The sequence below is a fragment of the Marmota monax genome, unplaced genomic scaffold, assembly GCF_021218885.2.
Source record: "Marmota monax isolate L192 unplaced genomic scaffold, Marmota_monax_Labrador192_F-V1.1 WCK01_AAM20220418_F8-fsc00047, whole genome shotgun sequence".
Classification (NCBI taxonomy): Eukaryota; Metazoa; Chordata; class Mammalia; order Rodentia; family Sciuridae; genus Marmota; species Marmota monax.
Window position 1 is genome coordinate 1,403,636 of NW_026692072.1, and position 144,179 is coordinate 1,547,814.

At 43.9% G+C, this 144,179-nt stretch overlaps 2 protein-coding genes across 6 annotated transcripts; one reads left to right on the forward strand and one right to left on the reverse strand.

Moving 5' to 3' along the window:
- Window positions 1–24,771: 24,771 nt before the first annotated feature.
- On the forward strand, window positions 24,772–58,101 carry Cat (catalase). Its single transcript, XM_046455893.2, has 13 exons — window positions 24,772–24,931; window positions 35,137–35,308; window positions 36,428–36,538; window positions 37,492–37,622; window positions 38,248–38,352; window positions 38,959–39,084; window positions 41,563–41,754; window positions 42,220–42,372; window positions 46,242–46,380; window positions 49,197–49,327; window positions 54,569–54,676; window positions 56,989–57,072; window positions 57,386–58,101. Exons 1-13 carry the CDS (start codon window positions 24,866–24,868, stop codon window positions 57,449–57,451), a joined length of 1,584 nt encoding a protein of 527 aa, XP_046311849.1. The 5' UTR covers window positions 24,772–24,865; the 3' UTR covers window positions 57,452–58,101.
- Window positions 58,102–62,635: 4,534 nt separating this feature from the next.
- On the reverse strand, window positions 62,636–100,400 carry Elf5 (E74 like ETS transcription factor 5). Of its 5 annotated transcripts, none has more exons than XM_058583205.1 (7): window positions 99,991–100,398; window positions 82,879–83,003; window positions 74,363–74,596; window positions 71,023–71,073; window positions 65,941–66,009; window positions 64,411–64,606; window positions 62,636–63,953 (listed from the first exon to the last, which is right to left on the reverse strand). In XM_058583205.1, exons 1-7 carry the CDS (start codon window positions 100,074–100,076, stop codon window positions 63,857–63,859), a joined length of 858 nt encoding a protein of 285 aa, XP_058439188.1. In that variant the 5' UTR covers window positions 100,077–100,398; the 3' UTR covers window positions 62,636–63,856. The 5 variants fall into 5 exon arrangements, with proteins under 5 accessions (XP_058439188.1, XP_046311860.2, XP_046311874.1 ...); XM_046455904.2 differs by lacking the exon at window positions 99,991–100,398 and adding an exon at window positions 97,979–98,035; XM_046455918.2 differs by lacking the exon at window positions 99,991–100,398 and adding an exon at window positions 89,222–89,336.
- Between the last annotated feature and the right edge of the window lie 43,779 nt (window positions 100,401–144,179).

Here is a 144,179-nt window from a genome sequence, read left to right on the forward strand (position 1 = left end):
ACGAGGAAACTGTGTTTTTTAAAATGTGATTCCCAAAGTGTGGGCCAGAAAGTGCTGCTGGTCCCCAAGGCTCTTTGAGTCATCGAGGTCCAAACTAGCCTAATAATACCAAGTTGTTACTTGCCTTTTTAATGCTCATCCTCTCACGAGTGTACAGTGGAGTTTTCCAAACTCACATGATATGAGATTGAATGCAAAGGCAGATATGAGAATTTAATTGTCATCTGTTTTGTCAGACAATACAGACACTTTCAAAAATGCAAAACACCACCCTGATTCTCATAACATTTTTTAAAAATATGGCCATTGTTTATAACAATATGTTATTTATATTAACATATAATGGGATTATTATTTTTATTATAAAATAAATATTGTCAATTTCTCAGTTGTCATTTCTAACTACACATGAACACAAAAACATACACATGCATATGTATTAGATGGGTGGACAGATAGATAATCTCTAACATTAACAAAAGAGAGCTCTTTGGAGACCTTAATATTTTAAAAAAATATATAAATTGTACAGCTCCAAATTTGAGAACTGTTCCCCTAAACCAAGCTGGTTAGATATAAGCATAGGCCATTCTGACTGGAGTGAGATGAAATCTCAGTGTAGTTTTGGTTCGCATTTCCCTAATTGCTAATGATGTTGAACATTTTTTTTTCACATATTCTTGGCCGTTTGTATTTCTTCTTTTGAGAAGTGTCTGTTTAATTAATTTGCCCATTTATTAACTGGATTATATGATTTTTGGTATAAAATTTGAATTGTTTATGTATTGTAGATATTAATCTTCTGTCAGAAAAGTAGCTAGCAAAGATTTTCTCCCATTCTCGAGGCTCTCTCTTCACGTTCTTAATTGTTTCCTTTGCTGTGCAGAAGCTTTTTAATTTGATGCTATCTGATTTGTGAACTCTTGGCATTATTTCCTGATCTCTAGGGATCCTGTTGAGAAAGTCATTGCTGTGCCTCTACACTGAACTGTTGACTAAACATTTTCTTCTAGGAGTTGCATAGTTTCTGTTCTAATTCCTAGGTCTTTGATCCATTTTGAGTTGATTTTTGTTCTGGGTGAGAGATAAGGGTCTAGTTTCATTCTTCTACATATGGATAACCAATTTCCCAGCATCATTTGTTAAAGTAGTTGTATTTTCTACAGTGCATGTTTTTGGTACCTTTGTTGAGGATCAGATGATTGTAGATGTGTGGGTTTGTCTCTATGTCTTCTATTCTCTACCACGGATCTATGTGTGTGTTTTTATGCCAGTATTCTGCAGTTTTTGTTACTTTAGCTTTGTAGTATAATTTGAAATCAGGTATTGTGAAGCCTCCTGCATTGTCTTTTTGGTTAGAATTGCTTTGACTATTTGGGGCCTTTCAATCTTCCAAACGAATTTTAGGACTGCTTTTTTGTTTTCTTTTCTTTTTTCTAGTTGTGTGAGTAATATCATTGGTATTTTGATGGCAATTACATTGAATATGTATATTGCTTTTGGTAGTATGATCATTTTAACAATATTAATTCTGCCTATCCATGAACATGGGAGGTCTTTCCATCTTCCAAAGTCTTCTTCGATTGCTTTCTTCAGTGTTCTATAGGTTTCATTATAGGCATCTTTACCTCATTGGTTAGATTTATTTCAAGGTATTTTTTTTTCTTTTGAGGCTATTGTGAATAAAATTATTTCTCAGTAGATTCATTGTTGGTATATAGGAAAGGTATTGGTTTTTGTAACCTGCTACTTTGCTGAATTTGTTTATTAGCTCTAGCCGTCTTTTGGTGAAATTTTTTTGGATCCATCTAGGGATAGGCTCATATCATCTGCAAGCAGTGATAATTTGACTTCCTCCTTTCCTGTTTTTATTCCTTTCATTTCCTTCTCTTACCTAATTGCTCTGGTGAGTTTTTAACACTATGTTAAATAGGAGTGGTGAGAGTGGACATCTTTGCCTTGTTGCAGATTTTAAAGGAAATACTTTTAGTTTCCCCCTATTTACATTGAGGTTGACTTTGGGTTTTATGTATATAGTTTTTATGATGTTGAGGTAGGGTCCTTTTATCCCGAATTTCTTCAGTTTTTTTTTTTTTTTAAATCACGACTGCATACTCTTTGATCATCTCTTTGTATACAAAAGTCACAATTTTTATAAAAAGAATAAAAAGGTAATTTAGTTTTTCTTTCAGCATACTTATCTAAATTTATCTGTGTTATTAATAGTTCAGAGAAATTTTCTTCCAGCTTTATAAGTTACTACTGGAAACACCACTTAAATTTCATAGACATTGTCAAATTTGGGTATATCAATACCTAATTTCTTTCATATAGATGCTGTAAGATTTTAGGGCATTTCAAATTGCTTTTGCAGTGGCTAATTCTGAATACTCTTTGAACTAATGGTATGTATTTATCATTTTTGCTTTGATATGAGAATTTTATGTTGTTTTCATCAACATCAGTATTTTTTCTTAAAACAGCAAAAAATAAATAAGCAGTTAGGTACTTGTGATTGGATAAGACCATCCAGGGCAAGAGAAGAACATTGCAATGCACGGTTCGGCAAAGTCATGGACTTCAGCTTGGTGAGAACGAGGAGTGCAGGCAGGGAATTGGTGGAGGATAAGACTCGGGTGCCAAGAATAGAAAAATATGCCGCAGTCTGATAGGGAGGTGGGGAGAGAGGGCCAAATGTTGGCAAGTGGTGGACGAATCAAAGGCTCATTGATGATCACCGGACATAGGAAAGACACGTGGCGTTAGTCAGACAAATCTCTGCTGCTTTCTAGCCTCTGAAACTTCATGAGCAAAAACTTAATCATACATGGGAGAGACGGTGAACTGTGTGATTATATTCAGCTAAATCCAACTGAAAACTTAATGTCTTTTTCGCCAGATGCCGAATATACCTACTACCACTCCAGTGACACCAGATAAGTAATATAATCAGGGAGAATTTAGAGTAGAACGAGACAATGGTCATATTAATTTGTGCTTAAAATCTCTTCCATTTTAAGTTTCATAAGAACACATTTCATGTAAACAGACATTTGGAAGGAACACCTGCAGGTGAAGAGCTCTAAAGTTTAAGCTTTGTTAGCTTCATGGTAAATCCATCCTTGGCCTTTTTCTCCTGATTTCTGCCTCATGCTAGTATCCTCTTGGCTGAACCCAGTGAGAAGCCAGGGTGCCTTGGAGCCACATGCATGGTCATGTCAAGACACCTGGAGAAAAGCTCCGTGGGGTTTAGGCAATGATTTTTTTTGGATTTGACTCCAAAAACGGGTAACAAGGACAAAACCAGACAAAACAGGGTTACATCACATTGAAAAGCTTCTGCATAGCAAAGGAAACAAGAGACAACCTACAGAATGGGAGAACATATTTTCAAATTGTAGTAGCTAATGAAGGATTATCATCTAAATTGTATTGACATAGCCAGAAAACAAATAACCCAATTAAAAAAGGAATAGACATTTCCAAAAGAAGACATAGAAATGGCCAACAGGTATGTGAAAAAATACCGAACATCGCTAATCATCAGGGAAATACAAATTAAAACCACAATGAGATAGTTCAAAAGAATGTTATCAAAAGATGAAAGAAAACAAGTTTTGGTGAGGATGTGGGTGGGAAAAAAGGAAACCTTTATATACTATCGGTGGGAGCGTAAATTAGGATAGATGTTATGGAGGTTTGTATGGAGGTTCCTTGAAAATTAAAACTAGAACTACCATATGATCCACAACCCCACTTTTTGGTCTTTCCGAAGGAAATGAGATAAGGACAATGGGGAGATCTTGGCTCTTCTAGGCTCATTGCAGCAAGATACACAACCGGCAAGGTGTGGAATCAACCTAAGTGTCTTGTTACCGAGGATGAATGAAGTTGTATGTATACATGAGGGAGTACTCTTCGGCCTTAAGAGAGGGTTGAATTCTCTCTTTCATGACAACACAGAACTGGAACCACAATAAACCAAGCACAGAAAGACAAACACCATATGATCTCACTCAAATGTGGAATCTAAAAACGTCAAACTCACAGTGGAAGAGAGTAGAATGGTAGTTACCAGAGGCTGGGGTGAGGTATTGGGGGATGTTTGTCCAAGGAGTCATCCAAAGAGACATCTGGAGTATATATTAGCGTGCAGAAGGCTGGAGATTGGATCTGGAAGAGTGAGCAGAAAATATATAGGTTGTTGGGGCCCGATCTCCTGAAGTCATGGCGTGTGCACCCTGAAGAATCAGATGCAGAGTTACTGTTTATTAGCTGAAGCAAAAGGAGACTAGAATGCTGAACAGGGCAGGACAGCAACATTTGCATGCGAGGCTAACTCTAGTGGGGCACAATGACCCTGACAAAGGAGAAAAATAAGACTCCAAATGGCCTACCTGCTATGTACTTTAGGTGTATGTTTCCTGGCATTTTATGAGAACATATGTGTTTTGCCACTGGGGAAAATGTTTTCTCAATACTAGCAAACAAGTTAGTTGTTTTCAATACATTATACCATAGTTAAGATTTAACCTCACACGGCCCTACGAAAGATGTGCTGTGCACTTAAAAGCAGCATACTGCAGGGACACAGCCGCATCAATGCTAATAACAGCACAATTCACAATAACTAAACTGTGGAACCAACTTAGATGCCCTTCAGTAGATGAATGGATAAAGAAAATGTGGTATATATACACAATGGAATATTACTCAGCATTATAAGAGAATAAAATTATGGCATTTGCAGGTAAATGGATGGAATTGGAGAATATCATGCTAAGTGATGTAAGCCAATCCCCCAAAACCAAATGCCGTATGTTTTCTCTGATATATAATGGGGATGAGGGACGGAGCATGGGAAGAATAGATGAACTCTAGATAGGGCAAAGGGGAGGGAGTGGAAGGGAGGAGTAATGGGGGTAGGAAAGACAGTGGAATGAGATGGTCCTCATTACTCTAAGTCCATGTATGAAGACACGAATGGTGTTACTCTACATTGTGTACAACCAGAGATATGAAAACTTGTGCTCTATATGTGTACTATGAATTGAATGCATTCTGCTGTCATCTATAACAAATTAGAATAAAATTTTTAAGATACTAAAAGAGAGAGGGGTGGGGAGAGAGAGAGAGATGTGCTTTGCAAGAAGACAAAGAGCAGTCTGCAGCTTTGCAAGCTCCCCAGCTCCTCCCAATAAACCAATGGTCAATTTAGGGACTCAGAGTCTTCGTACCTAATGGCCCGACTGAACGCTCAGCAGTAGTTCATTTATGGCAATAGGTGTCACCTCAAACAGTGCAAGCTGTGACCTAGAGAGAGGGATTCACCATCGATCCAACTCATGATGAAAACTGGTAAGAATCACAAGGCCCAGCCTTGAGCAGAGGAGGCCTGGAGACAAGGGGCTTTACCATAAGGACACAAAGGCAGCAGTGGGTACAGGAGAGGGGACAACATGAGAACTGCTGGAGGAACCCTATCAATATCTAGACACCTGAAGGGACTCTATGGGCCCCTTTTCTTTTTTCATTCTTACATTTTAGTTTTTTTCTGTAGGGTTCTCTAACAGATCCGGTTGAAACCACAAACAATTCAATTCTGCTGCCACCCAAGAGAGCCATGAACTAGAGAGACAGAGTGGCGGGAGAAGAGAAGGTTTTATTTAGCAGCCAGCCAGCAGGTTGGGAGGTGGTGAAAGGCTGGCACTGGGGCTCGTCTTGCCTGGCACCCCTGAGAGAAAGTTTATACAGCATTCTTCGTGGGAATGTCATCTTAGTTTCAGGCAGGTGGGTGTCAGGGTAGTTCATTAGTCTTGAGAAATAGCCAGTTCTGGAATGGGGGTGTGGGTGTCTTATCTTAGTCCCGCGTCACCAAGTCTTCCTGGGTCTCTGGATCTAAGAACCATTGGTGAGAGGATTGCTCTTTGGAGCTCTGTGGTCTGGGTTCTGTGCCTGCAGTTCTCGGCCCTACACTTTTTACAGCTCCCTTTTAATTGGGACCGTTGCTGAAACCTGGGGTTGGGGAGCGTGCAAGGGAAGGGTTAGTGCTTTTAACTCACTCCACAGTTAGTCATTAAGATAAGGAGCAGGGTGTGGGGGGAAAACAAAGTCACCGCTCTTAATTTGAAATGACGGAAGGGACGAGAAAGAAAGAAATTTTATTAGGGGTGCAGCTTCATGGTGACTTGGCAAACTTTGCTAGGGGTGCAGTTTCATGATGACTGGGCAAAAAAAATCCCGGTAGTGTTGGCTAGCTTCTTTCATCCATACTTAACCTTGGAATGGTACCCATTCGGCTGAGAGATGAAGGAGAATTTCTGATGACATCTGGCTGTGTGGCTGTTTGAAAGTGGAGAAGCACACATTCAAGGAGAAATGAGGAACAAGAAAGAGAGAGAAGGAAGGCAGAGAAGTGAGCAGAGAGGCAGAGGGAGCAGCAAGTTACAGTGATTAGAGACATCAGTATGTTTTTATAAATACCACCGCACTCAGGGGGTGGCAAAGCAATGGCACAGCTTGACCCCATGTAAAGGATCACTTTATACCTTGAGGACTACCCCTTCACACTTACACCACAGACCTGCATCAAGGATAGTAGCTTATACCCCATGAGTGGCACAGCAAAAGTAGCTGTCTTCAAGAAACAAACAGTCATGGGAGAGAGATTCCAAATGTCCTCTCCTGAAAAGCAAGTCAGAAGTATATTATTAAAAAAATCTTTTTATCCTCCTAAATCTTGAATATGAATGCTCTATGCCTAAAAATTACTTCTTCTTAGAAGATGTTAATACCTTCTTGTCTAGGCTGATAGGAGATTAAGTAAAACCCAGATTAGGATCTGAGATGAGGACACATAAGAAGGAACTATATATTCTGATTGTCTCAACTTCGTGTTGGAGGAAATACCATGGCAAAGATCTGGTTGTACTTTCTAGCTCAACCAGGACTGAACTACGGATGTTCTGCATGGAGTACTAGTCAGAACTGACTCACCAATTTTGAGAAATTTACTATGGGTTATTATCATTTTCTGATCAAAGTCATGGGTCCCATTATGTCCCTCCAGGGAAGACGGAGGTGAAATTCTCCCCTCAAGGAAATGTTGCTACCATTGATCATCCTGGAGTAGAAAAAGAATCTTGAACTGTGGGAGGGACAGATTTCCTCCCCTTTGCAGGGACCTGGGACATGAAGGGGAGAGGGATACTCCTCTTATAGGGTTGAGCAGTTTCCTTGCCAAATGGAGGACGTTTGTGAGTGAGTTAGGGCTTGGACCACAGGTCTATTTTAGATCTGTGGCCCCAACTTCTAATAGGATTTGAAATTACTGAGACCAGTGTATTCAGCCAGGTGCTGTGGTCAAAGCAAGTTCATTTCTGTCTTTCTCTAAACCTTCTCAGTGGGAGTGGACCTTTCTCTACTCCTGGGTGAAAATTTGAGCAGTCAGTGGTTACAGATAATAAAATGTATGGTCACTTAAAGCTGTAAATTTAATCTCACTGTGGTGTTTGTGCTTTCTCTCTTCCCCCAGTTCGGGCTGCTGTGGACAATAAAATGTCACCTGGGAAGGAGGGACGTGATGAGCTGCTTCTCTCTTTCTTGCCTTCCTCTTTCTAATGCTCTTCTATGATGAAGCAAGAGGAGGGAGGAAAGATATGGGGACTGGAAAATCCTTTCTTGACCAGAACTCTCATAAGATTGCTTTAGGTTCTCTGCACCTGGCACATAGTTAAATACGAATCTTTCTCCCTGGGCACTTTTACAGTTTCTTCAGGGAAACCCCTATGAGTTGCTCCGATTGCTGCTTAACCGACATAGCTGTTCCAGATCCCTGTCAAATCCTGGGCTTCATATCCTGTTCTGTGTTTGGAGGTGAGGACATTGCTTCTCTGTAGGTTTCGAATGTCTTTATTATGCCAGTTGGAGACCATTTGTAATCATAGGTTCTTATTGTTTACCCAGCATGAGTTCTCTGGAAATACATATCTTTAAAAACAAAAAAAAAGTTTCAACTTCAAGGCAAAGTAATCAAAATCTAGAAAGTTATTAATTCTATAATCCAGACTGAGAATTTCTTTCATATAAAAATAGGATGGTTCTTTGCTCATATCCCAGTTCTCTGTTGAACTTGGGTTCTACCTTCATGTGCTGCTTGGGTTAAAGGGTTTTCCAAGGCAGATTATTGTCTTCTTCAGTTTCTTTCACATGGGACAATTTCTTTCTTTTCTTCTTCTTTTTAAAATATTTTTTTAGTTGTTGATAGACCTTTATTTTATTTATTTATATGTGGTACTGAAAATCTAACCCAGTGCCTCACACGTGCCAGGTAAGTATGCTATCGCTGAGCCCTAGCCCTAGCCCTCTTTTTCCTTTTTTTTGGAATCGGGAATTGAACTCAGAGGTACTTGACCACTGAGCCACATCCCTAGCCTTATTTTGTATTTTATTTACAGACAGAGTCTCACTGAGTTGGTTAGCACCTTGCTTTTGCTGAGGCTGGTTTTGAACTCACGATCCTCCTGCCTCAGCCTCCCAAGCTGCTGGGATTATAGGTGTGCACCACTGTGCCCAGCTCACATAGGATAATTTGTATTTCTTAGTGAAACTTCATAGAAGGTTGGATGATTCTAACAACCTGTATGTTTCCTATCAAGAACACTATTGTTGAGAAGTTTAGGTGAGTATTATGTATCCTAACTCACCCAGTTCAGCTAATTCCACATCTTAGAATCTGTCATTAAAATGCCCTGCTCTGGGCATTTCTGTATCAGTGAAGACTTTTACAGTTGTGAGTGACCAAAACAACAACAACGAAACAAACAAAGCAAACAAACAAAAAACCTCAACTCAAATTGACTTACACAAAGAAGAAAATGTATTGCTAGTATAAATATTAAATCCAAGAGGAATCCCCAGGTACATCAGATAATACTACACTTAGGACTTAAAAATATTTCATAAGCACTTCATGTTTTCTTCTTACCTCTTGGCTTTACTTTGCATTATATTTAAATGTTCAGTTGTTTGCATGTGCTAGTTTTATTTTCAGAACGGATGCAGCTATTCTGGCCTCATGTCCTCCAAATTAAAAGAAGGCTGTTAAAAAAGAAAATTAATTTTCTACTAAAAAGTTAGAGAAAAGTCCTATAAATGAATCTCACTTGGTTGTGACTAGATTAGAGTACACGTCTCTCTCTGAACCATGAGGTATGCTCATTGGCTTGGGCTTCACTTTAACTTGAAACTGCAAACTTTTGGGGTATAAGTGAGAGTTAGAATAGAGAAGGGAAAAACTCCTTCAAGCAAAAATTATGGTATTATTACAAAATGTAGTGAAGAGTAGGTGGAGGTTGCAAAAACAGAAAATGTGTACTGCTTGCCTGAATAGAAAATCTCAGTGTCAAAGCCAGTAAGAGGTTTACATGTGACCATTAAAAAATACCATCCTGCCTCAGACCAATTGTATTATTGGCCTGGTGCCACTCAGGGGTACTTATGGGAGGATCATGGTGGTTGTTTCTCTTGTCATTGGCCTCAGTTTATGTATAACAATCCCGACATTCTTAATATCTCCTTAATACGTCACTGTTGGATCTATCATCCTTGAATGTATCTAAATCTTTCATGACTGTATAGTACTTGCATTTTTGCCAGAATGAATTTTGACTTTGTAGAATATAAACATTAGCCCCTCTTAATCTTCTGTCCTTTCATCTGACTGTAAAGGGGCTTTGAATTCCAATAGAAATGGAGCCACAGCCACCTAGGGAGTTCTTTCTAAGGCTAATTTTGGTATTTTGTTGTAATTAGAGAAACCTGGTGCTAGGGAAACTTCAGATTCAATCCCCAAACCTAGAATTCAAAGTTCAATATTCTCTTCTATTGTTATTTTTCAAATTAGCTCATTAAAAGATGGGTCATAAACGCAATAACATTGTACCAGAGTAAACAGAAAGTTAGGACAGTCACCCGCACATAGTAAGATGGGTAAAATAACGATTCAAAAATACTGCAAATAAATGGAAGAAATAAATACAAAATAGGCCAAGGGTCTAATCCAATAATAAAAATACTCTTCTCTCTTTTGATCCCTTCCTTATCCTGGGAGGTGGTGCATTAGCAAATATTGCCTAACCACTTACCTGGGAACATCGTCTCGAGCAAGACTGTGACAGGCTTCTCAAACAGTGCGAGAAACATGGGCTTTGGAGTCAGGTGGACCTGGCTTACACCCTGAGCCTCGTGCAATAGCGGGTCACATCCCCTAGACATCACTGAGCCTCAGTTATGTCATCTCCTCCCTCTCAGAACTGTCAGAAGGATTAAGTGAGATAAAGTATGAAAAAGAACCCATCAACCTGTGTGGCAGATGGCTGGCACCACTCATCCATTCCTCCTGCTGAAGACACCTGACAGAAGTTGCCTAATGAAGAATCTGTTAGTACAGTTCGTTTTTTCAAAACATCTAGAAATTCCTCCTTCTTTCTAGCACTGAGCATTTGAGTCAAGGAGCCAAAACTAAGAACTAACGGAGACGCTAAGGAACCATCCGGTCTGTCTACTCATCTCACTGTCCACCATTTCTCAGTAGTCTTTCTCAGACCACCATATGTGTTAATATTCACAATCATTAAATCTTGCTTCTGAACAAGAAGATCAGATCTGCTGAACATAAACCCAGTGGCCTGTGCAATTAATGAGACCAATTAGAGGCAGCATGTGAATGAAAGTCGGAGGTGGAGGGAAGATGGATGCTAAGGCTTGTTTAATGTCCCACAAAGGCCTATGGGTTGAAGGCTTGGTTCCCAGCATGGCACTACTGAGAGGTGCTAGAATTTTTGTCAGGTTTGACATCGTGGGAGGTGCTTAGGTCACTGGGAATGTGCCTGTGAGGGGGATTGTGGGACCCTGGTCTTGTCTCCCTCTGCTCCCTGGCTTATTAGGTGAGTGATTGGCTCTGCCATACACTTCTGTCATGATGCGCTTCACTTGTCAGAGGCCCAAAGTGATGAGGCAGCTTGATATTGGGCTGAAACCTCCAAAACCGTGAGCTAAACCTTCTATCTTCATAAAGTTAATTGCCTCAGGTATTTCATCATAGTAAAGGAAAGCTAATATAGTGGGGATAGAAACAGTGGATACCTGCTTTTAAGACTAGTGTGATGGGTATTTTGCCAGTGTGGAATCCTATATATAAAAAAGAGTGACTTTTGCAACTCAATTTCTAGAAATATGTTCTATAGAAAGCCTTACAAAAGTACCCAAAGTTGTACCTGCAAAGATGTTCATGGCAACATTGTTTCCAAAAGTGAAAATTGGAGATGATCTCAAGGTCTTAGTAAGGGAATATGGTTCTGTCTCCTGCTATATACCCCAAATCCTCATGGAGCCCTCATGGGGCAGTGTGAGAAGGAATGGCTCTCTCTCCTTTATGTCACAATCTTTTGGTGGCATGTCATAGTAGCATTGCCTGGCTCCAATGTGTTATAGAGTATAGAAAAATAAGTCTCCCATCTTTCACTTTATAGCGCTGTCTCTGCCTTGGAATTAAACTTGCACCCAAAGCTTGCACGAGCTCCCATGATATACTCAAAATCACTCTTTTTCCAAACTAAGGCATTATTTCTAGGCTCAGTGATTCATGCTTGAGTTCTTTTTCTTTTAGAATAAACTATTCCCTAAGAGGTTTATCAAGGCCTCTGCAAAGACACTTGTGTTGCGCCTTGCTAACAGTTTATTAGACATGTCCACATCCATATGACTCCCAAATATACACTCAGTGTAAGTTCTTAATAAGAGTCAGCTTAGCCTTCAAAGAGACTTCCCTTTGGTCTGTCCCATCACTTTATCAGAAATACTGTATTCGTTTTCTGTCACTATAATGAAATAACTGAAATAATTAACTTATAAAGAAAAAAGTTTTATTTTGGCTCACAGTTTTGGAGGCTCTACTTCATCATCAATTGGCCCCATTGCTTTGGGTCTGTGGCAAGGCAGAATGTCATGGCAGGAGTGTGTGGCAGGGTATTCTGCTCACCTCCTGAGCAGGAAGTAAAAGAGAAAGAAAAGTTTGGAGGTCCCACATCACCTTTGGGGTCATTCTCCTAATGACCAAAGGATCTCTTAATAGTCCTTACCGCCTAAACTTTCTGCCAACTCCTAATATGCCACACTGGGAGCCAAATATACCCCAAGGATACCTTTGGGGTATATTTATCCAAATGATAGCATTTCACTCCAGGCCCCCAAAGGTTCACGTCTATCTCACAACACAAAATGCATTCAGTCCATCCCAAAGAGTCCGTAAAGACTTCACTGGGCCAGCACTGCTGAAAAGCCCCAGTCCAAAGTCTCCTCTGAGATTCAAGGCAAACTCAACTGTGAGGCATAATAAAAAAGAAAATTGCCTACTTCAGTTTACAGTGATGGATGGGCACAATGTAAACATTCCCAGACAAAAAGGGAAGAATAAAAAATGGAAAGGAGGGATCAGCCCAAAGCACCACAAAATCCAGCAAGGAAAAAGTGATATCTTAAAGCTCTATGTCCAGCCAACGGGGCACACGGTGGCAGAAGGTGGACTCCAAGGGCTTGGGCAGCCCCACTCTTCTGGCCTTGCTGGTTTTGGCCCAGATGGACATCCTAACCCTAAAGTGCTGGGCAGGTTCTACATGCTGCTCACTGCTCCCTTGGCAGGCATCACACGCTGCCAGCAGCTCTACCTTCTGGGGGTCTCCTTGTAGCTTTGGCTTCACTCCCACAGCTCCACACAGTACTTGTAGCAGCGGCTCGCAGGGACTCTGTCCCTGCAACACACTGCGTGGCCTCCCAGCTTTCCTTTGAATTCTTGGTGGAGGCTTCATGACCCTGTCACTCTTGCATTCTGCATGCCTGCAAAACCACCAGCTAAACGTGGGGAAACAACGCTCAAGGCTGTCCTGGGCATGCAGGGCACCCTGGACTCTCTAAGGACCTCTCCCAAGGGCCTTCCTCCTACAGGGCCACAGCATCTCCAAGAAGCACCACCTGGGGACCAAGGCTTGAACACATGAACCTTTCGGGGACACTTACACAGACCATAGCATATGCCTGAGCATCTTAAACCTCTTTTTAGGCAAGTGTCCTGTCTATAAATGATTCTTTTATAATTGCATGAGTTGTATAAAGTTTAAAATATGTAGATCTCTCTCCAAGTGCATTATTTATGAAAAATACATGTTGGGCTAAATTATAAAGAAATGCAAGAGGAAGGAAGGGAAATACAAAAAACTGTACTCATACTGGTCATGTTCCACTTTTTAGGCAAAGTAGTGGACCCACAGATGTTTGATTTTGGTACTCTTTGTTACATGTACCTACATTACATATATATGAATTCTATTGTATTCAAAAGTTTAAGTATGAAATATTTCCCAATTAATACTTTGTTCTGACTTAAGAAGACCCTGACATATTGCTATGCCCCCTGCATTTCTTATATGTTTGCTTCTTCCTTTTGAGGCTTTTCTCCTTCTTATTATTTATTATAATCTCCACATTTTGAAGAGCCCTTTGTATATTTGCCTTCTTTTTCTTATCTTAAGGGCTACTTCTCTGTGTTCTTTGATGATTTCACCTCTGCTTTCTTCCTGGTTGCTAGTTTCTCTCTCTCCACCTCTTTTGAACTGCTTTCACCCACTTGGACTACACTGCCAACATTTGGCAGTGAAGTTACTTTCTTGTCTTTGTGTTTTTCTTTTCGGGAAGGGTTTCCTGCCTATGATTCATGAATCATTGTTTAATTAGACCAGACAGACTCTGGGTTTTCTATTTGCCCCTTTTGGTGATATTTAATGGAGATGTGCTTTTAGATATTTTCTTTTATGGACTACTCTCTAAACTACAGTGGCAAATTGGAGTTATGGTTTCAGGAGGTGCCACCTGCTACAATGAAATGAAGCTAGTCTATACGCAAAGTCAGTACTTCCCTCCTCCCCTCTCCACGCTCTCCCTCCCTCCTTTCCTCTCCCTCCCTCCCTCTCTTCCTTCTTTGTACTGGGGATAGAACCCAGGGGTGCTTTACCACCAAGCTACATCCCCAGTGTCTTCCTAAGTTTCCCAGGTTGGCTTTGAACTTGGAAATTCTTCTTCCTCAGCCTCCTGAGTTGCTGGGATTATAGGCATGTGTTACTGTGTCCAGCTGAAAGGTGTTTTATTATAAGCTTCTCTTAGGGAAATTTCTGCTCCTACTTTCCTAAGCTCAACACCTGGGATAAACATCCATAGGATACCATGGAATACATGGGATACTATGTAGCTATTAAAATTGGTCATGTAGATTATTATTTGTCAACAGGGGAGATGTTCATAATATTCAGAAGTAAAAAAAAACACAAGCTATTATAGCATATAGACTTACATAATATTTCTACAGATGATCTCATTTTTATTTAAAGCCTTCTACATCTAAGTGCAAGTATACGTATAAATAGAAGGCTATATATCAAATTGATACAAATACTAACAGTAGTTATATGGGATGGTGGGATTAGGTGTGATTGGAGGTTGAATTTATATGATTTTCTAAATCACTTGAGGTGAGCATATATGGGTTTTATAAAAACCAGAAAATTAATCTCAATTTTGATTTTTTTTTTAAAGAAAGCTTTTGGTAAGATTAAGAAATATCTCCTCTAAAGATTTCATTTCTTTTTCAAAAAGTTTCTAAAAGCATTCTTTCCCTACCCTTTAGCATTTAAAATAACACCACAGCAAATGTTAAGGGTGCAATGTGAGTATTCGGCATGCTCTATCAATGCACATATACTGGTCCACAGCAGTAAGTTAAAGTACAGTTCCTACCACACAGGATGTGTGGTGAAAGTCCTCCCCAAAGACAAGGGGGTTAGTGATATGGCAGATTTGGCCTGGAGGTAACGGCTGTGGGGAGAGCTGGTGGACAGAAAACAGACTGGGGAAAGATAGTGTAGTCTTACAGGGTTGCACAGTTCCACAGGGAAACAGAGGTGTGTGTTTCTCCAGGGGCCCCAGCAGGATACTCAAGGCAAAGGAAAAAGCTACTCCAACACTTTTTCTTGGGTCAGAAGCATCCTCCACAATTCCCATGTTGAATTCTAAGACACAAGCCAGTGGCGGTGGCAGTTGTGACAACTTAGGGTCGGAGGATAACCAGAGATCCATGTGATTTTAGCTACTGGTTTTAGCACTGAAAGCCCCATGTCCTGGGAAACCTCTGTGTTCCAGAGAAACAGGATGATTGATCTCCTTATTGGATGAACACATCAGCAGTGACCAGGAGAGGTAGCCGGTTGGGGTGGCAAAAGATTGTGGAGGCAATGGCGACAAAGTGAGAGGAGGTGGCAGTTATCATGGTGACAGTGGAGTTAGGGTTTCAGGAGGTGCCACTGCTACAATGAAATGAAGGTAGTCCATATGCAAAGTCAGTCCCTCCTCCCCTCTCCCTGCTCTCCCTCCCTCCCTCCCTTCCTTCTTTGTACTGGGGATAGAACCCAGGGATACTTACCACCAAGCTGTATCCCCAGATCTTTTTATTTTTAAATCTTGAGACAGGGAGAACTGTTCAACCATGACAGTTGTCATGGTCTACTAGAAAAGATGGCAGGGCACAGTATTGCTGCAGGCAAGAGGGACCTGGGCTCCAAGTGAAGAGTCAGGCTGACAGCCCTAACAAAGCCTTTCCAGCTTTCTCACTGTGTTGTAACCAGGAATTCCAAGGTGTTGAGCTGGAGGTGGCAGGGATTCCAGGAATTCTATTCACGATTACAAATCTCTTCTCATGGCTGTGTACCTCCATCCTCCATCTGTCCTTGGGATTTGGGACTTGGAGCCAAATGGCGGTGGCAGTTGTAACAACTTAGGGTGGGAGGATAACCAGAGATCCAGGTTAGCTACTGGTCTTAGCACTGAAAGCCCCATGTCCTGGGAAACCTCTGTGTTCCAGAGAAACTGGATGATTGATCTCCTTATTGGATGAACACCATTGGGTGACCAGCATTAGCTGGTCTCTTCCAGACTCTACCTGGTTTCACAGGGCTTTCTGAGGGTAAAGTCATCTTTAGCTCTTACACGTATTACATTAGGCATTACCTAATGATTTAGGTAAGCTTAAAGATTTCAAGTCTTTTTTTGTTTGTTTGCTTGATTTTAACTTGCCAGGCAATGGAACACACCCTAAGGTAGAAACTGAGTAGTTTTGCTGAGGAGGAACAATCAGGGATTAATTGCTATAAATGAAGTATTGAAAACTAGCTCTGTGGCTAGGAAGGAAGGAGTCCATCGGCTTGAATGCTGGTTACAACAAATCCTGTGGTTCACCAATCAAGAGAGTTATCAGCTGGATTTGAGAGTCTGGCATACCATGGTCTCTGCAAGTATGTGGTCCCAACCAGTCGCAGCTGCTTAGAAACACTTATGGTGAAACAGCTTGTTCAGCTTTGCAAGGCAAGTATTGTTCTAAGTGGAAATATTTCCTCTTGATAAATATAAGCCTGTCAACAGACCATAGCCTATTTTGCCAACAGAGCAGAAAGGTCTTCATAGCTTGGTCTTCCATCCTCTGTTCCTCTGTCCCTGGAGACTTATGCTCTTCCTGCAGCCATGTTCATCCCTGCCCACCCACTATTCCCTGGACTTTGCTCCTACACATTCTCTTCTTTGGGGCTGGGGCTGTGGCTCAGTGGAAGCGCACTTGCCCGGCATGTGTGAGGCACTGGGTTCGATTCTCAGTAAAAATAAATAAAAATAAAGGCCTGTCAACAACTAAAAAAAAAATCTTAAAAAAAAAACAACAAAAAGTACATTCCCTTCTTTAACTTTGGATAGTTTTTTTTCCCCCAAAACCTAGTCTTTTTTTTTTTTTAATTTTTTGTTCTTTTTAGTGACAGTAGAGTGTATTTTGGCATATTATACACACATGAAGTATAACTTCCCATTCTTGTGGTTGTATGTGATATGGAGTTTCATTGGTTGTGTATTCACTGTATGTGAACATAGGAAAGTATATGTCCGATTCATTCTACTGTCTTTCCTATTCCCATCTCCTTCCCTTCCCTCATTCTGCTTTGTCTGATCCACTGAGATTCTATCCTTCCCTCCCCCTCTTATTGTGTTAGCACTGAGATCTAGTCTTGATCAACATCTCTGTTTTTCCTAAATTCTTTCTTTCCTTTTTTTTTCCCTTTGTAACCTGATGAGGGGCAGATTCTCTCATCTCCATCCACTCACCCTTATCTCTTGGATTTCCTTCTAAGTCTTCCTTTCCAGCCAGGCCTTCACAGCTCAGTCTGTCCCTCAGCCAGACTGTGTGGCTTTCGGCTCTCTCAGGGAGACACTGGCTTCCACCTGGGTTTTTCTTTCTTTTAAAGCCACAATAGTGTAAAGTAATTTCACATCTGCATTTAATTATGATTCAGTCTTCCTGGCTCCACATTCACGAATTTCTAGTGCTTTGGAGGAAGGAGTGTTTGTAACAATTGTCCACTGCAGTGACCGTGTTGCCATGTGCTTTTCATTTCCTAGGTAAAGCACAGATGCAGAGGTGGCTGAAATGGTTGGCAGTGGGGTGTCTGGACCATTTGGCATGGTGCAGGCAGGACTCTCCACATATCTGCACTCATAATATTTTCCCTGTTCTTTTAGCTTCTATCTTTAAAAACATGCCTCTTTAAAAAAAAAAAAAAGTTCACTGGCCCAGAACAAATACAACTTTGACTTTGGTTTCACAATTCGTGGTCTGATTTTTAGACTATCCTATTTCATGTTATATAATATTTCTGAGAGTTACAATTTTTTTTCCATCTTCAGATCACAGAACTTTCATGCTGATATGTTTCAGAGAAGCAAAAAAATGACATGGGGAATATGATGTAAGGAGGGCATGGCCCTTCCTGGTATGAACCACAGAGCTCCCCTGCACTGCCCAAAGCAGTGCTTTTGACCGTGTGCTTATGCTGAATTCCCTGTCCCCTTAGCCTGCGGTCAGCACTGTTGAGTCATGCTCCCAACTGCGGTGCTCTCTGTGGAGTTCACTGTGGCATACTTATGTGACTTGGTGGCTGGTATTTTGGGCAACTTTTGTTTGTAGTGGGATTCAGTGCTCCTGTCCCTTTCCAACATTATAGTACTTCTCTTGGCTCAAAGTTTATTCTATGATTGATTGATGATTACTGTAGACACATGGATAACAGAAGCCCGGAGGAATGCACGTTACTAGGCAGGACACTTTTCCTGCATGTAATCATCCTCTGACATCAAGGCTTGTATTCTCAGGGTTTCTGCCAACAGAACAATATACAGAATAATCTCTAAACCTAACAGTGTGAACCTACAGCACGATACATTGTGTTCCAAACATAACCAAAGGCAGCCATAAAATCAGGGCGTATTTAGACAAGATAATAGCTGATATTTACTAAATGGATAGCTAATTATACAGTAATGAAAAAGTTAGAAACAAACATTGTCAAGTAATTCCTTATAGATAATAATACAAGGTTAACTTACAGCACTTTTTGTGGGATGAACTGAAGTTTTTTTTTTTTTAACTATTAACACATTAAATCTCATACATATGAATTAAGAAAACCATAAGGCTATTTATCTGTATTTATATCTTCTTATTTTTATCTTCGATTTTTGTGTCTATATTATTCAGCTTTCTATTGCTGTGACAAAATACCTGAGAAAAACAACTTAAAGCAGGAAAGATTTATTTTGGCTCATGGTTTCAGAGGTTTCAGTCCACAGTCACTTGGCCCCATGGCTGTGGGTTTTTGGTGAGGCAGAACATCATGGTGGGGAGTATATTGGCAGAGCAAAGCTGCTCACCTCAATGAGGACAAAATGTGGAAGGAGAGAGAGAGAGAGAGAGAGAGAGAGAGAGAGAGAGAGAGAGAGAGAGAGAGACGACCTTCCAGGACATGCCTTATGACCTAATTCACCAATGAGGCTCTACCTCCTATGGTTTCTACCATCTCCCAATAGTCCATTCAGCTATGAACCCACTAACGTAGTGGTGGTGATTGATGAAGTCAGAGCCCTCATGATCCAACCACCTCCCCAAAGCTCCCTCTCTGCACATTGCTGCATTGGGAACCAAGTCTTCAACACATGAGGTTTTGGGGGACATTACAGATGCAAACCATGATTGTGTCTTAACTTGTTCTTAGAAAAAACAAATCACTGGCTCCTGGGTGAAATGGCGATGCAGGTGAAGTTTGAGTGGCATTTCTTTCTCACCTATTTTTTCCCTTGCTCTTGCTACTTTACCCCTATGTAGAGCCTAACCTGGGCCCACCCTGTCTTTCAGTCCACTACTGAACAATTTGTGATTAAGGTATTCCCTGAGAAGATGGTTACATATGACTGGCCCCCTAGGAATATACTTACACACTTTGGTACATTTTGATTTTGATATTATACTAAAATTGTAGAAATTTTCAAAAATAATACAAATAACTCCAGTTTGCCTTTTACTCAGACTTGCCCTGTTTATCATCTTGATATCTTAATATCTGTATTCTGCACATGTGTGTAATTTTTCTGACCCATTTGAGTGTAAATTGCCTTTAAAAAAATTACAAATGACCTTTGTTTGCATGAGGTCATTGCTTTTGATCCTTGGCACAATTAGAATAATATTACTTCATGTCACAGAGTCTCAGAGTAGAATTTGTTTGTGTCCACCTATCCTGGGGCAGGAGCTGCATGTAAGAGGTAATCCAGGCCAGTGGAAGCTCTTGCCCGGTGGAAACTATCTGAATGGACATGTTTTCCCGGGGATCTTCATTCTGTAATTTTAGAAGTCCGAGTCTCTGCCTGTGCTTCGTTGAGAGGAAGAAGGGGTGGCTAAAGATCTTCCTCCTTCCCCTGCTCCCTGTGCTCAGCAAGCTGCATCTTGTCCAGCTTCTTCTCTGCCACTCTTATCACCTTTGGCTGTTCCTCACCCCCACGTGGCTCTCTAGCCTGCAATCACAAATCCATAACCGCTCATGATTCTTTCTTTCAAAAGCCTAGAATGTCATTTTCCTGTGTCTTTCTCAATCACAGGAATGTGAAATGTGAAATTCACAATTGGTTTACATCAGTGTGCTTCCCACAGAGCCAGGTCCTAGCAGGGTGTGGGACAAGGCTTTGGGTGTATTCTAAGAATGGGGAGCACTCGCCCCCATCTTCCTGTCTTCCTGTACACTCTGTTGCAGGCAAAACAACTTAGGAGTTGACATGTGCTCTCTAGAGCCACTGCTTGGTCTGAATCCAAAGTCATTAACTAGGTATGTGACTTTGGGAGGTTACTTAACCTTTGTGTTCCTCAATTTCCTGTTGATAGAGTGAAGATAATAAGGGGTGATGCCTTATGGGATTGTAGATAGGTGTTGGAAAAATCCTTAGTGTGGAGCCCGGGCATAGCAGGAGCAATGTAAGCTTTTGCTAATGTAAGTTTTGAGAGGATGGTTATGCAGGATGGGAAAGTTTGGTTTACAACTCTCGTTGTTCATCACAATGTGACCTTGCAGCCATATGTGAAGTGGCAAGAGGCAGTCTCTTAACTACAGAACACCCTAGAGGGATGGGAGGAACATAATGTGTGAGCACAAAGTCTTTTGCATTTTCTCAGCAGCTGAATCAGCCCATAAAAGTCACAGGGGGCTCAAGAGCAATGGTCATTCTCATAACTGGGGAATACTGATATCTACGTGCACGACATCCCCTGAATCCAACAACCCCAGGAGGTCAGTGTGGCACATGGCACATGCCCTTTCTTTTATAATAGAATGCCTGAGTTTTGCCAAGCACATGGTCACCCAGTCAGTGACTACATTTCTCAGTTTCCTGTAGAGCTAGGCATGGCCATGTGACTAAATATGGAGTAATGGAATGAGAGTAGAAATGATGAGTGTCATTTCTAGGTTGGATACTAAAAAGGAATGGGTATGTGCTCCACGTGCTCCTTTGTCCCCCTTCCCACTGACTGTCATGCAGCTATGATTATATGAGCTGGAGAAGCTACACTGGACTCAGAAATGGAAGCCTGGTATTAAAGGTGGCGGAGATGCCCAACCAGCCCTGCACCATCTAGGTATGGGATGTTTTGAGTGAAAGAAGTAAACTTTGATCTTTAAACAAGCTTTTGTTTTAGCAGCTTAGGTTATAAGTAAGACAGAAGCTGTTACCATCTCCATTTTACAAAAGAGAAATGGAAGCTTAGAAAGACTGTGGCTTACCTGAGGTCACATAGTTTGTCAATAGTCACAGTAGAGTCAACCTCAAGGGCCCTGATGCTAGTGTTGGGACTTTTAACCATGTACCATGCTGTTTTGCCTCTTGAAGTCCTGTTGGGTTATGATCTGGGCTAATGAGGAAAAAAAGAGAGGAGAAAGACACCTGTCCCACTCCACCTAGACTACCATCCCCAGCTGTTGCCAGTGGTTCCCCTCAAAATACGTACATTTCATAACCACATTTCTCCATAGACACTTCAGGTTCAGTCGACATTGAATGTGTTGGTTTGCCTGTGAGTTTTGTTGTTGTTATTGTTGTTTTCTGTCATTTTGGGGACTGTCAGGGTGCAAGAATTCGCACCTGGTTCTGCACACAGTTAAGCCAAGGGAGAGCACACGTGTGACATCCGCACATAGGAGACTGGCAATCAAACACTTTGGAGATAGCAGCACTGGAAAATAACTCCCAGCTGGGCATATCATCCCAGTAGCCAAACATGATTGGTTTACATAGGCTGGGCAGGATCGCCGGAAAGTGGGTAAACAGCAGGAGTCAAAGCCAAAGTCAAACACAGAGGTCAGTGTACCTGGGTGAACTTGAAAAGACCTTAACCCCAGTTGTAAATATTTTCTTGCTCTCCCAGTCCTACTTGAGGCATCACAGTACCAGCATGGATAAAGTCAGAATTTCAAGGAAAAATGCAGAAATTTCTTCAGATTTCTGGTAACAGGGTAGATCATAGCATGCTTATTTCTGCCCTGGTACCTAACATCTATTCATTCTTCAAGATTCACTTTGCTGTTATTTCCTCAAGGAAGCCTCTTATGGCCTCCAAGTTCAGGCTAGGCCATCTTCTTAGGTACACCCCCACAACCACTGTACTTCCCCCTTTTGGCACTCTGTACACTTTCTTGCCTCACTATTTGCTCCTTCACTGGGGTGCTCTGAAAGCGTCTCAGGCAGAGGGCCCAGGAACAGCAGGAATTCAGTGGGCTGAACGTAACATGAGAGGGTTCTCCACTCAAAAGAATCTAATGAAATATGTATCTTGTAATCATATAGAATCCAGCTACTCACCTATCTTTAAGATTTTATTGCCAATCCACACTCTTACAGCCAGTGAGAGTTTAAGCTGGTTCAAGTGTTGCAGAGAGCAACTGACAGTATGTCATAAGAGCCTTAATATGTTCATATGATTTGAACTGAAAAGTACTTCTGAAAACGGATCTTAAAAGAAGCAAATACAAATGCAGAGGAGGGGTATCACTACTGTCACAGTACAAAAAAATTTAAGCATTCCTGGTAATGGAAAATGTATAGACACACAGTTTGATTGCAAATTGTGCAGCCATGGAGTGGGGATTCACATTTTTTGAAGAATATTTAATGACTTGGGAAAAACTTCATCCTATGATGTTAAGTGAAAAGAAGAAGGACATAAGATTATATATTCTTTATAATCAATTATAAACCTCTCTCTTTCACACACATACCTTTATGTATATGTGTATATATATATATATATATATATATATATATATATATATATATGTATATATATATGATAGAAAATGTTGGTAAGAAAGATACCTATTTATTAGCATTAATATGTGATTGTTTGATATATATGTCTGCATTTTCAAGTGTCTATTAGTAAGTATATATTACTCTTAATATCAGAAAACAGAGAAGTTAAGGTAAAAATAAATTCTAGCTTATTTTCTAATGCATTTCTTTTTCCTCAGACACTCAGGGTGTAGCATGGCACATGAGGCTAGGATGAGAAAAGGCATATGAAATTTTTTCTTCTCATGATTGTTCCAACTGCAGCCATTTCAGACACCAAGGGACATCTGGGCCACGGTGGTAGGATCACAGAGCAGTGGCACTGCTCACTCTTGTGCCTCAAATGAGTGACTCGTTCTGAATTATAAACATCTCTTACTATGTCCTTTTTTTGTTTGTTTTTCTCCTCTGCTTACCCCTGCAATTCCCTCATAAGGACATAGTGAAGACAATTAAAATATGTAGAAGATTTACCCTCTCAGAGTGTGAGAAACAGGACATAAGTAAATAATTACCTTAGATGCCGTTACTGCTCCCACTGCTTGGTACACCTGTCATCTAACAAGTCATAGAGTTCATTCTCTCCATTCATTTCTTTTAATACTGATTAAAGAAAATTTATAAAGCTTCCCAGTGGACTTTCCAACATTTTCTCTTGAATATTTAAACTTGGTTTTAGATTTGGTGATATCAGGATTAATAACATTATGTTTTATGCCAGTATATTTTTATTTCATCAGGTTTGGAACAATTGGAAAGCAGCATTTACTAAATGACAATACCAACCTAATACTCATGTGTTCCTATGAATAAAATGTTAAAACCTGGGTCCAAATCTGTTTATCACTTAGAATTACTTTTAGGAGTCAAAGAGATTGGATTTCCAGTATTTTCAAAGTAGGGCTGAGTTTTAGAAGTGTTTTCACTTAAACTAAAATTAAATTATAATAAAAAAGCCAATAAATAGAAATTCTACCTATGTACCCAGTATGATTTTTTTTTTTTTTGGGGGGGGGAAATGGGTTCTTTTTTTTTTTTTTTTTTTGTCTTTTTTGGAACTGGGTGTCAACCCAGGGCTTTGCCAACTGAGCTTCATCCCTGCCTAGCATACACCTTATTTAAAAGATATTACCAGATCAGAAATTGGTCTTGTTTCTCCATTTCTCTTTCTATGGAAATAATTTTTTAGGAATTCAAACCAACAATAATATAAACAGAAAACAGCATAATAATAACAACAAATAATAGAACTCCAACAGGGCAATGTTCACATAAAGAACAAAGGTTAACATGTGACTGACTGGAGATCTATTTTTTTTTTAACGTTGTTGATATTTATCCTGAGGAAGAAAATGACTTGACTGGTTCTTTTCAACATTCACTTTTGCAACAAGCCACGGGTTCTGGAGATGGGGCTAGAATCTTGACTCTATCACTTAATAAATGTGTAACTTTGGGAAAGTTATTTTTTAATTTCTTTATGCCTCAGTTTCCTACTCTGTAAAATGAGGATAATACTGGTAATCTAAACAATATTATTGGTAGTAGTATAGATAATATTGGTTCATAATATTATTAGTATTCTAGCCTGGTAAGTGATAATCCATGAATAAGAAAAAGAGTATGTAAGAAAAAAGGATCCACCCATCCTTCAGTAGCAAACAATACTTATATCAGGGCATGGCACAACTTTGTTTTGCATAAAGGAATTCAACCCAGGACTTCTGACTCTTAAGGGCTGAGCGAGCCACAGTTGCACTACTCCACCTGTCGCGCCCCCAGAGCTCTCCCCTTTTCTCCCCAGCACCAGTCTCCCCGCAGGGTCCGGGCCCTCCTGGCTCCGGGAGCCCCCGCTCCAAGTCCCGCTGGGCTTCCAATCCCATCCCGCCTAGAGCTCTCTCGGCCAATCAGGAGGCGGCAGCAGGGGGGCGGCGCTGATTGGCGGAGCCTGAAGTCTCCGACCTCTGCCGCTGAGCAGCAGACGGGATCGTCTGCTGAGGGTGGAGAGGCGCGAGCCGAGGCTGACTGGCACGTTCTGCAACGCCAACTCAACACCATGGCGGACAGCCGGGATCCAGCTAGCGACCAGATGAAGCAGTGGAAGGAGCAGCGGGCGGCGCAGGTACCCTGTGCGCTCAGAGCCGGCCGGCGGGTCCCCGCCGAGAGCGGGGCGTTGGCGAGTAACGGCCCCTGCTTTTCCGCGGCTGCGTTGCGCCGGGCTGTACCATCGGCCACAGGCGGCGGGGGGCTGTCTTTGGGTGGAGGTGGACTGTTACATTCATGGGGGACAGGAGAGCGGCTTCTGGGGCGCGGGGCTGACTGCCTGCAGGATTTGTCGTTGGCCACTGGACCCGGGTGGTTGGCTCAGAATTTTGCACTATTGCCAACTGGGACAGAGGTCACAGCTTGAGGGCGGAAGGAAAAAGCATGGAGAAAGAGGCAGAGAGCTGCAGCTTCAAGAAAGGAAGTCAGAGTGGAGTGGGAGCAGGCATTAGCTTTAACCTTCCCGAAACAATATCTGCACGCTTTCATGTTTGTGGGATATAAGAACTGTGTTTTAGGTGGATGTCTTCAGCAGCAATCATGGTGACATGTGTAGTACGTACAGCATTAAACCACTAAATAAAATATATTTTTTAAAATTTATCATTTCATTTGCACTGTGCTGGGCCAAGGTGTACAAATTCCAATGAGGCAAGAACCACATCCTTGAGAAGTTCAGAGTCTAGTCTGGGAGACAAGATAAATCACCAGTGTGGTGAAGGGTCTAATAAGTACCTGAAGACTGGTAAAGGGAATGAACAAGTTGACCGTGAGACTCCCCAAAGCAGGTGACATCTGAACAGAATCTTTTAAAATGAGAGGGATCCAATCCACTGGTGGTGGGGGAGGCATTCCAGGCCTGTGCCCAGAGGTGCAGAGTCTTAAAGGGCATCTTTGAGAAGATTGGATTAGATGAGACTGCATTTGGTTGAGTTTTCTGGCTGGTTGGACCAGAGTGTCATGCCAAGTTCCTAGGGCTTCTGGTTAACATGGCAGAGAGGGCTAATTCTATACTTTTCCCTATCCTGCTCAGTGCTCTTTCTCAAAACTGTGCTAAAATGTTCATAAACTGGGGCATTGATGCCAAGTGCTCTCATGAATTTTGTTAATGGTTCCCTGTTTGTGAGAAGGCTGCCATTCTTCTCTAAGCTCCTAATCCCATTCTTTGTTATATACCACTAAAATAGCTCATTTTTTTCATGCCAGAGAGACTTAACTTATTTTTTTTCCCCCCAGTACTGGGGATGGAATCCAGGGCCTCATGCATTCTAGGTAAACATTCTACCTCTGAGCCACATCTCCAGCCCAAGATGTAAAAGTCTTAATCAAGGATATGCAGTTAGTTAGTGGCAGAGTCAAGATTAGAACTGAGCTTCTTGAGACCAGGAGTTGTTGCATACCCAGTGACTGCTGATTCCTGGTTCACACTGAAGTTTTCATAAATGATTGGCTAGTTGAAGAACATTATGGATGAAATAGTGAGATTTTTATAAACCAAATATATTCATTTCTAAAGACTCTCTTTTATTCTGAGACTAGCTTGCTATTTCTTTGGGAGACTCATTAACTTTTGTTGAATCCTTAAGTCCCTGCTGTTGATTTCCCAGGCATAGTTGCCCATATGAGAAACAGCTGGGCCACAAAGCACATCTGTAATTGGGTACCTCCATTGAAGTATTGCTGTCTCTTTTGCTCATGGCATGTCAGCATATTGTATACATCCTCCTGATTGGTAGTTATATTGATATTTCTCAGTTTTTGCTACTGAGTGAAAATTGCTTATTTTTACCCTCCAGAAGGAATTTTGCCCAAGCCACCTAGCTTATGTAATTTTCAAATGCTTTATTGTGAAAAAAAATTCAGAAAAGTTGAAGGAATTTTGCAGCATATTCTCATATATAGATCCTGCAATTAATGTTTTGCTACATGTCTTTTATCACAGGTTATTCCATCTGTCCATCCTTTTATACATCCAGTAGTCTATTAATTTATTTAGTGCACCTCAGAGTAAGAAGACATCAGTATGCTTTATTCCTAAACATGGATCATGTGAATTAACAGTTCAATGTGTGTATATGCTTTTAAGGTGTTATTTACATACAGTGAAATGCACAAATATTGTCTACTGTTCCACAAGTTTCAATAAATATATACACCAATGAATCTAAAACCCTTATGAAGGTATAGGAGATTGTCATCACCCTGAAAAGTTCCTTCTTGTTACTTATTTCTAGTTTTTGGCTATTATGAATAAAGTTTCTATGAAAATTCTTTTATTAGTCTTTATGTGCACCCATGCATTAATTTTTCTTAGAAAATGCCTAGGAGTGGATTTACTGGGTCATAGGGTAAGTGAATGTTTTATGGGAAACTGCTCAGACTTTTCCCAAACTGGTTGTACTGTTTTACTCTTCCATCAGAGGTGTACGAGAGTTCCAGTCAATCCCATCCTACTGTCTCTTGGTTTTGTTGGTCTTTTAATTTTAGTCATTCTTGTGGTTCTGAGCTCTTATCTCTGTGATTTTAATTTGTATTTCTCAGATGATTAATGATGCTGAGCATCTTTTCAGGTGCTATGGATCATTTTTATGTTTCCTTGCAGTGTCTGTTAGCAAATTTTTTGTCCTGTGAAAAATTGGTTTATCTTTTTATTGTTGATTCATAGCCCATGCTTTAAGTTTAATCCTGGGTGGGTTAAATGCTATAATAATAGATCCCAACATGTATAATGACGTAAATATATTAGAATTTTTTTTCTCACCTATAAGATGATCTAAAGTGGTTTGAGGTTGAAGGGAGTGGGCAGGTGCTCTGCTCCTCACAATTATTGAGGGCTCCAGGCTGAAGGAGGCTCCTTCTTGGTCAGCACATGGCTTTTAAGGTGCTGAAGGCCATTGCTGTTCAGCCATAGAAGGGTTAGCCACAGAGGAGGATGTTGGTAGGTTTAGGGACTAGAGTCACTTCCATTTACATTCCTTTGGCTAGAACTCTGTTATAGGACACACAATTGTAAGGGAGGCTGCAAAATGCAGTCTACCTCTGTGTCTTGGAAGCTATTATATTGTCTAAAATATACATTCCATATTTAGTGAAAACCTATCTAGCTATTTTCTTGTGATATGGTAATAGACTAATAGACATGATCTCTTTTTAATTTTCTGACATTAAAATACTTCTTTTGTTAGAAAAATATGCTGGTAACATATGATGTCAAACAAACAACAAACAAAACATGTCCCCATGCTTGCTAAATGCTTGATGTAAGTGGGAAGTTCTGTATCAGTATTCTGCCTTCTGTTCCCCAAGTAGTTTTAATCTTTTACTGAACTGTGGGAGCTTTAGATTTTGGACCTACTATGGGAGGGCACTCTGTTACAGTCTCCTCCCTCAAGAACCAGCTAGAAGATGCCAAATTGGGTGGATCCTCCTTGGGAACCAGAGTCAGCCAATGTGAAAGCAATTTATTGGGCATGTTTCCTTGTGGTCAGATGTTGTTGCTGACAAGTGAATTGGGAGCTTTGTAAACTTTAATAATGGAGCATTCAATCAAGTGTCTTCACAGGTGTGACTTGGATCCACTTAAAAGTCTTTGCCTCTTACTCCCAAAATACATTGGTCAGAGGAAGGCCATTCTATAGTTATCCTTAGCCTCTCTGAATGGAACTTAAGTGGGTATTTTTGTTCACTGCCTAGAATGCAAGGGCTCTTTCTTCACGATGCTTAGGTTTAATGAGTAAGTTTTAATCCCATCAGATCAGGCTGGAGAATCTGAACATTTTAAGCCTTACCTTTTTATACAGTGCCTTGTTATCTGGGAGAAAGGATGGGTCTTAGCCCATCCATTTCTGTCAGTGAGTTATGTATATAGCCCACAAGGGTCTATAATTTTTAGGGTAACCTGGATAGTGAGTGTTGATGTTACACTGCCAACGTATGGGTTGGAGAGGGAGTGACTGAGTGATTTAACCCTTTATGTACATGTGCTTTCATTTTCTTCTCTCTCTCCCTCTCTTTCTGGAACTGGAGATTGAATCCAGGGCCTTGCACATGCTAGGCAAGTGCTCCACATTGACACACATCCTTGATCCATGTGTTACTTCTTTTGGGAAATATTTAGAAGTGGAATTGCTGAGTCACAGTATGTCAGCAGGGAAAACAGGAGACATGGAATCAAAATTTCTGAGTTTTCACTTCTACTTCCTCACCAATATCTAGACAATTCCACAGTTTTTCTTCAAGTAAGAAAGGAGAGGATGATTGCAAAATGTAAAATAAATAAGTAAATATTAATTTGTGTTTATTTTCCCATTTTTATTTTTAATTTCCTAAATTCAGTGACTACTGCTGCTTCTCATACAAAGAATAAAGGAATCTTTCATTCGTTGAGCTTTATTTTTTGAGCTGATGTCTCCAAACTCTCCCTTTCCCTATCCAAAACTCTACCTTTTCTGGAAAGTTTGAGGATTAGCCCTGATCTCAGTGTTACCAGATTTACTTAAGACAGTTCCAAGAAAGAAAAAATTTCTTTCGCAATAGTAATTTTCTGTGTATCTTAAAAGTTTTATTTTTCTACACAATTATTCTGTTCCTAATTCTCGAAAACCAGTAGCAATGTTTTGACCATTTCTGGCTGAAAACATTGTAGTAGTCAAGTAAGTGACTTGGCAATTTGCCGAGAGGAAAGAAGGGAAAATTAGAAACTATTGTAATGGGTTTAGTCTTATCAAAATAGTATGACAGAGCCTTGTTTGAAAAACAAAACATTTCTCACTCGAATAAAGGAGGAGCTGTATTCAGTTACTCTGTTCTTGGAGGCCAGCACTATCAGTATGAAGTCTGATATTTGTTCTTTCTTGTAAAAGGTGTTATAGAATAATAATAATAATAATAATAATAATAATAATAATAATAATAAAATACTGTCATTATTATTCTTTTTTTTCCTGGAATTAAAACTACCTTTCGGTTCTCTTCCCAGGGATCCTTGGAGCTATTGTAAATTTTCTTTTTTGCTCCCCCTGTCCCCATGAGGTTACACACCAAGGATATGCAATTCTTTGCTTTGCGTTCTAGAAACCTTAATGTTCTGCCTTGCCCTGAATGTTAGCCTAAGGCTTGTGAAAGTTGTCAGAATCAAAATGGAGTTGCTTGTGTCAAGCCACCACCACCACCAGTGCTAAAGCTCCTAGTCCTGGTAACAAGAATTAGTTACCAAAGGCTGTCAGAGCCATGACTGTGCACAAAGGCCACTTCATCCTTAAACAGAACATGCGTGTGCAAGGGCATCTGTGTAGCAACTGTCTATTCAACTTTGGGCTAGTGCCACCTGGTTATTGATCTTTGAACACCCTTCCTATTAATCTTGTGACCAAGGATTATTGTTTCAAAACAATTTATGAATTCTTCCTCTTTTATCTTTAAAAGCTTCCCTTTCCTCTTAGAATATGCCTGGGGTTTCCACGAGATGCATGTTCCACACTGCAGTGCTCCTCACTTGTTCCCCAAGAAACATATCAGTATTCTTCAGAGAGTCATCTGTATTTAGGTTGACAGGCTGTAAAGGTCGAACATTTGATAGCAGTTAGTATGTTGTGAAGACAGTTTCAGGTACACTTTCAGATCCAGCAGTTTATGTTCTTTATCAAGACTGTAGTTTGTTTTTTTCTTAATCTTACTAGAGCTCACTTGTTCTGTGATGCATTATTATTATTTTTTGAGGTACTGAGAATTGAACCCAGGATCTTGCATATGCTGGGCAAGTGCTCTACCACTGAGCGACATCCTTAGCATGATGATATATTATTTAATATTTTATTGGATACATATTTATTTATTTATTTTTATTTATTTATTTTTTTAATATTTATTTTTTAGTTCTCGGCGGACACAACATCTTTGTTTGTATGTGGTGCTGAGGATCGAACCCGGGCGGCACGCATGCCAGGCGAGCGCGCTACCGCTTGAGCCACATCCCCAGCCCTGGATACATATTTATTGAGTATGTTATTATTGAATCCCTTAAGTACAGTGTATAGGATAATTTAGGCAACAAATAGAAAAGAATAAAAACTCTTTTTTGCCTTTTGAGTATAGACTGATTCATATTAACTGATAACCACCTGTTGGCTTAACCAGGATGAGTTCACTTTACTAGATATTTGGGTGCATCTGGTGTTGTGAATTCATTGATTTATTTTGTACTTGAGAACTACCCCCTAGAATGTTTAAGATTAAAAAAAAAAAAAGAAGGCACATGAGACTGAATGCACAATTTAGCACTGAGTGGCCTACCTGGAAATTAAACTTTCACATTCCCTAGTGATGATAAGCCCTCTGGGCAGGAGGAGTATTAATCAGCAGGTCCACTGCCCAGTGTGTATTTTATGGGTGGTGTGAAACTCTCCTGCTCTTGAGTTGATTAAGCATGTAAATATAGGAAAGCAGAACAGAGTCTGGTGGAATCCACACTCACGTGTTAGCAGCACTGAAGCAGCCCTCCATTTTTCCTTCCTTTGCTTCAGCTTCTGCCATATATCTTTTTTTTTTTTTTTTTTTTTTTAGTTTTCGGCGGACACAACCTCTTTGTTTGTATGTGGTGCTGAGGATTGAACCCGGGCCGCACGCATGCCAGGCGAGTGTGCTACCGCTTGAGCCACATCCCCAGCCCTCTGCCATATATCTTGCATTAAACATTTTTCTTTGATTCTTCATTAAAAAAAAATCAAAATTCTATATCATGATAAATTTCAGACCAGTCCTGAAGGACAGGTCAGTGTCGTACCTAGTGTAGTCCATGCCCCTCAGCCCCCATAGTGATCTTGTTTCATTATTATTCCACCTGCATCACCTTCATTTTCTGAAGCAAATTGCAGACATGGTATCACTTCCTCTATAAATATTTTAGTGTTTATCTCCAAAAGATAGGGGCTCCTTGGAAATTTCATGGTCACATCTAGAAAAATGAACAGTTTTCCAGTCGTGTGATTGGTTTCCCTGATGGTAAAGAAAAGCAGTGACTACAGCAGGTGGGAGACTGCTGTCCCTAGAGAGACCTGCTTGCAAGGTTGGTCCTTGCTGGTGTCTGCGAGTTGGGCTTTGGGGGTGTTCCCACTACCCTGATAGCTGTATTTAAACCGTGTAAATGACAGGGTTTACACTGTACAACTGCTGCCCCTCTGGGAAGCTGAGAGGGGCCACATGACTGGCCCTTGATTTAAAACTTGGCCATTGAGTCTGAAGAGCTTCCCTGCTGAACACGGTTTTACATGTGTGGCCCTAACCTTTGCTGAAGAAACTGGATGTGTCCTGTAGAACTTCACTGGAGGGTTCTTGCAAGCTGGCTCCTGGTTTGCTTCACACTTTGCTCCATGAACATTTTGTCTTTGAGATTTTGCTTTCTGTTCTTTTGCTGTAGTAAATTGTAGCCGTGACAATGACTGGATGCTGAGTCCTGGGAGTCCTAGAGAATCAGTGAACCTGGGGGTGCTCTTGGGGGCCCTTGACATAGTCTGTCTCCTCTCTGTTAAAACTGTTCAAATCCAGATCCCAATGAAGTTCACTCCTTGCATTGGTTGATTTGTGTCTTGAGTTTCTATCTTCTTTGTGGTGATTATAAATAGCGCACATGTGGCTTAGTGTAACCTAGGCAATCAATGAAGAGTCGTCATTAGAATCAGACAGGATTCAAGTTGTGGCTTTGCCCCTTGGGCAGGTTACTTTCTTATCCTTTGTTTTCCCATATTGAGAATGGGATAATAGTTCTCCTTACCTTGAAGGATTGTTGTGAATTTTTGTATATGTAGTAGGGTGTTTAGCTTTTATTTTACTATGCTGCTTGGGATCCTCTTGGCATTATTCTTTTGGGAAGTTCCCTTTATGTTTTTTAGGCTTTCTTTAGTGCCTTTTTTATATGGTTAAAAAAAAGTATTTAAAGAGCAGACAGGTTTATTTTGCCCCAGTTCATTTATTATGTCTGTGTCATCCCAAGGCTCTTGTCAGTGGTTCTCAATCTGTCTTCACTTTGAAATCACGTGGGGTTTTAAAAATATCCTGGGCCTCACCCAGACTGCTATGTCATCAGTCTCTCGGGGGTTATTCAGGCATTGGGATACCTTAAAAAGCACCCTGGCTGGTTCCTGTGTGCAAGTCACTGGAGAGGCCGCTATCAAAAGGCTGAAGACCAAGGCTTTAGGGGTTTTGTTTGTTTTTGTTTTTTGGTACCAGAGATCGAACCCAGAGGTTTAACCACTTTCCAGTGGATTTCCCAGTGCGCTTAACCACTGAGCCACATCCCCAGCCCTTTTTATTTTTTATTTTGAGATAGAGTCACACTAAGTTGTTTAGGGCCTCACTAAGTTGCTGAGGCTGGCTTTGAATTCATGATCCTCTTACCTCAGCTTCCCGAGCTGCTAGGATTACAGGCACTTGCCACTGTACCCAACTAGGGCTTTAGGATTAAACTAAAGGGAAAGTTGTGCACTTTTGCTCTTTTTTTGGATTCATTTTCTACTTTAAATGAAAAATAAAATTATACAAGTTCACACCTACTAGCTAAATGTGTATTTTCAAAAAGAGAGTGATATACATCTGTCATGGTTACTAGAAAAATCTCAAATGCTCTGCTGCTTCTGCTATCAGGTCACTTTCTCACAGCAGGGTTAAGTGGTGTATGTGTGCCTAGTGTGTGGTCTGTGTTTTGTATATATTTAGCTCTTTTAACTCTTGTATGAACTCAAGGGTGCAGTTATTCTGTCCATTTTTCCAATGAAAAATTGAGACTCAAAAGTAAGTAACTTAACCAGGAGCTACATAATTGGTGATTGATTGGCAGAGCTGGAAGTTGGGCCCCAGCTCTAATCCAGCACTCATGCTTTCTTAAGACATGGTGCCCTCTTGGTTTTTGCCCATTTTGATGTGAAAACAATTCTAGCAGGCTAGGGGAATTTATGAGTATGTGTGAGATCTTGTTCATTAATTTTGCATATTTCATGATCTCTTATTCAGTGTCTTTTCTCAAATAGCTCACAGGACTTTTATAGTTTAAGTTCCCCACCACATCACCTTGTAGAGAAGATTCAGGATTAACTTTATTTTAATATGTAGGACAGCTGTGCACAGGGAATGAATGTTATAGATCCACTCCAGATGTGGAAGTACTCAGAACGCTTTTCTGGTATGTGGGATCGGTCTGTTGACTTTCCTCCTTAGAGCCTGTTCAGTTGTTCTCCCAGGAGAATGAAACCAAAGCTTGGCTTCTTCTACATTTCCCTTGATTTCCCAGTGGGCAGGGAAGACACTGGAGAGGCAGTTATCTATGGTCAAAAAAACCCCATTGACCATGGATTAGGATGAAGCTAAGAGCTGTGAGGTACTCTGTGAGGCTTAAAGAATGCCTCGGGAGAGACATGTCCTGAGAGGAGGGACAGCTTGGAGGCTTTTGATGTCACTGAAATTGAAGAAATGGGTGGGTCAAAACTAGTTCTTAATTACAGTAAAATATCCTGTTTCGTTTCAGAGACATTTGACATTTTTCGGACATTAATACTATATCTTATGAGAAGTAAGATATTTTCAGTGACAATAAAAGTCACTTTTTTTTTTTTAAAGATAGAGGTGAGAGAGAGAGAGACAGAGAGAATTTTTAATATTTATTTTTTAGTTTTCAGCAGACACAACATCTTTGTATGTGGTGCTGAGGATCGAACCTGGGCCACACGCATGCCAGGCGAGCGCGCTACCGCTTGAGCCACATCCCCAGCCCGAAGTCACTTTTTTTTTAATCAAAAGAGATGTCACAAGTAGCTGGCATATCGTCTTGAGAGAAATGAGTGCCCTGTACAGGATGGCACCCTTGAACATCCATCCTGTAACAGAGTGTTGGTTATCCCTGTGTGAAGTGCTAGCCATTTTCTCATGATCAGTTTGGACATTCAGTATTATGCACAAGTGATCCTTTTTAGGGGCTCCTTGCCTGGGGACTTTCCTTGTGGAACCCTGTGGCTCACTGTAGAGCAGGTACTGAGCCAGCTGGCAGGCTATTTAGCTGTCTTTCTGCTCTTCAGAGCAAGCATCTCAGCAGACTGGGATTGAGACTTGTCGGGATTTCTGAGACTTGACTCTAAATTTCAGGCAGTTTTTGAAGTATTTAGTACTTTGGACACAGGGAATTTTAAAAAAAGGGCAGCAAGTAATAAAAAAATTGCATGGTGATGTATCCTGTGTCAGTGTGTTCCGAGTTGAATTGTTCTGACTCTCTTACACTTTTTTCCTTTCGTGTTCATGTAGAAACCCGATGTCCTGACCACCGGAGCTGGGAATCCAGTAGGAGACAAACTTAATGTCATGACCGTAGGGCCCCGTGGGCCCCTTCTTGTTCAGGATGTGGTTTTTACTGATGAAATGGCTCACTTTGACCGAGAGAGAATTCCCGAGAGAGTTGTGCATGCTAAAGGAGCAGGTGAGAGCTCTGTTTGTTTGGTATAAAAAAAGATTAGTTCAGAATACCTGGGTCAAAATTCCTTCCCAAAGTGTTGGAGGACCTTGGATAGAAGTGCCAAATGTCTTTTCATCAGAGAAAGAAAAAATGTCTACTAAAAGGGGAATTAGTAATTACATAGTGGTTGATTCCTTGGATTGAACAGTATATATAAAATGTTTTATTTTAAAACAGCGATCTTCCATTTCTTCTATCATACTGCTTGGGTTAAATGGTGCTCTTACTACATACTGAAATGAACTGCAATATTGAGCATAGTTGTGTTAGAGTGGTAGGTTTGGGTAATTTTTCCTTCCTTTTTGTCTAAAACTTCTGTAAAAATTTGATCTTGCTTTTATGATGGAAACAAAAAATGGGAATGGGGTTTAAAAGAAAGCTAAAAACGCAGTAGGAAAAAGAGCCCCAGAGAAAGAAATGAAACATTCTCTTGGCCTGCACCCTTGGACTTCCAGTTAAGATTTCCTAATTTCTTCAGTTCTTCCTCCCAGATAGATTTCTTCTGTCTTTTCTGCATGTGTCTTTTCTATCATGACTTAATATGCTAATCAATTTGTTGTTTGGTTCTGAGGCATCCTTGATAACTGTTAGAACTATTTTTTCCCTGTATTTTCTTCTCTTCTTTTTAATTTTTTTTTGATTGTAGAGGGACACAATACCTTTATTTTATTCATTTTTATGTGGCGCCTCATGCATGATAGGCAAGTGCTCTACCACCGAGCCATAACCCCGGCCCCTTTTCTTCTCTTCTTGTTTTCTTTCTCTCCTAGGCCCTACCTGTATCAAGGCCCTCTGAGATCTTGTGTCTTTGGGTTGACTTTGACCAATTACTTCTAGCCCCACTCATTTCTTCCTCTTGGCTCCAGCTGTGTGGCACTTACTTGAACATGAATGATAATTGAGCTTTGCATTTAATCTCACTGTTTTGTGTTTGGACAGCTCCTCTTCCTCCCATCATATTGGAAGCTCCTAAAAGGCTGGTGCTACACCACCAGTTTCCTCTCAACACTAGGTGCCTGTTTGAGAGGCTGATAGTCTGAGTGATGGTCTCATGGTGGGTCATTTTTGTATCTTTCTCATTAGGTGCCTTTGGCTACTTTGAGGTCACACATGACATCACCAGATACTCGAAGGCAAAGGTGTTTGAGCATATTGGAAAGAGAACTCCGATTGCAGTTCGATTCTCTACTGTTGGTAAGTCAGTCTGTTTGCATGAGTGGTATTGTGCAATTCAGCCTGTACTTTATTTGGGATATTTATAACTTAAAAATTTCAAGAAAACTTATTAGGAAATAGGAAACAAGCACTTCTCCAAAACTTAGCAAGTTTTACAGCAGAAAAAATATTTGGAGACATGTAAGAAATTACTCACATTTCTGTTTGTTAAAGTCTTGGAAAATCACTCTTATTACCTCTGCAGTTTTGTGACATTTGGGAAGAGCTTTCCATAAGTGGTTGTCTCAAAGGGAAGCATGGAGTAAGGCTCTTATTTCATAGTAATGGTAATAGCTGTCCTTTATTGAGAATTAAGTCTGTACCCACCATGGTTAGCTGCTTTACAGACATTAATGCTCAGGTCTGCTTTGCAGAATAGTGTTATTCCATTTCAGAAGGTTAAGTGATTTTTCTCAATATCATACTGTAACTCTTATACATCACAATACATGATTAATTTGGCTTCTATGTTAGGCTTTGTGCATTTAAAAATATTACAGAATGCAAAAATAAATCAGATTACAAAATAAACTTATATTTTAACTGATTTTCTTAATGTTAACCTCATAGTTTTGACATCTCACTCACTTTATCTTTGTAATTATTTTCTTCCCTTATATTAATTTAAAATTTAATTACTAGTTTAAACCAAGTTATATTAAATGGATAATCTTTTGAGCTGTTATTATATATGCTCTCTTATTACTCTCAATTAATTGTTTTGTTTGATTTGTAGATCTAATTAGCTGGTGGGTGGTAATTAGATCTACCCCAGGCATGTAAATGCCTACTACCCCAGGCATGTAAATACCTACTTTATTTCTGGGAAATGGATTAGAAACTACAGATCCTAATGTTTCTTTTATGACTTTTGGTTTCTTGGAGGCAGAATACTATGACTTATGCTTAATTTTCCCATTTGACTCTCTCAGCTGGAGAATCAGGCTCAGCTGACACCGTTCGTGACCCTCGTGGGTTTGCAGTGAAATTTTACACTGAGGATGGTAACTGGGATCTTGTTGGAAATAACACCCCCATTTTCTTCATCAGGGATGCCTTATTGGTAGGTGATAGCATATTTTATGTTTCACAAATGTTGCTTTAAATTGATTTCAACTACTCTGTGTAGGTTGGCATGTGAGGAGAAGCCTCAGGAAAGGCAAAAAGAAGAGAATTTGGATTATCTGGATTGTCCTTTTAAATATATTTTTTACATTTAATATCTTTTTATAAGATCAAATGACAGCAATTACTGTTAGTCTTGGTTTTGGCGTTTCAAGATTCATTGCCTTAAATGGGAAGAGTATAGTTTTTCCTTGCAGAACATTGAAGATTAGTCAAAAGAGGGGCTTTGCCCTAAAATATGTAAAGGATGTCTCTGCATGCTCTGGTGGAGGTGCATGTAGACCTTGATTGTGTGTGTGTGTGTGTGTGTGTGTGTGTGTGTACATACGTACTTATTTTTCTTTAAGGAGATACTTTAGCTTTGTATATTTGAAAAAAATACTTTAAGTATCTTAGGTACTACTTGTATGTGCTGAGTAAATTTCATATTAGGGTTTAACAGTTTAAATTCTAGTATTGTTTAGAATTATGATCCATAACTGAGCAGTAGGCAATGTATATTGTAAGACACCATAATTCCTATAAACTTAGTTTTTGGAATTTTTTCTTTTTTCCCCATTTAGTTTCCATCCTTTATCCACAGCCAAAAGAGAAATCCTCAGACACACCTGAAGGACCCAGACATGGTCTGGGACTTCTGGAGCCTACGTCCTGAGTCTCTGCATCAGGTGGGAACCTTATTTTTTCATTGAATTATAATACATCACTGGGGTGAAACTGTTAATTAGGCCTCATGATTCCCAGATGGGGCTGCTTTATAGGAATTGTCTTCTGACTTTTTTCTGGGATGTTTCTTCAAATTTCTTGATCATGAAGAGTTTTATAATGACTGATTTTATTTCTCATCATTAATAGGCCTTTATTGTTGATGCTCGATAACTGGAAACATTAAAATTGACACTTAGCAATACTAAGGATTAAAGTCTCTAGTCTGAGATGAAGCTCTACATTAGGAAAAAAGGGGAAAATAGTACCAAACTATTTTGCTATTAAAATGAATTTTGAATAATGGCTTAAGCTAGTTTTCAGATTTGTTTTAGCTTCCCCCCATGGAATTTTGAGTCATGACATTAACGATTCATTTATCATCCTGCTTTGAAACTTTTCTCTTTGTTATTTTCTATAAATGAAATAATACCAGTAACTTCCCATGGGATATTGGTTGGTATGTTCTGTGTCGTTAAGGGATTTTCTGGAAACTTAGGAATGTCTTAAAAACCTAGGATGTTTTGATTTAAACTGAAAGATTTGAGGCTTTAACTTCTCTTCCTTAGGTTTCTTTCTTGTTCAGTGATCGTGGGATTCCAGATGGACATCGGCACATGAATGGATATGGATCGCATACTTTCAAGCTGGTTAACGCAAATGGAGAGGCAGTTTATTGTAAATTCCATTATAAGGTACATGTTGCCTTTGAGGCAGAGGCTCCTACTATTCACCTCTCCTTATTCCTTCTGAAGTCTGAGCAGGAATTTGGGCTTCTCCCACTTCTCCCTTTCTTCTACTACCTAGGATAGAAAGTATTGGTCTAGTTGATCAACACTGCGAATATTGTGTTGCCCCCCACCCCAGTGAGTAAATTCATGCTGCTCAGTTAGAGCTGTGTGTAGTCTCTCTTTGATCTCTACTTTATGCATGGCCAGAGGTAGCACATAGCTACTGTCAACAGTTCAAGCTTTTTTTGCCCCCCTTTTGGACCCTGTAAGTTCTGTCACAAATATAAATAAATAAAAAAAATATATATGTATATATATAAATATATTTTTTTCAATGCTCATTTTGTACTGACTCTCTGGGTTAGTGTTTCTGGTGCATGTTAAGATTTTCCTCTGGAGTGGGAAGACAGAAGGTTTTGGTTTGAACTCAAAGATAGGGAGATGATTAAGGAAGGCTTCCAGGCTAGGCAGAAGGAGATTTCTACCTAGGTTATCCCAGCTTCTTGAGAGTTCTTTGTTGGAGTTTGGAATCAAGCCCTAGCAAATGTGAAATGTTGTGGGGCTCTGCCTTTCCAAGCCCAGAGTCATTGCCCTAAGCATAGATGCCTTTTAGGGTCCAGAACAGGATTAAGGCAGATTGGTGCATGTATCAATCTTACCATCACTTCTAGTATCTCATACTATTGTCTCAAAAACATTTCTCCTAATTTTTTAGGTGATCCATTGATTTATTTAGCATTTATTGAGGTTGTATTTTTGAACAAGGCAAAAAATTAAAATCAGTTACAAATGTCAGAAGACAAAATAATACTTTTCTTTTTTTAATTTGCTTTCATATACTTAGATCAAATTACTTCTGGAGAAGCTTGGGGGAACTTTTTAATCAACTGAAATAACTTAAAGAGCACTCTCTTGGCATTTATTACAATAAGTGATATTACCAGTGAACTCCAGAGAGCTAGTTAAAAATAGAAGCCTAAGAACTTCTGTTTCCAAATACTACTGCTAAAATAGGCAGAAGGAAGTGGCTTCCTGATCAATGAAGTATCCCTTTTAGTGACATCCAAAAGCCCTCTTCTCTTCTATCTTGTCTTAATTTTTATCTAAACAAATTGTGTGGGTATATCATACACGGAAACACTCATCTTTCCTTGCTTTTATGACTTGGAACAGTTTCAATAAGCATTGGCTTGTAATTGCCAAAAAGAGTCACTTAGAGCAAGACTAAAGGACTGTGTGTGGGGCAGCCAGCCTAGTTGGTAGCTTTGGAGTTAGGCTAACCTGAATTCAAATCTTTACTTTTCTGCGTAACTGAGACCTTGGGCATGTTATTAAAAGTTCTCTGTGCGCCAGTTCTTTTCACTGTAAAGTGGGATAATACTGCTGGCCATGGAAAGACTGAATTGCTTACATGTCTGCTCATCAAGATATCCTGAGGTAACTGAGGTGTTTGTGGAGTCATCAGTCTATATTCTTCTGACCTATGAGGATTCCTTTCTAAACTCAAGGGATTCAGTAGAGGCTATAAGAGTATTTCAATATTATTGCACGGTTTAATGTATTAGCTCTTTGGGTAGTCTGCACATAGTGAGCTTCGTGTTTTAATCCTGAAGGTGGCCTGGCTTTTGGACCAATAGTAAGAAGAGTTCAAACTTTGCCATTTACTAGACAGAAATTGAAATTTCTGTGATAGAGATAGAGCAGCCTTCCAGAGTTGCTTTTTGCTCAGGAAGTCTTTCCAGGACACTTGGCTTGCTGGGAGTCTTTTAGAATAAGGATCCTGGTGAGCGGTGTAGGAGCAGTGTGGTATGATAATAAGAGCACGTGTGAAAGTGGCTTAACTTCCTTGATTTTTCTGGTTTGTTTGGAGAGTCAGAATACTACTTTTGCCCATTCGTAATTAGAGAACCAGTTCAGAGCAGCTGTTCTTTTCAGCTCTGTGAACTATATTTGGTGATTTCCTTAAAAACAAAACAAATCAGGAAGAATGTGGGGATTGGAGAGATACTAGCTAAGCACAATCTCAGTAATTTATTTGAGCTGTTATAATATGGGATTTAAAAAATTACTAGATGTAAAAAAAGGAAGTCCTTTAATTTTATTCATCTTTTGCTTATTTTAAAATATATTTTGTTTTTTTTTTATGGTTAGAAAAGTAACATGAGTAGAAAAATTCAAATAATATAGAATTAAAGGGAAATACAGAAATAATGTTAAATTTAAAATATGTAGATGGATTTACTTGATATTTAAAAGAATCAAGATAATCAAGTAGAATTTCTTGTTGATAAATTCACTAGTATCAGACTTAAACAATAAAACTATTGTAAAGAAAGCTTAGTCTTTGAGTAGGGTTTCTCACAGTTGTTCAATGAATTCTGATTAAATTTTGATAGCTTGACCGATAAGTTAGAGTTTGACCTCGTTCTTTCCTTTCTGTAGACTGACCAGGGCATCAAAAACCTTCCTGTTGAGGAGGCTGCAAGACTTTCCCAGGAAGACCCTGACTATGGCCTCCGGGACCTTTTCAATGCCATTGCCAAAGGCAACTACCCCTCCTGGACTTTTTACATCCAGGTCATGACATTCAGAGAGGCAGAAACTTTCCCATTTAATCCATTTGATCTCACCAAGGTAAGTCAGCAACAATTATGTTGTTTCTTTTTAAAGTCTCTTCTTACCTAATTAAGAAAACAACACAAATCCCAATGGCGTGTTCACAGTAGCAGGGACATCATAGACAACATGTGGTGGCAGCACTTCAGGTCTTGTTGCTGTGGGTGAGGCCCCCAGCATCCCAGTTCCACACTTCTGTTGGATAAGTTCATGGAGTTTCTATAGGGGGCTTCATTTATTGTTATTAGCAGGGAATGAATTTTGGAAATCTGATGTACTTTTGCCCTGGGAAAGGGCCAATACTTGCTACTTACTGTTGTAAAAGATTTTAGTTACATTCTCACCTTAAATTCTTACCATGTTTTTTTGGGTCAAAAATTATTTTCACCAACTTGATTATATTTGAAAGTTGATATATTCATAGGCACCTTTAATGCTCTTCAGTTGGTTGTCTGGTAATTGTGAACATGACATCCTTTTCAGGTTTGGCCTCACAAAGACTACCCTCTCATCCCGGTTGGCAAACTGGTCTTAAACCGAAATCCAGTTAATTACTTCGCTGAGGTTGAACAGATAGCCTTTGACCCGAGCAATATGCCACCTGGCATTGAGGCCAGTCCTGACAAAATGCTTCAGGTAAGCTTGCTGGTTTGAGATGTTCTTAGGCAGGTGTCCTGTTGTGAACACACACACATGCGCAGGCACGCGCGTGCGCGCCCGTGCACACATACACACACACACACACACTCTCACTCTCACACATACATTGTGTGATTTGGCATGATCTTTATACCAGGAATTAATTAGAACATTTACTTAAACTTTAACCTGGGTACTTAGTTCCTTGTGGAACTCATTGGGCTGAAACATCCTTAGATGGGCATTCCTAAATAAACCAGTTTTAAACCAAGTTCTCTAGTAAAGTTCCTATGTAGGTGAAGATGTGAACATTTAGTCTCTTAATTAAAAATAAAAAACATAATAGAAGTACCTTTTTGTATTTGTAGGGTAAAGCATGGTTTTGGCCTGAGATGGCCAGGAGGGAATGATAATTAATTGATTAGAACACCTTAGTCAGCATAAATTCATCTATTTCTTATTCCATGGTGTTGTTTGCATTTTTCATCTATAAAGGCAGATCTGGGGACAATTTTTATGAATTAAACTGCCAGTGATTAAAGGCAGACTAATTCAGTGATATGTCTTGCAGTAGTTGCTAGGCGTTCAGGGCCCGTTTTCACTTACCAATATGCTCTTCCAAGAGTACAAAGAATGGAGATTCTACTTTGGACCACAAATCAGTAGGAAATAATTGGCTTAATAATTAACATGTAAATCATTTTTTTTGTGTGTGTGTGTGTTTTTAGACTTTGAGAACAAAACAGAGGTTAAAGATCATACCCTAGCTCAGACCACAGTGACTGAAGGTTGTTGCTTATATAAGTTCTGATTCCAGGGCAGGTGTCAGTCTCCATGGAGTACAAGCTAAGATTCCTGTTTTTTAATTTTTTTAAATATTAACTTTTTGCTATGACAGTAGGGATATTTAGGGCTTTCATAGAAAGTATGTTTTGGCTTTAGTTTTTGGTTCCTTTTAACTAACATAAATTGAGTACCTTTCTATTGTTGTGTGATAGCCCTGTCCTAGATGCTATGACAGATATAGAAACAAAAGATGACCATAACATAAGGCAGAGTGCCGTGACGAATCCAAAGCTGAAATGTTGTCTGATCAGAGGTCTGTGACAGAGTTTTAGGAATGAGGTATCATTGGAGATGGGTTTTGAAGAATGGCCAGGATTTTTATTTTCAACAGGTAATTGGGACAGGACAGGTAGAATATGTTGGGTATATTTCAGCTACATTGTCATTCTTTCTTGAATGAGAAGAATTGAGTTTGGACTGGTTCATTGAGTGTATGTCAGAGGAGACTTTAAGTGCTTGAGTGGAAATTTAGACAGTTGTTCCTTCTAGGAAAACAAAAAGTTTCTTTGGTTTTGAGCAATGTGGTCTGGTAGATAACAAGTAGAATCACTCCTCTTGGTGATAAATAGAGAATGAGGGAGCTGGCACTGGGAATAATGAGGGAAATTTGAGCAGACTACAGTGCATAAGTAGAAATGCTTGCATTGAAACTGAGGAACTGAGGAAGCTAAGGCAGTGTGACCCTGGGCCCCAAAGCTTTCCTGCCTGGGTTTGGAGGAGTGCTGAACTCTGATGGAGGGGCTAATGGGGTTCACCATGGTGTGAAATTGTCATAGCCAAACTAAGACTGCATAACTGTAGTATTGAGGAACAGAAGTTCACCCGAGTCTTCTCACAAGAATCACTGGTCCCTAGGATCATAGCGAGACCTGGAGGCAAGCACACTGAGTCACATGATTAGTAGAACATTGAAGATATAAATGGAATTCTAGGTCCAGGGAAAAGGACCAAGAGTGAATACCTATTTTCTACAACAAAAGCAAATGCATGTATAAGGCATTTGAAATTATGGGGAAAAAAGCATGAAAAAGGATGACAGGTGGAAATCAATCATGTCATTTCCACATTTTAGTTATGACAAGTATATATGTTTTAAGTTAAGTGTGCTTTAGTTTTTCCTGATGAGTTTTTCAAAGTGTTTGAAAGAACTTCTCTAAGTTTTATCAGACTGTCAATCCTATCCTAGCTTTTCCCATAACTTCTCAGGTCAGTTAGCTGTGAATTCTTATTCCACAAAATAGTTTAGGAGCTGTGCAGTTGAGAAGGGACTGTTGTACTCATTTAGCCATTTGGTAACAAGTTTAAGGTGTTTGAATAGGTTAGTGATATAATCTGATTGGACTTTAGGAAGATTCTTTTGGTAGGATGTATTGTTGGAGGAGGGACTAGAAATGGAGAACTAGTTAGGAGGACTTTGAAATTGCTCCTGATGAGAGCCAGTGAGGGCTGCAGCTTGGGCAGTGGAAGTTGGGGTGTTAATGCACAGTGTTCTGATTTACCTTTCACTGACCTTACTAACAAATTTTAAGACTATCTAAAATGATAAGCCAGACCACTGTGAAATGACAAAATAGTGTAGTGTGAGTCCCAGAGAGACTGTCCCCAGAGTACCCGACAATGCAGGTGCAGCCTGTTTACTCCCATACTCTTCAGTTTACCAGCTGGAGTTGGAGAAGTGGGCCAGTTGCTTGCATGCAAAGGGACTGTTCTGCTTTTTCCTCCAGGCTCAGCAAGGGCACGCAGGGGCAGGGCCTTGAGTAAGACCTAGATTCAAGTTGGTGTCAGGTATGGCCTCACTGTGCCCATTTCATAACCTTTGTGGATCTCCACCCGTAGACGGGGTAGGTTGATGGAAAACCAGAACCCATGTGATAGAGGCTATATTCAGGAGTTGCTCATAGCTAGATTGTATCTTGTACCCTGTTGATAAGAGTTGGAGCACAACTTCTTGAGCCAAAAGAGGCAACCAGCTTCTCGACTATAGCTGGGTTTTAGTCATGGCTGCATGACCAGCCATCTGAGTATTATCTTAGACTATCTAAGATGACAATGGGAGTGGAGTTTTCAATCAAGAGCACATTGTGGACAGAACTGTGAGACTAGGTACCACATGCCAGTAGGGTTGATTTGGTATAGAATATTCAACTTGGCTTTATTTTTGTCTTGTCAAATTAAGGACATAAGAATTCTAATTAAGATTCAAGATCAGTGATCAAGTCAATGAAAGAAAAATTGCTCATAGAGTAGAATTTTGAATAATGAGAATAGTTCAATATTGAAATTGGATATTAAGACTGATCATAAAGTTTTAACTGAAAGAAACGTCTAAATGCTTATCTACCTTGGTTAATACAAAGCATTTATCAATCTTCTGTTACCTTTGACATTGTAGAGTGACGATTTTGAAAAAGGCGAAAGATTTATACCATCTGAAGAGAAACCAGAGTATAAGTGACAATTTTGAACCAGTGTTCTTTGCATAGTACTTTGTTTAGACCTAAAAGGTTTCAGAACTCCCAGCATACCTAAGATGATTCAGAATGCAATATGGAAGGTGCTTCTCTGAAGAATTCCCATGTAGTTGGATTTGTAGAAATGTGCTGCTTTTTAAGAGCAAACAGTTGATTTCTTCCCTAGAGTTGGGGAATGAGGAGGTTTGGAATTAATTCAGGATTCTGGTTAGTTAGATTCTAGCAAATTTATTTTACAACTTAAAACTTTCTTAGAAATGGGAAATAATATAAGACAGGATTCTTTCTTGTCATTTGGGAGGAAAAAGAGGCATTATTTTAGGACAGACATGAAGTTTATGGGTGGCCATGTGGCCTGAAGGTCACATGGTGGTTCAGTTAGGGAGAACTCACTTCCTAAATGAGAAGACCCTGGCTCTTTGGAGAGGTGATAGGCAGAGTTTTGTGGTGACCATGAACAAGAGTCCTTTTCACATTGAATGTTACAATGACATTTATAGCCACTTCCTATTTCACAAGTAACTGTCTCTGTCATGTTTGTTACCCTAGGGCCGCCTTTTTGCCTATCCTGACACTCACCGCCACCGCCTGGGACCCAACTATCTTCAGATTCCTGTGAACTGCCCCTACCGTGCTCGAGTGGCCAACTACCAGCGTGATGGCCCCATGTGCATGCATGACAATCAGGGTAGGCCTTGGCTTCCCTGCCAGGGCAGAGGGTACAGAGGGCAGGACACCAGTGGCTTTCAAACCATCCCCACAGGACCTCCTTTGCTGTGATAGTCTCCGCAGGTGCTGCCATGACCAAGTATTTCTTGCCCAGCACTATTGGTTCAGACTTCCCCAGGACTCTCCCGCCTGTATCTCTTTGATGTATTTTGTCAAGAGTTCCTGCCTCAGATTTTACTTTGCTGGCCATCTGATAGTTGAAGGCAGGGAGAAAGATCTTGCCATTTGGCTGTACTAGAGTGAAGCTTATATGGGAGTTACAAAATGGACGGTTCCTCAAATCACTAGGACTTACAACCTTGCAATGCAAAGCCAAGACCTGATGTCTTCTGCCTTTTTTTATGGTTCTGTTGAGGCTGTGGAGGAGCAGGTCCATCTAGGGTCTGGAAGGGATAGGATGGCCTAGTGGGAGGAGAGAAAGGAAGGCAGAGAGGTCAGGGGATTCCCTGTGCTGAGGGAATGTGGTTGAATTCATGTAGATGGATCCGGCAGTGAGCTAGTAAAATTCCGACCACAGGTTGGTTTGCGCAAACCACTGGGTGCTTCTAGGCCACTCCTTGTTTAGACAGGAGTGAGATCAACTGGCGAGACAACAATCCACTGCATTTTGGTTTTTTGGAGCTCATTTACCAAATTTATGACTTTTTTCTTTTAATTCCTTTTTGGGTGCTATGTACAGTCTTGGATTGTTAATTACTTATTTTAGTTAGCCAAGCAGAATGCCCTGATTAGTGTTTTTCTTTCACTGTCCCACAGTTTAGTATAGATCTTAGTGTTATAATTCCTACCTGGGACACGTGTTTCCGTACCAGGTTGCTTATATTGATCTCTTCAGAAATTTTGTTGATGATCGATATTTATAGTCATAGATGCCTATATAAAAACAAAATTTATTTTTCTATGATAAAAACAAATGTGCCTTAAAGGAAATTTGGAGAATACAGAAGAGAAGAAGAGGAGAATATCTATTCATGGTCCCAGAATCCTAAGGCCACGACCGGGCATTTTACTGTGTTTCTTGCTGTTCTTTTCTATTAATATTTTTTATACTTTAGATTATTTTGTATATGTAACTTTGTGCTTTGCTCATTACCATTGCTATTAATCCTTTTACACGTATGGAACAAGTTTACACGCTTCCTAACTAATTCTAGTAGGTGGCTGCAGTATTTTTGTTCCCTAATTTACTCAGAGACGTGAATTGTGTCATTGCCTCAAGTAGTCTTCTGTGTTTTCAGTCTTCTGTTCGTTGTTTTTTTCCATTCACTTTCTTCAGTCCTTTTTTTGTTGAAACTGTCAATCGGAGATCAATGTATCTTTTGAACTTTACTCATAAACAACTGCTTCATGTTTACCATTACAGTGGCATTCTTAAGGAAAAAACTGTGTATGGATGTATTTGACACGCTGCCTGATTCTAGAAGTAGGGCATGTGGGCTGTGCTTGTAAAGTTCCATGAAAGAGTTTAATTATTCCCAATAGTCAGTGCTTTAAAGACAACTCCCACTTTGAGTAAAGGTCAGAGCTTTTTTGGAAATGGAATTTTGAAATTACTCAAAGATCATTTAAAGATCAAATTCTTAGTGCAGAAAACACTGGTAGCTGATTGTTGGAGCATTTTGCTTTCCTTGGAGACATAGCAGACAAATTTCTTGAGCTAGTAATAGAGCTTCATAATGGTGATATGTGTCACTCAGGTAATGGTTCCTTGTCTGCCGTGGAGGTCACTTGCTTATTCTCTCTGTTGATACTTGGTGCCCTGATTGGTATCATACATAGGCATCTCTTAATTATCCACTGTGGATAATGTGCTCTGGCAGTGAGCTAGGTAAAATTCCAACCACAGGCTGGTTTGCGCAAACCACTGAAATTTCTGTGTAGGCAGTGTGGGCCCAGATAAGTCAGCTTCCACAGGTCTCAGCTGAGGCAGAGTGTCATTTGGAAACCAAGTATGCCAGAATGGGAACAAAAAGCCTGTGTCATAGCAAATATTGTGATTATATTTGTCACTATTTCTTTCTATAAAGTCCAGATAAATGAATGCTGACACACTACAAATATAAAATTTTTAAAAATATATTTTTTACTAGTCTATGGAGGAATGTGAAAGTAAAGCTAGAATCAAAGTCATCATAGTAAAAGAGAGATAATGTGAGAATTTTAAAAACATTTAAGGAGCAGTGGAATAGAGTTCGGTAATGGCCAGATATAATAAGTAGGCTGTGCTGGAAGGGATGAGAAGCCCAGAGCTCTCGCCCACATCTCCTGCTGACTCATTCCTGGGTGACCTGCACAGTCCCTTAGCATCTCAGAGCTCCATAACTGGTCTGTGGATGGAAGGAACAGGGCTAGAACTTTCAAGTTATTCCTAAGAGTTCTGTGATTCAGTGTTCAAGTGGAACCCAAGTCCAAATAAAACTCTTCGATTTGAAATGTGTTATGAGTCTAGTCTCAGTAGTGACCACATCAAATCTTTGAAAACTTATGCTTGTGTGGGTGAGCATCAGGAGACTACAAAGCTGAGAACTGTTGAAGGTTGAAATGGACTTGGAGATCTCTGTTCACTCAGGCTGAGGCAGCCCATATGAGCATTGAGAAGATGAAGCCTTCTCTAAGACTCTTAGCACTGCCTGTAGCCAAGTCTGAGAAGTGAAAAATTGCACGTGTGTGTATATGTATATTTGATTACCACTTGAATTTTTTTCCTTGAATATTAATTGCTTGCCTACTGGTTTCAGTCTTCATATTGCTAATGAGTCTTGTTTTCCTTTAAAGGTGGTGCTCCAAATTACTATCCCAACAGCTTTAGTGCTCCGGAACAGCAGCCCTCAGCCCTGGAGCATGGCTCACAAGCCTCTGCAGATGTGAAGCGCTTCAATAGTGCCAATGAGGACAATGTCACTCAGGTAATGGTTCCTTGTCTGCCGTGGAGGTCACTTGCTTATTCTCCCTGTTGATGTCTGCCTATTTCCCCCCTCTCTTAAAGTGTCTAACATCTTAAATTGAATTCAGAGAAGACTTATCTCTAATAGGAAACCATGATCCTTATTGGAAGGGGTTGAATTGTTGTATTACTGTGCTCTTTCCGTTCAAGGTATGGAGACTCATCTCAGTTCCCCTAAGTCTTATTGAAGGGATATAGCTGGGGCTGCTGGGGAAATGTGTTTTCACAGAAATCTAAGAAATGAGCAAGTACAGCTTAAGCACCATCAAATCTACTTAGATGTTTTTCCTGTTCCTTCGATTGACTTAATTGTTGTTTTAAAATATGAATATTTCTCTCATTTATCATTTCTGTTTTGGGTGGTAATCCTGACCAATATCTTTTTATACTGCTTGAAGCCAGTTTAAACCAACTATTGCATATTCTTCAAATTAGTTTTTAAGTAATGATGTTACTAGAAGCAACAAGTCTACATAGCAATCAAGTGAGAGGTATGTTGTTGTTCTTCCTGTGACTATTGGTGAGCATAGGAAGGCAGTGTGCCACAACTCCAAGGTTTGCAATGGTGTGATCCTCAATATTGTCACAAAAGCTCTGTTTCTTAATGTTGTGAGTTTCAGATCCATAATCTGTTAAATAACCCCTTCCCCACTGCCAGGCCCTTCTCAGAGCCTTTCAAATGTTACATGTAGCTATTATCTTTTTTTATTCTTTTTTTTGCCCTTTTTGTGTGTGTGTGTGTGTGTGTGAGTGTCGGGGAGCACCTTCTACTCCTCTTAATACTTCTGTATCAGATTCTAGAGAGAGAGAATCAGATGGACTCAGCTAATCTTTTCACCCTGGCTTCTGTGTCATTGGTCTCTGGTCAGCCTGTAGTTGACTGCCGCAGGTCAGGTGCTCATCCTGTTTCCAATCACCTATGGCTACCCTAAGGGGACTTTCAGTAGCTGCTGTGAGGGGCTCATGCACGGGCAGCTCCATGCCAGTCATGTGTTCAGTGCAACTTACACCACACTCACAAGAATAAAGTTAAAAAATGTAGTTGTTCTAGAGTTCTATACAGGTCATTTATGTTAAACTTAGTATTTAAATTGGGTTGGAACCTATTTCTAGTTTCTCAATATGAGAATGTGGATTCCAAGTAAGATATACTTAAATATACGAATTAATTCACTGGGAGGCTATATTTGAAAGACATTTGCATGTGTGTGTGTGTGTGTGTGTGTGTGTGTGTGTGTATGTGGAAACATTATTTGAAGATATAAACCATGTTTAATTTAAAATAGCTCCTATAAAACTTTTATATTTTTAGTGATGCAGTGTTACTCAGTATATTGCTGCATACTCCCTGTCTTGCAAAGAAATTTGCCTGTGCCGGGTCAATATAGGTACAATATGCATCATACAACTCTTAAACAAATTAATAATGAGGCTACTGTTTGCACCTTAAAATTTACCACGTGATCCTTGGTATATTGAGAGATCTTCTTATGACCATATAGTGTGCACATTTCTAAGCAGTCATGCTACTGTTGTTATAGATTTATAACATGATTATATAATGATAAGTCATGTGGGAAATAAGGAAGGTTCAGATTTATTCTGTTAAAAATGATTCACGTGGACTCCTACTCTGGCTCTGGCAGACCTATCCACTTATGGAGAACATTGGAATGCTAGGGAAAATATAGAAAGCATGTGGTTCGAAGTTTTGGAGAGCTAATGAAGCAAGGATTTAAGGGATCAAGATGTCAGAGAGAAGGAAGTGCAGGAAAAAGAAGGTGCCAGGCAAGCCTGAAGTTTCTTGTCCTCTCCTCATAAAGCATTTATTAATGTCTTGCAAGCATGGGTCAGAATGCTGGTGGAGTTCAGAGCAGTTTCATGGGCCTGCAGCCCAGGGTCTGCTGAGAAGGAGAACCTCTGGTTACCACTCCAGGCTCCAGCTGGAACCCTGAAGGGCCATGCCTATGAAGAAGGGCAAACCTGAAATAAACTTGTTCTCCCAAGAGCTGAAACGCAGCTGTGCATCAGCTCAGTCTCAGACAGGATGTGTCGGAATGCCACCACAATCGACATAGACTTCTGTGACCTTGAAAGGCGTGGGGATTTCTTGCCACCAGCAAGCAAGTGGTCCAGTCTATAGTGGACACTAGCTGGGTGTGTTAGTCAGATTTTCAATGCTGTGAAAAATACCCTGAGAAAAATGACTTAGAGGAGGAAAGATTTATTTCAGCTCACAGTTTCAAAGATTTCGGTCCATGGTCAGCAGCTTCATTGCTTTGGTCCTGAGGTATAGAATGACATGGCAGAGAAGAGCTGCTCAGCTCCTGGAGGCCAGGAAGGAGAGGGAAAGGGGGAGGGAAAGGGGGAGGGAAAAGAGGAGGGAGAGGGGGAGGGACGGGGGAGGGAGAGGGGGAGGGAGGGGGGGAGGGAGAGGGGGAGGGGAGGGAGAGGGGGAGGGGAGGGACGGGGGAAGGGGAGGAAGAGGAAGAAGACGAAAACAAAACAAAGCAGGACACTACCAGATGATCAACTTCCTCCAACTAGGCCCTGACTTCTAAAATTTCTACCAACTCCCATAATGCCATCAAATTGTTAATCCATCAGTGGATTAATCCTTGATGAGGTGAGAGGCCAATCACTATTCCAAATCCCACCTCTGAATGTTGCTGCATTGGGGAACAAGCCTTCAACATATGAATTTCCTTGTGGGGGGGACTTCATAACCAAGCCATAACACTGAGTGTCTCCTAATCTAATTCATTTCTCACATTACCTAGAGAGAGTGTCAGATCCCACAGACAGGGCTCTGTCCCTGAGACTGCTCTCCCTCACCCCTAATGCTCATCTCAAGCCTCAAGGTATTTTTTTTTGCCTGTGCTTCTCACTATAGGGATATAAATTAGGGTTCCCACAACCCTCTCCTCAGGTTTGGTTCAGTTAATTTGCTTGAATGGTTCACAGGACTTGGGGAAATATGTTTACAGCTCTATTATTAAGGATAGTAACAGAATATACAGATGAAGAGCTGCATAGGGCAGGGTATGGGAGAAGGGCACAGTGCTTCTATGCCCTCTCTGACAGTACACCCTCCAAGAAGAACCTCATGTTCAGCTATCTGGAAGCCCTGGGAACCCTGTTTTTTTTTTTTTTTATTTTTTATTTTATTGCATATCTAATGCTACTGCTACTAGACTGAGTAGGGAAACCCAGCAAGATCTGTTCAGTTTCTGCTTGGCCTCTGTGCAGAAATTCTCCCTTCTGTTTATGGGACTTTCTGGAATGAGGAGTGTGTTATGATCTACTGTCAGACAAGAATAGAGAATTTCTTTATGGCAACTCCAACACAGAGAGACGGGCAAATATGACCTGCTCAGGGAAGAAAAATACTATTTTCTATGGCCTACTTTGGGGAGAAAGTTCTGAGCCAGGAACCATGGCCCTAAACCAAATGTACATGCTGTAATATCACAGGTGATCTTCTCCATTCTAATGCTTCCCCGAAGCAGACATAAATCTTCTTTGGCAGATAATAGAACCTCAGATTATATCTAGATCTTTTCACGTATAAATGTCAATTCAGTAATAATAAGGTACACCTAACACATAAGACTTTATGACTGAAAAATCAAGATGCTATGAAGAAAAAAAAAAACAAAAACTGACAGTATAAACAAACATACTGGAGATGAAGATAATGGAATTGTAAGATGCAGGTTTTAGAATAACCATGATTAATGTTTTCAAGAAAATAGATGACAATAAGGGGAATATTATAACTTTAATCTATAAAAAATTAAATAGACATACTGAACTAGAAATTGCAACAACTTAAAATAATAACATAGTAGATGAATTTAAAAGGAGATTAACACAGCTGAAGAGAAGATTAATGATTAGGGCAGTAGATAATAAGACTAGCTCATGAGGAAAGAGAACTCTTTATCATGAGACTCACTCTCTCTCTCTCTCTCTCCATATATATATATATATATATACATACATACACACACACATACATACATACACACACACACACACACACACACAGTCCTGGGGATTGAACCCAGGGGGCTCATGCATGCTAGGCAAGCACTCTACCAGTAAGCCATATTCCCAGCTCTATGAGACATCATTTAGAAATTGAAAATTCAACAGATATTGAATCCCAGTGGATGTTTATAAAAAATGTTAGATATAGTTAAAGAAAAAATTAGTTAATTGGAACTATGTCTGAGGAAATTCCCAGAGTGCAGTACTTTAATTAGATTTTGTTGAAGTCTGATTTTTTAAACTTTGTTATTAGATTTATATTTTCCTCAAAAAAAAATTTTTTTTTGTATTGAGAATTGAAGCCAGGCTTTGCACATACTAGGCAAATGCTCTATCCCTGAGCTATAACCCCAGCCCCATACTTTCCTCAAATTTAAGAGTATATGTAAATATTTGATTACTTTGAAAAATGATATATATCTCAAGATTTTGTGAATTTTATAACTGCATAATTGGATATTATTGAATTTTATAAACATTAACAAAACATTGTGCAGAGCTGAGTCTGTCACATTAATCAAACTTAACAGATACTTGTTGAATGAATGAATGAAATGTTAGAATAAAATCATAGCTACAACCTAGAAATGGTTGATTTCAGGATCAAGCAGAGATTACTAGAATTCATAGATTTTAATCTATCAGCATTTGCTGTAGTAGTAAATTCAGCAGTCTAAGCAAAATATCACTATCAATATTTGTCTTGCCAATGTAAGCACTGATATACTATTTAAATGAATTAGTTTTTTCTTCTCATGGTTCTGGGAAAATTGAACAAAGATTGTATTATGTTACATTTACATTCAGAGACAACTTGCACATTTTTGACTTATTGATATTAAAATGTGGTGTATTTGTAGGCCTTGTATTTATAGAATGTTTATAAGCATTGACTATGAAGAACATTATTAAAAAACACTCATGAGCTATTAGGAAATGAGTTCCTCCTGTCTTGCTTAAAACACAAGAAAACACAAATGGCAGTTCCAATTATTTTATATTATCCTTAAATTTTAAAAATGGTATGTTTCAAAAGTAGCATTTTGGATGTGTTTTTTTTTTGTGTGTGTGTGTGTGTATGTGTGTGTGTGAGAGAGAGAGAGAGAGAAATTGGTTGTTTGATTCTTTGTGCCTTCTTTTTACTGAGTAGGTGAGGGAATTCTATACAAAAGTGCTGAATGAAGAGGAGAGGAAACGCCTGTGTGAAAACATTGCTGGCCATCTCAAGGACGCACAACTCTTTATCCAGAATAAAGCGGTGAGTCAATCTTTGTAAGCTGAAGGATGACATCTTCTGGCTGATGGAGGTAGTGCAGCGATGTGGGAGAACCTTTAAAAGAAGTATCGTTTTTTCTTTTTTTAATTGTTTCTTAGTTATACATGAAGTAGAATGCATTTGATATAATATAAAAGCCTGGAATATATCTTATTCTAATTAGGACCCTATTCTTGTGGATGTACACAATGGTGGTATTCACTGTGGTATATTCATATATGTACATAGGGAAATTATGTCAGATTCATTCCACTGACTTTCCTTTTGCTATCCCCCCTACCTTCCCCTCATTTCCCTTTGTCTAATATACTGAAAGAGAATGTCTCTCCTACTTAATTTGAGCCTAAGTAATAATATTTATTTTTTTAAAGTAATAATCCTCAATGAATCTTTGATTATTTTCTAGTCTCATTTTATCTGGTATGACATATCTGCTGATCCTTAGCCTTTTTTCCAGTGTGTAATAATTTTAGTTGAGTTCAGGATGAATTCTTTCCTGTGCTATTTAATTTAACTGCTACCAACTTCTGTGCAGGATAGTAAATACAAGTCAATGTCTGATGTTAGAGTATGACTCCTGCTACCATTTCCTTAGGTTTTGGATGATAAGAAATACAGCTTACATATTTGTAGTTTGACACCTGCCTAAAGGTTTGATGTCATGACACCTTGACCCTCCTTCAGATGTAAACTAGACACTTGCCTGTTTTCTGGGGTGAGAACTGGGAGACTTCCAGAAGGAAGGCTGACCTTTTGACTTGGGGAGAGGGTCTTTCTGCTGGCTGCTCATGGAGCTCTGAAGCTCTCTTACTTCTGGTTTCCTGGCCTGTCACAGGGACAAACATTTTGTAAATCTAGGAGTCCTACCATTTCCTTGTGCTGCTGCTTTTCTGTTCGTAGGGCAGCTGTGTGGGATGTTGAAGGCTTGGGTTCAGGAACCTGCAGAGAACCAGATGGTTGCTCTGGAACCTGGAAGAGCAGGTTTTATCTCATTTTTCTGGTGAGAGTGGATAAGATAACTTATAAGTAGCAGAACTGGGCTTGCATCCTTTGCAGTCTTTGTCACTTGTTCTGACGTCCCCCCTTCTCCTTTCACGTTCTGGGCTTAGCCTGCAGTCAGGAATTCCTGCCCGAAGTATGTGGGCTTTCCTGGTAGGTGCCAGTGTCTCCGTACACTTCACTGTGAACTCAGGCAGTGCTTCACACAGTTGCTAATAACTTGTTGAGAACTTTGAGTTCAGCTCTCTACATGTAGCAAATGCCACTCATCTATTGTGTGTTCTTCTTATAATATTCTATGTGGTTGGTTCTGTGTGTTTTTTCTCCCAACGATAAGCAGCTCTCTACTTCTCTGACAGTAACTGGGTGCCCCACAACTCAGTTCAATTCTAATAGCACCTGTCAGTATCTGAGTAAGTTTCAGAACCCACAGCTTAGAGGGTCGGCCCCATAAGACTGCCCAATGCAGTGTCCCACTACCCGCCTTCTGCATATTCTGACTACAGATCCAGGGGTTCCCATGGTTCTTCTTTGGGTTTGGTAATTTGCTAGAATGACTCACAGAACTCAGGAAAGAGCTTTACTTTACTTACCCATTTGTACAAAGGCTACAACTCAGGAACAGCCAAGTAGAGGTGATACAGTGGGCAGGGTGTGCGGGCAGGGCCTGGAGCTCCCTGGCCTCTCTGGGGGTGCTACCTTCCTACACCTCAGTGTCCCCCCATCCAGAAGCTCCTGACCCCTGTCATTTAGGGGTTTTATGGAGGTTTCATTACATAGGCTCAGGGGATGAAATGGCTGGCCCTGGAGACTGAACACAATCGCTAGCTCCTCTCCCCTCCTGGAGGCTCAGGGATGGACTGGGTGTGACCTTCTGATCACACACTTGGTCTTTCTGGCACTAGCTCCATCCTGAAGCTCTCTAGGACCCCCCACGAGTCATCTCAGTCTCACACAGAAGACAGTTCCAAGGGTTTCAGGAGCTCTGTGCCAGGATCATAGGACAAAGACCAAATACTTGATTTTTATGATGTTACATAGGTGAAATTATTCTGTGCATTTTGGGAGGGGGACACTGAAGCTCAGGTACGTTAAGTGACTGACACAGATTGCTTAGTCAGTATATGGCAGAGTTGTTACTGGACCCTCAAGTCCCACTCCCAGACCTGAGTTGTGGTACTGCTTCCTGCTGGGATGTTCTTCCTCCTCTACTAAAAATACACTGGGAAACAGAGACAGCAGGGGGCATAGTAAGGGTGTAGGTGCTACTTACACTTATTTTCATTTGGTTCTAGGTCAAGAACTTCAGTGATGTCCACCCTGACTACGGGGCCCGCATCCAGGCTCTTTTGGACAAATACAACACTGAGAAGCCTAAGGTGAGTGCGAGCAGCCCGGCTCTCATGGGATGTGAGCATGGGTTAGTTAGACACAGCTTGGTTTCCACTGAACATTATTCCCTCCAGGGTCTGTTTCTTGCAACTTATAGATTTCTCAAGCAGCTTTTCAGAAATTCAATTGAGAAATAAAGCAGTTGCCTGCAAAACCATACTCTTCATTTTTAGCTCTAGACAATGGAAGTTTAAAATGAATGAATTCTGGAGTACTATTTTCATTCGGGTACAAGTGAAAGAAGATACCAGTAGCTGCCTGTGAGTTAATTAGCCTGATGCACTTGTTCTTTTAAAACAGAACGCGATCCACACCTTTGTGCAGGCCGGGTCTCACTTGGCTGCAAGGGAGAAAGCTAACCTATGAGACTTAGGGCCTCCTCCTTCTGCAAGGAACTCTGCGTCTGTGAAGTGAAGCATGATGTTCACGTCTGCAACCCACTCATCGCTGGGTGAAGATTCTCCTGTGCTAATGTGTGAATGAAAGTTAATGTCTTTAAAATGAAAATCCAGGTTTCTATAGCAAATAATGTAACAGTGACTTTTAATGCTGCTTCCTTAGGAGAGAATAAAGTTAAGGCTTAACAATCATGTAAAAGAAACATGTATTTGCATTCGACAGTTGGTTGGATTATTCATTTAAAATGACTAGAAGAAAATTTCTAGGTAGAAATATGATTTTATTTGATAAGAAAAATCTTGGTGAAATAAGTATGTTTACATATCACCTTATGGCCTATTAATAAAAACGTGGCTATAATTATATAAAAAGAAAATATAAAGATGATCCACTCAAATTTTTATTTTTCTAAGATTCTCATAGGAAAACTACTCTTACTGCATCAGTGTCTTCAGAGAATAGTAGTGCCATCGCAGCTTGATGTGTAATGCCTGTAATTGACCAGATTCCAGTTTTCATTTGGATTGTGTTTATGCTAATACAGCGTTGATTTTGCAACAAGCTGATTTGTAATTGCTTACATTTTTACAATAAAATAATCTCTAAGAATAGAAGAAGTAGTATTTGATTTCTTTTTCTTTTTTGGGGGAGATACTGGAGATTGAACTCGCATTAAGCCGCATCCCCAGCCCTATTTTGTATTTTATTTAGAGCAGGGTCTCACTGAGTTGCTAAGTACCTCACTGTTACTGAGGCTAGCTTTGAATTTTCTATCCTCCTGCCTCAGCCTCCTGAGTTGCTGGGGTTACAGGCATGCAGCACCATGCCCGCCTTGATTTCTTTTGACTATATATATAACTTGAAAAATGACACCAGACATCATCTGTCTTCAGATGCTTACCCTTAAAAATGAAAGTACCAATATCTTGAGGACACTGCGTTATTTTTAAAAATTCATAGTCTTAAAGCAACCTTCGGGAACAGTGAGAAAATAGCAAATATTCTGACTTTTGAAATCATACTTAGATTTCTTGCTTTTGTTAGCTCACTTACTTTTTATAGGTTTAAAAAATAGGGGCACAGAACTCTTAGTTATCCTTTTCTTTAAACTCACATTTGCCTTATGCTTCTAAATCACATGGAAGATTTTAAAGGTAAATTCTAAATACTAAATGAAACCCATTTTTCTTGAAAATCCCTATTCCTTTCATCTTCAAAACCAGTTTGTACTTAGGAGCTTCTTGAGATTTGGACTTCAGAAAAGCATTATACCACTAGTAGATAGATACAAACTCAGGTTTTAGCACAAACTTCTTTCTCTACTGTCAAACTCTCCTGTCTAAACTCCTCCTGCATTTAAGTATGCTTTGACACTGTTCTATTTCTAGATGTAGAAAGTAAATCCATCCATTTGCACCAAATGGTGGATATTGTTAGCACAGCTTCACTACTGTCATCTCTGTCTAGTGTTAGATCTTTAAGTTAAGCCCATACAAATAAATATCATTCAATAATAGGAGGGAGGTTATTTGAAAATTGATTATATACATCAAGACATAGAGTTCTTAGTTTTAGATTTTTTTCGTAATCTAAAAATAAGTAATTAAAACCACACGTATCTAACATGTTTCCTGTGTGTAAATACGGGACACTTGAAAGTGTCTCCGATTTTGCTCTGGAAGCCTCTTATTGTGATTTTCAAAGTTAAATACTGATAAGGTTAACTCTCTGATTATGTTCCTCTTAAGTGATGTTGAGAAATCTCCTAAGAGCTTCTGGGCTGAGTTTATAAGAAGGATGAAATGGGTGAGAAGCAATACTTACTGTGACCAAGGACCAGGTAGACCTAGGTTCAAATTCCAGCTCTGCCATTTTCTACCTGTGGGGACTGGGGCAAATGGCTTCTCTCTTCTGAGTATTCATTCCCTCATCTCTCCATGGGGCCCAAAATTGTTATTTCCCAAGGGTTGTGATGATCACTCATTGTATTTGACTTTAACCTCCACATCTGTCTAACCGGCCTTCTGAGCACACTGTCTTGGTTAGCTTTTGCTTTGTAACAAACCACTTTATAACTCAGTGGTTCAGAATAGCAATCACACATCACCTCTGTTCCCAGTTGGCTAGGGATTGGTGTATGTAGGCTGGGCTCAGCTCGGGTGGTTTGGCAGGTATGCCTCTGTCACCCTGTGTCACATGTATCATCCTCCTGGGATTCACCATGGTGGCAGAAGTGCAGGAATGCAGTCCCAACTGCACAAGTGCTTTCCAAACCTCTGTTCTTATCATGTGTACTCACATCTCATTGGTCAAGGCGAGTCGCATGGCTGAGCCCCAAGGCAGAGGGTGAGGAAATAAGTGTCTCCTACCATGAAGGCGATATGTGGGTGGATATCTGAGCAATGGGCTTCCCCTCCCATCCTTCTGGGGCACTCCTGGAGCCTTCAGTCCACCAACCAAGCCACCTTTTCACTGTTTGTCACCCTCCTTTTGCTCGTCGTCCCTTTTTACTGTCTGTTTAGATTTTATATAGTTGATAATGATACTGCTTTAAAACCCTACCTTGGTAAAACCCACCTCTCACCTGTTCAGCTCTTGCATTGGAGAAGATGATTGTGGCTAGAACAAAACAGCCCTGCTGGCTGGGTGCTCTTGAATCTGACCACAGGCTTCAAGGGGCCCTCAGCACTGCCTGGAAATCTGTCTCTCTCGCCTCCCCAGCCACCCCATCCCTCAGTTCTTCATCAGAATGTGAGATAACTCCATTATTATTTCCTCCAGCCAAAGCCTCTGACTTGCTGGCATTGATGTCTCCGTGCTCTTTTTCCTTCACCTTGACAGATGAGCTCTGCTCATACTGCAGATGGGCCCCCATGTGTGCACCGATCCCACCCCTCTGCCCTCTCTTCATCATTCTTCCTAGCATACAAACCTGCTGTTAAGATTCTCATCAAACCCTCTCTTGACCTCAGAGCCTTCTGTTGTTATTATTATTTTTCTCCCCTCTACTGAGAAATATCTTGAAAGAGTTACCTGTATTTGCCATCCTGCTATCTTCAGCCCTTTCTTGAACCTACTCCATTCATTCAGGCCACTGATGATTCCCTTGCTGCTAAATTCCAGTGATCCAATGATTCCACTTCTAGATGTATACCCAAAAGAACTGAAAGCAGGGACTCAAACTTAAGTTCATAGCAGCATTATGCACAGTAGCTGAACTGTGGAAGCAACCAAGTGCCAAGTACCAGTGGGCTGGTACAATTCACATGCCATAAAATTTACCCATTTCAAGTGTATAAATCAAGGTTCTTAATGTAGTCACAGAATCCTGTAATCATCACCACAATCAATGTTAAACATTTCCATGACACTCTGAAGAAACCCTTTACCAGTTAGCAGTCATTCCTTATTTGCCCTTTGGCCCTAGCACTGGGCCATCTAAATCTAAGCTCTTCTCTACAGATTTGCCTACTCTGCACTTTCTTTTTAAACGGGGTCCACATTCTGTTTACATGTGGTCTTGTGTGACTGGCTACTTTTACTTAGAGTAATGTTTAAAGTTAAAGTGTAGCACTTTCCACAATCCCTTATATTTCCATTCTGCAATGAATTAAGCTACATGCTTAAGTAGCAGGTTGAATGATGTTTCTCCCAATGATGTACCCATGTCCTAGCTCCCAGAACCCGTGAATGTGACCATATTGGGAAAAGAACCTTTGATGTCATGAAAGACCTCAAGATGAGGGGATCCGGATTATCCAGGTGGGCCTTAAATCCAGGGATAGGTGTCCTTCTGAGAGACCAAGGGGGTGAAGGAGGAGCAGACCATGTGAAGATGGTGGTGCCTTGGAATTTGGTAGCCACAAGGCCAGTAATACCAGGCGCCCCCAGAAGCTGGAAGAGGTGAGGAAGGAGGCCCCCCCGCCCCCAAGAGCATATGGAGGGAGCCCAGCTCTGGCAATGCCTCAATCCCAGACTTGCCGTTTTCAGAGCTGTGAAGGATGCACCGCTTTAGTTTTACGCCACCAACTTTGGTCATTTGTCTCGGGCAGCCTTATGAAGCTCATCCAGAGGATGCTGATTTAACAGTTTTGTGAAATACATGCTTGAGATGCAGAAAGGTCAAGCTTTCTCTGGATCCCTTGATGTGCTGGGGCAGGAGGGAAAGGAGCCACCACTTACTCCAGGGTCCTGCCCACTTCTGCCTGTTGTGCCCACCTCAGGGCCCGCCCTTCCTGGAGCCTCTTGGCCCAGCTCTTTGCTTGCAAGCTCCAAGCTAACTTCCAAATTCCTGGACCATCTCTTCTCTCAACCTCACCCTGGGCTTTGCTCCAGTCATTTAACAGAGCACTTACCTTGACAGGTGACTGGGGCGGGGGTCCTGAACTCAAAATGTAAAGGCATTCTGAATGTACGCAAAATTAAACCGAGCCCAAAATCAACAGGGCAGAGCAGAGCTGGAAGGTAGCTGACATTATAAACAGAGGGCAGTAGGAAGTGACCAGATTCTGTGCCCGTAGGTGCAGCTTCAGCTTAGCTCCAGAAAATTCAGGCCAAAAATGACTAAGAAACTAGTATTGCCAGATCTGATATCTGAAAAGAATCTAGAAATCTGGATTTTTATGTAAATCTCCTGATTTCTAAAGAAGACAATTACCAATAAGAAATCAAACACAACCTCAGATCATCAACAACTTAACACACACTGTGTATCACAAAAATGCATCTGTTTGCTCTGCTAGCGCATGAGCTCGTTTGTGTGTGGACCTCTCTTTTATAATATTAAAGGTGATGGGTAGAATCATTCCATATATTTCTTGAATCTTTTGGGGCTCTTTAAAAATCACCAGGGTTTTTAACAGGTTGTCAATTCGATACCTTTTTTTTTTTTTTTTTTTTTTTTTTTTTTTGGTGATGCTTGGGATTGAACCCAGGGACACTCTACCACTGAACTTTGTCCCCAGACCTTCTTATCTTTTACTTTGAGACAAGGTCATGCTAAGTTGCCTAGACTGGCCTTGAACGTGTGATCCTCTTGCCTCCGTCTCCTGAGCAGCTGGAATGACAGGTGAGGGCACTGTGTCCGGAGGTGTTGACAATACTTCGCTGTATGTACCTCCTCTGCTGAACCGAACAATGCAGACAGTCACATACGTTAAATATTTTATTCACATTGTTTACAAACTATATCCACCTGGAAAACACATGAATCCAAAAATAGATTATCTTACAGTAATTCACATTTTTTAGAACAAGTTCCTTTTGAAGTTAAACTGAACGTGGAGGTCTGCAGCCTGTGTCATGGATCAGTGCCTCGTCGCTTGATGATTCCAGTTGTGGTGAAGTGGAAGTCCTAGGTGCAGTCCACTTAGTTGTAGGTCACGACTGACATACCAGTGAATGATGAGAAAATGTCAGTGCAGATTTTAACTCGTGAACATTTATTGGTGTCAATTCACTGTTGCTATTTTTTTTCAAGGAAATATATTTTAGTACTTGAGTACATACCAGGCAAGAAGATGAAACAAAAGAGACCACTTAATTGGCCATTACACGTTTTGGGACATATCCAGCTCTATAAAGGTTGAATAATGTCTTGACCACAGACAGAATCAATGAGCTATGATTTTACTGAGTTGACCACTTGAATCAAGAAACAGCAATGATTTAGAAATTGATGCAAGTGTCTGTTGACTAACTTTTTGCATATCTGATGCCAGCCACTGGTCAGGATGAGAGGGGGGATGATCTCAATGAATATTGTGGCTAATTTGAAGTGTCGTCACTTCAGAAGGTGGGCCATGGAGTTTTGCTGAATGGTCAAGAAGATCTCTGGTTAAGCAATTTATGACTAACCTATGCTAAATCCAATTATGTTCCAGCTTAATGGGTTAACTCTTTTGTTCAGATACTTTTCTGCAGAATTTGACTTTAATGATTTAAAATCTAAAGTACGTATGTCTTACAGCTCATTCTCTCCTACTATAAGCTAAAGAACTAAACATGATTTCATTTTTTTTTTTCCTTTGTGAGCTGCTACAGTTAACCACCGGAGACCACGGGAAGCTTTGGAATGGAAGTATTGGGTGTGTCTCAAATGGCAGAATTAGATCCTTCTCTCTGAGCAGCACCAATGACATTAGCTATTGTGGTTCTGTGACACTTGATTAGGGAAATAGTGTTTGAACAAGGTACCGCCAAAGGGCATCGTCCCTTCCTGCCAACACCCCAAGTGGGTAAGCTGAGGTGTGGAGAAATTTCATCAGCACATTTGCAGGTTAAAAAAGAAAAAAAAAGACTTTCAAATGTCTATTGCAATCTTGATTGTTTCAAAAGAGAAATCCATCCGATGAGCTTAATGCCCGGAGCAGATCATAGTTTGTCTTCTTGCCACCCGTGTGCATTTTTTCCAAATTTGTACACTAACCTTCGGTCAACCCGCTCCAAAATCCCTGTTTTATAGTAGTATCTGTGAAAGAAAGCACAAGAGAAACCCAGAGAGGGTTTGTACCCCAGGAAAACAACAGGACATCCACTCGCTCTCCTCATTCCTCTCCGGTGACAGGCTGGTCTTCAGTTACTCTGGTATTTTCACACCCTGTTATCAGCTTACACTTAAACCTTTCCCAGACATCCTTTACCATACTCGGTTCAAAACATTGTGTGTGCGTGTGTGTGTGTGTGTGTGTGTGTGAGAGAGATGGCCTGGATTCAGAGTGATCCCCGGGGAACTCTGCCAAGAACGAGGAGGACAGCAGGTCAATTTACAAACCACAATCCTACCTGCAACTAAGAACCTGAGTTTTGTCTCATGACCTTTCCATTATCAAATAAAAGCTGCAAAAACACAGGGCAATTTTCTATGGCCGGCCATTTTATATAACTGGTCTTTGAAGGCTCAGTGGCATTCGATGCTATTAACTTACCTCAGAGCTCTGCTCAACTTTTCGTATGTCATTCTGTCGTTTTTCTTCCTTTGTCCCCACATCTTTGCCAGGGCTTCTGATTTAACAACCCGAAAAATACCTTGTTCCCTGTCTTCCCATTCCAGAATGCCACAGTTTTCTTCAGGAGACAGCAGCAAGTCTCGCACAAATTCCCAGAGATGAGAACTTTGGAGGCCTTTTGGGAAGGGGAGGAAAGTTAGTTACTTAAAAAAGTTGGGTTTTTTTTGGTTGTTGTTTTGAACCACCCAGGGATGCTTTACCACTGAGCTGCATCCCCAGCCCTTTTTATTTTTCATTTTGAGGCAGGGTCTTGATAAATTGCTTAGGGCCTTGGTAAGTTGCTGAGGCTGGTCTCCAACTTCCCAACCTCTAGCCTCAGCCTCCTGAGTTGCTAGGATTACAGTTGTGAGCCGCTGTGCCCAATTAAAGATGATTAAAAAAAAAATAAAGGAAGAATTGTACAACTTCTCAATAACCCCTGAGAGTTGCTGCTTTCTGGGGAAATTTCTTATGGAATGAATGAATGCTGTATTTGAAACCTTCCTGAACTGTGAAACATCTGTCTTCCAATTAAGCAGAAGCAAAACACAGAGAGACATCAAATTTACATTGACCGGCAGCGCTGTGGCTCACAGATGTTCTATTCTCATGGAATGAAACCACCAGGGTCTCCTTTCTGGCAGACGGTGTGGTTGTGCTATGATTCTGTCGCCTGCAGAAACCTGCAATTTTGTTGTTCACAAAAGTCGGCATTTCTCTTGCCCATGGTAGTGCAGTTGAGACTGGGTACTTGGGTTTGGGTCCGGAAGCTGCCCGCTTCCAAGCTCTGTAACTGCCATCTGTCTACTTACCTTATCTGTAAAGTGGAATAAGAGCATCCATGTCTCATCCAGAGGTGAGACTATGTAATGACTCAATTCACGGTAAGTGGTTGGGACCACACCTCCCTCGGAAAGATTGCCTGACTCTGCATGGGTGGCTCTCTCCCTCTCGCCACCGCCCCCCCCCCCTTTTTTTTGGTACCAGGGATTGAACCCAGGGGCGCTTCACCGCTGAGTCACATCCCCAGCACTTTTTATATTTTATTTAGAGACAGGGTGTCACTAAATTGCTGAGGGCCTTCCTTGCTGAGTTGCTGAGGTTGGCTCTGAACTTGCGATTTCTGCCTCAGCCTCCCGGGCTTCTGGGTGGTTCTCTTAATGCTGGGAGTACTTCCCCTGAGTACTTCCAAGAGAAGCCAGAGGGTGGACCCGGAAAACAAACTCCTCATTCAGAAATACGAACTGGTTAGAAACTGTCCTTGCTTCCTCACTTCAGTTCTTAAAATTGCTTTTCCAAGGGAGAAGAGACAACCCTGATTCTGATATGAACGAAAGCCATCAGCCGTGGCTCTGCCTTCCTTGGGGAGTAACGGGTCCCACTCAGAAGTTCAGTTTCAGAGCTCATTCAGGCAAATCCCGTGATGGTCTGAGGACGTTAGAAATGGAAAACCGGGGTCTTTGTACTTACTTGTTCGACTGTGACTGTGACACTCTTGGCTTTTGATGCCACTTGTTTTCAAGCAGTTGGAATCAGCATCTGAAGGAGAAGGACAGAGGCAGCACTGAGCCCTTGGGTCACACCCAGGAGCAGATGCTCACCGACCACCTGAGGGCTCTCAGCCCAGGTAAGGGACAAAGAGGCCAAATGCAAAGCAGATGCCTTTGAACAGTGTTTGCGCTGGATCCCGGGGACCTGCCACACTGGGGGTTCTGGGCTCAGTGCAGGAATATAAGAGTGAACAGAGCAGGCAAGGCCCCCACTCGTGTGGACGGAAGGACTCCTTGGCCAGGCAAAGCAGACGGATTGCCTGATGCTTTAAATGTAGTGAAGGACTTGAGAGGCGAGGATGGGGCGCACCCACGTCATGAGAAGGAGACTAAATTTATGCTAATGAGCAGGATCAGCATGAGTAGGTGGAGGAGGCCCCGTGGAGGGAGCAGTGGGTGCAGAGCCAGTGTGGTGGGAGCCAGGTGCCCTGTGCCAGGGGAGGGCGGGAGCCACGGTGCCGGGGTAGCCGGTGGCCAGCAGGCCATGCGGGGACTTGCTTGGAGGCCACAGGGAGGTTTGGGATTTGATACCAAAGTGGAAAGCGAAGGTCCACGTTTTAAGGAGATCTCTCTGGCTCTCTGTGGAGGACACATTGGAAGGGGCACATTGACCGGCGCTTATGAAGGGAGGAAGCGCGGTGTCGACATTGGGTTACATTATGTATAAGCTATGCTGTGAGCGACAGTCGGAGACACCTGGACACACGCCGTCCCACCATAGTGTATGGCAGCACCAGGTCTGGTCTCTCCTGACCCATATCCTCTGCTGCTTCTCCAGTTCTCTTTGCTGTAGTCACTCTCACCTCTGACTCCTCCTCAAACCTGCAGACACATTCATCCCCAGGGCCTTTGCACTTGCTCTTCCCCATGCCTGGAGTGCTCTTTCCTTGGATATCTGCAGGTTCACACAATCTTGGCTCAAAATCACCTTCCCAGGGGCCCTTCTCTGACTCCTCATGGTGCAGTCACATGCAGGTACCCCAGGCAGCGTTCCATGACTGCTTCCCTTTATTAACCATCTGAGTATATTATTTTATGCATTTATTTATGGAGGCCACTGTCTGTCTGTGCCCATGGGGGAGCAGAGAGTCGTCTTTCCAGATGTGCCCCATCAGCACCTGGCACACTGCTGGGTATATATAGTCATGCTCTGTGTCACTGAGCAGCCTCTATGCTCCACCCTCCTAACTGTGCCTACTGTGTGGGCCAGTAATATGCTGCACTGAAGGAGGAGAAGGGAAGCGTGGTGTCCTGTGCACACACTGTTGCCCAGGTTGACTTGTCTCAGGGACATTGAGTCATGTCACTCACTAATGCAATGTCCTGCAGGGGTTCTCTGTTGTCCCCAGGATGAGGGCTGTCACAAAGACCTTTCATAAGCTGATACCACTCAGGCCTTCAACCTTACCTCTTCTCCCCCAATTTTTCCCTTCTCTTGGGACAGATGGTCCCAGTGGGGTGTGGCTTTCTTCTACCTCAGGGCCTTTGCACAGGCTCCCCACTCTGCCATTTTATCCAGCTGGATTAAGTTCCCAGCTCTTCAGTAAGCCTTCCCTGAACTTACCCTCAGGGTTAGATCCTCCTGTGAGTCCCCTGGCATCCTGCAATGGTTCCACGCCACTATAAAAACCCATCTCCTCCTGTCTCCTCTAACAGCTGATACATAGGGATCATGTACTCAATGCTGAGTCCAGTTAAGTGCTTCCCATATGGCATCTCACTGGGCGCGGCAACAACCCTGTGTGATATTATTGTGATTTTCATTTTACTGAGAAGGCATTAGAAACCCAGAGTCTTAGGAATTTTCTCCAGATGGTGAAGCCAAGACGTGAACCCAGAGAATTCCAAAGCTGGTGCTCACAACTCCTCCCTTATCACATCTTTCATGGTAGGGGTTCAGTAGAATTGAATGACAAGTTATCCACTAGGATTTGTTGAGCGTGGGCAATTGCCTGACTCTCACTCCATCTCAGGGACCCTTGCGATGTCTGTCTATTCCTATCCCCAGACCTATCTTTTGTTTTGACTTCAACTTTTAGAAAGAAAGAAAACAAATGGACCCGTAAAGATAGGCAAAGGTGCATTACTAATTATGAATAGAAAATAAGCTTTCATTGAGATCCAGAATGGCAAAACGAGAAGGAAAAAGTCACCCTTCTAACTTGAATGATTTTGCCTGGTGTTTTGGAAGAAGGGCATTCGGCCTGATGGCATGAAGACAATGCAGGTCTTGGTGAAGTGGGATGGTACCAGTGGTGGGGGTCAGGGGATGGTTGGACTGGCCAGAGGCCGTCCTGTTCTGTCTGATTTGGTGGTGGCTCTGAAGTTACTCATGGGTTGACTAGATTCAGGCCTCAATTGGCTGATGTGTCAATTGTGGTGGTGGTGGCAGGAGCAGAGGGGCTGACGTCATTACTGCGGTGTCGACATTGAGGTAGGTTCTCACATCAAGCCCTGCTGGTGCGTCTTCAGTGGCACCCGAACCCTCTAGATTTCTCTGCAAATGCCAGTGGTGTTTAGGGGTGCAGGTCTCTCTGCCTTGCAGCTGGTTAATCTCAGCTGTGTCCCTGGTGTGGGGTGAGTGGAGGCATGGCCCGGGGTTCTCAGCTGACTGTGAGTTGGAGAGGCTTGGTGACCTTGAGTCTGGAAACTTAAAATGTGGCCGAAGGGTTTTCTCTCATTTGTTGACTGAAATCATAGTCAAGTGTTCTCCAGGAGCTGGGCTGGGGTCCTGAGGCGTGGGGTGGGGTTTCCAGATCAAGCCCATCCCAGGCTATGGTGCTAGCAGTCCAGCCATGAGGTCTGAACTGCATGCTGGGACGATGTGGGGATGCCCCGAGGATCAGAGCAAGGAGGTACCAGCAGAGGACCCGGGACTGCAGGACTTGCTCCTGGGTACATGGAGCCCCCGGGGGTGTTTGGGCAGCATGGGTGGGTGGGGGCAGGTGGAGAGAAAAGACAAAGCCAAGAGGGGCTGGGGGCTTCGCTTTGGCCAGTCCTGATGGTTTCATAGCTTGCTGGGCCTTGGCACTTTTGGTGGGTACTGAGTTGGTCTCTGGTTGGCACATCAACATTGAAAGGCAGCCTCTCGTTTCTTGGCTGTGAGAGACCATGAAATGCCACCTGGGCTATAGGTTCTGTGGCCGTATGTCCTGGATTTCTGGAAGGGGCTCACTGTATAAGCTACCAGAGTGTTGCCTTTATACTTATCTTGTACCCTTCAAACTATACCTTAGGGCTTCTGTTTTGTGGGTCATCAGGGCTGCGGAAGTACAGACCTAGGCCTCAGAGGTCCCTGGGAAGGCTTTGGTGTCTGGGCCATGGTGAGACTGTGAAGCTGGTGTTCAGGTGGGCTCATCCGATGCCTTACCCCTGAGTCAGTCTAGAAATCATGTGTACTGACGGGAGCACACTAGGCAGAGCTGAAGGCAGCCGCCAGGAGAGGATGACTTGTCTCCATGAGTGTATGCTCCAGAGATGCTAACCACCAGCCCTTGGCCTACCACTTCTACCTTCAGAAACCTCTCTCCATCTCTTCCCCATCACTGGTCTGGGCCATCACCACTTATGTCCTGGACTGAGGCCTCCTGGCCACACTCCTTTCTGCCCCAGACACAGTAGCTGAGGGATCTTAAAATGCAGGTGGGATCTTACCATTTCCATGCTTATAACCCTTTAGCAGCTTGCCCACCTGCTCAGATTGAACCAAATTCTGCTTCCCATAAATGTGCCCTGCCCTACTCTCTGCCTCAGGTCTTTTCCTTCCTGCTGCTGGTGCTGGTGAGGCTCAATGCTTTACCAACGCTGTCTGAGAGAACCCGGTGATGGTAAAATCTGAGCAATCCAATATGGCGGCCACCTGTGGCTACTGAGCACTTACAATATGGCTAGTGCTACTAAGGAGCTGGATTTTGGTATTATTTAGTTTTAATTAATTTAGATAGCCACATGTGGTGAGTGACTACCAGCCTAGACAAGTTAATGCGAGACCCCTGGTCTTCTTGGATCGTTTCTCAGGGATCAAGATTCGTCCCACCTCGGGGCCTCTACACTTGCCATTTATTCCTGGTAACCTTTTCTTTCCTCTCTCCTGGGAGGGGAGCAGGTTCTGTGGAGCAGAGTGAGAAAGGGGAGGGCTGCTGAAGCCACAGCATGGCTCCTGGATGTGGCTATTCTTGTGGTAGAGCTCCAAGAAACAAACAACAAAATTACCCTAAATTCTCGTTAACCAGGAGTTAAACAAACTGATAGGGACCTTAGAGAAAGAAGAAATAAATCATAAGAAATGGTCCCTGTGTGTTGCCCAGCTGGCTCACACCTCTCAGGGGCCTTGGAAGTCACACAAAGGCTCTGGCCCTCTTTGCAGGTGACTGAGCGGGAGTCCACGGGGAGAAGGAGTTTCCCCAGAACCACCTCTCCTCCAGGTCCCTGGGCCAGAACCTTTGTGGTGAGACTTAATAACTCATGGCAATGATCATCATCATCTTTAAAATACGGAAGCTCCAAAAGTGCCCTTTCCAGAATCTTCTCTGTCTGAAAAAGTGAAATGGGGAGCTGATCTTCAGGATGAGTGAGACCCTCTGAGATCCTTCATTATCTCATAATTAGGAATTCAACCTACTTGGTGAGCTCAGGTTGTTTTGAAATGGTACTGACACGAGGCCTCTAACGCTGAGTGATCATTAGCATGTCAGCTAATGGATACCAGTTTTTGGAGCATCCACACTGCTGGCACATACCTGGCACTTTTGTCGAACTCACCACAACCCCACAGGGTCCTGACATTCTTAGACAGGGAGACAAAGTCTCAGGGAGGATGGATACTCCGCAGACCTGAGCCGTGGCCCCAAGAGCCACATCCTCGCTCTCCCCGCCACGCCCCTTCCCACTCTCTTCTCCAGGTCTTGGCTTGTTTCAGTCACCAACCTTCTAGCCCCATCAAGCCCACGTGCCCCCACCCAGCCATGGCATAGCCCTGGGCAGCTTGAGCTTGATTACTTACAGTCTTTGATGGTGGCCTTGGTCTCTTCAGTGTCATTGAAAAAGGAGTAACCTGGGAAAGAAAAAGAAACACAGAAACCATACCATTCAGTCCGGGTTTGCAGGAGAGGACGTGTTGCGGGGAGGGGAGAAACAGCTCCCTCGGAGGGTGATATATTTCAGAAGGAAGCTCCGGGACCATCTGGTCCTTATAGAACACCCTGAAGCCACCTCTCAGAGGTAACAATCTCCTTCTCAAGGTCACTTGGAAGGAGCAACTAGAGCCAAGCGTCCCAGCAGGCTCTGTGGACCTTCTGAGTGGGCACTGGGAGGGAGCCCGGGCTGGGGACTCAGAGGGCTGGGCTCTGAGCGGGTCGGGACCACTGAACCCCATGTGGCCTTGCCAGTCAGGTGGTGTCTGGGGTCACTGGTTGTTGTCAATGGTGACCTGAAACAAAGCACCCACTCAGCTCCCCTTTGGTTCTGTGTCTATGACCTCTGATGCGGTATTATAATCCCCTGAGATTAAAAGTGGTGATCAAAGGGGAGCATGGGCACAAGAGGCCAAAAGGGGCATAAAACCCGACCTGAGTGCCAAGTTCACCCAGGATTTGGAAGACCAGGGCCTTGCTTCCCTACTCTGCAGCCTGGGGTGGGCTGGGCTTGAGTTGGGAGTTTCAGATCACATTTTCAAGTTGGTGCCCAACACGAGGACTGACTGCTTCCTGACTCTGTTTTCTATTCACGGAGGAGATGGGGAACAGGGCACGTATGTGGTTGTTCTTTCCTGGTGCCGTGTCCTCATTTGTTTTGGTTAGCCATGGCCCCTCAGATGACTCCACCCAAAGCACAGACCAGAATAGAATGGGGGATGGACAGGACTCATCTTCTCCCACACGTCTTCATGAACATCTGCCGCAGTCTGGCTGGGCACAATCAGGAGCCACTTGTCAAAAGAAACTAACTTTATTTTTAGAACCACACACGCCAAACAAAATAGCCTCTCAGGAAAAACCCTCAGAGCCTCAACTGCCACCACCGGCTTTCCACAAGCCTCTCTCTCCCCCACCAGCTTCTCTCCACCTCCCTATCCTCCTGCTCTTGAGGCCGATTGGCTGGGTCACGTGGGCGGAGCCAAAAAAGTCCCCCAATGAGCAGCTCCGCGGTCTGAAAGGGCAGGGAAACAGCCCAATGAGCATCAATGCAGAGGAGCCAATCAGCTAGATGTTGCTGGGGCCGAGGAGCCAATCAGCTAGATGTTGCTGGGGCTGCTGTGAGCCAATCATCAGCCGGCAGCTGGAAGTTTGCTGGCAGCTGGAAGTTTGCTGGGGCCCCTTCGGCTGTGGCTCTCAACAAACATCCTGTGTTATATGGTTGTTATTGGTCTGGTTCTGGGCAGTCCTTGCAATGTGTTTTTAAGCTTTTCTTTTCTTTCTAAAAATATGCTCAACTTGCTTTCTTGCCTTCCGTCTTTCCCACTGACCTCTCCTTCCAGTGACCACACCCTCATGGTTCTGGGTCCTTAAATCCTACTGTGGTTCTCTGGGCCCTAGACCTCCCCTTCTAGCTCCTCTCCTGTCCCAAACTCCCTCATCTGTCCTATTCCCTAATTTATGGTGGTAACACAAAGCATAAAATAAATAATGACCTCAAATTTATTGTCCAAATGGAAATGCTTTTGAGAATGAAAGGCATCACTAATAATAATTATTTCAGGACAATAGATGAGAACAATGTCCTGGGACAATTGGGACTGTGTAAACTTTGGTCACAATACATATGTACACAGACCTTCTGGAGAAACACTGGAGGAGGGACTTTAGAAAGGAGCAGGTTGGTGGAATAGATTTCTACTGCTCCATGAGAAGCCCTCCTGGCCTGGAGAATGCCTTACATGTCACCATGGGTCCCTTAGAAAAAAATAAGCTACCAATGACTTATTAAAAAGCAATCAGCTTTTAGTTCATCCATCTCGCCCAGATCCCTGAGCTAATGGGACCAGAAATAGGTATTTTTGGATATAACAATTGCCAGAGATAGGAGGTGTTAATGATAGATGGCCCCAGCCCAGGGACAGTTTGGTGCCTGGACACACTTGGCATTTGGCCAAACTGGCAGTGCCAGGCTGCTGTTTCTTCCAGGATGAAGTATGCTCCTCTCCATGGTCCTGGGATTCTCATGCAAGGCGGTTCCCTCAGGAGATCCTGAGTGGAGCCCTGAACAACTTCTCCCAGAGATGCTTGTCCCCTGTCAGGGAATGCACACTCTAATACAGGCCACGGTCCCAGCTCAGGGCACAGGCTCACAAGGGTCCAGTTGGCCCTCCTTGGCTTTCCTGCCCTCTTGCCCTTGCGTTGGAGAGGAGCAAATAAAGACCAAAGAATCAGAGCTGGAAGGTCTGGTGTGGTCTTTCTGTGGAAATAGGAATCCTTGACAAAGCACCTCCTTCAATAGGGGCTTGACTGTTTGATCATCTCCAGAGATGGGACCTTCCTTCCTCCTGTGCCTCCTGATGTAGCCTTTCCAAGAGAAGGTGCCAACTCATAGAAGGAGCTTTGTTAAAATTGAGCTGAGGTGGTCTTCCTTTGCTGTTAAAATCTCTGCCTCTTGGTGATATGAAAGATGGTGAAGATAGCTCCATCTACTGCACTGGCTTCCTCGTGTGCTGTGCCAGGTGGTATTTCACTAAATCCTCTCAGGAAGCCCGTTGGAGGTGTGTATCATCCTCCCAGTAAAGAGACTGGAGATCAAGGCTGTGCAGTGAATCAGCCATGTTTGCTGTGCGACTTTGGGGAGGTCGCTTAACTACTCAGGACAGCAGTTCCATTATCTACGACATTGCTACACAGAATTAGATGTTTTCAAAAAACCTTTCACGTTTGAAAAAAACAGTTCTCAGCAACATCCTGCTCTCAGAGGATGTTCAAGTCAAATCCTGTTAATGGCGCCACCTTCTGGCCATTCAGTGCATGACCATCAGAAAGGTGATAAAAATGAAATGCCAAATATTTGGATTCCTCTTCAAACAGAAAAGGGTCTATTTGATATTTTCCCCTTATGACTAATGTGAGATAAAGCAGAAATATCTTTTTGTCTACCCCAAGTAGTTTCATATCTTCATGAACATTGGTCTGATTCCTGGGCAATCCTGCAATGCGTTTTTAGCTTTTCTTTCTAAAAGTATGCTCAACTTGCTTTCTCATAACTTACTCCCTTTTACTTGAAGTTCCCAAACGTAGCTTCTGTTTATTGAGAGTTTTTGTCTGAGAGTTCCAGCTAACTTTTGCATTGCAAGGCCCATGGAAGGGAAGGACCCTAGAGGGCATCTGGTCCCACCCCAAGCACTCTGACCCTGACCTGACCTTGTGTGCGGATGTTCTGGAGGATGAAGTACAGGTACTCCCCACAGATGCCAGCGGCCTCCACAAACTCCTCCTGTGTCATGCTGCACAGCTGCAGGCCACTAATGTTGAAGTGGCAGAAGGAGATGCAGTTGGCGTCCAACTTGTACTGGTCACAGCAGAACTGGAGCCATTCCCAGACGTGGCGCTTGGTCCAGTATTCAGGGGGGACTGAAGTCCAGTAGGAGTCACAGGCTGCACCAGAGGAGAGAGAAGTGAGGGACAAGGATCTCCAAGGCCCCCAGTTGTAACATCCCCATCCCTCACTCAGTGGGTTGAAAGGTCTTCCAGCCCTGTGGTGTCCTGCAGGGTCCCAGGCCACCTCCTACTTTGCAGAGAAAACCAGAGGGACTGGGTCCTGCAGATGGACTTTAGGGCCAGAGAAGGAAGATAACCAGACCTCATTCTGGTATTTAGAAAGAGGGATCCAATGAAGGAGGAAAACCCAAATGCTCCTCAGCTATTTGGTTTCACACAACACGGTATCAAGAGGGCAAGCTCAGGAGCCCAAGAGGCTTGGGTTCAGATCCTGATTTGGCTGCTTTTCACTTGGGCAAAGTCTGTAGCCATTTAAGTTTCTGTCTCCTTCTCTGTAAAATGAGGACAATATGATTGACTCACAGGAGATTAATGTATGTAGACTGGTGCAGAGACCATGACCAAGCAATTCAACAGTTGTTAAACACCTACTGTGTACCAGACACATTTGAAACATTTGAACACATCAATCCATTGAAGCTGGATTGATTCTTTCAGTTCTCATGGACGGGCAGTCCATGACGGCTACCTGCTGGTGCAGTCTCTGGCCATCTCCCGCCAAGGGCTCGGGATGTTTAGACATTGCCTAGAGTCTAACAGAGCTTGGACCATGATAGCTAGTGTCTCTAGAGGAAGCAGGACATGGGAGAATTTGTTGTTGGTGTTCTTGTGTTTTTTGGTGGTGTTTTGAGAATTTTCTATTCTGAGATCAGAGCCCCTCATTCCTCCAAATAAGCTGCATATACACCAGGCAATTGTGGGTGCCATCTTGTCTGGGAGGCTGGGAAATGGCAGTACCTGGCACAGGGGCAGAAACTAGAAATTCAGCATCTCTGTCCTAGTGTCCCAAGGAAAAATGGAGAGTGGCAGACAGGGGTAAGAGGTGAGGTATCAGATATTAGGTCTAACTTTGATGTAAATAATTCCTGTAATCTAATGGTATTATCCATCCATCCATCCACCCATCCATCCATTCAATAAATGACAGCTTCAGTTTCTTCATTGGTGAAATGGGATAATTATAGCACCGATATTATAGGATTGTTTTGCAGATTGGATGGGTTAATATACTTAAAAGTACTTAGGACAGAGCCTGGATGATTTCGATACTATTCTTAACTTTATCATTGTGTCCCTACTTTATGTGATGCAACAAAATCTGTGTTAGGAATACGTGGTAGCTAAGGCAGGTTTAGTCCCTGTCTCTTAGGAGGCCACAGATGAGGAACTTCAGGGTCAATGAGAAATGTCATAAGATACCCTGGCCAGTGTGTGGCAAAGCTGGGATCTGAATCCCAGTCTGAACATGGAAGTCACTCCCTGCCCTTCCCATCCAATCATACTGGTCCTCAGAGGGTCAACACAGAGAAGAGACAGAAAATGAGAAGAGAGGCAGACAGAGCTAGAGAGCAGGAGATGGCTAAGGGGGAAGGCAGAGAGCAGAGGACAGCGAAGGTGTCTGGTTCAGGCTGTGTGGATGACAGGAAGGGTCCCTTGAGTTAGATTCCACAGCAAATTAGTGCTACTGCTATTTCCACTTTCAATCCTACATCCACTGCCATTGGCCCCAACACAGCTGTGGCACTTCTGAACCAGTGAGGGAATGGTCTCCCTGACCTTCCAGGGGCTACTGCTCACCAAGCACCCACTGCATGTCACGAAGGTGCCACATGTCCTTGGTGACACTATCTCAAGTCTCTCAAATTCTCCCAATAACCCTACCAAGTAGGTGAGATGGGGCTGTTTCACAGAGGTGGAAACTGAGGCTCTCCTTAAAATTCAAAGTCCTTCCAGAAACTTCTTTTCTCATCATGAAGTAGTTTGAGGGGCAGTAGATTTGTTTTGATTTATTTAAAAATTTTAACCAGAATTTCACACGCATGTCAATGAAGGAGTCAATATTCCTCCAGGCTGGTGAAGGCTGATGTCATTGCTTCTACCTGGTGGGTGAGAAGCGTGAGGTGGCCAGGAGGGCTGAGAGTCCCCCCTCCCCTGCTCTTGCTCCCTGGCTGCTGGCTGGGGCCGGCCTGTCAGGCACATGGCGGTCACCACACGCGTGCAGGAGCTCCTGGGATAACAGGGGCCAAGCCCAAGTCAGTTCTGTGCTTTCATCTACTGATTTCTGGCTTGAGTAAATCTGAGGGGCCTTTGGACGTTCCTGGTTTCCTGATGAGAGATGTTTATGAGCCTTGACATTCTTCAGACGCTGGTCCCGCTGGGCCCTGCTGGCTGAGATGGCTATCGGTGTGTGACCGTGGGAGGCCACAGCCTACTTTTCTGCTCATGGGAAGGTTCCACCGAGTCGCTCTTCTCTTCCCTTCTCCACTTCTACCACCTTGCTATTTTCTTTGGCACTCAAAGGGGACCATATTGTTTCTGGAAGCCAAGAGGGCCTCAAGGATTCGGAGAAGTGCCCGGGTGGGGGTGGATGCTGACACTAGGCAGGTGTTGCTGGCCTGGCTCCCTGTTCTCGGCTGCTCTGGGAGGCAGGCTCAGCCACAGAGCAGGCTTTGTGTGCAGCTTGGGCCCTGGCGGGCAGCTGGGGGCCAGAGCCAAGAGTGGCTGGCTCCTCGTCAGCACAGCCTCCCACAGCCCAGAGCTGAGAGGAAGGCGGTTGTCCTCGGGGACATGAAGGAGGGCCACAGGGCCAACACCCAGGGGTGGTTTTGGTGGTGGTGTGTTTCCATGGTCCCATCCTTGGGGAGGCTGAGGGAGGTGAGAAGGCCCGCCCTATCCACCCCTGCCACCCTGCGTTCCCTGTCACAGCCCGTCCATTCCTTCAGGTTGCTCCATGGCCTTTCCACAGGTGCTTCTCGTCCCCTTCTGCCATCTCTAGCATAATCCCCGCTCTTCCCCTCCCCTCAGGCGCCCTTCTCAGAAGTGCTCAGAGGACTCACAGCACCTCCCTCCCCAGACCTTGGACTCTGCCCACCCTGAATTGGGGGTACGGGGAGCCTGACCCAGACCACAGCTGGTGTAACAGGGTGACCAGTGATTATCACCTCCTGTTCCAGATGAGGAGACTGAGGTTCTCTATCCCCCTAAGGTCACGGTGTGGTCAGTAAGGGACACTGGGCCCACGCCAACCAAGGGCAGTGCCTACCTCAAAGAATGACTAAAATAAGATTTGGGTCAAGAAGGAGAAAGATCTGTCTGTCTGTCTGTCTAGTCTAGATTTGAAAAATCAGAAAGCGGATGGAGAGATGGTGATGCCAGTATTTCCAACCCCAGCGAATGACATAAAGAAGACCCTTCTGCTACTTGGAAGAAAAGAATTCAGGGAAGATAAAGGATGAATTCGTACATCCGCACATCTATCACCTTTAAGCAAGTGTATTTTAGAATGCCTAGAGTTTTCCTTAATGAAACTATCATCCTAAAACATCAGCTAAACTTGGTGGGGAAACTGAGCTCTGCGGCCCTCCTGCTGTGTCTCCGGTTGAGGCTGGCCAGCAGCCTGTGTCCAAAGGCCACTATTAAGTAGCAGGCTGTGTCAGCTCCTTTGAAGTCGGAAGTGGGTCAGGACACCTTGAGGGCCAGGTGCAAAGGGAGGGACGTTGGGGAGCTAGAGGGAGTTTTGGCAATTCTGGGGGAACTCTCATGGTGGTAACATATCCTGGGAGGTATTTAAATTCTGAAGGACTTGAGCTCTGTCAGGGCTGAGCTGGTGTTCTCCAGTGCTCACAGCATTGGCAGGTAACATCCATGCCTGAAGTGGCCCCCCTGGGGACACTGGGAACTGGAAAGGGGACCGTTGCTATTCAACTCCCCTTGCAGGATGACGTTTGTTCTCAGGGAAGGGAGGTTTTCCTCGGTCTAGCTGAGGGACACCAGAACAAAGTCAGCAGAGGGCTTGGTGAGGGGGAGGCAGACAGTCTGCCTCAGAGGAGGCCTGAGCCAGGCAACTGCAGCCCATAATTAGCATGATGTATTAGCATAGGGAGTTGGGAAAGTGTTTTGCCCCAGGCGGCCCTAAAGAGCGGTGGTGGGTGAACTGGGCAGCGAGGAGGGGCACCATCAATTGTAGCTTTGTCACTGCAAGAAGGACTTTATGAGGGAAAACCGGCACTGATAGGTAAACTGCTTCCAGATTCCTCCTGGAGCCAGGCTAGGCCCATCCAGTGGGCTGTCTTGGCTTCCCCATCCCAACCTCTGGAATGACTCAGACCATGAGATGGGAAAAAGAAAGCCCAGGAGCAGTGTAGGAAATGGGATGCAGGAAAGAGGAGGAGAGCCGGCTGGGATCTGCCAAGGGCCATGGCTTGTCAGGGTGAGTTAGGGAGGTGCAGAGAGGGCCAAGCCTGGGGGGTGTCGGGGCCACGCTACCCAGAGGCTCAGATGTGTAGAGGAGGAAGCAGAAGCAAGGTCCCCTGGGATGTGACTGCTGCCACAGGGCGCCCCAGACTTCCAGATGATTTTGTGTTTGATTATACGGTTTTGATATAGAAGTTCTGAGACTCTTAACCTTTGTATCTTATCTGCTCTCAAACATCTCTACCCAAGCACATGAATCTTGTTAAGAAAAGCCTGTGTGGGATCCAAATGCCTCTCTCCCTGATTTTCTGGCTCAGTGATTTTACTTTTTTTTTTTCTTTTTAAAAGTTCTTTCTTAAAATAAAATCTCACATTTGATTATGATAGCTAACATATTTATTGTGTGCTTCACCTATGCCTGTCATGCTAAGCCCTGTGTTTTCTCATGTTATACTCCCCACATGCTATGAAGTCTTCTACGGTTACATGTCACAAATGAAGAAAGGAAGTCTTCAGGTGACTTTTTGGTGAAGGGTAGAGCTAGGAGTGGGTCCTATAGGTGTGTTCTAACTCCTGCAGCCAAACCTCGATACCCACTGTGCTTTACTGTCTTTAGAAGTCAAGTGGAGGAAACTGCTGGAGGATGGGGGTGGAGAGGGTGGAGCATGAGTCCAGTTGTCATTGGGACCTAGCTCTCTTCTAGGGTGTGCCCTGAGGTACTGAGAACCCCTAGAAATGCCCCAGCCTGGAAACCTCTGCTACAGACAAAGTGAGATTCCAAAGCCCAGGAGGTCCCTGGTGTAGGCACAGCCACCTTGGCAGTCAGGGGACAGGTATGTGGGATGTGGAGGTCTAGGTTAGAGCTCTAGGAAGTCAGGACTAGGCTAGAATACTCAATGACTCATCACAGGACTGACTCCTGGAACTTGGAGAAAAAAAATCTTTTAAAAATAGTGTATGTTGGGGCTGGGATTATGGCTCAGTGACAGAGTGCTCACCTAGCATGCGTGAGGCACTGGGTTCGATCCTCAGCAACACACACACACACACATATATATATAATAAAGATATTGTGTCCACCTAGAACTAAAAAAAAATTTAAAAAATAGTGTACGCATGTGAAATGTACGCGCCTCTTCAACTTGAATACATTTTCACTATTGATAATTCTTTATTTTGAAAAAGCCAAATTCAAGGTCAGGGTGAGTTATGCAATTCTAGGGAATTTTGCAATTTGTGATTGTCTCCCTTTCAGCCTGTGGTGCAGTTGCATGAAAGTTCCCTTCAAAGAGCGAGTTGGAATCCTTTGTGGGCAGCTCATCGGGGCACAGTTTCAGCTGTATCTGCTGAAACCATTTGGGGTATTTTCCTCCCCGTCCTCTCCTAGACATCATCGATCTAGGGGAACATCATTTCTCTCTGGCTTTCCCTCCCTTTGGTTGCAATGTACCTACTCTGTCAAAAATTCTGAATTGGGAAGGTTGCGATGGAGACCGGTGTGGCTTTTGTCCAACGTGAAGAGTGAGGAGAGGTGAGAGACGGCTGGCTGTCCCTGCACCTACCTGGGGACTAAGAAACGTTCCTCCTATGGCAAGCCCTCACCGAGTGCTGTCACCTTGCTAAACATCAGAAATCTCATTCCCTCCTCCCAAGGCTAGGAGGCAATTATTCTTTCAGCAAAGGAAAATATATCTCAAAAAACTTGTTGCAAGACACGGGGCTGGTGAACAGCAGTGCCAGGACTTGAAGCCAGACTTGCACAGGAAGCTGCCATTAGGTCCACACCAACGCAAGCTCTGATTCAAGACAGAGGTCCCTGTGAGGTGGGCGAGGACCTCGGAGAGATGCCTCAGAGCCACACAGCACTGAAAGTTTGCAGAGGTGCCCAGGGGCAAATGTGCTGTCCTTGATGCTTCCCTGGTAGAAAGTGCTTTTGTGGAAACTTGGACCAGTGCACCACCTCTCTGGGTGGCAATGTCCTTGTCAGAAGAGGACAGGAATGTACCTCCAGGTATTCTTCCCACCATGGGGACCCCGAGGAGAGCCAGAGACCGTGAGGCTCACCTGGCTCTGGGCAGCTCGGAGAGGTGTCCACTCAGACTGAGCTTTCATGCCCAGCTTTGACCTTTAGGAGGTCAGCTTCTGAAATACAGAGGGCCCGGTGACTTATCAAAAGCCATGTGTGTCGGCAGGGAATGTTAGGACCCAGGCCACTCCTGAAGGACATTGTGTTGACGTTGGCCTCACACCTTGTGGAAATTTCTATTCTCTTAAGAGTGGGGGAAAGAGAAGGCTATGAATGTGATGTTGCTAGATGCAGGATTTAGAGAAGCTTCTGGAAGGAATCCTAGCCATGACCTGGCCTTACCTTCTATTACACTCATAAAAATGCAAAGGCCTCCATGGGGAAGGCCGTGTCTGAGAATCCAAGACTTGGACAGATTTAAGCCACACTGGCAATTTCATGGGTGACTTACTCCTTTTTGATTCTTCATTTTTAAAAAAATTGGGGAAAAATAAACAGAACAGGAAACTTACCATTTTAACCCTTTTTAAGTGTACAGGTTGGTGACATCAAATAAGTTCACATTGTTGCACAACCATCAGCACCATCTAGCTCTAGAACTTTCTCATCATCCCAAACTGGAACGAATGACCCGTCTTGTAAACACTACATGTGCTGGCCACGTGCCAGACCACAGCCCAAATGCTCCACAAATATTAACTCATTTCAGGCTCATCACCACCCTACTAGGTAGGCACCTGTGATCCCCATGGGGCTGGTGGGAGGTTTGGGGCATGAGAGGGCGAGAGAGTGTCAAAGCCAGACCTCATATTGAGAGCACCTGGATCTCGATGACCATGGAACGTGAAGCCCAGAGCCTGGGCATGGTGCCTGCAGGTCATTGAGGTTGTTCCCCCTGCTGACGCCCCAGCTGCCACCCAGGAGAACAGGCAGGGAGGGAGGTCCTGCAATGGCCTGTCACCCTCAGGTCAGGGTGACATGAGGGCTGGCCTTATGCCTAGGTGGGACACGTGGGGGAATGGGGACCTGACAGCTGTCACTTTCCCCTTTAGATTTAACCTCTTACCCCAATTTCAGGGGAAGGAGGTGGAGTACATTTCTCACTGTGTTTCTGGGAAACCATGTGCTTCTTAGGCTTGAGGAAGAACTGTGTTATGTGTCTGAATGATTCAAGTCCAAATGCAACGATCTAGATCTTTCTGAAGATGGCGAGAGATTTTGTGAGTGTGTGCATGGGGTGGGTATAGGACTGCATGGTGTGGGTGAGTTCCTAATTGTGTGTGTGCAGCCCTGGCCTGTGGTCCCAGAGGTGGGGGCTTCCCTGTGGTGGTGGACACTGTGTTGCAGACTTGGAGGCTTGGCCCCTTCTGGGCACTGCCTCTGGACACCAGGTTGGACTCCACTAGGCCGGCGTTTGCAGGGTTAAGTCTCACTGAGGACTGACACTTGGTGAGGGCTTGCATCACTGCCTGGGGTGTGCACCTGCCGGGCCAGCATTCGGCCAGGGTTGCTGTGATGTGCAGTCATCCAAGCACTCAGGGACAGAGGCCCTCAGAGAGTTTCTGGGGCAAAGCTCAGTTGGCCTCCCTCTGGCATGAGATTTGGGCAAGTTCTCATGGTTTCTTCTCAGGTGGAGAAAAATGGGCTGAGAGAGAGAGGAGGAAGGGTGAGGAGGAAGGCCTGGGAACAGCAGAGGGACGCAAGTGGACTGAGCACCTGATATTCCACACAGGACTTGGGAGAGTTTCGGGTGAGGATTCTAGTGTTTCCTTTCTGCAAGAGGCTGCCTGTCCTTCCACCTGGGCCTCCCCATCCCAGCCTCCATCCCAAACACTGCCATTTCGAGGCCCCAACACAGCATTGTCGTCTGCCCAAGGCCAGCACCCCCTTCTGGAGCCCCTCCCAGCTGTCTCAAACGGTCCCCTCCAGGTGTACGTACCTGTCTGATGCTCAAAGGCAGGATAATACTCTTCATTGCTGAACAGATCGGTCCACGACATCAGGGGGTCACAGAAGGACGTGTTGGGCAGGAAGGTGCTGTGTGTCACCGAGTCCAACATCACCCTGCAATGGCAGAGAGGCTGTGAGGAGGTGCAGGGGGTGGGCTCTGGAAGCCACACCAGGTGGGAGCTCCCAGCAGGGCAACCTTTGGTTTTTGAAAATGACACTGGCCAGGCACCCCTCTAACTGCTGGTCACAGTGGTGCTCTTTAATCCTCTCCACATCCTGTTTATCCCCATTTTGTAGATGAGAAAACTGAGGGACAGGGGTGGAGATAATCGCCCGAGAAACAGAACTAGAAAGTGGCAAAGCTGGGACTTGGGGATGGAGGCTCTTGCTGTGCCATCCTGCCTCTTAGTGACCTTGGCTGACCCTCGGAACTCTGACATATGCTGGCTAGCAATATGCTCCTGAGTATAGTGCAAGAATTGCTATGTAGGATTATATCCCAAATTCTGAAATCCTTAAGTTTGACAACTGAAAGTGTGTGTGAGTGTATGAGTGTGAGTGTGTATGTGTGAGTGTGTGAGTGTGTGTGTGTGTGTGGGGGGGGCACAAGCACATGTGTATTTGGTACACTTATTCTCCAGCAAAACACCACTGAATTGGTGGTACATATTTTTATGTGTGTTTGTATAAACACACATGTGCATGTGCACATATGTAACAGTGTATAAAACTATTTGTCATATGATTCTAGAACCAGTAACAGTTTTATTTATTCCATCCATGTAGTGACTAGGATTCACTGCAGAGTTATGAATGTGTTGGAGGCGTCTGAGTCCCTGAAGGGTGATCTGCATTCTGGGGTGTGTGCACTGCATTACCTAAGACCTGAAGGCTTCTGAATTCTGCAGCACATCTGACCCCCAGGTCTTGGAGAAGAGCATGTGTCACTGTCACAAACACCACACTTTGGGCTCCATGCACTTTGGGTACATTAGCGTTTTAGCTTCATGACTCCTGGCCTCCTCAGAACAACTACTCTGAGCTAGGACCTGGAAGTGGGGTGTGTGAGCTGAGGGGTAGAGGCGCTGAGATTTCGGGCAGCAAGGGCAGAATCAGCCAACTGGTAGGCAAAGGATCCTCAGCACCACATAAAAATAAAATAAAGATATTGTGTCCACCGAAAAACTGAAAAATAAATATTAAAAAAATTCTCTCTCTCTCTTTAAAAAAAAATGTATTCACTCAACTTCTCTGATTCTTGAAATAATGTTAATGCGACAGTCCCTTTCCACGTGTACAGAGGGCACAGCAGCTCGGGATCACTGCACTGGTCAACATCAGGGAAAAGACTAGATTCCAAGTCCTTGGATAAGGAAAGATGGAATTCTAAGACAGTTAGGTTTTATCCATCATCTAATCCAATGTCTTCAGTCCACTCTTTAGGCATTTGCTACTATGATAATTTCACTCCATCTATATACTTCTAAGCACCATTATTTACTTAAAATATTTTAAAAAAAATCCACTCCCTTTTTGTTTTAACATAAATGTTTACTTACCATAAATGGAAAGTTAGTGTTCTTTCAATGTACATAAAATAATACATAAGCATTTAAATAGGAATTGCTCATTCACGCACCTCCTAGGTCAGAGGTTAGCAAACTATAGCCGGCAGGACAAATCCAACCTCCCACTTACTTTTAAATGCAGCCAAAAATGATTTTGTATTTTAAAATAAGTACCCATATTATCATAATATCATTAATTTTGTTGACTGGCCCGTAAATCCTAAAACCTTTGCTATTTGGATCTTTGAGAATGAGTCTGCCAACCTCTGGCCAGAATCATCTTGTCGGTGGTGTGAGTACCAACATTGGAACATAGTACATTTGTCTAATCTCTCCTCTCACCTGCCACTTTTCAGGGAAGGAGGTTGAAGCCCCACGGAATGTGTATAACTTTCTCAAGGTCACACAGCAAGAGATGGGAGAGTTAAGAAGGTGGGAGGCCCTATGTTTTCGGACTCTTGACGTATCTGCTTCCTTGCTAAAAACAGTTTCATAGCAATACTAAGAAGGGCTGGGATTGTGTGAATCTGGCACCAAATCCTTGGGGATGTTCACAAATCTGCCACCATCATCACCATCGTCGCCACCTGCATCATACAAAGACCTGCGTTCTGCACATAAACGAAGAACCGAGCTTGGATACCCTTTCTGGGCCAGTACCCACGAGTCCCCAGACCCCAGTAGGAAGACTTCTCTCCTATGCCTGGACAGGGTCATGGGCCTGGAAGGATGACCATGGATCTCCCCGGGGAGCCTATCAAACACAAGTCAAGGCTGCCAGGGTTTGGAACTCCGATGTTCCCACGGATTGGCCCATTTTATATCCTAAGTGAAGGTGGAGTGTGAGCGGGTGTTGGAGGGCAGGGTGAAGAAGGATGAGAGGGAAGGGCCCCTGGAATCCAAAGTCATTTCTGCTTTCTGGACGAGACTTCAGAAAAGTTCTTCTAAGTGAAGGTTAAGGATGAAAACATGCCCCTTCACTCTTGGGCCAGAAGGCTCAGAAAACTGCAGAGAAAGTTGGCAGCCCTCTGCCATGACCTTCATTGAGTGTGGAGCAAGGAGAGGAGGACCCCAAAGGCAAGAGAACAGAACACAGTCCCCAGGCCCTCAATGTCCACAGGGCGTCCTCCAAATACAGAATTTGACCACAACTTCAAGTGAGATCTTCCCAGTCAATGCCTGACAAGTAGCATTGGTATTTTCTTTCTTTCTTTCTTTCTTTTTAAGTCATTAGGTAAGTTGAATTTAATCATAAAAATATTAGGGACTTTTTGGATCAATAGGGTATTTACCTCCTTTAAGGATTTTCCCCTTTCTAGTCCAGCCCACTAGACTTGATCTGTAATCTCTCCAGCGCTGTGCACACGCCGTATCTGATTCCCTATGGTAATTCCTTCTATGGCAAATTAGACCCATTAAGTTTTCTTAAAGGGCTCTCTCAAGTGCACAACATGCGATTTTCCTTCCATAATTATTTCTTGCATTTTGGAAGAAAATGTCTTTTATGACTGCAGCAAAGTACCCCCCCACCCCCCCTCTTCTTCCTTTTTTGCTGTTGCAGTAGGAGGAGGTGCTATTGAGTCTCAGCTCAGCACAAAAGACCTCGGCTTCTTAACCAGCATGTACCAGGTGGGCAAGCTCAGCGATAATGCCTGCTTTGTTGAGCACCTCCTCTCTGTAGGCCCTCTAAGGTCCTTGCAGTAATTGGACATTTTGGCTCTTATAGACTTTCTAATGGCAGTGGAGTGGGTTGGGTGAGAAGGAGCAGGTGTGGGGCCCCCTTTCTCAGTGAGGACATCTGAGGCCCAGTGATATGCAAGCCCAGGCCTGAGGTTAGATTAGCCATTCTCCAGGAGGGATGGTGAGAAAAGACTAGTGGACGGAGTGAAAAGAAGGTCAAGAAGCACTAGGTTATGTAGACCTAATGACCACTCAGAACAAGAATGGAAGGTCTAGAAAATTCTTTGACCCGTAGGTCTAGCAACGCTTTGCTTTCTGAGGCTGATTGTCATCCTGGACTGAGCCTTGAACTTGGACTCATGATTCTGCCCCTTGCACTTTTCCAAACCTTAGTTCTGGTAGACTTAGTTCTGGTAGACTTAGTTCTGGTGGGTAGACTTCCAGACGACCCCACGTTTGTGATAGTCTGCAGCCTCCACCTGACTGAGCCAACACATCCAAACTTGGGGTGTATGCACACCCTCCCACCTGCATCTGGATGTAGATTGAGAATATTTGGATACTGTGGTTGGACTTTACTCACCAAATGGGGGTAAAGTCTGACTAGTACAACCACAGGTTAGATTCATAGCTCTGAAAAAGCCCTCTGATGACTTCTTCCCCCTTCTCTCTATTTTCTTCTGAAATGCAAGAAATAATTATGGAAGGAAAATAGAAGCCCTTTACCTTCTGCCCCAGTCTGGGAATCTCAGGACGGTTGGAGTCTTTCTCCGGGGTAGCAGGGTGCTCTGCCTGCTCTAGACTCTCACTTACTGCCCACAAACAGACACACTGTGGTGGGAATCAGTTTCCCCCAGTATTAGTTACTGTTCTAGCTGCCGGGTCAGTAGAAAAGGATTAAACACGATTAACACAAGGTGGAAGAATCAGGCATGAGAAAGACCGGCGTCAGGTACCTTTGGGAGTGAGACAGCGATGGTATGCAAGCTGAGGTCCCCTGATGCCTCTGGTGGCTTCCTAGCCTGTCTCGGAGCCAGCTTACACACCGACGGCCCGCACAGAGGGTCCACCCAGTCAGGACAGGCCTGTGTGCTTCTCACCCCCTCGCGGACCAGAGGCAGCAATAACAGGTGCAGGGCCCATGGCCTCAGCACCCAGGCACCTCTGCTCAGCCTTCCAGAGAGAGGCGAAGGAGAAAACCACCCAGCCTTGGCCAGTTTACCAGAGGAGGAAAATTCCTTCCTGACCCTGGCGGGGATCATCAACTTTGCTCCGGACATGTGACCAAAAATCTACCCAATTAAGCACCTACACATTGGCTGTTTATGTATCAAAACATCGCCGGATAGAACAAGGCCACGCAGGTGCAAACCGCGGACCAAAGGGGGCTGAGAGGACCTTCCCCAATCCGACCATCTGGGCAGTGTGGCTGGGAAGAAAAATATTTTCTTCCTCCCAAACCCCTGGGACACCTGAGTGTCCACTGGGTCCTGAGCCTTGTGGGGGAGGCGGAGTCAACTTCCCACTCTTCAGTGGGAAGGGGGAAAATTGAGTGGGATATTTCAACAGTTGCTGTGAAAGATTGTGGGTTGGGCACATGAGTGTTTGCTCTGGGAGAAACCACAGCCACCCTGAGAGCCAAGCTGGCGGCTTATCAAGCGAGTCCTCATTTTTCTTCAACTTGCTTAGGGAGTTTGGTTGTTTGTTTTTAGCTGTTTTTTGGAAGGTGCAGCATAGACCCATAGAAGGTACGCCATATCGTTTGCTGTGGGGCTTCAACACAAAGTCCACCTGTTTTGCATTGGCGCGGGGGGGGGGGGGGCATTTAATTCTACCTCGGCCACTCACGAGGCAGGAGACACAGATCCCATTTCCTACTACTCCATCTGCTCAAATTCTTGGTTTGTATTTTCATACCGCTGTGCTATATCAACATTCACGACCATCCCCGAGCTCCTGTTCCCTCACCCTTAAAATGGGAATTTTCACATGAAATCCTTAGAATGTCCTAAGGATTTAATAAAATGAGTTAATATATTATGCTCACTCGAAGACTGGCATAATATCTGCATCCATTCCTGTCCCAGAGAGAAAAATCAACCACCGTCAACATACCGAAAAATCGCTACTTTGGCAATGTCAGAGAGAAGAAGACAATGGCACAGGAAACTCCTGTCAAATACACCTTGACTCATGAAGAAAGATTCTCACAGAGGACACGAAGACCACAAAACCCAGCTTTCACTCGGATAAGCAAATAACCCATTTTCCTGAATCTTTAGACCAAACCACAAAGCTGTCTTCCTAAATCACGGAGCCTTTGGGGACTTCAGTTCTCTCAGCTGTGAAATGAAGAAGTCCTACCTAATGATCTGTGACACCCTTCCTTTCCAGTTCATGAAATTCTCAGCATGTTCATGCAGATATGGATGCGGGTCCCCAGCTTGTGTCAGGAGGGAGCATGCGCTACCAGTTGCTGCCAGCAGGGGGAGAAACACAGGAAACCCACATACCCCAGGGAAGACAGTGGAAAAAAACCTTCACCATTGCCTTTCTGGAAATATACTACTCTAATGGGGTGTGAGAGGGTGAAGTGGGATTCCTTTAAACTCTTTTGTACAGAAAAATTCCTAAAAAATGCCCCAAACTGTAACAAGGCAGTCCTCTGTGTCTGAGGGTGGGGGCAGGCCAATGGGGGATCTGAGGAGTCCAGTGCAGGTATGGGGTGGGGGGCTCAGCTTGAAGCTGAATTTTTGTCTGTGTACAGACAGCTTTAGGAAGGGTGGAGGGTGGAGCCCCTGTCAGCATTCACTCTCAGTTCCCTCTACTTCTATCAAGTGATCCAGGGGAACAGGGGCTGGAGAGAGGGGGTGGGTGGCCCCATAGCCTGGGGAGGGAAAAATGTCCCTCTCAGGCAGGCAGTGGCATCTGAGTCAAACAGCTCCCGGGAGGCACTGTGACCGCCTAGTCACAGTGGGCTGGCGCTGGAACTGGAGACTGAGAAACAGACCCAGGTCCTGGGCATAGCCTCTGAGCCCTGATGCCCCTTAAGGTTCATCCAAGAGAGTAAAGAAAAGTGCTTACGTGAGGACAGCGGTTGTAGGTCCAGAGACAAGTGAAGGCAGGCGCTCCCGGCACCAGCAGACCTTGGAAAAAAGGCACCTGTAGCCTTGTGATATAAGTGACACCTACAGACAGGTTCGTTTGGTTTTTCAGGTTTATGCACAGCCCCTTTGATGACGGTGACATACAGTGTGACATGCTCCTTGGAGGGGGGGGGATGGTGCTCACATGCAGAAAGTTTACCTTTATCCTGCTTTGTACCCAGCTCACTCACCCCCTGGTCCAGGGGATTCAGTAAACAAGCAGAGAATTCTTGCCTCTGGGAGATTCGTAAGATCCAGCGTGTGCTGGGGAATTCTTGGGGCAAAGCTGGAGGGGGGAAACTCAGAAATCCAGCCCTAGTGCCTGTCTGTGTCACCTCTCCCCTGGGGCTGGCTGAATCCTATGCCTTAGTATGTCCTATCATTTGCCCTTTTTCCTGTGTGATAGGAAGGAAGGGTGGGGCAGTGTGGGGTAGTGGTTAAGGATGCCAGTTCTGCAGTGAGATGCTTTGGAGGGACTCAGAATTTGAATCCATTTTCTGGCTGTGCCACTCAGAATAAGTTAATGAGCCTGTCTGAGCGACATCAGTCAATGCAAGGAATGACCTCTGTTCTTGGGCTGCTGGGAGGGCCATCTAAGATAATGTCCTTAGCTGCTATGCTCCCAGTACTTCCTTTACCCGGCACATTGATCTGAGTCCCCCCTTCTTTACCATTTCTTCCAACCTACCCCTTTCGGCCAGGTAAAGGGCACAGGTGGCTTGAGAGACCTTCACTGGGCTTTTCCACTGTGAGCACCAGTGCGATTATCAACCACATGAATTTATTCAACGTGTCCACATCTGGACACACGGAGCCACCACGTGGCTCCTCGCCCATGCCCTGTTCCCCAAGAGGACAGTCATGTGTCCTCAGCGGGTGGGCCAGGGGCCCTGACCTGGCTGCCGGCTTTCTCTTCTCGGGTGTCTCTCTGAGAACTTAAGGCATTTTCAGGCCTTCCCTGGGGAGCAGAAACTCAACCTAATTTAGATGGTGAAACAGCCCCAGGTCAGCTGCAGGGCGAGGTTTACAACCTCTGCCTTCCCAGCGGGCTCCTGGCGGCCAAGACATTGTGTCCAAACTGCAGGCTCCCAGCTTTAAAGGGAAAGCGAGGGACTGGTTTGTTAGGTTTTCTTGGGAACACTGGGCATGGGCACAAACATGCAAACTCACACTGGAGCTGGAGCAAACAAAAGGCAGTTCATTCAAGGATTTAGGTGTCATCATGGAAAAGTTGCTAAAGAAAGATAAGGGGACAACCTGGGCTGCGGGCTTGGCTCTGTGACCTCGGGCAAGTCAGGCAGCTTCTCTGGGCTTCATTCTCTCCATGGTAGAGGGAGGAAGGGGGATTAAGATAGTGATTTTCAAACTGAGTCCTGAGGAACCCTAGGGGTTCCCCAGAGCCCTCATAAGGGGTGAGAGGAAGGGTGTGGAGTGGGGTTGGATTCTGAATGCCACCCCCCCCCCCACCACCCTTGTGACTCAGTAAGAGCATCTCAGCTTTTCTATAAATCTTCTGGGTAAGATTTCACTTGAACAAAAGAATCTGCACTTAAAAGGACTTTGCAAATAACTGGATTAGATGGTCTTGGGATTCCTGTAAGCTCTAAAGCCCTGAGACTTCTCTTTCCTGCTTGGTCTCTAGGGCCCTCTCTCAGTCCTTCCTGCTGAGCACTGTCCCATCTTCTCCGTGTCGCTATGTGTTCATTTTTCACAGTGGAGATGTTATCGGGGAAAACATATTAGTGTGATAGTATTTTTAGAAAAGAGCCTTTTGGAGAAATCACATTTTTTCTACACTCTCTGGGCTCGATTATTCTCCAGGAAGCAGTTCTCTGGCAGAGGACGTGTCTGATGGCAACCGACCATCTCAGAGTCCTGAACGCACAAGGCAGCATCTCTGGGTGACTGTGTGAAATTACAGGCTTCTGACCAGTGGATAAAAGGGATGATTAAGATAAAACCAAAATAAAAGAGGAATTGAACTCTAATTAAAGTTTAAGCATCATACGTAATCTAAATTTGATTGGAATGGAGATCTTGGGTGATCTCAAATACTACACTTCTCACAACTGCGTGACGAATGTCGGATGCAGAAAAGAGATGGGGCTTGGGGAGGAGGAGGAGGAGGAGGAGGGCGAAGGCCTGCAGAGGCCGGAATGGGGCATTCAGATTCCCCAGCCTGTTCTGGTGTCACCATGTAGCAATAACAGGGAACATTCCTGGGGCTTAATCTCATAACAGAGTGATTAAACAAGCTGACTCTGGAGGGAGACTCCCCGGGTTTGAATCCCTGCTCAGCCATTGCTGGCGGGGTACACCTGGGAAGCAGATGGAGCATTTCAGAATTCCAGTTGCCTCATCTGCAAAGTGGGGAACCCATCAGCTGTAGGCTGGTTGTGTAGCTTAACGATTTAAAACACGGGGAGTGCCGAGAGCCCTGAGTGTGGCTTATCTGTGTTTTGTCTTGTGACATTCCTAACATTAAATTTTCACGGATCTTCAACAAGGTTGGAACATCTCCATTTTACAGATGAGGAAACTGAGGCACAGAGAGGTTAAGTAACTTGTTCATGGTCACATGGTGAACAAGTGGTAGAACAAGTATTTTATTCTAGACTGCCTACTTCCAGAGCCCATCCTCTCCACTGCATGGCCTACCAGTTTCTGGGTGCTCCTGGGCTAGTTCTTTGGTGGTGGGGGGGGGATCACGTAGGTATGGAGTGTCTACCAAGCCAAATATCATGCTGGCTGGCTCATCTGTCTTATCTTGGTCATTTTTACTGAAATACTGGAGAGTAGCTATCATTTCCTTTTTAAGAGGAGGAAACAGAAGTAACGTGCTTATTGAGGGCCACCCAGCTGGTTGGTGACCAGCCCTGGGTCGACCTCAAGCCTACCCAAGTGTTAAAACTGGACTGTGGAAACAGGAGCTGGCTTCTCTGCTTCTGCACTGGCCTTGGCACTTGCCTCTCTGGACCCCTCCCTCTCCATTGGCCTGAGGTCCCGTGTCTCACGGTCATTGCCAGCACAGTCTGTCTCTTACTTGGGGTGGAAATCCTGGGACCTCATGGGATCTTGTGCCTGCACGGTTCTTGGAACAAAAAAGACACTGGGTACAGACTCACATCAAGGAATCCTGTGTTCAAGGGACGTGTCGCTATGGGACAGGGTGGGGTCCCATCGAATGTCCCACCCAGTTCTCTGCTGGATGCAAGGGGCTCCATGTCTCTGCCACTTCTAGAACCTTCCCTCCACGCCAGTGTTTCCTCTTCCCCCAAACCTGCCACATTGACCTCCCCTGCAAGAGGCGGCTCAAAACCAAAGTGAAACAAAAGAAAGGTTTAAGTAAACCGTGGCAGATGCTGTTTGGTTCCATCTCCCGATGTCATTTTAGAAAGGAACCTACTGGAACAGTTGTATATTTTCTATGCTCTGTTGGCTCAAATACTTAAGAACAAAGTTTTCTGTCCCTGGATGTGTGGACAGCAAACTCCTGGCACCTGCTGCCTGCAAAACATTAGGTGAGCCCCCCCCCCCCATGTCTTGGGTCTCAGTTTCCTTATCAGGACCTTGTCTGTGATCACTCCTGGTACACAGTGGACTTTAGTAATGGCAGTTGTGATAACGGGCCATGGAGAGAGATGCCGATGTTGATTGAGATCCCAACCTTTGAGATTACCGTACCAAATAGGGCGACGTTGCTTTGCCACAGGGAATAATCCTACCAGCTGCCGTTTGCTAGCCTTTCCTGGGTGCCAGGAACTGTCCCGGCAGGGTCCCTGCAGGCTGTGTGTATTCAGTCATTTAATTCTTACAGCATTCCTACAAGGTAAGTATCATTATCACCACCTGAAATTTGTTGATGAGGATACGGGTTCTGAGAGTTCAAGTAACTCGCCCAATGTCACACAGCTGGGGCTGGATTTGAGCTGAGGTAGGCCATTATGCTATCATTTGGTACTTCTCGGGGAGGCAGAATGTAGGCTGAAGACCTACCAATGTTTTGGGGTACCCCCAGATGGCTGGCAGGGCCCTTGAGAGCAAAGACAAGAGTTGGAGACCTTTTGTGCCCTTAAATACTAGGCATGGACCTGAGGACAAATAGATGCTTCAGCAATTCTGGATTGTACACGCTCAGATTTCTTTCTTGTTTTCTTTTTGGGTATCCTCCTGTGTCTAGCTCACTCTTTAGTTCTCCACACTGTCCATCCTCCTGACCAGGAGCCCCAATTCAGTTGAGAACAACAGTGAGGTGGCTCCCTAATTTAGGAACCCTTCCTTGGCTATGAACCTTCCGGAAGCATAGAAGGCATCTATATGGATCTCCAGCAGAGAAGGCATCACGGAGGTCAAACTCTGGCAAAGACGATGGTTGGCAGAAACTTAAGGAAAATGAAAACTACTAATGAAAAATAGCAGAAGCTGATTTTGTTAAGATGCATCACGGAAAAAGAGTGATTTCCTAAAGTTTAATTCTGATGTTTGGGAAAGAGTTGGCACAGCTTCCTGGCTCGATTTCCTCTCCCCCTTTCTTTCAGTATGGGAAGTCAACCTATTGAGGATTTCCAGGGTTTGGATCAGAAATTTGAATCTGGCTCCGAGAGAGCATAGATCTGAGAGGGTAGGGGAGGTGACCCTTCTCAGGGGAGGGCTGTTGAAGCAGCCTTTTCCTTTGTCTTCCTATTGAACCCCAGTGCCTCGGCAGGCACGAGCTTGCATTCTGAGATTTTTGGGGGTGACCATTTGAGAAAAGGTGGCCCTGACTTCTAGAGCCACTCCATGCTGCCGGTTAGAGGGTGAGTTGGGACCAGTGGCGCCACCATTGAAATCCCCATAGCGAGTGAGCCTGTCCCTGCAAACATGATTAAGGAGCTCAATTCATCTGGAGCCTCACTAATGAAGGTCAACAACGGATAATCCAACATTCATTTTTTTTTTGCCACGGGGTGGGTACCGGGGATTGAATTTGGGCACTAGGCCCCTGAGCCACATCCCCAGCCCTATTTTGTATTTTATTTAGAGACAGGGTCTCACTGAGTTGCTTAGTGCCTCGCCATTACTGAGGCTGGCTTTGAACTCAAGATCCTCCTGCCTCAGCTTCCTGAACTGCTAGGATTACAGGCATGTGCCATGATTCCCAGCCTCAACCATTCATTAAAGCCTGGATCTTCCCACAGGCAGGCTAGCCCTGAACTTGCAGGGTGAACTTGACTTTCTGAACCCGTTTGCTCACCTGCTGAGTGGGAATGAGCACTCAGGTAGCCTGACAGGTAGCCAGTGTGTGACCACGCTGGTTTTCCTATCCCCAGACCAAACTCCTCTCTCCTGTCAGTCACCATACAAAGGCATGGGGGTGGAAGGGCCTGGGGACAGAGGGTGGCAGTTGAGGAGGGATGGTGGGGAATTTACGATTGGATCCATGTGGATCTATCCTCATTGATTAACCAAACATTATCTCTAAGATTCTGTGGATGATATTCTTTACCATGTTTATTTACTTAAATAATAATCTTGGGGAGGGAACACACTGTTAAATGTACAGATGGATTAGGAAACTTATCTTTTTTTTTTTTTTTCTTTTTATACCAGGTATTGAACCCAGGGGCACTCAACCACTGAGCCACATTCCCAGCCACCCTACCCCCCACCTTTTTTTTTGTATTTTTAGTTAGAGACAGAGCTCACTGAGTTGCTCAGGTCCTCGATAAGTTGCTGAGGCTGGCTTTGAACTCGTGATCTTCCTGCCTCTGCCTCCCAAGCCTCTGGGATTATAGGTGTGTGCCATAGCGTCCGGCTTAGGAAGCTTATCTTGATTACAGAAGTATATATCAAATATTTGAATTTGGTAAATATAGTCATAAAAACCCCAATAAATGCAACAAGGTAGCATTATATTTATAAATAAGAGCAATATAAAAAAGAGTAAAACCTAGATATGGCCTTTGAGGAACAGATACCTTAACACAGAACTCAAGAGGAAATATTTAATAATTTCAAGAGGCAGGAACTTATAGGACTTTGGGGGAGAAGAGGCTAATAAGGTCTGGGGCCATCTGAAAAACAACAACAACAACTTCTTGTGGGATTTGGTATTTGAGCTGAGTGAGGAAGGGTTGGGATAACCTACTAAAAACGGATGCTTATTATGGGCCAGACTCAACAACAGCAGCAGTAGGGGCTATCATTATCCCCATTTTACAGATGAGGAAACTGAGGCTCAAAGGGCTTCAGTCATTTGCTCAGGGTTATCACCTAAGCAGCTGTACCAGGATTCAATTCTGGGGTCACCTGACTCAAAGTCCAGGCTACTGACCACTCACTGTGCTGCGTGGTGCCTGGGGTGACCAGAGGGGAGGCTCTTTCCACGGAAGGGAGCTTGGAGGTGCAGGGGAGGAGGGGAGGAGTGTGGCTACCCAGATGCCTACTCAGCAAGGGTCGGCTTAGCCTCACCTGTCCCCACCTGGCAGCCCCGGCCTTATGAACAAGCGGCCTCTAGCCCATGGATGGGACCTCATCCTTGAGGAAACCTCGGATTTTGTCACTCTGCAGGGGCAACCTTGTGCAGGGCAATAAGTGGAGACTCGACCACAAACTTTAGGTCTGTTCTTACTCTTGCCTTACTTTCTTGCTTTACTGAGAGTCATACTGATGTTTCTTATGGGTTCTTGCTTGGTTTTCTTCTTCCGTCAGCTCTGAGCTAATAGTTTTTTTTTTTTTAATAGTGGCTTTGCAATATTTTGCCGCCTTCCACAGTTTCATTTGTCATGAAAAGCTGGGCGCCGTGGCGCATGCCTTAATCCCGATGGCTCTGGAAATTGAGGCAGGAGGATTCTGAGTTCAAAGTCAGCCTCAGAATCTTAGCAAGGCCCCAAGCAACTTAGTGAGACCTGTCTCTAAAATTAAAGAAAATACAAAATGGTGGGGCTGTGGCTCAGTGTTTAAATGTCCCCGTGTCCAATTCCCAGTACCAAAAACAATACCACCACCCCCACCACCACAAGTTCAAAGGAATAAATTACACTCTAAAATTTCCTAAGGTTGGTTCTGATCAGAAACTCATTTGGAGAACCAGTCTCCATGGAAAACAGAGTCGTGTATGAAGGTAGGAATTCTTTTTTTTTTTTTTAATGAAAATCTTGTGTTTTTGGTTTATTACTTTAATACAAAGTTTGCCATTATGTCCCATGAGGAATCCAATGGTTCCTGGTAGGTCTGAGGGGACAGCCCTCAGGCTGGGAAGCTTCCCAGTCTCACCATCAACATGGACTCACTTGTGTCTTGAGCTTGCAGACCAAGGGAGGCTCCTCTTAGGAACTGACTACCCCCAAGATACGTGCCCAGGGTCCACAGCCTTGGTGTTATCATTGAGCCCAGGGAGTTCAAGTGAAGACAGGTGTCTTCAAAGTCCTAACTTCACTCTCACCCACATCCCTTTTTATTATAACTACGTTTTAATTCCTTCTCGGTGTGTGAAGGCAGATGGGTGGAACAATACTTCTCTTGGAGTTGACAGCTGGCCCTGTGGCTCCCCTTGGAACAACGTAATTAAACAGGTTACCATGGTGTTGCTAAGAGTAAAAACCAGATGCAAAGACCACTAAGGAACAGCCAGTGTTAGAAAGAACTAATAAGACTTTAAGTCGGATAGATGTGGGTTTGGATTTCAGATCTCCATCTTTAGCCAAATCACTTATCTTTCTGAGCCTCAGTGTCCTCTTCTGAAAATAAATGATCCCTCCAAAAAGTTTTGCTGACTGTTAAGTGAGATAATATAACATAAGAACTACTTAGCCCAGTGCCTGGCACCTATTAAATACTCAGCAAATTATTATATCATCATCATCATAATACAATTATTATTAACCCAATCCAAGTCTCAGTTTCCTAATCAGCAAAATGAGAACAATGTTAGCTGCTCCCTAGATCCAACCAAAACAATATGAGTGTATACATCTGGCACATAATTAGGTACTCATATATCCATTTGTTCATTTTTAGTTTCTTTCCTGGAACTCATCAAAAAAATGATGAACCTGGGTAAGGAGGTCACTATATCTGGCCAATTGTCCTTAAGTAGCTTAAATGGAACAAGGTTTTCATACAACATTCATTCCTTCACCCAACTCCCCCCTCCCGACTTCAAAGTGCCCTTTTGGGAGCAAAGAAGGTCCAGGAATCCAAGGGGTCACCACAGACCTGCCAACAGAACTGCCTCTTGGTCGCAACCAATCCAGATGGCACCACCTGCATCTCTCTGCACAGGCCCTGGGGGTGGGACTTTGGTGGGGTCACCTTTCTGAAGTCCCCATGGGAGAATGTGGGCCACCTGCCTCGACGGGAAAGAAAACAGCCACTTGGGCTTTCTGGCTTTCAGGTTGTGTCCACCCCCAGGTTACAGCTGTCACTTCAAGCAAAGTTCAAGACAGAGGGCAGAATTTGCACCAGGGCCTCTGATGGGAGGTAGTGGTGTTGGGGGCACAATTCTGGTCAAATGTTCCAGGCCACATGAACGGTGAGTTGCATGAGCCAGCAGACATGGGGCATTTCCCGAGAAGGCACCTAATGCTTCGAGTAGGTTGCAGGGGAAGGGCAGGGTGACCAGACCGGCTCTGTGCCTGTTCCACAGGCAGCTGCCTAGCCTTCAGCCTCACTTTAGGGGCCCCAGCCTTGGAGTGTCACCCAACACCCATCTCACCTCTGATGCTTCATAAAGTCGAAGTTAGACCTGCAGACTTCCACAGAGAGCTCCAGCATCTGAATCCCACAAAGTTCATTTCTCCTACTCAGGGGTGAGTGGAGTTGACTTTGGGGTCAGTCCATACAATATGGAGGGGGATCCCTGCCTGTTCAGGATCCCTCAGAACTGACAAAGTGACTTATGGTGATGGACACCTAAGACAAGCCAAGTTGGATCTGAAGACAAGATTTGAAAATGTGGCCGAGCATGACCAAAGAGGATAACTGCAGGTGGAATTTGCAAACAGGGAGCTCTGTGGTCCCCCACCTAAGTCTGAATATAGGAAAGCCCTTTTCTGGGGGGTTGGGAGAAAAGGTCTAGTGGAGATCCAAGGTCTAGTGGAGAAACAAGAACTTGGGTAAACACACACACACACACACACACACACACACACACCATTCTGCTACCACACACAGTCCTGCCTCTCTCACACAGAGTTTACTTAGCATGTAGACGTTACTCCCAGCCACATGTGTGTCATTCTGTCCTTGGACCCCGTCCCCCCCTCCATCACATAGACCACACAGCAGATTCCTCCCTCCTCCTCCCCCATGCACACATTCTACACACAATCATCAGATAAACACAGTCCCCTTAGGAAGCTGATTAATAAAACTATTTTATCTATAATTACACTTGACTGATAATAATGTCCTGAGAGCCTGCTGGTTAGATTGTAACATCCAGATTAGGACTGAACTCCCTTTGAACTCTGGCCACACTCCTGGTCTCTCCAGCTCAGAGATTGCAAGCGGCTCTAGGTGGATTCACCCCATGGAACCAGGAGGGTAAGTGGAATTCCAGTTCTCCTGGCTCCTCTTTTCTCTCCCGGGGTTGTACAGATGATATCTCTTAAAATACATGGCCCCAACCAGGAGGAAGGCCCCCATCCAAGTCCAACCTCCAGCCCTCCATCCGGGACCTCCGTGGGTCTACTTTCAAACCAGGCTCACTCTCAGACTCATGGAGAAAACGGCTCTGAGTTCCTCTCTTGAAGACGGGACACTCAAAAATAGACAGTTTCATTCCTGGGTCCCGGGCTTTTGGGGACAGACTCCAGTGAGCCATAATTAACTCTTTCAAGTCTTCACAGTGCTCGGTGAATAGTAAAATATCTGCTTCTTTATGATGTCAGGCTGTATGGAGGCCATGAGGAGGCCTTTTGGGCTAATTACATGTTGGAACGAGGTTAACGACGTGCCAGAGATTCTTTGCGTGACTCCTCTGACATTGACAAGTCACTTGGTAACATGCTAGGGCTAAAGACGGTGACTGTTTTTAAACAAGGCAGGGACTGGAAACTGAGCCACGCAGACCTCTACCGTCTTCTCTAACCTAGTCCCTCTCTGGTCCTCCCAGGTTCCAGGAATTAAGAGATCTCGATTTTAAAACTGCCATTCAAGGTCGGGGGTCTAGAGGTTTCCAACCACATTCCCATGGATCCCATTTTCCAGCAGCTGAATTTAGCCAAGGGAGAAAATGAAAACTCACTCCCCAAGCGATGCTTTGGGGCCAAGCAGAAGGCATGTCTGTGCAGATACGCAAGGTGGCACTGCATCAGTGAAATGCCCAACGCACGGGAATGAGTTCTGAGGCCAGCCAACGTCACAACCCCATCCTGCAGATGGGCACACCAGTCTGAAAGTCACACAAAGAGGCCCAACGGCTCCTCCTCGTCCATCCTCCTAGCTTGGCCTAGGCCACTTACACCAGGCAGAGCTGTCTCCAAGGGAGTCCAGCCCAAGCTCAGACACCAGGTGCAGCTTGGCAGACGCCCCACCACCCCTTATTTGGTTGAGATTGGGTAACCATGAAGCTCACAGTCAACCTGGAGGGGAAGCAGCCCCAGAAGACCATGGTGCTCTGCCCCTTCAGAGTGGTCACGGGGCTGGTTAGCACTGAGGCAAACTGTCCACTGAACACCTGTGTCCCTTCCGCCCCCAGGGCACCATGCACACTTGGTCACCCACCTCAGCTCATTTGTCCCACCAGGCTGGGCTGGACTCAGGTCCTCCGATGTTGTCATCACCGTGGCCTGTGACGGCCCCGGCTGCATGGGCCCCTCCTCCTCAGTGAGGACACCGCATGGCTGCCTCCAGGCAGGTGACACCTCCTCTGGGTGTCCCGGCCCTGAGCAGCCTCCCAGGTGCAGCAGGGTCCTGGAATGGCAGCTGGCGTCTGGCTCTTCCACCTCCACAATGCCCAGATGTCAGCAGAGGGTGAGGCGAGGCGCTTGCTTTGACGGGAGCGTCATGAGAGAGAATGAGATGGGGAGCCAGAGACGGATGCCGGGCTCTGGCTGCACGTTGCCCGGGCTTGAGGTCTCCAGGGAGGCGAGGCTCGGCGTCCAGAGGAGCCAGGGAGAAATGTGTCAGACTGAGCTTGTCAGCACCTCAGCACCCTGCCAAATAGTAATTATCAAAGCCTCGTGCCACCCAGGAGAGGGAGGGCAATATTTTTATCCCCATTTTATAGAAGGGTAAGTGGAGGCCCAGGAAGTCAGACAACCACTTTAGCCAGTCAGTCAGAGGCTAAACTTGGCCCCAAGGGGAGCTGACTCAGAGGTTACCACTGGAGCTTGGGTGAAGCCAGGCCTTTGGGGACAGCCACAGGCAGCTCTGCTGGATGGCAGCTGGGGGTCTGACACTTGTGGGAACCCCCTGCCCTCCTTGGGGCTGAGCAGGAGGCTTCCTTATCTCTGCCAGCTCGGTCTCCTTCCTGCCCTTATCTACCTCTGCTTTCCAGTCTGGCGCATTTGGCATTTGTCCAGCACCCCCCCCAGGGGGCAGCGCCTGAGACACTGTGGGACCCCGACTTTCCTTGGGCAGCTGGGTTAGGGAGAAGCTGTGTGGCATTCACAAAGTGTATGAGCTTAGGAAAAGCTCTGAGAAACCTGTCTGATTTTGCTAAACCCAGCGTTTCCTCTACTTCTTTGGTAAGTTTTTTTTCTAGTAACACTCACTAGCAGACCACCCACCTAGGGCTCTACCCGATACATGTTGGGAAATTCTGACTGAGCTGGTCACCTCCCCAGGACAAGGGACTGCTCCTCTTTTGCCAGTGTGTTCCCTGTTCTGCCCACTGGTGGTAGGCTTGGTGTGTTGGGTGAACCTGAGTGGCACCTTCATTTCCCTAGTTTTCAGCATGAAGTTCAAAGTTACCTGGAACGCTTGTTCCCCAAAGCCCTTGCATGAAGCCAGTCACCAACCATGTCGTGGAGACTGTTTCCTTCATGTTTGTCCCTCTTTCCTTACAGTCAGCACCAGATTATCTACCACTTCCCCAGAGAGGCCTTTCCTGACCACCCTCTCTAAAATAGCACCTCCTGTCAGGGAGGCCATGCTACTCGACCCCAGGGGGCGCCATTGCCATAGACCACAAAGCCACTGGTGCTTTCTGGACTTGTGCACCGTGTTCGTCTCCACGACTCTCATTCCCCTTCTCTTTAGTTTTCTTTGCAGTACTTTCCACTCTTGGGCACTGTGTTTATATTTACTGGCCACCGATCATCTTCAAGATGTCAACTAATTGTTATGCAGGCTGTTCCCTGGCACAAGAGGGCTGGGGCAGACAGGGCCTGTGTCTTTTCGCTTCATTCCTGAATCCACACCTGGATTGCAAATCTCTGCCCACAGCGAGGGAGTGGAGGCAGAAATCCACCCCGAGCGCCACCTGCCCAGCTGAGTGTGCTGGAAGGAACAGCATCATCCCACAAAAACACCTTTATTTAATGCTCACAAGGGAGATAGCTACTTGTCCCAATAGGAATCTGTGGGCCATGTCACCTTTGTACAAAGGTGTCTTGTGGGCTGGCTTCACAGTCTCTTCTGTAATAGGTAAGAGGCATGAATTGGCTGGCCATTTGTTATCCAAACCAAGATAGTTTTGAAAACAAATATGGTGCATACATTGAGTGGCCAGTTATTATCCAGACCAAGACAATTTTGAGAGTAAATATGGTACTTTCTAATAGGTATGTGGGGGAAACCAGAACATGTGCTCCCCCCCGTCCATGAGGGATGGCTCGTTGGAGTTGTCTCTCTCTATCCCTTTTGTCCAGGATAGTGCCTGTCCCATCCTCTTTATGACGTGATGATGGAGGAAGGATTCCTGCGACATCCTCCAAGCTGGGCTCTGCCTTTCTCGGCTCTTACCTCTGCTAATCCCCGCTCCCGGGTTGATCCTCTAACCTACCATGGTGTCTGCATGCGCCTCTCCTCCAGAGTCTTTCCAGCTTCCACCTCCTGTAGCTCCATTTCCCAAAGTGCCTTCAGGGAGGCACTAAGTCCAGAGTAATTGTGAAGAAGATAAATAAGAAAGAGAGGAAGAGGAAGAATAAAGAATGAAAAGAACCCTGAGAGTGAATCCTCGGGGACACTTGGAAAGCCACAAGGACATGGTAAAGGTGTAAGAAAGATGGACCGGAAAGACACATGCTCCACTTTGTTTAATTCAGTGTTCCCCAACCGCACTTGCTCGTGGCATGGCCGTTGTGCCCTCGTACATCTGGTGGGGTTGGGCGGGAAATACTTGGAAAAGATTTCCAGTAGGCCACGTGCCTGGGTTTGACATCCAAAGACGGTAAACAACTGCGCCTGCGTCTTTCTCCATATTCAGGTCCTGCAAGATCCCCAGCAGGCACCTGGGTCCATCCACCCCTTCCAAGATATTTTCTGAACAGTCCCTGTCATGGAGCCCCGTGAAGAACAAAGCAGACAGGTTCCTATCTTAGTAGGGTTCCCAGTCTAGGTTTTGGTCATGTTTAGCTTATCAGGAAAGGCCTCTCTGAGGGGATACCATTCCTAAATGACTTTGGGAGTAACTCTATTCATTGACTTCTGGTTCCTGAAGACATCTCACCCATTCCTGTGTGTCCCTGAGCTTTAGACCACACTCTCTTTAAAGTTGATTTTTTTTTTCTGTCTTGTTGTTGGTTCTTTTTAGTTATACGTAACATTAGGATTCATTTTGACATAATTACGAAAGCATGGAATATACTTTGTTCTAACTTAGTTCCCAGTGCTTCCTCTTTCCCCCTCCCCTCCCCTGGCTCCTTCCCCCTACTCTGCTGATTTTTCTGCTATTTACTTATAGTTTTTTTTTTTAAATTAGTGTCCTGTGGATGCACAGATGGTGAGACCCACTATGGCATAGTCATATATGTACATAGGAAAGTTAGATCAGGTTCATTCCACTGTCTTTCCCTATCCCATCTCTCCTCCCTTCCATTCTTTCTCTTTTATCTACTCCACTGATCTTTCATCTTTTTTTTTTTTATCCCCCACCTATTTTGGATTAGCTTCTATATATCAGAGAAAACATTTGACCTTTGACTTTTGGGGACTGGCTTATTTCACTTAGCAGGACAGTTTCCAGTTCCATCCATCTACTGGGCAAATGCCATAAAGTCATTCTTCTTTATGGCTGAGTAATACTCCATTGTGTATGTATACCACATTTCCTGTATCCATTCATCTGCTGGAGGGCACCTAGTATTCTTCCTGTTATGGTCCCACTGACTTGGATTCCCTCAAGCAGCTTACTTGGAGCCCTCCTGGGTCTCTGCTGTCATCTCAGCTCCTCCAGCATGTCGACTGCATGGTGTCTTTTGACTCTTACCCAGGCTGCCTGGCAGTGCCTTGTGACTCTTTTATATCTTTCCCCAAACCACACCTGGATTACAGACCCCTGCGTACATTAGGAGCACCATCCACATCTGATGTTGGTGATGAAGACATATTCCTCACCACAGGCCGGATGAAGAATGGCACATGGCTTTCATCTCATGTGCCACATTGGACGGCTGGCTTGGCTACCCGAGGAGTGGTGTTGAGGAGGATCCCGATGCTTTGTGTGCAGAATCCACATCATGAACCGTGTTTCTGTGCCTGCTGTGTGTGGCAGGCAGAGGAAGGAACCAGGGGAGGGGAGGGGAAAAGAGGAAGCACTGGGAACTAAGTTAGAACAAAGTATATTCCATGCTTTCGTAATCTATTTGCCATCCCTAAGCTAGAACCTGTGGAGGCTCAGTGTGAATAATGTCGGTGGAATTAAGAGGTGGCGGGCGAAAGGAGTTTCAGCAGGACACTAGGCACTAGACCCTGGGGGCCCAGCTTCTGTGTGTGTTCTCATTAGTGTTCCTGGTGTTAGAAAGGAGAGGGCACAGGGACAGGAAGGAGCCTTTCTCAATGTCTTGAGAGCTTCGTGTGCTTTGTGGGGAGGGGGCTGCCCAAAAGAATGGGCCAGGAGGGCACAGGGTGGGAGTTCGTCACTCACAGGCTTTAGGACAGAGATGGCGTCGTCGAGAAACCTCCAGCTGCTTCTGTGCTGTGGTATTGGACTAGAGGAGGCTTTTAGGTTCCTGGTTTTAGAGGAACAAATATCCAAATCTAGGTTTTAAAAAGAAGGAAATGACATCCAAAATCAGTAGTAACAATAAAAGAAAGAGAAAAGAAGTCATCCCAATTTTCCATCCTGAACTCGGTACCTTCTCTGGGCCTTTCATCTCTTCAACGAAACAAAACAAAACAAAATAAAACAAAACAAAATTTACTTAGAGCCTGTCATGAGCCAGGCACTGGGCACTGGGGTTAAAGTAACATACAAAGTTGCAGCACCTAAAAGGAAAACCTGAGTATACTGGGCTGAAAAGTGACTCTCCAAAGACAGACCCAAGTTCCAGTTTCCCAGATTACGTAGTCGGGAGTGAATAGTGTGTGTAGGGCAGGGTCCTGAGAGGCAGAGTGTGTCTTAATCGCCATCACACATATCTTTATGAGAGGCGGAGTTAAACACAGGGGCATGGAAGAGAAGGTGAGGGGGCAGAGAGAGGAGTGCTGAGGACCCCCAGCCGGGGAAGGCCAGCAGCACTGGAAACAAGAAACAGCCAGGAACGGATCTCCCCTGTACTGTGCCAGAGGAATGGCCATGCTGGTACTTCGACATAGAACTTCTGACCTCCAGAACCGTGAGAGCATAAATTTCTGTTTTTGTAAGTCACCCAATGGTGGTGATATGTTATGGCAACCTTCAGAATTGAACACACAAAAGAATCTATGTCCTCTCCAGAACATGCAGAGAAGTCTGAAGAAGAACAGTCAAAGTCACTGCTCCTCACATGAGCTGAAGCACTTGTACACACACACACACACACACATGCACACACTTGCACCTTCCCACACCTTTGTGTTCTTCACTGTGCTCTTCACGACCTCCAGCGTTTGCATGGCTGTGTTAGACGGTTTGGTTGTGTTCAATTTTCCACCATCACAAACACCATTACAGGATGTTTTTGATGGTAGCTCAGGGGGTGGAGTGGGGTAGAGCACCTCCCGTGTGGTGCACACTGAGCCTCCCAAAGCCCAGCCCTTTGTCAGTGATGGGCGAGAGTCTTGGAGGGAGGCAGAGGCCCAGGCCAGGCCAGGTCAAGCTTATTAGCATGAAGGAGTGGCTTCACAACCCACAGTATTTCTTCTTGTCTTAAATGAGTAGGATTAAGCAGAGATTTATGCTCCTACTGAGGAGAACCGTAGGGCTTTTTCAACTTTGGATCCAGAGATAGGAGACAGAGGCGAGCATAGATTTATGGACACATAATGGTACTGTGTGGAGTAAACACTGGCGAGAAGCTGCCTGTCCTTCAGCCATGCCCCACCCCAGGGGCTGAAGTGCCAAGAAGCCATTTCTTGCATGAAACACATCCCTTCTCCACAAAGCCATGGGTGACCACGTGGCCTTTAAAGGAGTTTTGAGCTGTCCTCTGATGTCCCGTGGAAAAGAATAGGCATTGCTATTATTTGGTCAAACACTGAGCCACATACCCAGCCCTTAAAAAAAAATATTTTATTTAGAGACAGGGACTCGCTAAGTTGCTGAGGCTGGCTTTGAACTCACAATCCTCCTGCCTTAGGCTCCTGAGCTGCTGGGATTACAGGCGTGCGCCACAGTGCTCAGCACAAGTGTATTTGCAATGAGGAAAAAGATAATTTGTGCTTCTTTCTTGTCGTTACCGTCTTGAATGTTATTGTGTCTCTGAAGGTGGCCTGAGTTGGAGGAAGGAACAAAACTTGAACTTGAGCTTAAAACGAATGGGTCAGAGAATGACATTCTGACGCCTGCTACAGCATGCACGGAACTTGAAGATGTGATGCCAAATGAAATAAGCCAGAAACAAAAGATTGCAGGACTCCACTTCCATGAGGTACCTGGAACACTTCAGTGGTGGTCGCTGACGGGGACTGGGGCCGGGTTGGGTACTTAACAGGTACCGAGTTTCAGTTGGGGAAGATGACAAAGTTCTGAAGGTAGATGGGGGTGATAGTGGCGTAACATTGGGAGTATTCTTAATGTCACTGAGCTGCACACCTGAAAATGGCTAAAATGGTAAATTTTATGTTATGTCTATCTTACCACAATAAGAGACAAAGTAAAGGTATCCTGGGACAAAAGGTAGGAAAAGAACATAAGGTTATAGGTAGAGCCAAAGGGCCATGTTCACAAGAAGAGTGGAACTACTCCAATCTGTCACAGACCAGACCCTGCTAAGCACCTTGATAGCTATCTTGTGAACCTCACACACCTCCATGATTACTCTTCCTATTTTAGAAGGAGGGACTCCAGGTTTAGAGAGGAATAGTAACTCCCCAAGGTGGCTTCAGAGCTGGAATTTCAACCTACATCCAACATGCCCAGAGTCTGCCTTAACTACATTTCCAGGATCTCTGCTACTACAGGGGTAGGGGGTGGTGGGGTGGGTGGGGGTGCTTGGGTGTTTGTTCCATGTAACCCACCTAGCAGCTCCATTTGTTATTTTCCCTTTTGATAGAAAAAGAAACTCAGAGGTTGAGAGATTTGCACACAGCTAATGAGCAGCAGAATCTACATTTGAACTCAGATCTGCCTGGATTAGAAAGCCACAAGACATTTTTCTATGGCTTAGTCCAAGTTTCTGCACAGTTTCTTAAGAATACTTGTTTCAGTCTGACTCTCCTCTGTATCGTGGTGGGGGGATGATTTGCCAGTGTTCGTCTTATATTCTAGTTCTCTGTGTTAAGATGGGCCCTGGCTCATAGGAACTCTTCTCCAACTTCTGAGAGGTTGAGAAAGTTCTAGAATGCCTGCTTTCGTCGGTTTTTGGAAGACTCCCCACACTAAAATAGTCTTTACTCGAGAAGTCAAATGCTTCCTGAGATGGTATTAAAAGGATTTATTGACTCATCTGTCTTGTCCACCAGGTTATAAGCACTAAGTGGGTAGGGTGTGGGCTCTTTCTGATTTATGTCTATGTCCTGGGTACCTAGAACTGTGCTCAACTCAAAGGAGGGACTCATTAAACATTTGCCAAAACAAACCAGAGAAGCAAGTGAAAAGTTTTTTTTTTTTTTTTTTTTTTTAACTCTTCAAGACAAATCTCTGGTTCGCAAATGAAATCATCTCTGAAGAACATTGGTTAGGTTTTGCCTGATCTTGATGTCTACCTCTTTTCATCTGAGAGCTATTGGCTGAGCCCTTGATGGGTGGTTGGGAGAAATAACAATACATATGATCCACCTCTGCTCATAAGGAGGTCTTGGTCTAGAAGGGGGTGAGGCAATACTGTAAACAAATTCCATAAATAGTGTCCTGAAGAGAGATGAAATTTCTGGAGAAGAATAAGAAGAGAAACAGAGTAAGGTTCTTAAGACCCTGGACCTTAAGAGACTGGAGTCTCTTACTGGCTGTGTGACCCTGGTAGATTACATAAATTCCCCAAGACTCAGTCTCCTCATGTGAGAAGTAAAAGGGAAGTATTATTGGTCAAGTTGTACGCTCCCAAAAGACAGGGAAGTTTTAAACTTCCACACCCATGAATGTGTTTGGAAATACGGTCTTTGCAGATGATCAAGTTAAGATGAAATCATTAAGGTCTGTCCTATTTCAATATGATTGTGTCCTTATGGAAAAGGGAAATTTGGACACAGAGACAGACACATACAGAGGATGGAAGATGTGGGGGAAATGGGAGAAGATAGCTATCTGCACGCCAAGAATGTGTGGGGCTACCAGCAGCTCCTGCATGGAACTGATTCTCCCTCCCAGCCTCAGACGGAACCACCTGGGCTAATGCCCTGATATGGATTTCTAGGCTCCAAAAGTATGAAAGAATAAATTGCTATTGTTTAAGCCACCCAGGTGATGGAGTTTTGTTCTGGCAGCCCTAGCAAACTAACCTAGGGGGCAATAGTATACTCATTTCATGAGGTGTGACGATGAGATGACATGGTATTAACGTCATGTTGGGCTCTGTTCTGGGCACACAGGGAGTGCCCAACAATGGTGAGCAGGATGAACACTTTTGATAGTGGAAATCAGGTAGGACCTTGCAGAAGCAGTAACATTTGGATTAAAGCTGAAGGTTTGGTAGTGTCTGGCTACTGGGGGAGGACAGAGGGAGAAGAATTGATGAAACTATTATTTGCAGTGACATCTTGATCTCAGAGGGGACATGAGTCCAGCCCTTTTGTTCTTGTTTTTGGCAAGTATCCCGTGGTAATGTGGAGGACTCCTGTTATTTTTGACTGGCCACTATTCCTTTTTCTCTTTTTCTGGTTAAAAGCAGCTTGTTTTTCCTTTATTAAAGTCCCTCTTCCCTCCTCCCAGGCATTTTTTAGACCTTGACCAGGCTGGCCATTTAGAGAGGTCTCCAGCCTCCTGCACCTCAAACAGAAACAACCAGAGTTCTCACTGAGCGTAGAGTTGCATCCAGAGAAAGAGAACATCTGTCTTTCTCTGGGATAAGGACTGCAAGGACAATGATCCTGGTGATCTGGGGGACATTTTCCTTCATTACATGGAGGAAGCCATCAACAGCATAAGGAAAGGGGACCAATGTGCAAAGAGAACTGAGTCTGAGAGCAGAAGAGTGATGGAGATGGATGGAGAATGTTCTTTTGTCTCCATTTACAAGGGCACTAACCCCATGGTGAGGGCCCCATCCTTATGACTTCATCTAAACCCAATTACCTCAAGGGCCATATCCAAATACTTCTCCTTCAATGTTTCAGCTTTGGTGCCCTTCTTCTTTCAATGGGATTCTCCACCCTTTCTCTCCCCAGGACCTTTGCTTGTGCTAATCCCCCTGTCTGGAACATCCTGAATCCATCCAGTGCTAGTTATGCCAGGTACTCAAACAGATGCTGGGGTTATACAGTGAACAAAAGACATGAATTTCATCCTTTGGGGAGCTCCCCAAGGGGCAGACAGACAATATAGAAGCATAAATGCATAAAACATTTTATGTCAGATAAAGAGAAGAGCTCTAGAGAAAAATAAATCCAGGAAGTGGGTAGGTTGTGCAGGTCGGTGGGGCTTTGTGTTGCAAATTCTAATGAGACCAGCTGGCTTCTTCTCATGAGGTATGGGAGGAAGCCCTGGACTGGGTGAGTGTTCCCTGCTTTAAATTCCTGGGCCCCTTGACTTTTTTCATCATTATATCCTTTATACTTGCAATTACTCGATGAAGTCTTCTCTGCTGGATTGAAGCTTCACAAAACTAGGAGCTGCATCATCTTGTTATCACTTCATTCCTAGAACCATGCCTTGTCCATTAATTTGACACCTTAAATATACTCCCTCAGTGACTAGATGAGTGACAATAGGACATTACTTAGAAAATAGCCCATGCTTTCCTATTTGCTGTGTGTACACTGAGGTAGCATTTATGATATAAATGATGTACACTATGCATGTTTTGTTGTTGTACATATTAGGAACTGGAAAGCAAATTACCCAGTCAGCAGTGAGCCAGAAATTGTAGCGCAAGCCTTCTCTAACTGGAAAGTGCCTATCAATCACCTTCAGATCATAGTCTCCAAACATGGCTGCAATAATGTATCGGACTACACATGCTATTTTTACAGTGTAACATTGACATGCTTTTCTCAGAGAGCTGGGTTCTATTTTTCCCTCTCATTGAATCTGGGTAGAACCATGATACTATGGGGCTCCTTGAGATGCTTGTTTAGAATCCAGCCACTCTACTGTGAAGACTTTATCTTGGGTTCTTTTTAAAAGTGATTAAAAGGAATTTTTCTTCTGTGTGCAGCTGGGAGCTGTAAACTGACACCTTCTGGGGCTATATGATGTGTTACCCACATACAGAGTTTGCACAGAGAGAGACCAAGTCCTGTTTATTGTTTGGACCTGTGACCCAGCCATGCCTGTATTTTCCTTCAAGTTTCAGCTAGATAAGTTAATAACCATCCTCTGTCTTTTTTTTAAAGCTATTTGAGTTGAATCTCTGTCATATCAGAAGAGCTACAATAATCTTAGCAGCACAGTGTCTAAAAACCTACTCTTTGAAACTGTTCAGTGCAAATCTGACTCCCCTAAGAATAACCGTGAGAAGCCGAGAAGCCATGTCCACTAATTGCTCTTAATGAACACATCCAAAATGCTCTAGATACCCTCATCAGGTGCTTCTGCCCTCTTCTCCTATCACTCTTGGTTTCCCAGGTGCCCTTGTTCCAGGGTACTTATCCTATATGGGCTCCCAGCAATTCTTGCTGAAGACAGACCTGGCCCATCTCAGAGGTCCCCTTAATTCTTCTGAGTGACTCATCTTGAACAGAGCCCCAAGTTTACCTGGGAACTCTGCTGTTGTCTGAGAAGTTCTAGAGTTTGCATGAATAAATAAATCGGGATTCAGTTCCAATTTGGAGTAATTAAAGGATCCTGTGAAAGCTGAAGCTCTAGACAGATGTGCATGCTTCTATTGTAAGATCCCCTAAATTCAAAGGGGCAGGCTCTTTTGATGTGAGCATACACACTCTGGCCCCTTGGGTTCTTGGCATGTGCAGAACTCCTTTGCAGGGTGGTGGCCTGCTCCGGGCTCTTTTCTATCACCCTGCAAATGCCTTCTTAGCAATTCCCCCAGAGATTTGATTCGTGGTTTGTGCTGGTTAATCTTAGTATGCTGAGACCTGGCCCCTGGGTCTTGACAGCAGGTTTGAGGAGGCGGGAGAAAAAAAATTCTTCCAGGTGAATCTCTCTTCTCCTTTCATTGGCAGGACATGGTGAGGTTGGAGGCAGTGCTTTGGGACATGCTGTTCCCTCTGTTTGAAATGTTCTTCCCTCTGTGTCTCTTTTCTCTTAAGCCCATTCTTCTTCCAGCTTTGTCAGAGGTCTTTCTGGGAACGCAGCCCTGAACCTGCTTCTGCCCTCTGGTCTGTTCTGTTCTTCTAGCCCCGGAGCCTCCAGAACTCTTTAGACATCCTTTTGTTAATGAGTTTTGGGGCACAACATCTGGCACAGTCTCCTTAGGTCCTTGGTGGTGATGCTCTGGTGTTCAGAAGTAGCTCCGTCCACTCCCATTTTTCTAAAATCTGCCAGATGGGACATTTTGAAATCCTACAGGCTCCAGATAATTGAAAGTCAGGAACTCACTCCCCTCCCATCCCAGAGGGCAGAGTGGCTGACCTGATCAGAGATCAGGACTGGAAACCTGCTGTGTTGCTTCCTTTAGCAGTGTGTCCTTGGCCATGTACTTCAATTTCTCATTACCTCACTTTCCTTATCTGTAGAATGGGGATAATGACGAACCCCACTGCTCGGCATTGCTGGGAGGATTAAGTATAATGATGCAGCGACTGTCACGCGAGAGAAACCTAGTCATGATCAGCTGTGGCTGCTGTTATAAATCCATGAAAAGCTGTTGAATACTTAGTAGAAGTCAGGGCAGAACTTTAGGTTCCAGCCTCTGAACTTCCCATGGACTTGACCTCTTGGCAGCTCCGGGCAGCATCTGGACCTTGCCTCCCACAATGTACATAGTTTCATCATCTCATTCTTATGCTAGGCAGATCTCCAGTGCCTGTCTACTACACAGCCACGATATTTAAGCTACTCTAGCTCTCACAGTCCGTGTTATGGGAATCCGGATTAATGTTGGGAAAATATGTTGTAGTTTTGGCTGAAGGATGGATTAGTTTTCTACACGACTTATTTCTTCACTAGAATTTGCTTTACCAGCTCTCGGCTCTGTGGTCAGGGACAAGAGATCCTTTGCTTCTTTCGAGTGGAATTCTAAGGGTGTAAATAATACTCCTGTTTCTGCTATTTCTGAAACAGAGGGACTGTAAAGGAAGCTTAGGAGAGGAGTGTATTGGTTCAGACAATACTTTCATTTCATAGGAATGAAACCAGTAGGATTAGGAGGTGCATTGCACATGAAAAACACGAAAAAACAAAAACAGGAGCAAGAAATGGTTTAACTGTTTATGTACTGGCTCAAGTTCAGTATTCCAGATCCATGGTTTTAGGCTAGCATGAATATAGCATTCATTAAACTTTTTTTTTTTTTTTTTTTTTGGACAGGGGGAGTCTTGGTGGTACTGTGTTCAGAATATAGAACATTTGCCTCATTTCAGGAGAAGGGGCACTAGCTCTGTGCCACATAGAAAGGTAGGGTTCTGTAAACAGAACATTCCCCCCTTAAATTCCTTTTTGCCTCTTAGATTCTTAGAACTTCATCCCCCCATAGATTCCGCCCAATGGTTAAATGGCAGGCACCATGTGAAACCTGGGAGGCAGCAGTTCAGCATGCAAAATGCTTTGTCTGATGGATTCCATGTTGATTGCTTATATTTTTCTATGAAATCAGGGTGCTATTAGCATTTGGGGGGAGGATTCTTCTTCTTCTTCTTTCTTTTTTTTTTTTTTTTTTTGGTGAGACTGCCCATTGAATTCCTGCTACAAGCCAGTTATCACATCAACTAAAAATACCTCCCTCATTTCTAGAAACTCCACAGAGGGACTGCACCACCCCTACCTAAGAACCATCAGTGAACACTGCAGGTCTTCTTGTTTGACAGTGGCATGGAGTTAAGCATAGGCCCTTCCCGACTGGACTGGAAGACTGAAAGCTATGAACTGGGCGTAGACTCATGCCAGATTTATTCCCTGACCTTGACCTGGTAGGTTCTCAAGAGATACTGTGCTGGTTTGATGGAAAGACTATATATATATATTCAAACTGAACTACAGAGCTTTTCTTATGAGTAGATGTGATATTCAAATTATTTAACAAATTGTATTTGGATTAATACTGACCAATCAGGAATCACCCTGAATATTAGGGCACCCCTGGTGCTGGAACATCAGCATTTATTTGTTGGTCATGGGACATTTCAGGGATAGGTGTCAGAGAAGCAGGGAAGAGTGAAGGATATCACTTATTTGTCAACAATTTTAACAAGGTTAACACTAGAATACGCATCTGAATGTTGAGTGACTGTTCTGCAGAGCACAGGACAGAACATTTTCAGGACACCCTGTTAAATCTTCATAGAAGGTTCCCTTCTGGACAGGTATGGTGGTGCACACCTGTAATCCCAGCTACTTGGGAGTCTGAGGCAGGAGGATCGTAAGTTTGAGATCAGCCTGGGCACTTAGTGAGACCCTGTCTTGAAATAAAACCAAGAGGCCTGGGGCTGGGGCTGTGGCTCAAGCAGTAGCGCGCTCGCCTGGCATGCGCGGGGCGCTGGGTTCGATCCTCAGCACCACATAAAAGTAAAATAAAGATGTTGTGTCCACTGAAAACTAAAAAAATAAATATCAAAAAAATCTCTCTCCCTTCCTCTCTCTTAAAAAAAAACAAACAAAACCAAGAGGCCCCGGATGTAGCTCAGTGGGAGAGCACTCCTGGGTTCAATCCCTAGCACTTCCAAAGGGTTATCCCAGGTGCTTTTCTGGAGTTCAGTCTTTCATCACTTATTTTTCCAGAAGGCCCTCTTCTCCTTGATCAGTTAATGGAAGCCAGATTATTCAAGAAACAAGTGATAAAGAATTGGGGTTCTTCTTGTACTTCATGGGAGTAATCCCCCATGCCTGTTCCTCAAGAGTTCAACCATGGTTTGGAACACTACCCCCATTGCTCCTGCCCCTTGAACCCCCGTTCTTTGGCAGGGTGGTGCTTCCAGTGAGCAATTGCTTCTGCAGGAAGCAGGGGATAGTGACACACATTTGGACTGCAGTCTATCAGGAGCCCTGGATTTCAGTCCTGCCTCCTTCCTTTCCAGTGGAGTAGTTTTAGGCAAAGAGAGCCAAAGCACACAAGGACAGTGCTGTGGACAAATCACGCAACCTTTCTGGGTTGCATCAGCTATCAAATTGGGGTCTGCACTGGCCGCTCTCTAGGGCTCTTCCAGCCCGGAAGTCTTTGGACCCATTTCCTTTACTGTTTTTTTTTTTTTTTTGGTTTTTTTTTTGGGGGGGGGAGGGTTGGTTAGAGGTGGAAAGCTTCTGTTTCTGTCCCCTGCCTACACTCTGGCTGCTGGTCAGCTCCTTTCTCACCTGTGAGGCTGGCACTTGGGGAGTCCTGGGCTTGGTGGAGTCTCTTGGTTTTCCGGGTGGGGGGGGCCCCCATCTCTAGACTGCAGCTCAGGGATCTGCCCGGGGATCACTGGTGAGGTTCCTGCTTTCCTCCTTGACTCCAGCTCTGCACTTCACTCTCTCTCTTGCTGTCTCTCATGCATGCTCTTGTTCTTCCTCTCTTCCCTCTCTCTTCCCCCCGATCTCCTTTTCTTCTTCATACCTTAGCTCTTGGTCCTCGCCAGGTCACTGACTTCTACTCCAAGGATGCCAAAGGGCTAAGGTCCTCGCTCAACACTTGGATGGCCTTTTCTTACTGTGTGTCCTCAGGAAAGCTGCTCACCTTCTCCTTGCTTCTGTTCCCTTGTGTTTCCTTGTGACATGAATTCCCGCCTCATAAGATGGTTGCAATGATTAAATGAGCTGATATGTGGAAAGCACTTCCAGCAGTGTTGGGAAAATGGGAATTGTACAACGCTAGTTATTTCTGTCTCCCTGCAGCAAGTTGACTTGGCTCATTGATTCCACATGGGTGTAGTGAAGTTAATTATTAATCTGCACTGCAAAATTTGCATTATCTTTTCTTTGAGCATTTGGAGCGATCTGCTTCAGGAATTGATTCAAATGCCTCCTCCTCCAGGAAGCCTTGACAGACCACTGCTACTCCTCAAGGGAGAGTTAAATCTGTGTGTGTGTGTGTGTGTGTGTGTGTTTGCGCGCACATGTGTATGTATATGTGTACATGCTGCATTTTGCAGATAACATTTTTAACCTATAGAGGTATCATTATTTCCTTTTGTCCATCTCTCTTCCTAAATGTGATTCCTTGAGGGCAGTGGCTCTAATTTACCCATGATTTTGTTCTTGACACCCAGTGTTTTTGGTGCATAAGTGCTTTGTGAATGTTAAATGAATGAAGATGGGAGAAGTCACAAGATATTGTCCTGAAGGACATTTATTTTACTGAGAACTTCTCTAATCCTATTTGTTCCTATTTCAGGCACAATTTAAACAAGATTTATTTTTTTAAAAAAATCAGTGGCTGGGTGGAAAGAACAGGTTAAGAAGAGCACAGAAGAGAGGCTGCTGAAGGTAAGCCTGACCCTTGCAGGGACGAGAACAGGATAAAGCACACAATAGGATGCTAGTCTGGGCTCACTTGGAGCACAGGGGACACTTTAGGCAGCAAGGAACGTTCCCACACAACTGGCCACAACCCGCAAGGACATGCAACAGAAGTACTTTGCTACAGAAAGCTTTGAAGCCTCTCGGGTTTTTTATGGGATAAGCTCTAGCCATTCAGAAATGATATGTGGCTTCGTTCATTAAGAAAGATGCACATGGACATTTTAAACACAAAAACTGAGTTGCTGCCCTGGAGGTAGGTCTGCAATTTCACAGCTGCATCTGGGTAGGAAGGCCATCTTACCGTGAACATCAGAATGACAAATGAAAGAAATCTTAGGAACTGGGCTCCCTTACCACGCTCTTGCACACTGATGCTAGGGGTGGGAGGCATGGGAGCTTGGTCTCTCCGCCTGCTGGGCTCAGCCTCCTGTTTCCACTGCAACAGCTTGGGTGTTAGGGTAAGGTCTGATTTGAAGGAAAGAGTCCTCATCTAAATAGCATGCTGTTTTCTTACAGCCTGTGATACGGGTACCCAGATACTTGCTCTTAGGAGGCAGGTATGAAGGGCTTTATCCAAGGGAACTTGAATCCCAGGTTCTGGGCTATACTTCTCATACCCTATTTGTAAGATGGGGTTAGTCACAATTCCTGTCTCCCTGGGTTGTGGTGATAATTCAGTTGGTTTAAAGATGTCAGGTACTTAGAAAATTGCCTAGCACTGAGCAAATAAATAGTATTTAACACTTAAAAGAAAAAAAAGAAAAGAAATTTCTTGTCCAAGCAGGCCCTGGGAGGAGGGAGGCAAAGCTTTGAAAAGTGGATTTTGTAAGAGACACAGGCTAGTAGAATGGATCACAAAACAAGACCCAACAATATGCTGCCTACAGGAGATGCATTTGATAGGAAAAGACATACATAGGCTGAAGGTGAAAGGTTGGGAAAAATCATATCACTCATATGGACTTCGGAAACAAGCAGGAGTGTCCATACTCATATCAAATAAAATAGATTTCAAGCCAAAGTTAATCAAAAGGGATAAAGAGGGACACTACATACTGCTTAAGGGAACCATACACCAACAAGACATAGCAATCATAAATATTTATGCCCCAAACAATGGTGCAGCTATGTTCGTCAAACAAACTCTTCTCAAGTTCAAGAGTCTAATAGACCACCATACAATAATCATGGGAGACTTCAACACACCTCTCTCGCCACTGGACAGATCTTCCAAACAAAAGTTGAATAAGGAAACTATAGAACTCAATAACACAATTAATAACCTAGACTTAATTGACATATATAGAGTATACCACCCAACATCAAGCAGTTACACTTTTTTCTCAGCAGCACATGGATCCTTCTCAAAAATAGATCATATATTATGTCACAGGGCAACTCTTAGACAATATAAAGGAGTAGAGATAATACCATGCATCTTATCTGATCATAATGGAATGAAACTGAAAATCAACGATAAAAGAAGGAAGGAAAAAGCATACATCACTTGGAGAATGAACAATAGGTTACTGAATGATCAATGGGTTATAGAAGACATCAAGGAGGAAATTAAAAAATTCTTAGAGATAAATGAAAACACAGACACAACATATCGGAATCTATGGGACACATTGAAAGCAGTTCTAAGAGGAAAATTCATTGCTTGGAGTTCATTCCTTAAAAAAAGAAAAAACCAACAAATAAATGATCTCATACTTCATCTCAAAATCCTTGAAAAAGAAGAGCAAAACAACAGCAAAAGAAGCAGAAGGCAAGAAATAATTAAAATCAGAGCTGAAATTAATGAAATCGAAACAAAAGAAACAATTGAAAAAATTGACAAAACTAAAAGTTGGTTCTTTGAAAAAATAAACAAAATCGACAGACCCTTAGCCATGCTAGCGAAGAGAAGAAGAGAGAGAACTCAAATTACCAGCATACGGGATGAAAAAGGCAATATCACAACAGACACTTCAGAAATACAGAAGATAATCAAAAACTATTTTGAATCCTTATACTCCAATAAATTAGAAGATAGTGAAGGCATAGATAAATTTCTTAAGTCATATGATCTGCCCAGATTGAGTCAGGAGGATATAGACAACCTAAACAGACCAATATCAATTGAGGAAATAGAAGAAACCATCAAAAGACTACCAACTAAGAAAAGCCCAGGACCGGATGGGTATACAGCAGAGTTTTACAAAACCTTTAAAGACGAACTAATACCAATACTTTTCAAGCTACTTCAGGAAATAGAAAAAGAGGGAGAACTTCCAAATTCATTCTACGAGGCCAACATCACCCTGATACCTAAACCAGACAAAGACACTTCAAAGAAAGAAAACTACAGACCAATATCTCTAATGAACCTAGATGCAAAAATCCTCAATAAAATTCTGGCCACTCGGATACAAAAACATATCAAAAAAATTGTACACCATGATCAAGTAGGATTCATCCCTGGGATGCAAGGCTGGTTCAATATACGGAAATCAATAAATGTTATTCACCACATCAATAGACTTAAAAATAAGAACCATATGATCATCTCGATAGATGCGGAAAAAGCATTTGACAAAGTACAGCATCCCTTTATGTTCAAAACTCTAGAAAAACTAGGGATAACAGGAACATACCTCAATATTGTAAAAGCAATCTATGCTAAGCCTCAGGCTAGCATCATTCTGAATGGAGAAAAATTGAAGGCATTCCCTCTAAAATCTGGAACAAGACAGGGATGCCCTCTCTCTCCACTTCTGTTCAACATAGTTCTCGAAACACTGGCCAGAGCAATTAGACAGACGAAAGAAATTAAAGGCATAAAAATAGGAAAAGAAGAACTTAAATTATCACTATTTGCAGATGATATGGTTCTATACCTAGCAGACCCAAAAGGCTCTACAAAGAAACTATTAGAGCTAATAAATGAATTCAGCAAAGTGGCAGGATATAAAATCAACACGCATAAATCAAAGGCATTCCTGTATATCAGCGACAAATCCTCTGAAATGGAAATGAGGACAACTACTCCATTCACAATATCTTCAAAAAAAATAAAATACTTGGGAATCAACCTAACAAAAGAGGTGAAAGACTTATACAATGAAAACTACAGAACCCTAAAGAGAGAAACAGAAGATCATCTTAGAAGATGGAAAAATATACCCTGTTCATGGATAGGCAGAACTAACATCATCAAAATGGTGATATTACCAAAAGTTCTCTATAGGTTTAATGCAATGCCAATCAAAATCCCAATGGCATTTCTTGTAGAAATAGAGAAAGCAATCATGAAATTCATATGGAAAAATAAAAGACCCAGAATAGCAAAAACAATGCTAAGCAGGAAGTGTGAATCAGGCGGTATAGCGATACCAGACTTCAAACTATACTACAGAGCAATAGTAACAAAAACAGCATGGTACTGGTACCAAAACAGGCGGGTGGACCAATGGTACAGAATAGAGGACACAGAAACCAATCCACAAAACTACAACTATCTTATATTTGATAAAGGGGCTAAAAGCATGCAATGGAGGAAGGATAGCATCTTCAACAAATGGTGCTGGGAAAACTGGAAATCCATATGCAACAAAATGAAACTGAATCCCTTTCTCTCGCCATGCACAAAAGTGAATTCAAAATGGATCAAGGAGCTTGATATCAAATCAGAGACACACCGTCTGATAGAAGAAAAAGTTGGCTACGATCTACATTCGGTGGGGTCGGGCTCCAAATTCCTCAATAGGACACCCATAGCACAAAAGTTAATAACTAGAATCAACAAATGGGACTTACTCAAACTAAAAAGTTTTTTCTCAGCAAAAGAAACAATAAGAGAGGTAAATAGGGAGCCTACACCCTGGGAACAAATCTTTACTCCTCACACTTCAGATAGAGCCCTAATATCCAGAGTATACAAAGAACTCAAAAAATTAGACAACAAGAGAACAAACAACCCAATCAACAAATGGGCCAAGGACCTGAACAGACACTTCTCAGAGGAGGACATACAGTCAATCAACAAGTACATGAAAAAATGCTCACCATCTCTAGCAGTCAGAGAAATGCAAATCAAAACCACCCTAAGATACCATCTCATTCCAGTAAGATTGGCAGCCATTATGAAGTCAAAGAACAACAAGTGTTGGCGAGGATGTGGGGAAAAGGGTACACTTGTACATTGCTGGTGGGACTGCAGATTGGTGCAGCCAATTTGGAAAGCAGTATGGAGATTTCTTGGAAAGCTGGGAATGGAGCCACAATTTGACCCAGCTATTCCCCTTCTTGGTCTATTCCCTAAAGACCTAAAAAGAGCATGCTACAGGGACACTGCTACATCGATGTTCATAGCAGCACAATTCACAATAGCAAGACTGTGGAACCAACCTAGATGCGCTTCAATAGACGAATGGATAAAAAAAATGTGGCATTTATACACAATGGAGTATTACTCTGCATTAAAAAATGACAAAATCATAGAATTTGCAGGGAAATGGATGGCATTAGAGCAGATTATGCTAAGTGAAGCTAGCCAATCCCTAAAAAACAAATGCCAAATGTCTTCTTTGATATAAGGAGAGTAACTAAGATCAGAGTAGGGACGAAGAGCAGGAGAAGAAGATTAACATTTAACAGGGATGAGAGGTGGGAGGGAAAGGGAGAGAGAAGGGAAATTGTATGGAAATGGAAGGAGACCCTCAGGGTTATACAGTGGAGGGGGTAGAGAGAAAGGAGGGGAGGGGAGGGGAGAGGTGGGGAGGGGGGATGGTGGAGGATGGGAAAGGCAGCGGAGCACAACAGACACTAGTATGGCAATATGTAAATCAATGGATGTGTAACTGATGTGATTCTGCAATCTGTGTATGGGGTGAAGGTGGGAGTTCATAACCCACTTGAATCAAAGTGTGGAATATGATATGTCAAGAAATTTGTAATGTTTTGAACAACCAACAATAAAAAATTAAAAAAAAAAAAAGTGGATTTTGAAGAATAAGTATATTTGCTGTGTAGAGAGGGGCAGGACATTTTAGTTAGAAGTGAAAAGGAGGGTAAGGATCCTATGCACAGCACCTGACCTGACCTGGAGGTTGTACAAAGGATGCACAGGGTGCAGCAAATATGTCCCGGTTGAGCCAATACGGTCAGAACATAAGGGCAGGAAGGAGATGACCAGAAGCAACTGGGAGTGGGGGAAGTGCCCAGTGCCCCGATATAGACTATCCATCTCTCCTTCTTTCTAAGGAGCCAAAACTTTATTCCCAGTGATATTTTTGAACCTGTTTTAGGTCCCCTGGCAGTGCTGTGGGGATAAAGAACTCAGAAGAAAAATCATGCTAAGTGAAATAAGCCAGTCCCCCCAAACCAAAGGCTGAATGTTCTCTCCAATGTGCAGGTGCTGACACACAATGGGGGGTGGGGGATGGGGTGAGGGTGTGGGGGGTAGGGGGTGGTGCAAAGGGGCGTGAAGGAGAGGGGACGGGAATAGGAAAGACGGTAGAATGAATCGGACATCGATTTCCTATGTTCATATATGAATGCATGACCAGTGAAGCTCCACATCCTGTACAACCAAAAGAATGGGGAGGTATGCTCCATGTATGTGTGATATGTCAAAACACACTCTAAGGTCACATAGATCTGAACAGAACCAACAAAACAAAAGAATGAAATAATGGCTTGTTCAGAGGGTGGGGTGTGAGGCAGGGAGAGGGAGAAGTCGAAGGTGGTTCTGGGGTTTCTTGACTTGGGCAACTGGGTGGATGTGATGTTGTTCATCCAGATAGGGGAGGCGGGAGGAGGAGCAGGTTTGGGTGGGGAAAGGCGATGACAGATTGAATTTGAGATGCTTAAGGGAAATTGAAGTGGAGATGCCTGGCAGGCAGTTGGATAGCTGAGTCCAGGGCTCAGGAGAAAGGGCAGAGCTAGAGATCTCGATTTGGAAAACTCCATCTTCTAAATCAGAATCAAAACTTTGGGAGCGACTCAGTTCACTCAGGGACTGAGTGTAAACCAGTAGGAGAAGTTACGAGAATGGAAGTTGGAGATGTCAATCACCCAGAGCAGAAAGGGCTCAGCTCTAAGAGCCAGGGACCAGCAAGGGACCAGATGGGAGGTCAAGTGGCTTTCCCAGGGGCCCTTCCCAGGACCTGCCTGCCCTGATAATTTATCTTAAAACATCGCTGCTCTCAAAGGGCAAGAAGGGATTTATGGTCTTGGAGTCGGTGTGCTTTAGAGTTGGAAAGAATCTTAAGAGATTTTATGGTCCAGTGGTTTTTTAAAAAAGTGCTTAAAGGAGACAACCCTTTAACAAAAAAAAATAACCAAAACTTGTGCTCAATCCCAACGGAGGGTAAAGTGATCAACACAGACAGAACTCCACCAGGGAAGCCGAGGTTGATAGCTTCTCAGAGTCAGCCAGGTACCCGCTCAGCTCACGAATATTTATTGGCATCAAATACGAGTCAAGTCCTGTGCTCTCGGCTCTAGATGTAACTGTGGACAAAACAATCTCTGCCCCTGGACTGACTGGTTCTCAATCTTGGTTGCTTATTAAAATCACCTGAGGAGCTTTAAAAAACTCCCAGTGCCCAGGCTGTGGGCCATGTCCATTAGAATCCCTGGCAGCAAATATCAGTATTTTCTTAAAACTCTCCAGGTAATTTCAGTGCACAGCTGTGTAGCAAACCAAAGTATTTCTGCTAAATCCAAATGGTAGAAGTCCATCCACACCCCTCATTTTGTCCATAAGGGTCCAGAGTTAATTTGGCCTTGGTGGACAGTGGAGGGGGCCTCCGTTAGAACCTCAGCCTGAGTCTCCCTTTCTGCATACATGTGTGGCCCTTAACCTGGTTGGTCACGGGACTCAGACATTAAGTAAAAATTTAGTGAATGATCTGCATTGTTCTCTCTTGACTGGGGCTGTCTTCTTTCTCTGTGAGAAACCAGTTCTTTCTCTAAATGGAGTATTCTTTATGCAGAGGCCGAACAATGGGTCCCTTTCACTGGCTATTCAGTCTCTAGTAACAGAGACCACAGGACTGCCAACAATCTCTTTGTGAAACCGGCATGCTCCTGGCTTTGAAAATGAACCATGGACACCGACACCTGGAGCTACAGGGGCCCCACGTTGTGTGGGAGACTCCCTGAGAGCCAGGGGCTGCTCTGATGCGCCCCCTCCCCCGGGGGGGGGGGAGAGCTGCAGCAGGCAGGCCTCCAAGGCCCTTGCTGGGCCTTCCTGGAATTCCTCTTCTCTGCCTTCTCTGCCTGTTTGACCAAAAGCCTGACCTCTGGCAACTCCCAGGTAAACCGAGAAAGGGCACCAGAAATAGCTGTGAGAATTGGAGTTGGTGGAGGAACCTCTCTGAGCCTTAGTTTCAGGCTGGGGATATAGGATTGTTGTGAGAATCAAATGACATAATGTATGCAAAATGTGGGGCATTAATTATGTGCCGAGGTCTAATGAGCTAAGGCCTTCTTATGTATCATGTACAATTAAATCCATGGAACTAAACCACCAAACCATATGTCGTAGGCTGTTATCTGTGGTCTGTAAATGAGGATACCAAAGGCCAGGGGAAGGAAGTCATGTGTCCAGTGTCCCAGAGCCATCAAAGGAGCTGGACTTCGAGCTCAGGCTTTCTGCTGTGTTAACTGTCATATTTTGCCGGATGTTGTTGGGAATTCAGAGGGAAGGGGAGAAATGATGACATCCGGGGTAGGGAAGATTTTTCCTATGACCTTGTGGAGGTTGAACACAGAACCATGACCTTTAAGCCAGAAATCGAGGACTATATTGGGATGAGGGGAAGGGAACCCAGGTAGTTACTGGGGTCCAAGTATGTGTGAGGCACGTGGAAATCTTTATGGGCGCAATTTAATCCACAGGAATAAATCTGCAAAGGAGGATCCATTCCTTGTGCTGAGAATGAGAATGCAGAAGCTCCGAGAAAGATCGCAGAGTAGCATTGTCTCGGAACCAATGTTTGTCTGGCCTGAGAAACAGCTGCCCGGTGTTGACCCTAAGGAATGAAGTCACATTCTCCATTTCACTTCTCACTTCTTGGTGGATTTCATCTCTACTCCCAGGTCCCACAAAAATTAAGAAGAGTGGTTTCCTGGGTGGTCAGGTTGGGGCGGGGGAGAGTATTATTAACTAATGTGAATAATAACAGCAATAACAATAATTATCATAATGGTGGGTAAAACGTAGTCCTTGCCCCTGAGCCCAGTGGTTCTCAAACTTGGTTTTCCATCAAAATCACCCGAGAAGCTATAAAAAATTCCCACTTCCCAGGCTGTGGGCCATGTCAACCGGAATCCCTGACAGCGAGATCCTGAGCATCAGTATTTTCTAAAACTCTCCAGGCAATTTCAGTGTGCAGCTGAGTTTAAACCATCTAGTAAACCAAATTATTTCTACCAAACCCAGATGGTAGAAGCTTGAGCCGTCCACACCCCACTGAGCATGGTGTTCTGAGTGCTCAATGTGTTCTGGACACTGTTGTGCAAACTTGACAGGTAAAAACTCGCTTAATTCCACCACATCCTGTTCAGTTGGGATCATCATTCTCCCCGTTTCAGTAGATGGCAAACTCTGGCTCAGATCATGTGAGCAACTTGCCCAGAGTCACACAGCTAGTCATGGCGGATCTGGGATTGGAATTGAGTTGTCCCTTGGCAGAACTTGCAGGAAGCAGTTGCTGTGGCGGTTGCCCCTCCTGAGCTGGTGCCCTGTTGACAGTTACCATCAGAGGTGTTCCTGAGGGCATGGGCCCTGGGGAATGAGTCTTCTTTGACTGTATTTTGAGGAAATGGTTCTTCCTGGTGTGTGGGGATTCAGAGTAAATCTGAGCGGGCTCTGACCCCTTCATTCTTGGATGTCTGTGGGCTTGGTCTCAGTTTACCTTGGCTCTGACCTGCTCTGCTCACTCAGGCCTACCTGTGCTCCTCTGTCCTCTGAGAGTTCTGTCCTCCTTTAATGGAGGGGGGAAGACTTCCTTCCAAGGATGTGGGTCTCCTGTGATTTCTTGTTGTCTTGTTCTCATACCACCCCCTGCTCCTCAGGTGGCCTCTGTGTCCCTGACTCATGGGGGCTGGAGACCCCTTGTGCGTCTCTGGTCTTGTTAACACAGTTGCAGAGCACACCACCAGTGTGGAGGGAGAGACTGTGAGCACCAAACCTCATGGTGAGAAGCAGCCAAGATGGGCTTGGAGCTGGGTCCGCCTGACACCCCAGTTCCCAGCAATTTCCCCGGGTGACATCCCACGTCTTGCTGTCTTCCCTCCCTTTGCACTGCAGCCCCAAACTCCCCAGGGGTGGGAGAGCTCAGGCCATCTGGAGAAGAAGGGCAGCCACTCCAGTTGCCCTGTGTCCCCTGCTGTGTGCCCTGTGAGCCCCCCAGCTGGGGACAGGGGATCCTGCAGTTAGTCTGGAGCTGGGTGTGAATAAGTCACTGCTCTTGCTCCCTCAGCTCGACAGGAGTGAGGGTCAAGTGTGAATGTGTGTCCCACGTGTGTCCCGCCTACCCTCACTTGCTCCTCCTGATAGATAGCTGGGCCTGGGCGGCCTCAATTTGATTCAATTCTAGTGAAAAACAATCCGACCTGAAAATAAGAGTCCGCTCTGGCGAGATGGAAGGGCGAGATACTGTGGTGACTTTTTTCCACCTGGGAGTTCAAAGGTAGGAGAAGCAAGTCCCAGGCTGGGGTGGTGTGAAGGGGAAGCTGGGAAAGCATCCAGGTTCTTTACGGAGAGCTGAGGTCTCCTTGCTGCAAATGCTCAGGAGCCCAGTCTCTCAGCTGGTTGCAGAGAGGGGCTGGGGCTGCTGGGACAGGCCTCGGGGGCCGTTGGTCCTGGAATAGGCAGAGCCCGGGCTGTGGCGGCTAGTTGTTTTGGACGCTCTTCTTGGAGCTGTTTCTGCGTTTTTGAGTCTTGATTCCTCAATGGAAGGGGCAGGCTCTGGTGTCTCAGCTCCACTTACAAATCAGAGACATAATGGGACTTAGGATCCTTCAAGATGTCTCTTCCAAGATTTTGATTTTGAAGGGGAAAATGTGAGGAAGCTGTCCCTGAGAGGGGTTCATTCCCATGGGTGGCAGTGGGTCAGAGTCCTGGCAGGGTTGGGATGGCACTGTCGAGATGTGATACTTTTGCCTAGTGTTGGTGGCAGAGGCATCTCTGAAAAAGCATGTGGGGTCTAGGTGTTATTCTTGGTGGCTGTATCAGTCGATTTTCTGCTGCTGTAACAAAATACTGGAGGCTGGGTTCTCTATAAAGAAAAAAGGTTTATTGAGCTCACAGTTTTGTAGGCATAAAGTTATCTTTGCTGCTTCTGGCTTTGGTGACCTCCTCCCTCGACCAGCTAAATCAGTCACATGATGGTCAATAGGTTCATGGTGAGAACCCACGGGAGAACATCACATGGTGGGAAAAGAAGTCAGAGGGAGACTAGGGAGCAGCCATTCCTTCTCTTTTACAACAACTTTCTTGAGAGAACTAATCGGGGTCCCCTGAGAACTACATTAATATCTTTTGAGGGTAGTGTCCACAATGACAGTCACCTTAACCTATACCACAACTCTCAAAAGTTCTACCACTTCCAGCCACCACACTGAGGACCAAGCTTCTGACACATGAATCCTTGGGGAACTCATCACATCCAAATCACTACAGGGGCAAAATTCCCAAGTGTGACTCTCTGACCCTCCTGGAGACCTGTGAGCCACCCAGCATTGTTGAAATTGGTTGATGTTCGTTTAATGGCCTGGTCAATCTTGGTGTTTGTTCCTTAGATGCTTTCAAAGGTGCCTATTGTGCTGTGGCTGGGTGGTGTGCTCTACAAACGTTAGACTCTGTTGGTTGATGGTGTTATGGAGTTCTTCTATTTCATGATAATATTCTGTCCAGTCGTTTCATCAATTGTTGAGGCAGAAGTGTTAAAGTCTTTGACTATACTTACAGTTTTGTCTATTTTTCCTTTTAACTTCTATTGGTTTTTGCTTTGCCTATTTTGGAGCTCCGTCATTTGGTGCATACCCATTCAGGGTTCCTGTGTCTTTTGGATGATTGACTCTTTTCAGTCACTATGTGATATACTTTCTGCCTCTGTAATTTTCTTTGCTCTGAAATTTGCTTTATCCAATATTCATATAGCCACCTTGCTTTTTTTAATTCCAACCTCTTTACTTTCAATCTATCTATGTCATTATACTTGAGGTAAGATAGCAACCAATAGAGTCATATTTTTGAACACACTCTGACAATCTCTGTCTTTTAATCTCTGTGTTTAATCTTACACCTAGACCATTTAAATTTTTAAAAATATTTATTTTTTAGTTGTAGTTGGACATAATACCTTTGTTTTATTTATTTATTTTTATGTGGTGCTGAGGATCGAACCCAGGACCTCGCACGTGCTAGGCGAGCGCTCTGCCGCTGAGCTACAACCCCAGTCCAAGACCACTTACATTTAATGTAATTAATAGTATCTTAGACCTTAAATATGCAGGGTTTTTTTGTTTTGTTTTGTTTTGCTCTCTCTCTCTTTTGTTTCCCTATTTCATTTTATCTGCCTTTATGTGGGTTACTAAAACATTTTTAGAATCACAATGATTTTTCTGTGTTTCTGATAGCTACTGTAGGGATGGTTCTAGAGATACATTCATATCTTCATAGTCTATAGGTGCTGACATTTACCAGTTCAAGGGAACTACAGAGTTATCTCCATTTATGTACCTTCACTGCCGCCATTTGTCATACCATTATATTAAATATTTCCTCTAAATGTATTGAGAATCACATCAGCCAATATTATAATTTTTTGTTTCACCTGTCAAATAATTTAAGAAACTCAAGATGAAAAAGAAAGACTTTTTCATTTGATTTTACTCAGTTTTGCTCTTACCATAGTTTTTTTTTTCTCTTCATGTTCTAAGATTCCCTCTTTTGTTATTTTTCTTTCTATTTATAAAACTTCCTTTACCCATTCTTTTGGGGAAAGTCTGTTGGTGACAGATTCTCTTAGTGTCCCTCATGTGAGAATGTCTTGATTTCATGTTCATTCCTGAAGGAAATTTCTGTTGGAAATTGGATTCTGGATGGATAGGTCCTTTCTTTGAGCATTTGAACAACTATTGCTCCATTCCCGTTTGGCCTTCATCGTTTCTGAGTAGAAAGTCACTGTCATTCAAATTGTTTTTAGTTAATAGGCAAGGTGGTGTTTCTCCATAGATGCTTCAAATTTTTTTTGTCTTTAGTTTATAGAACAATGACTGTAATGTTCCTTCGAATTAATTTCTTTAGCTTAATCTTGTTTGGAGTTTGTTGCTCAGTTTTTTTGAATCTATATATCTTTTGCAAATTTAGGAATTTTCAGCTATTATGTGTTCGATTACTTCTTCAGCCCTTTCCTCTTTCTCCTCTCCTCTGCAACTCCATTGATATGAAGTTGTGTCTTTTGTTAAAGTTCCATAAGTTCTTGAGTCTCTGTTAATTCTTTCAATCCAGACTGTGCTCTCTCCGTTATTCAGGTTGGGTTAGTTCTATGCTTTCTAAGTCCACTGATTCTTTCCTCTCCTCCTTCCAGTCTGCTGTTCAGCTCAGTCACTAAAGTGTGTGTGTTTACACTTTGCTATTATTTTTTTTTTCATTTATTCAGCTCTAAAATTCTATTTAGTTCTCCTTTATATCTTCTCTTTATCAAGACATTCTATTTCATTGATAAAAGGTTCCATTTTTTTTTCATTTGCTTCAACAATGTTAAAAATGTACATTGAAGTATTTATGATAACTTCTTGAAAATATTTTCAGATAATTTTAAGGTTTCTGCCATATTGGTATTAGAAACCTAGTGACTCTCTTTTATATAAACATTCTTGATTTTTGATGTGGGAAGTTATTTTCTATTGAAACTGGACATTTGGATTATTAGGTTACACCTTCTGCTTTAGCTGGCTTTTTCGGACAGTGCTCTGACAGGGGAAAGGAAGGTGCTACTTGTCACTGTCAGCTTGGGTAGAAGTCCAGGCTCCCCATTTGGTATCTGCTGATACTTGGGTGGAGGAAAGATTTTTGCCTTTTCTAGGACAGAAACCAGAGTCCCAGTTTCCTACTTGGATTTCACTAATGTCACCCAGGCTAGAAGTATCGGAGTGCCTTATTACTGATTGTCACGGGTCCTCCATGACACAACAGTAAAGGGAGGTGGCCTCGTTATCTCCGGGTGGTGGTGAAGCCCTGACTTCTCCTGAGGCCTCCTTTGACAGCACCTGGTGTGGGGAGGAAGGAAAACTTGACACTATTGGGTGCGGGTGGAAGTCCAGGTTCCTCTTGAGGGCTCCTGGTCACTGTGGTGGGAGGGTGCTTGCTGCCATTTGAAGGTCCCCACTCCCCATTTGGCCTTCTCTGACACCACAGTGGTGGGGGTGTTTGGGAGCCTCAGTTACAGCCTGGCCAATGTGGGAGTCTAGGTAGTGCCCCAGTTAGCCTTTGGTGGCCTGGGTGTGGTCAGGCACAGTTTTTTCCTGTGGTGTTTGTCTGGAGTAGAGTGATGAGAGTCTAAAAACTTCTTTCTTCCTACCAAGCCCCTTTCCTGCTCCTGGACTGAGAATCACTTTCTTTGGGGGCTTTTAATGTCTGTGCTCATCTGCATTTCTCAGTTACAGAATGTAAGCTTTATTCAAATCTGAAATATATGAAACCAACAACCAACTCAGAAAACTTACCTCCTGGGTCTCAATAGATATACGCAGTGGGAGAGAAAGCAGGAAGTACATCCGCATCTTTCCAGAAACAGAAGTCCTAACATCTTTGAATAATGTTGGAACTTGCCATATTGAGCTCTATTGTTTGCAACAAAGAACCCCAATTAGTGCACCAACCTTTTGCGAAGAGCAGGGGCAGAGAACAGCTGTCCCCTGAAGCTGGGCACCTTAGTCTTTTTCAATGTTTCCAGAAGCTGTAGCTCTCTGCTTTCTCAATGAGTGGTTTTTCTATATTTTCTCCAAAACACACAGATTATCTTCTGAACACAACCAAAATTTTTTCATTATTTTTTTTTTAACTGCAAAAGTAAAACTTATTATTTGTAGAAAATTGAAAACATATAGATAATGAAAACAGAGCACATCCAATATCAGGATAGCTACTGCCAATATTTACATACCACATATAAATATTTACATATATAAATATTATATACCAAATATGAATATTTATATACCGCACACAGGCACATAGATATTATATCTTGTACAGTCAGCTCTCCATACCCATGGGTTCCATATCTATGGATTCAACATATCATGGGTAGAAAATATTTGAAAAAAAATTGACTGTAATGAACACATACAAACTTCTTTCTTGTCTTGATCCCATAAACAATATAGTATAATAACTGTTTACCTATTTATATTATGTAGGTATTATAAGTAATCTAGAGATGATTTAAAGCATCCAAGAGGATATGCAAATTATATAAGGGATTTGAGCATTCTTGGACTTTGGCATAGGAGAGTGGATCTTGGAACTAATAGCCTGCAGATACCAAGAGATGACTGAAAACACACACACACACACACAAACACACACACACGCACACACACACGCATATGCATGACATAAATATAATATATTCTTTATCTTTGCAATAAAAATATGACTATGCTGTACTTTTGATTTAGTAACCTGCTTTTTCACCTAATCAGATATCTTAATATCTTTCTACTCCAATACAGTTTAAGAACATCTCTTTTTAATAATTACATAATATTCCATTGCAAGAACATAGTTATTTAAGTATCTGTTCCCTACTGTAGAACATGGAGATTATTTCCAGTTATTTTCATTGTAGACAATTCTGCATGGAACTTCTTTGTAGATAGCCACGGTGTACTTCTCTGATTGTCTTAAGATAACCCCTAGAAAGACTTGCTTGGCTGTAGGGGACACACATTTTTGGAAAAATAAGCATTTGATACATATCTTTACATAGCCTTCCCATTCTGCTTTGGTCCTGGCTCTATTTCTTAGAGCTCATTGGGCTCCTGAGTGATCACATCCAGAGCATTAATAGTGTCCCTTCTTCTTCTCTGTCTACAAATGCTAGCTTGTAGTGTGACAAAACATGTCAACCATTGCTGCATCTCCCATATTCCACTCACTTGCATCCGGAGGGCCTTTCTCTAGCCATGGCATGGTGCAACTTCCAAACAGAGGTGGCAGATGTCTTTAATTTCAAGTGTTTGAAGTTACAGATGTAAGATCTCCCATCTTCCAAGATGTAACCTATCTAGGGAGGCAAGGTAGGAACTGCTTTAAGTCAAGGGGGACCCTGCGACAAGCTTCCCAGGGAGTCTGGGGGAGTCCCCAGGCTTCAGGTAAGTTCCACACTAGAACTTCCTTCCTCATCTAGAAAGGCCTGCATAGTGTATAAATGGGTGTATAGTATGTAGACAGGGGAAGCCTTCCTGTCCCCCATAGCCTCAGAATGCACAGCCCTGGGCATCTGATTGGCCCTGCAGCTGGTGTACAGAGGATGACAGGGAGAGGGAGAGGGAGAGGGACAGGAGGCAGAGAAGGAAGAAGAGAGAAGAGAGAGCAAAGAACCCAGAGCTGGGAGGCCCAGAGAGGCTCCCTGCTGAGATGAGAGTGGAGGGTGGATGGGCCAAGTTTCCAGCACCTGAGGACACAGCAGCACCCCAACTTGCTAGCCTGCAGCAGGAGCAAGGTCAGGGTGGGAAGAGTTACATTTGAAGGCAGAGGTGAGTGTGGCACTGAAATAGAGGTAGATCCCTTCCTTCATCGCACATGGGACCCTCCTGTTACACACACATACACACATGCGCACACACACAGCAGAAACGGGGATTAAAAAGCACTGCTGTTCACTTAATTTACTTGAAAGTAACTAGATTGATGATTTTACATGGACCAGAACAGAAAGAAAGTCTATCCAATAGAGGGAGTGGGGAGAAAGAGAGAGGAATGAATTTTTTTAAAATTATTTTTTTTGTTGTAGATGGATACAACACCTTTATTTTATTATTATTATTTTTTAATGTGGTGCTGAGGATGGAACCCAGTGTCTCACACATGCTAGGCAAGCGCTCTACCTCTGAGCCACAACCCCAGCCTATGGAATGAACTTTTGTAGTCTTCTCATTGACTAAAAATTTTTACACTTCTTTTAACCACCAGGGCCTAAGAAAATATATAATTTTTTACATATTTCCAAACAAATACTCCTTTTATTTAATATATGTACAGTGGTTATCAAGCATTTAAAAAAATCCCCTTTTGTCCAAATGAAGATTTTCAAGTTTGGGGAATAACATGTAACTCTTGTAGAAACCAGTTGCTGGGGTGTGGACGAGGCTTCGTATCAACTCTCTGAGCTACACAAAGGGGCTTCTGTCAGTAGGTCTAGTAGTCAGCAGATCTAGGACCATCCTATTTGGTTGTTCAATGTGCACCCTGCACAAATTTATGGGCCAAGTTGCCCCATGGGTGTTGAAATCTAGCCCATTTTCTACTTATCAAGACTTGGGTTCTGCCCGAGAGCTGTGTTCATTTGCTTCACAGAGCAGCAAGCACCCAGAGGAAGTTTCTTTTCAAATTCGTCCTCCCAGATGGTGATCTTTGGTATAGAGTTCACGCAAAGACAAGTGATGGTCCCACGTGAATGCACTTTGAAAACCATAAGTGTTTACCAGTACGAAGGATTTGAGGTTCCATTTTGAGTCCCCAGTTTACTGGTAAATTCTAAAACAAGCTCAGTACATTTTCTTGTCCCAGACTTGGAACATTACTGCTCAAGTGTGGCAAGGGGCCAACAATCAGTTGGAAGAGCAGTGACTGATAATGTCACTAAACTATAAAGGAACACACCAGGCAAGACCTTGTCTGGGCAGAGTCCCCTGCTGTGATTTTTTAGGGTGACTATAAATATCAGGCCTAGGAGACAGAGGGATCACAGTAATGATCGCTGTTTTATAACCACTAAAATAACATCCTTATTTTACAATCAGGAAATGATGACCCTGAGAAATGACTGCTCATGTCAAGGTCACAAGGTGGTGGAGCTGGGATTGGAATCGAAAGCTTGCTAGCTGTGATCCTTAGGTTTGCTCATTCACTGTGTGATCATAAGGGGGTCTTCCTCTGTGGCCTCCTTCTCCCAAACACAGAAGTTTGTATCTTGGAGATGCTTGAGGACTGGTCCCATATGCTTTGTGCCACATGGGAAGTCTAGGAATGTGACACCATGTGATGTCAACAAAAGAGACGGCTTCTACAACAGTGGCTTCTGCAGAAAAAAAAAATGCTTCCTCAATCATCCCTGGTGCTGAATCAGCCCTGGGAGTCACGTCTGTTTGGAGTGGCCTTCCTGGACTGCGCCACGGCCACTCCAAACAACAACAACAACAATAACAACACTAATGATGGTAAGCACTGTCATCAGCTTGCTTGGTCCAGGCTGTGCACCTTTGATCTGGGGATCTCCAAGCATGTTGCCAACTTGGTCCAGTGGCTAGTGTCATTATCTCCCTTTTACAGACACAGAAAATGAGGCACAAGAAATTTAAGCCAGGGGCTTGAGGTCATGTGGGGCATCATTAGTGGGGACATGGGAGGAACTCAGATGGTTAGCTCTGAAATAAAAGCTCTAGGCACTTAACAGGCTTTTGGTTGGCCATGGTACATTTTATGAGAACTGTATATTTTTATAAACGATGCCATAAAAGTGAACACCAATCATTAGATTTCATTTCAAACACGTCTTGCACAATCTTAAATACTGTGACAGTGTTGCAGATGCTCACCTGATCTGAGTAGCCGGTTGCACATATAGTCCTCTATATTACTCAGGTGGCTCCCCAATGGTCCAGAGAGGTGACCTAACCTTTTTTTTTTTAAATCAAGTCTTGAATCTGGCATTATATGGCAGAAGAAGGAGCCTTGGGGAACATCTCAGGAGATCTCAATTTGAGTGAAGTCTCTTCCTTAACTGGTTGTGCCATATTCGAGAGCAGACTTCAGCTGGCCTCCTCTAGATCTTTGATTGTAATGTGGATGATTGGCGTGAAATCAGGATGTTATGTTTTTAAATTAAACTCCTGGTTTTGTGAAAAGTCTACTACTTTTCTTCCAAACTTATGAGGTCTTGGAGAATGACCTTGTCTTGGGTTTGAGCCTTTGGAATGCTCCCTGTCATCCCACATGTTGGTACGTTGTCTTTTTCAAAGAGTTTCAGACTTTTTTTTTTTTAATGGAGATATATGTGGTATCATGTGTTTTCTATATTTTGAAATTCTACGTATTGATATATTATTTTTAAAATTTATTTATTTTAATCAGGTATATGATACACCTATGCATTTTGATTCATTGTACACAATTGCAGCACAACTTTTCATTTCTCTGGTTGTATATGAGAGGTGTCAGACTTTTGAAACAACAGGATATAGTCAGAGATCAGTGAAGGCAACCGACACCACTCTAAGTATTTCCTGCAGAGGGGGATTCAACTCAAGGAGTTAGGAGCACACAGAAGTCGTTGTGAGCTACTTTACAGATACGCATATTCATATAGGTTAGGCAATAAGTGTTCTCTTATGCTGGAGCATTTTCAGGGAGAAGTCTATGGTAGTAAATGGACTGAAGTCTGAGTCTGGGGGCTGAGAAAGGAAATTATGTATCAGTAGACCTGCTGGATCAGTAAGAGGGTCCTGAGGATGTAGTGCAGGGTCCTGGAAGGGCACAGACAGGAAGAGGAGCAGAGGGCTTCAGGCAGATTCTACACATCACACCTTTGCTAAGGCCCTAACCTGCTGGGGGATCCCAGGAAGATGCACCCAACTACACCCAGTTAAGTCACGTTTCCTCTTTGGCTTGAGCCTGTTTTTGGAAGACACTCTCAAAAAGATCCATCCAACTAGACCGTAGTGAAGAGAAGCAGGTCTGAAATATAATGCCTGAATATTCTGCTTTGTCCAGGGGTCAGCTGCTCTGGACTTGGAGTTGGAAGATGGATCTGAAATCCTGATTCTGCCACCTACTACTGAGATTTCTGTGGACTTGTAAAATACAGCTGTGCCATCCTGGATAACTTGCATGACATTTCTGTGTCTCTGTGGGTAAGACTAAAAGAGATAATGCATAGTAGGGACTTGGTAGACCCAAGCTCTGGTCCCCTTTCCTGCTTACCCTGATCTCACTCTCTGCAAAATAAAAGGTCCACTCCAGAGCTTCCTCCAGAGTCACAGGTCTCCACAGTTTTCTCAAAGGACAGAGGAGGTGACCAGGAGGCTGAAAAGCATCTGGATTCTGTCCTAGGTAAGGTTGTTTGGGGGGAAAAAACTTTCTGCTGCTAGAATAATCTCTGTAATTCCTCTGGACCTGCTGATCCTCAAAATATCTACTTATTAATACATTATAATCCCAAGAAGCAGTAGTGTTTAGGAAAATGCCTTAAAAATGTCAACACACATGCCAGGCACGGTGGAGCAACTCAGGAGGCTGAGGCACGAGGATTGCAAGTTAGCACCTAAGTGGGGCCATAAGCAACTTAGCAAGAACTTTTCTCAAAATGAAAAATAATGGGGATGAGGATGTGGCTTAATGGTTAAGCACCTCTGGGTTTAGTTCCTGCTACCAAAAAAACAAAAGGTCAACACACTATACATATATAAAGCTAGACTTTTATCACTGTACTATTATTATTATTATTATTATTATTATTATTATTATCTTTGCTAAATCTTGGTCAGGATGGGTTGCAGTATCAGTCCCCAAAAGCCTTCCCAATAGCTCCCCCATGACTGAGAAGCCCATTTAAAAGGAGATTGTGTGGGACAAGTGAGAATTCCTTGTCTTATCTCTTCTTAGGAAGAATTGTGTTCACAATTCAGCTCCACGCATTTATTGATACAACTATGTCTAATAGAATGATAGTTCTCTCTTTCTCTTTTTTTTCTTTTCTTTTTTTCTTTTGTGGGGTGGTACCAGAGATTGAACTCTGGGTGCTTGACCACTGAGCCAAGTCCTCAGCTCTATTTTGTATTTTATTTAGAGACAGGGTCTCACTGAGCTGCTTAATTCCCTGCTGTTGCTGAGGCTGGCTTTGAACTGGCGAACCTCCGGCTCCAGCCTCCCAAGCCACTGGGATTACAGGTGTACACCACCGTACCCAGCAAGACTGCCATCTTAACATCCTGTTTTTTAAGTTGTGTTACATGGGCATTTTTCACGTTATGTGCTTTCATATGTTTGCATTCGAATTTTCATAATATTTCATAATTTATAAAAGCCCAACTCAAGTCCCTGCTATCCTCCTAGCATTGTTACTATTGGCTGACATTTTTCACCCCCAGCAGCAGCACTTTTGGCTATGTGCCTTGGGCTAGTTACTCACCGTCTCTGAGACAGTGTCCTCATCATAAATTAGAGATGAAAGAGTCTCCACCTCACAGAGTCCTTAAGATGAAAGGAGCTAAGCAATACCAGCACTGAGTACCTGAAATACAGTAGATACTCGAAGCTGTGTTTGCATACAGTATCTCCGATCTACCCAGCAACCTTGTGAGAGATGAGAAAACACAGTCAGACAGGTCTGAGCCAGGAAACGATGTTGCTGTGATTCGAACCCAAACAATACCCTTTCTCCGAACCAGGCTGACTGCTACAGGACTGGTACCATGGATTGACCAGTTGCCTCTATTTCCCTCTCTTTATCTTCCTCCGTGTCCTCCAGACATCTAGCATCCATGAGACTTGCTGTAGGATGCTGTGTGCACACTTGTCCTCAGGCTCCCGGAGTCAGTAAAGTGTTGTCCCAGCTCTTCCCTGTGGCCAGCCCGTGTGCCTAAGGCACAACTTTCTATTGGCAGAAGAAACCTCTGCTCGTCTTCCAGACCCTGCCAGCAAAGGCCACCGGCCATTCCCAGAATGCCCTTGGGCAGCAAGGTGCAGAACCAGCAGGTGTGTCCCGAGCTTGGCAGCCATCTTGCCTGGGGTTAACAAAGGGTAATTAAGTCATCCCATAAAACTCAGTGGTGGAGGCTGAGGTTGTGGTTGGGAGCAGGTTGGGAGAAGGCCAAGGCTGCTTTGCTTTCATCGAGTCTGTGTCCCTCACGTCTCTTCCCCAGGCTCAGTGCTGGGGATGAGAACTGAATCTATGTCCTCCACTTACTAGCTGGGTGACCCAGACAAATGACTTAACTTCCTCAAGTTGTCGTTTCCTCATCTTAAACTGATGACAGTGATCTGTAGAGTTGTTGAATGGCTTGAATGATATGATGGATTGAAGGGTTTTGTATGCTCTGTGACTGCGAGTTCAGATAGTGTTTTGTAGATGAAAGAAAGAGGCGAGTCCTGACAGCTAGGCACATCCCATTCCTTGCAAACTGCCACCCCCCAGCCTCCAGCCCCTTGTTGGCTCAAAGCCACCTTCAGAGCAAAACACATTGCCTTGACCCCTGTGCTCACAAACTTCTCCTCCTTTTCACTAATGCCAACTCTGAGCTGGAGTGGGGTTGCCTAAGGGGTAGGGGAGGGCAGGAGGCCTCACAAGTTGATGTTTTAGGAAGGTCCTGGTGAAGTAGAATGTGGCATATGTGCAAGTGGGAATGTGGGTGAATTGCTTAACCTCTCTGAGCCTGAGTTTCTTCATCTACAAGCCAGGAAACATAATGCCTTTCTCATACAATGTTTCTACAGCTCCACTGAGATGATGCCGGTAGAGAGGCAACACGGAATTGGTAGGCAGCCGCAATACTAATCGAGGCAGCTGTTATAACTGGTCTGAGACCATCCTCCAGGAAAAATAGACCCACCACGCTGGTCCTAGGGGCAACTTCTGTCCACTGATTTCTTTTTGAAACTTTTCTAGATTTTCACTGGACTCAAATTTATCCTGTATACAAATCTCAGGGGGTGAGCCGCAGTGAGGTTTGCACAGGCCTAGTCTTGGGTTTTTGCCCTGAGGGCTTGTGATTTTAAGCAGTCTCCTAACTGATGCTAACAGAAGAGGGCTGGGGGGATGGAGTACGTGTTAAGTGGTATCTGAAAAAACAGAGATGTGCACACAGAATATTGACTCATTCAAGACAGAATTGCTGTTCCACGTATAGAAGCAAAGGTTGGGGGCTTGGTTCCTGCCCTCCTAGGGGTTACAGTCTTGTAGGATAACAGATAAGTAAATTCATTAGGATAAAGGCCCTAATGGCATTAATGGGGGTTGTGTGCCCTGTGTTCTTGGAGTGATAGGAAGTCATCTGGTCCAGGTTTGGCAGCATTGGGAAGGTCCCTTTCAACTCCTGAAGATGGGGCCTGCTGGACTCCATGTTGTACTATATAGGTCCTTTCCGCTCAGATTTTTTTTTTTTCATATGGAGGCTCCAATTTCACACTCAAAAAAAGGAAGGGGCAAAAAGGGTCAAGCTTGTTTCTGTTTATATATGTATATTTTTTATCCTTATTTGGGAAAACAGAACATCTTTTGATCAAATGATCATTGGCTTGACCAACTTGGGGACTTCCAGGGGAAATTCCCACTGCCCAGAAGAATGACTAAAAATGACCATAAGAAACCAAAAGGAAGAAATCTTCCTTAAAATCCCCAGCGACACAGATGAAAGAAGTGTGACTGCAGATTGGGAGGGAGGAGCCAGATGCCCAGGGTGAGCCCGGGTCCCTGGAGAACAGAGTGGCTGAGCGTAGACAGGGCGATCCCCCAGGTTTACTTTGGTGCTGATTTAATATGGCTGCTCCCTAGGGGAAGCTTTTTCTTATGGGTATTTGATGTTTCAGCAGTCCTTGTGGAGAAATCACTTTTGTCATCTTATTTGGTTCTTGCAAGGACCCGTGTGGGGAAGGCACAGAGTTGGTGAATTTTAAGAGCTGCAAGCATCTGGGAGCCCGCCGGAGCAGGAAGGCACTTCTACCTCTGAGGTTCACCAGGTGAACCGCAGGAGCAACCAGTACCAGCACTATGGTGAGGGGCTGCCTCCCAGGAGCTGTGGCCAGAGCTAGGAGGGTGCTGTTACCCCATCACTAGCCCAGTAGGAGGGAGTCAGGGAAGGCCAAAGCTCACCTCCCTCTTGGGTTGCCTTCCAGCGTCCTGCTGGGGTCCCCTATTGGCTGACTCTAGAAGCCAGAGGGCAAAAGGAGTTAGCAATGTGGTCTCCTATTGAGACACAGAGCAGGGCTCCCTCTGTATTTTGGCGGACTTTGCAGAGCAAGGAAGCAGAGCCTAATCAATGCCTGGCAAGAGACTCTCAGACCCCTGAGACCCCAGGATCCAGGAAACCCAATCTCAGGGCCCCAGCCAGCAGTCACTGAAGTTCTGCACCTGGCCCTCTCTTTCTCTTCTGCAGTGGCAAGGGGGCATGAGCCAGAGGGGCTGGTTGGCTAGGGGAGTTCTCACACTCTACAGTGGAGGAGAGAAGAAACCCATGTTCTTTAACTTGCCCTTACCCTGAAGATGAGGGGTCGGCTCTGCCCCAAAGACACATCTATTCTTTCCACTCCCGGGAGAGGTAGGAGAGACCGGCATCTGTGGGGCATCTGTCACGTGAATGGATGTGTTGCCTCTGTTAATCCTTCGGTGATTAACTCATGGAAATAAACAGCTCCAGAGCCAGCTGTCTTTGGAGGAGGTACGCAGGCCTGGCTCTAGGAAATCTGGTGATGCTAACAAATTTGACATCAAAGCCTTCCCTCCTCTCTGATTCCTGCGAGACCCACCCAACCCCATGGGCTGAGCACCCAGATCTCTCCGCTGTCAGGAGGAAATAGAATGTCTGATGGATTTACTCACTCAAGGTGTTAGGAACTTAGTGTGTTGGCCCTCCCAGGAGAATCTGTGTTTTCCAAGGCAGTCAAGGAGTGGGTGGTGCTGAGCTCAGAGGAATGAATCAGTAATAGTGGAATCTCAGGCATTTCTGGGGTGGGTTCCTTCCTGACACCCCTTCATATTATATAGAGGAGGAGGCCGCCTATTGTCCCCCGAAAGGAGGTTGTCCATCTGGGCGTGGTGATGGTGGGGAAGCAGAGGCACATCTAGGCTGAGGCCAGGCTTGTCTTCTTTCCAAAACCCAATCTGTTCCTTCAAAGGAGCAGCAGCTTCAAAACCTACCCAGACTCTCTGAGCAACTGGAAAAACCCCTGCCCTCCTCTCTGAAACCGGGTTCCCTCCACCCAGGACACGGTGCTGTCCTTACACAATGTCCCGGTTGGCAAAGCTGTTTGAGCCCCTTGTTTCCAGGTCCTTGTGCCATTTCCAAGAAGGAGCTGAGGCCTTTGAGTAGAACTGGGCTCCTGCCTAGGGGTCCCCGTGCCAAATGAGGCAGCCAAGAAAGGGCGGGGAAGAGAAAAGTCCTGGTGTGGACAGGAGGGTGAGACAGCCGCCCTCTTGGCAGCCAGATGGCAGTGCTGTGGTTCTGCAGTAGCCTTGGGGTCAGAACGGGGTCAGAGCTGGACCAGGCACAGGAAGGGGCCAGGCCAGGCCAAGCAGGTGACCTGGGGGAGAATATGAGAGGAGCTCTCCTCCTCTGGAGCTGGAGGCTTGGTCAAGTCCATAACCCATGGACTTATAAAAGCCAGGCTGGGGAGAGGGCGATGAGCTTTTCCCATTAACTTAATGACAACGTCAACAAAGGTGATCACTACTACCATGTGCTGAGCATTGACTCAAGAGCCAGGCCCTGACGTACCCCATTTAGTTAGATCCTTATGAAAGCCCTGTTCATTCACCCAACCCTATTTATTGAGGTCCTACTCCGAGTCAGGTACTATTCTAGGTACTTAGGGCAGATCAAGGGCAGGATAGACAAATCCCCTGTGCTCATGGCAGGGTTACTCTATGCAATTAACGACACACAACTCTAGGGGACGCCATACTCATGGGCCACCGTGTCACTGGAATGCCCTTGTGTGGGGCAGCCAGCTGCCCCTCTCAGTGAGACATTCTAGTGAAGGTAGCGAGGTACCAGTGAGTATGTGTCCTCCATTACTGAGGGGAGATGGAGACATAGGGTTAAGTAACTCCGCCAAGGGTTTCCTGCTAAAAATGACTTTGATGTGATTTACACCACAGTTAGCTTGACCCAAAGCCCTTATGATTCACCTGTTTTCTGTACCTACCATGCGCTCATTCCCTGGTGGGCTCAGGAAGGAGGGAGCTGGGTTGTCTGTCCTGGAGGAGGTACCATGTCTTGCTGGGTGGACGAGGTCTGGTTGCAAGGTACCAGCATCTCTAGGTAAGACTCATGAGAGTCTCCATGGGAGCAGTTACCTCCATGGAAAGCCTGGGAAGATTGGCCATTTATCGTCACTAGTTGAAGGCTCATTCAAAGATGTCTATCTCTGGGTAGACCTCATGGTCTTGAGGGACCATAGTCAGTTATTGGTTTATTTATCGTTTATTAAACGTTCTGACTGTGTTCTGGGGACAGAGAAGTAGGTCAAGGGACTTGGAGGTTTGCGTGCACAGCTTCCAATCACCTGTGGGTGATGCCCTTGGGTTGGTTTACTGAATAAAGGGAGCATGTGTAGCAAGAGCAGAGACTGCCCTGTCCTCTGGGGAGCTCACCCTACGAGGGTTGAATTTGTTTTCCTAGCAGTGAACTTGAGTCTGGCTTTTGGTTGGACATGGTGGGACCTCAGACACGAAAGGAGGAGTGGCTTGTTTAAAAATTTCTGCCTTTTGTTGGAGCTTCTGTGTGGATGAGGAAGGAAGATGGCCCCTGCTTGTCCTTCTTACTGCTCTTCAGCTGTGTCTTCCTTCTCCCATTCCTGGGCGAACCTGCATTAGGGGTTTTCATTCACCGGGACCAGAGTTCATTTCCACTTGCAGGAGTAGGTTGTAGAATCCCTCTCTCCCTCTCCTGGAACCAGCAGACCCAGATCCTACTCACCAGCTCCTTAGATAGACATGTTGATTCCATCCTTTAAACTGTCATCTGCTGTCAGCTCCCTAGGGGAAAATGGGAGTCTGGGATATCAGAGAGAAAACAGGAAGTTACCTGGGTGCCAGAGACATTGGGGGTGGGAAGGCCGAGGGAAGCTAGGTGTGCTCAAAGCCATCTTCTCTTCCTCTCAAATTTTGCCTAAGACCTGCATTGCCTGGGTCACCTCTTTTTGGAGAAGAGAGAATTTAGGACAGGGGTGGCAAATAAATGCCTGGCACAGACACTGCCATGCTCCTGTGTCCCCAGCTCACAGAAGACAGAGCCTACTTGTCCTTCTCACTGGGACTGTAGGTGTGGATCCTTCTCAACACAGCCTCCAGGGCAGCTTCAACAGTCAGAGGTGACACTGGTAGCAAAGCCCATTTCCTGGGCCTGTTGAAGGTGTTTTGCTGGGAATTCCCTCTAGTTGCCTCTCTTCAGGAGCACCCCATCTCGCTGTGACTTGGACAGAGCTTGGAACCCCAGAGAGGACAGTTCTGTGTTGTGGATTCACAGGAGGCCTCTGGATTCGATGGCTTTCAGGGTATACCAGATCTGACTGACTCATGGGTCTCTTTGTCTCCTGTACTGACCCAGCTGGTTCTCGGGGCTCAGCAGGAGCACTGGCTGGGCCCTCCCATTACCCCAGATTCCCTCTATTACTAACGAGGCGTTGTTCCTTAATTAGGAGGTGCTGGATACCAGAAGTGCTTTCCTTTGTTTCAGAGGATTTAGCAAAGGACTTACGAATATTTCTTGAGTTTGACATTCGCTGCTTGATTTTTTTCATTTTTTAGGAGTGCAAAGGTCACTGATCTGGGAATTGGGGCCAATTAATTGAGCTGGGGATCGGGGTGGAGGGAGGTTAGACCAAGTGATACCCAGGACATCTGCAGGTGTGGAATTTGTCTTTATCATTGTGTTGTTCGGATTCTGTGGCACAGGTCCTCGGGGTACGTGACTGACTCACTGAAAATAAAAAAGAACCAGAAAGTGGGAGAAATAAGTGCTTGAGGCAATTTAATGTTATAACTGATGAAAACAAATGAAATTATCATATTAAATCACTAATAGCCCTGGCTTTAAAAAAAAAAATTCCAAAACAGGCGATCTCAGTTTCCTACCTCAAAATATTCTCTCTCCTCAACCTAACTGAGCCTTTAAAGATATTCTACCTCAAGTTTCCTACCTCAAGATATTCTCTCTCCTCAACCTAACTGAGCCTTGGAACTGAAGTTCCAAGGCCCAAGGTTTCTAATCCTGAGACATAAAAATTGGGGGAACTTTGCTGAAATTTATCTGCTGGCTATAGAATCTATCAAGAAATTTTTATTTTGTGAGATTAGCATACTATATATAAGGATGCAACCACATCAATGTTTATAACAGCACAATTCACCATAGCTAAGCTATGGAGCCAACTTAGGTGACCTTCAACAGGTGAATGGATGAAGAAAATGTGGCCTATATACACAATGGAATATTACTCAGCCATAAAAAAGAATGACTTTGTGACATTCGCCAGTAAATGGATGGAACTGGAGACTATTATGCTAAGTGAAATAAGCCAGGCTCAGACCCTGAAAGTCATAGGTCAAATGTTTTTTTTCTGATATGCAGAAGCCAGTATAAAATAAGGAAACCAGAGAGAGAGAAGAAATGGGGTGGGGTGGGGATTCCATCAAAATAAAGGGAAGATCAGGGAATCGAAGAAGGGGATTGAGGGGGAGGGAAGAGGGACAGGATAGGAGGAAAAGAGTGGAAAGAATTTGACCTAACTTTCCTATGTACATATAGGAACATCCTACAATAACTCTCAGCATTATGTATATCCAATTAAAGAAAAACAACTGTAAGTAAAAAGCACAATGATCAGTAAAGAGAACACAGGGAAAGGATAAGAGGAAGTACTGGGGACTCAATTGAAGCAAATTATTTTCTGTGCATTTATCATTATGTCAAAATGAATCCCCACGTTATGTTTAACTAACATGAACCAAAAAAAAAAAAATGAAAAAATACCAAAAAAAGAGAGAAATTGTCTTTTTTTATTAATGCAAGATTTTTAATTAATTGATTAAGTTTTTTATTTTTAAAGTCACCTTTCTTTCTCACAAAAGCTAAGAAAACAGTGGAAGGTAGAGGCTGGTTGGAATACTAGTGAATGGATGGTGTCCTTCTCCATCTTAGGGAAATGTGTGTCTGAAGGCAAAATGAATGTCAGACCCTGGTGGCCTGTGCCAACCACATGCAGTGAAAATGACCTGAGGTCTCAAGGGGCATTATAACTACTGTCCCTGCCAACATACTCAGATCCAGGATGTTAGGGAACCTCTGTGAGCCTCAGTTTCCTCTTCTGTAAACCAGGCAGGGTAGTTCAGCCTGGCAAGACAATTAAGTGAGAAAAATGTATGAAAAATACATAGAAAGACATTAGACATAGTTTTATTCCATGTTGTGTTGAAACTTGTTTTTAAAAACAATTTTTTTTGTTGACACTTCCATGATCAATTAAATATATTTCTTGCATACATTTGAGAGAATACACACACACAAAAAAAAAAAAAAATGAGAGGAAAAGAATCACACAAAGTCTTCCCAAATACAAGTACTCTTAATGTTTGGTTTATTTCCTACTAGCCATTTTTGTGGTGCATTTTTAAAATTGTGGTGAAATATACATAACATAAAATTTACCATTTTAACCAGTTTTAAGGGTTGAGTGGATTCA

What these genes read in the sequence shown, in the direction of transcription:
- Cat (XM_046455893.2), top strand. Translation starts at nt 24,866, where the DNA reads ATGGCGGACAGCCGGGATCCAGCTAGCGACCAGATGAAGCAGTGGAAG. An exon ending in TGTGCATGCTAAAGGAGCAG is followed by an intron (nt 35,309 to 36,427) that starts GTGAGAGCTCTG and finishes CTTTCTCATTAG; the next exon opens with GTGCCTTTGGCTACTTTGAG. An exon ending in TCATCAGGGATGCCTTATTG is followed by an intron (nt 37,623 to 38,247) that starts GTAGGTGATAGC and finishes TTCCCCATTTAG; the next exon opens with TTTCCATCCTTTATCCACAG.
- Elf5 (XM_058583205.1), bottom strand. Translation starts at nt 100,076, where the DNA reads ATGCAGCCGGGGCCGTCACAGGCCACGGTGATGACAACATCGGAGGAC. An exon ending in CCAGAACATCCGCACACAAG is followed by an intron (nt 71,074 to 74,362) that starts GTCAGGTCAGGG and finishes TTTCTTTCCCAG; the next exon opens with GTTACTCCTTTTTCAATGAC. An exon ending in AAGTTGAGCAGAGCTCTGAG is followed by an intron (nt 63,954 to 64,410) that starts GTAAGTTAATAG and finishes TTTCTTTCACAG; the next exon opens with ATACTACTATAAAACAGGGA.